The sequence below is a fragment of the Vicugna pacos genome, chromosome X (genome assembly GCF_048564905.1).
Source record: "Vicugna pacos chromosome X, VicPac4, whole genome shotgun sequence".
Lineage (NCBI taxonomy): Eukaryota > Metazoa > Chordata > Mammalia > Artiodactyla > Camelidae > Vicugna > Vicugna pacos.
In genome coordinates, this window is record NC_133023.1 from 90848827 (window position 1) to 90993005 (window position 144179).

The 144179-nt window shown below is 39.2% G+C and overlaps 3 protein-coding genes and 1 long non-coding RNA gene across 4 annotated transcripts; 2 read left to right on the plus strand and 2 right to left on the minus strand.

Moving 5' to 3' along the window:
• Positions 1-1831: 1831 nt before the first annotated feature.
• Positions 1832-3010, minus strand: GPR119 (G protein-coupled receptor 119). Its single transcript, XM_006204012.1, has one exon. It carries the CDS (start codon positions 2923-2925, stop codon positions 1918-1920), a length of 1008 nt encoding a protein of 335 aa, XP_006204074.1. The 5' UTR covers positions 2926-3010; the 3' UTR covers positions 1832-1917.
• A 9637-nt stretch (positions 3011-12647) lies between these two features.
• RBMX2 (RNA binding motif protein X-linked 2) lies at positions 12648-27557 on the plus strand. Its single transcript, XM_006204013.3, has 6 exons — positions 12648-12724; positions 12920-13035; positions 14160-14211; positions 15704-15833; positions 17512-17689; positions 18144-27557. Exons 1-6 carry the CDS (start codon positions 12660-12662, stop codon positions 18644-18646), a joined length of 1044 nt encoding a protein of 347 aa, XP_006204075.1. The 5' UTR covers positions 12648-12659; the 3' UTR covers positions 18647-27557.
• A 1418-nt stretch (positions 27558-28975) lies between these two features.
• On the minus strand, positions 28976-95551 carry LOC102534001 (fibrous sheath-interacting protein 2-like). Its single transcript, XM_072956352.1, has 21 exons — positions 95375-95551; positions 90770-90900; positions 89565-89706; positions 88803-88913; positions 88257-88377; positions 81175-81243; positions 77368-77471; positions 75620-75665; positions 74383-74474; positions 72189-72240; positions 69011-69047; positions 65003-65039; positions 55698-59064; positions 53199-55637; positions 42672-52060; positions 39514-40016; positions 38555-38635; positions 37409-37455; positions 34097-34140; positions 31776-31842; positions 28976-29186 (listed from the first exon to the last, which is right to left on the minus strand). The coding sequence occupies exons 2-21, from the start codon at positions 90895-90897 to the stop codon at positions 29044-29046; spliced, it is 17019 nt and encodes a 5672-aa protein (XP_072812453.1). The 5' UTR covers positions 90898-90900; positions 95375-95551; the 3' UTR covers positions 28976-29043.
• Positions 60636-72234, plus strand: LOC140691913 (uncharacterized). Its single transcript, XR_012067530.1, has 3 exons — positions 60636-60736; positions 67659-67822; positions 70186-72234. It is a non-coding gene; the product is annotated as an uncharacterized lncRNA (long non-coding RNA).
• Positions 95552-144179: the final 48628 nt, after the last annotated feature.

The window sequence follows — 144179 nt, forward strand, 5'->3', positions numbered from 1 at the left end:
TCGATGTGTATTAGAAGAGATCAGTGAGAAACAGGCCATCTGGGCTGAAGGTAGAGGGTGAAGAGAGGGACAAGGGAATTTTCTTATAAGTACCGCATACTAACCGATGGCGTGACTGGAGCTACCAAGGGAATTTTCAAGAGCATAGAAATTGAAAGAGGGGTGATCATTAACTTCTGAACAGCTGAGGAAAGCAAGCTGGGAGTTAATCTAAGATTGAAGGGGAATTAAAACCCAAGTGCAACACTTCATAGTGTGGTTTCCGTCCTTTTAAGAGGAGGGTGGCTGATTCCATACACTATACTATATACTATATCCATATACTATAAATATTATAGTTTGAGATCTGAATGAAAACTGTCACAGGCCTCTTGGAATTATCTATCACACATTGGACTCAAATGCATCCTCAGGCCATCATTTTAGAGATACCAAGGGGTTAACCTTCCAAGGTTGTTTTGGCACCAAGCCTGGACAAATTAATCCATACTGTTTGGGTTTCTTCTTGCCCTTTTTTATTGCCCACTCAGCAGCTTTCTAGGAAGATAGCCTAGTTTAAGGCCTTAAGAGACAAACTTTTAGGATGGTACTTGTGGAGACCAGGAGGTTTAGGAAAGGGTGACAGAAAAGCTCAGGAAGGCTGAGCGTGGTTCCTGGGTTTCTTCTCCACACTGTCTTTGAATTTCTGCTGCCAGGATAGCCCAGAGGGAGCCTGAGGATAATTCCCAGTTGCCAACAGTCATCTTCTGTACCTACAACAAAGGAGGATGAGGTTGGTCTCCTGGGCCATTTTGGAGGCATCCTCTTGCATAACTGAATTTCTTAGGAAAATGCAAATTTGGGAGTAAATGGAAGAAGGTGTAGCTCTGAGGAGCAAAGTGGGTCCAGTGTGGAGAGCTTGGCAGAGCCTTTCTTGATATCTACCCCTCTTCCTCTTCCTTCCCTTCCAGTGTCTCAGAATTTGCGGATCAGCATCAGCATCAGTAAGCAGCTACAAGCAACACAAGAAGCGAGCTTAGGGGAAGGGGCACCACAGAGTTAGGAAGATGGTGGATTGGGAGGAGTAACAGCAGAAATAATCACAAGACAGGCCATTTGCCAAAGAAACACTGTTTTGAACACCATGAAGGGTAGAAAAAGATAACCTTTAGAATCTAATTCAGGTTCCCACATTTATGCAACCTCACTACATAAAATGTGTTATTTACATCAGGGAGGGTAGGACTCCTTATTTTACGAAAGCAATCAGTACAGTAAGCAGTTAAAAAGAATAGAACCTCATTTCTCTAATGCTGTGCTGTCTAATATGGTAGCCACCAGCCACATGTAACTACTGAGCATTTGGAATATAGCTAGTTTGAATTGAGATACTCTGTAATGGTAAAATACACATCAGACTTCAAAGAATTAGCATGAAAAAACAATAGTGCAATAATCTTTTATATTACATGTTGAAATAATGTTTGGGATACATTGAATTAAGTGAAACATTAACATGAATTTTGCCTGTTTTTTTTTACCTGTTTGAACATGGCTATTAGAACATTAAAAATCATACATGTGGCTTGCATTATATTTCTGTTAGACAGTGCTGCTCTAATGCATTTAAAAATAAGATTTCATTTTTAAGAATCTTTTCAGTAGTATACTTCTTGCTTTAAGTAAGTGTTCCTGTACAGGAGAAACAGACTCATTGCAAAAGAAGGGCAGGGAGGAATTGAGATTTGCAAATGGGGAAACTAATTCTAGATAAAAGTCAGCACCCTGACTCAGTTACCTCGCAGTCTGTGGTGAAGGGGGTGCAGAGGGTGGTCAGTTGCCAGAAGCAAGTGCTCTCGTTCCCCCAGCTCCATCTGATCTCCTAGTTGGGGCTCAGGGGAGGAAGAAGCACTTTGAAACTTGTCTGCCCTCACCATCTTAGCCATCAGGTTCTGAGTAGGAGATGGTGGTGACGTGATGGGAACTTTCCCTGGACCCCTCTGGGCCACCATTCCTGGCCCAGAGAAGGAGGAGGAATGCGGTGAGCCCCTTCTTCACTCCCAGGGCCATTTGGGAGAACTGTTGCCGTACCTCCTTCTGCCAACAGGCATAAATGAGTGGGTTGAGCAGGGAATTGCCCACACCAATTAACCACAGGTACCGTTCCAGCACTAGGTAGAGGTGGCACTCCTGGCAGGCCACCTGCACCATGCTAGTGATAAGGAATGGGGTCCAGGACAGAGTGAAGCTCCCAATGAGAATGGCCACAGTGCGGGCAGCCTTGAAGTCACTGGGAGTCTGTGGGGGCCGGTGAGCCCTGGCCATGGCTCCTGCGTGCTCCATTTTGTGGATCTGCTGGCTGTGCATGGAGGCAATCTTGAGCATGTCACAGTAGAAGAAGACAAAGAGGAGCAGGGCTGGGAAGAAGCCAGCACAGGAGAGGACCAGCACAAAGCGCGGGTGAAACACAGCGAAAAAGCTGCAGGGCGCCTTGTAGGTGGTCTGCTGGAACTCACGGACTCCAAGTGGGAGGAAGCCAATGAGATAAGATACCATCCACAGCCCAGCAATGCTGGCCCCAGCCACGAGCCCATTCATGTGCTGGAAATAGCGGAGGGGCTGCTTAATGGCAAGGTACCTGTCAAAGGCAATCAGCATGACTGTGAGGACAGAGGCAGTTGCAGAGGAAGTGACAAATGCCATCCGAAGGCTGCACAGGGTCTTCTGTGTGGGCTGAGCTGGGCTGGAGAGCTGGTCTGTGATGAGGCCAGAGATGGCCACGCCAAACAAGGTGTCAGCCACAGCTAGATTCAAGGTGAAGCAGAGACCGACACCGTCATTCTTGTGGATCAACCACAGCACAGCCATGGCCACTAGAGCATTAGCAACAATAATGAGGGAGGCCAGGACAGCAAGGATCACTCCAAATGGGAAAGATGACTCCATGTCTTGAAGTGGCAGGATTTCCACTCACCAGGGCATGCTGGCTCTCCAGCTCAAATTCTCATGGGTTGGAGGGGAAGGATTGGTATGTTCAGAGCTGCAGCAGTGTCCCGGCCATCGCTGGCAGTCCAGGATGACAGACTGCCGTCTTTGGGATCCTGCTGGTCATTAGGAATCACTCCCTCTCTCGTTTTCAGTCCTCAGCCTCTTGCCTCTCCAGCTATCTGAAGTCAGCAATCCCAGTGCAGACCTCTCCCTGGGCCCTGGGCTAGTCCCTCCTCCTCCGACAAGCAAGTTACTAGACAACTCCCAAGTACCTGGGGCATGTTGTTTCACCAGGCTCCCTCCCTTCACTGATGTTTCAAGGACTTTGTTTGGAGGGAATGGGGCCTTCATCAGGTGGCCTGTCTGGTAGAAGATATAATTGAGTCTGATCACACTTTTTCTTCCTCCATAGCTTAATATTAAATGTCCACTTCTTTTCTTCCTAAGCCTCAGATACTAGCTTAACAACTAATCTCACATTAATTAAGTGTTTGCTTAATAACTGATTCTCAGTTACTATTATGGCTGCTTTTAATCAAGCAAGATGATCATATTTGGTTGAAGTGGGAAGTAGGGCAGGCAAGCTATTTTAGGGCCCAGCATAGTTTTGAGGTAGTCACCACCCATTTAGGCTGTTTCTTATCTTTTGTTTCCTTGCTTTTTTTAAAAACATTTTTTAATTGAGTTATAGTCATTTTACAACGTTGTGTCAAATTCCAGTGTAGAGCACAATTTTTCAGTTATACATGAACATACATATGTTCATTGTCACATTTTTTTTTCTCTGTGAGCTACCACAAGATCTTGTATATATTTCCCTGTGGTACACAGTGTAATCTTGTTTATCTATTCTGCATTTTGAAATCCCAGTCTGTCCCTTCCCAGCCCCGCCCCCTTGGCAACCACAAATTTGTATTCTTTGTCTATGAGTCTGTTTCTGTTTTGTATCTATGCTTTGTTTGTTTGTTTTTGTTTTTTTAGATTCCACATATGAGCGATCTCATATGGTATTTTTCTTTCTCTTTCTGGCTTACTTCACTTAGAATGACATTCTCCAGGGATATCCATGTTGCTGCAAATGGCGTTATGTTTCCTTGCTTTTAATCAAGCAAGATGATCATACTTGGTTGAAGTGGGAAGTGGGGCAGGCAAGCTATTTTAGGGCCCAGCATACTTTCAAGGGAGTCAACACCCATTTAGGCTGTTTCTTATCTTTTGTTTCCTAACACGTGAGATTCTAATTCTTTCAAATAGGGTGTTCTGGTCCCCTATTTCTCATCTCTTGGATCTTAATTAGTTGAGGATTCAGAAGGGCTGGAGAAACAAAAGAGAAAATCATTACTAGCTGCCATTCAGTTTAGAATAGAGCCCACTCCTGGTCTAAAGCTGCTGTCTGTTGGATATACTCATTGAGAACTTTTTCTGCACCACTTTGGGCCATGTCTCTGGTCATGAGTTGTGACTACCAGCCTTGCCCTTTGTTGGTCCTGTAGACCTGAGGTATCACTGGGACAGGAGAAGCGGCAGTGAGCTGCATTCTGGTAAGTGCCTGCTTGAATCTTTGTGGAATTTTCCATTTTCCAGAGGTTGAGTTAGGCCAGAGTGTGGCAGGATTGCTGAGGCAGGTGAGATGAGCCCAGGCAGGGCGGCTGTGCAGGTCACTTCTATTTTAGATTGTATATCCATTTGCTCGGGTACATTAGAACTAATCTTTTGCCCGCTACTCTCATCTTGGATACCAAGAAGAGAGGGGTGGTGAGCAGAGTGGTTAGAAGTTATTTACTCAGTTCAGGTGAGAGCACAAATGGGAAAGGTTAGTGTTTTAAGTGAGGGAGTGGAGAGCCAGGTGCAGAGTTGGAGGCAAACATATTCCAGGATGTTTTGACAGTCTGAGAGGGCCTTTGGCAGATATCTCTCCGACAAAGGATCAGAAAGGCTGCGGCGTGGGGACTTGGTATTCAAGTTGCCAACCTGAAAACAGTTCTTATTCTTTGGAACATCCATTAGGAGGCTGGTTTTGGTTCCTTAGCACCTGGTCTAATTTTATACCTGGATCTAAGGTGTGCTTTTTCCCCCCCAGTCCTTGATTCCATGCATGGAGTCAAGATGGCCGTTTTCAAGCCCATGCTCAAACTCAAGAGCGCATCAGAATCCCCTGGGGTGGGGGAAATTGTTAAAACCCAGATTCTTGGGCCTCACCCCCAGGTCTGGAGTAGGCCCAAGAATCTGCATTTCTAAAAAGTTCCCAGGTGATGCTGATGCTGCTGGTTCCAGGACCCTACTTGGAGAACCATCGCTCTAGTGAAAAGGTTCTTAACTTTCACTGTGCAGTGGAGTCACTTGGTGATTCCAAAACGACTGACGTTTGGGTCACACACCAAGGGATTCTGATGTGATTAGTCTGGGATGTGACCTCTGCATCTGGAATTTTAAAAGGTCCTCAGGTGATTCTAACATTCAGCCAGGGGTAAGAACCACTGTCCAATGGCAAAAGCGCAGGTTCTGGGGTCAGGACTACTGGGGGCCAGCCGGAAACTATTTCTGTGCTTTTGTTTGGACAAATGATTCACCTCTCTGACTTAGCTTTGGCTTCTTCATGTGCGACATGGGGACAATACATCTCAGCACCATGGGGATGATAAAATGAGCTATGATGGATGTGAAAAGGCTTTGTGAACTGTGAAATGTCCCACAGGTATTTTTCTTGATTGTCTTCTAGCCGCTTGTTAATTAAAGGGTATATCAGATTGGGAACATTGGTATGACCTGAAAGCTTGGTATAACTGCAAATCTCAGGCCCTGCCTGAGACTTACTGAAGCACAGTCTGCATTTGAACAAGATTTCCAGGTGATCTGTATGCACATTAAAGTTGTCCTGTCCTCTCTTCCACCTTCAGATGCCTGATTGTACTAGTTTCCTTTTGCTGCTATAACAAATAACTATAAACATAGTGGTTTAAACAACACAAATGTATTGTCTTACAGTTCTCAAGATCAGAAGTCTCAAACAGGTCTCACAGGGCTCAAATCAAGGTGTTGGCAGGGCTGCATTTCTTTGGGAGGCTCTAGGGGAGGATAATTTCATTGCCTTTTTCAATTTTTAGAAGCTGCCCACGTTCCTTGGTTCATGGTGCATCACTCAGTCCTCTGCTCCTGTAATCATATCTCCTCCTCTGACTCTGATCCTCTTGCTCCCTCTTTTGAAGGACCCTGTGATTACTTTGAGTCTACCTGGATAATCCATGATATCCCTACCCCCTACCCCAATCTCACAATCCTTAAATTAATCATATCTGCAAAGTACCTTTTCTTGTGTAAGGTAAAGTATTCCACAGGTTCCGGGGATTATGATGTGCACATCTTTGGTGGCAGTGGGCCATTACTCAGCCTACCACACCAGTGTTCTCTGCTGCCCAGGTCTCTTCTCCCTCCATCCCTCAACAGATGCTCCTCTCAGTCTACTCTTCCTTGGCTCATGCCCTAGACATTTAATTCTTTTCTTTAAGCCATCAACAGTTTCCTGTTTTCCACCTTGTCCTCTTAGGAATGCATAAGCTGATTCAAACTAATCTGGGCAGCCTTGGAAAACATTGAGCTCTCTGTTATTGGAAATATGCAAACAGAGGATGAATGCTCACCTAGCAGGAGGGCCTTGGAAGGAGATCCTGCAGTGGTGCAAAACACCATTATTCCCACTGAGTTGTCTCTCAGTCCCTACTCTGTGATGACAGAGCAAGAGGTTGGAGTGATGCAAGGAACGGGTCACAAGGCACAGCGTGCAGACGGCCTCTAAAAACAGGAAAAGGCAAGGAAACAGATTCTTCCCCAGAGCCTCTAGAAAGAACCAGGCTGGCACTTTGATGTTAGCCGATTGAAGCTGATTTTGAACTTCGGGACTCAAGAACTATCAGATAATAAATTTGTCTTGTTTTGAGCACTAAATGTGAGGTAATTTGTATGACAGCAATAGGAAGCTAATAAGCTGAGTTAAAGGGTTATTATGAGGAGACATTTCAAAAGCTGAGTCCTGGTTATATTGCTGCTTGGCAATGTCTACTGCCCAGGAGACATCTGGTGGCAGTACTACAAAGGTTGCTACTTAGCCAGGAAAAAGCTTGCCAGCCTGAGATGCCAAATGCCAATGACCAGGAAGCCCAGCAGAGGGCAGGCACTATGCAGGGAGCAAGCAATCCTTGGAAAGGCTTTGCTCCTGTCTGCCTATATACATAGGAAAGGTCTCTAAAAGGAAAGCTTTTCTGGGCACTTCTGGGTTGCTGTGATTGTTTTACATTACAGCTGTGCCCTCATGCAGGCCAGAGTGACACAGTGACTACCAAGATGTTTGAATCTGCCACTCAGGGCTCAGACCTTTCTTGCTCCTTTTATTTATTTATATTGTTGGGACTAGTACATCAACATCCTTCCCTTCCCTACAGAGTAGGAGTTAGGTGATACGACACACACTTTTGGGGGGGGGCGTTAATGCCCATGGCTTGTGAAATGGGGTGGGGCGAGGGGAGAAAATACATATTCAATTAATATTTCTTGCTTTTTTCATTGAAGAATATACTTCAATACTACACTCAAGGGGCCATTCTAGCCTGAATTTTATTGCCTTGATCAGGCAGTTGTTTCTGACTTTTTTCCTGAGGAAGATCTGGGGGTAAGATTTGGGAGTTGCAGAAGGGGTGAGGGGATTGTAACTGGGGGTATGTGGACTCTGAGAAGATTACTGTTTTTTTTTAAAATTGAATTATAGTTGATTTACAATGTTGTGTTAGCTTCTGGTGTACAGCACAGTGATTCAGTTATATACATACATATATTCTTTTTCATATTCTCTTTCATTATAGGTTATTACAGGTTATTGAATATAGTTCCCTGTGCTATACAGTAGGACCTTGTTGTTTATCTAAGATTATTGTTAATATTAGTAATATCTACCTTTTATCATACACACTTTACATTCATGATCTCATTTAATTCTCACCATAGCCCTGCGAGATGATAGTATCACCAATGCACAGAGAAGTTCATTGAAGCTAATTAAATTGTTCAAGGTTCAACAGCAAGAAAGTGATAGAACTGGGGTTTGAACTCAGGTCTGCCAAGCCTCAGAGTCTATATTCTTTTAACTCTGTCACTTGGTCTCTCCAGAATTGGAATGTTGTTACAGAAATGTAAGTTGCTGACCAGCAATAGAGTGAAAGCTGTGTGGCATCATCCTATGGCTTTGAAAACCTGTGTCTGGCCTCATGAAGGACGCTGGCCCCCACCACACTCAAGAAAAATGCTGCCAGCCTACATGAGACATCCTTGTGACTTGAGCCAAGACAGGCCTTCCTTGTGCTTTGTCTCTGAGTACTTGGCTTGCCCCTCAACTTGTCTCTTGATCAGGCTTCTCACTGCTTACAGACTGGATTCTGAACTTCTTAGCTTTATCTACAAGGCCCTTCATAAAACGGCCTGAACTCTTCCATCTTCATGGGATGCCTTGCCCCATTCCATTCCCTAGTCACACCACATACTTTTCACACTTTGATGCTCTGGCCTTTGATGGTTATTCTTCTGTTGGTTCTTCTGCTCGAAATACTCACTTTGCATGGCACCCACCCTCTGTCTTCCATGTACATGGTGACTGCCTTCAAGACCTAGCTCAACTGTTACCCGCCTTTCTGTAGCTTTCCCCAACAATCTGCTTTCCACCCCAGCTCCATCTGATCCCCAGTAATCGAGTTAATCAACTCCTTATCTAGTTCCAACAGCATTTCCCCTGTGCCTTCATTATGACACTCATCCCTTTGTATTATATTTATTCACACATCTGGTAACATTGTGAGCTGCTCAAAGGCAGGGACTGGGTCTTGTGGTCTTGTTGATGTTAGGTTGATCTTATTTATTTTTTTATATATATTTTTAGCTTAAAAATGACCAGCATGGAACACCACCTCCTTTGTTATGACCCTGAGGCAAACTGCCCTCATATCTTGCCCGAATTGTTGCAGAGCTTCCTAACTAGGATTCCTACTTCTACTCTAGGCACTGCCCCCACTCCCCTGCCCTCTGCTGCCACCAGTCTGCAGCCAAGGTGATCCTGCTAAAATTGTAAGTCAGATTAAAATCCTTTGTTGGCTTCTTACCTCACATTGAGTAAAATCCAAAGTTTTCACCCAACATGGCTGTGCCTGATCTGCTCCCTTGACCCCTGCTTATCTTGTGCATAGTGGCTAAGGGTACAGACTTTGGAGCCACACTACCTGGATTCAAATCCTGGCTCTACCATTTACCAGTTGTGTGACCTAGGGCAAGTAACTTAATCTCTCTGTGCCTCAGTTTCCTCATCTGCAAAATGGGGATAACAGTATCTACCTCAGGGTTGCTGTGAGAAGTAAATGAATTAATATGTGTAAAGTACCTAGAACAGTGTCTGGTAAATGGTGGGTACTAAATCAGATTTTGTTAAATAAACAAAAATTTGTCATTCTCTCCCTTGCCTGCTCCTCTCCTCACACTGGCCTTCTCAATCACACCCCTGCTCATGATCTTTGCATGTACTGTTCCAGTTGCCTGGAGCACTCTTCTCCCAGATACCCCCAAGACTTGCTCCCCATCTTCTTGCGGGTCTCTGCCTCCATATCATTTTATCAGGGAGGCCTTCTTTGACTGATCACTCTTTATAAAATAGTAACACTCTGTCATTCTCTGTCCCCTAATGCTGCTTTATTTTTCCTTCATAGCATTTATCACCATCAGATATATATTTATGTGTCTATTTTCTTTCTTTCCCAACAAGAATATAAACTCCATAAGAACAAGAACTCCACTTGCTTGTTTAACGTTATAATCCCAGCACTTAGGACAATATCTAGCATATAATAGTTGCTCAATAAATATTTGTTGAATGAATGAGTAAAAGACAAAAATGAGAAAATTGAGGTCATGCTTTCTCTGCCAAGATAACATGGACATGTGACAAAGTAAAAAATGTGATAAAAGTAAGATACCTGGACAAAGGTATGAAAATACTAACAGAATAGAAAGGAATGATGGGAAGATAAAAGCCCCTTTCCCCATACCCTCATGTGTTTCCCTGAAGGTAACCATAGTTGTGGGTATTTTCAGTTTCATTAACCAATAAGTGTATTGGTTGCTTGCTATGTGTGCAGGAAAGTCTCTGAAGTTTGAGGTGCTGAGAGCTTAAAGATGCAGAGCCTTTACCTTCCAGGATCTCACAATCTTTTTGGATGAGGAGCGGGGAGAGGGGAAGAATATAAAAGGGCTGTGATATGCTGCAGAATTCAGAAGCAGGAGCCATCACTGCGGGCTGGCAAAGTCAGAAAAGATTTCCTGCATGAGAGATGCCTTGGTGGGAGTCTAGAGCCTAAGGCAGGTTTCAATCAGAGAGAGGCAGGTAGCCAAGGGGTATGGGGCTCTCTCAGAAGAGGTGTCTAGATTGGATAATGAAAGTGGCCTTCCAGGGAATGGATAGAAGTGTAGCCTGCCTGAAGTTGAGGCTTCATGGTGGGGAGCAGTGGGAGAAAAGACTGGCGAATAGGGGCTGGGGCAGTTGTAAGAGTACTGAAAGAGCTAGGAGGCATGTGATAATGACTCCAAACAGCACTGAGAGTAGACAAGATGTATTTTATAGACACTGTAGGAGTGCAGTTATTAGGAATTGGTGATAGGATAGATATCTTTGGGTGAGGAGGAGAGAAGACTGAAGTGTGACATCTTGTTGTTGAACCTGGGCAACAAGGAAAATGGTGATAATATTGCCTGGAACAGAGAAGTCAGGAGGGAAAGCTGTGGTGGGTTGGTGAAGTGGAGAGATGAATTTGGCTAGACATATTGTTCAGCCTTTCCTTGAATGTGGGAAGTGCCTTCAGTTTCCTTAGCATTGCCTACAGAACCTAGAAATGAGCTCTGCATACAATGGGTGCTAAATGAATGTTATTGGTGGAGAAAGGAGTAGAAGCTGGGAGAGCTGAAAATCTTCCCGGTTTGTCTGGGACATCTCCATGGGTGTGCTTCCAATTGGTAGGAATTGGTAGATAAGATGATGCCTAGAGATATCTATAAGTCTGAGTGAAAAGGGGATGGGATCCAGAGGACCCTCTGAATTTAATGTGAGAGGAGGACCAGGGTTTGTCATTCAAGGTGGCCATTATTTGGTTGGTCTCACTCCCCTCTTTGGCTTCAGCTTCCTTCTGAACTCTGATGACCGAGGCCCAGATATTGCTCCAATTCTCTCATTTCACAGTCGCCTAAAGAATCCAGCCAGATAATGCTGCACACTAGTTTACCACTTTGCAGTGATTATTTCAACCCTACAACTAAGCAACGCAAGGTTTCTAGGAGCAGATAAAACTTGTATGCAATCTGTCACTGTTTGGTTTTCATTGCCAAGGTAATCCTACAAAGTTAATGAATAGCTGGGTTGGAGTTGGGGAGGGGAATGGACACAGAATGAATGAAGAAACACTGTCCTTAGTGGGCAACCTCTGTTTTTCTTATTGGCAAGACACTTGGTACACGATGAACCACTGAGGGTACAGTTGTCCCTCATCATCAAGGTGCTTTTATGAAGTGCCTAGTTTCTGGGGCTCTGAGGTAGGCCTACATAGAGAACTACACAGCTCTGGACTTTCACTTTTAGATCACGCATGGTCTGAAACCAGATATTGATATGGACAGTGCAAAATGGATTCAAATCTTCAATATGGCTTAAATCACACATTATATGCCACCATCTCTTCTACAGGTTCCTGATTATTTCTGTAGTGAAACCTATCAAGCAAATATATCCTGTCTCCTCTATGATATTATTAGCTCCTTGAAGGCAGAGGACCCAAACTCCTGTCTACAGACTTGCTGTACAGGACAAATACAGATGCTCAGTAAAAATGGATAAATCAACCAGACCTGCTAGTTAGAGGCAGAGAACCTTTCAAGCGAATTAACTCCTCTGAATTTGTTTCTTTTTCTATAAAATGGGGATAGTTGTATCTATAGACTTTGTGGGGTTGTTGAGGATGGAGAGCCAATACATGTAAATTGCTTAGCACACAATCAAGCATTATCTGCAAGTGTTAGCTATGAATTTAACAATATCAATTTCTACCTCCTGCTTAAGTAGGAGAGACTATGGAAAAGGGGTAGCATCTTTCACACATACCTGGGTATTCAATTCAACCTATGGAGGCACACTGGTCAGTTGCCTATGCATCGGGATTTGCGAGACAAAAAAGATTTACCGTCTCACATATCTTCTTCACTTTCCTGCCATAACTCCTGAACAGGGATGCTCTTATCGGGGTGTGCGCATGAGCAATTGGCTGGGAGGGAAGGCCAGAGTGGGGATTTGCACTGGGAGAGAAGGCTGGGACTCAAATCGCGGTATCAGGCAGCTTTTTCGGTCTTAATTCAGCAGGCATTTATAGCTAACCCAATCAATACCAGGCGTCGTTCGGGAGCTGGTAGTCCTGTAACAGACCAGGCTCGCACTCTTGCCCTATTTCACAGACAGAGGAAGCGAGAGACTAGAGAAAAACTCTCCAGAAGAGCAAGTCCTAATCAAACGATGAAAGCCGCTTCCCGAGCAAGTGCGCAGCGCCCCGCCCCCGCACGGCCGAGCTCTTCCGGCGCACGCAAGCTCTGCAGAGACCAATGGGCGCGCGGCATCGGGGCCGCGCATGCGTCATGCAGCCTCTTCTGGAAGTCGCTTCCTAGGTGCCGAGCGCGAACCCGCGGAGATGAAGTAAGGCCTCAGGTTCTGTCTGAGCAAATGGGGACAGGCAGCTCGGGGTGGCCCACCGGGGCGAGGGTGGTTGAGCATCTGCGGGGCCAAGGGGCGGGAGTGGTGCGGAGACTAGGAAATTAGTCCCCCAGTTTTGTTCTCCTTTACCTCAGGCCAGGCCGTGCTTACTTGTCCGCTTTTCCGCCTCCTCTGCAGCCCTTTAACTAAAGTGAAGTTGATCAACGAGTTGAATGAACGTGAGGTCCAGCTGGGGGTGGCAGAGAAAGTGTCTTGGCACTCCGAGTACAAGGACAGCGCCTGGATATTCCTGGGTAAGGCCCGCATCTTTCTTCCGTAGGGCTCCTCATTCTCTCCTGGCCCGCTTCCTAACATTTCAGCATTCCCGCCTTTCATTCTTCCCGACGTTCACCACCCTCTTTCATTTCCTTCCGCTGTCTGCCTGTAAATCCGTTTTCCATATCTCTTTTCTCCCCCATTTCTAGTTTTCTCTCTGCCAAATCAGTGCTCATGATGGGTACTGTCTGACGGTCACTGCTAAGAATCGTGCCACTTGATTTCTCAGAGACCGTTATTATCATTACCTCCTTCCCCTAATATACAGGGAAGGAAGCTGAGGTGCAGAGAAGTTAATGGGTTTCTTTCAGGTCACATAGCCAGTAAGTGAATCAGCAAGAACTATGGGACTCTAGAACTTATAGTCTTAGCCACTATCCCGTATTACTGCCAACTCCCTCTCCCACTCATTCCCCTTTTCTCAGAATTTATTTTCCAAATCCAGATAGCTCCTTCCTTCTGTCCATGGCCGTATCACCATCCCTGTATTCACTTCGTCTCACATCTAGTAATTTGACAGTTTATTCGAAGAGGTTATTGCACTAGACATTGTGCTAAGCACTTTATATCCTTGTTTTATTCTGTGAGGTGAGTACTGATACTCCTATTTTAAAAATGAGGAAGGAAACATTTGCAGGGGAATTTATTTCCTATGAAATGCTTAACAATGAATTTATTTCCTATGAAATGCTTAACAATTGATTTTATAATCCTTAGTCTGTGTGAGGTGGGGCTAATATCTGCATATTTAAACTAATTTTAGATCTTAGCTGTGAATCTGTGGAGAAAGAGAAGACAATTTCAAGATTGTTTGTGGAAGCTGGGTATTATCTGCTTTGTCCATAAGATTTTGAGTGTGAGGAGGCTTAGTTTGGTTAGGGGTGACCCCGACCTTTCCACTCAAAGTTACTCACTCCTTTTTTCTGTACTACTGCTACATCTTATATGTGCTTCTGTCATTGAATCAGACCATGAGTTCTTTGAGGGCAAACCCTATGGCTTACTCTTCTTCATGCCCCCAGCCCCTGGCCTAGTACATGCATGGTACATAGTAGACATATGGTAAATGTTTGCTGAACTGAGATTTCTTTTTCTCTTCTAGGAGGGCTTCCTTATGAACTGACTGAAGGGGACATCATTTGTGTGTTCTCACAGTAAGTCCCCTTTCATTTCCTACCTTCTGGCTCATTAGAGTAGTTTGCTTCCAGAATGCATTTTGTGGCATCCCAAAAGCCACTTATTTGAATTCTGGGCTGACAAACCTCCCTGCATCGGGAGGGCTGAAGCTTTTGTTCTAGTCTAGATCAGTCCCAGGACATTGTTCTGGAACTCTCCTAATGTGGAAAATCCAAGAAGTTGGATGAATTAGGAGGCTGCCTTGGGGATTCTGGCCTGTTTTTATTTATTTATTTATTTATTTTTATTATTATTATTTTTTTTTACTGAGGCCTACACTGAAACAGACTGGAATTCATTTCTAGTGTTTTCTGTTAAGTAAGATGCTAGATTTCAGGCCAAGGTGTCTATATATATATGGTCATGTTCTAACTTGTCCGTCAATTACAATTTTGGTTTTATGACTGTATTTTTAAATTTATGAAGCTTTAACTTTTTGGAATTAATCTTTTTATGAAGAATAATGTAGGATTTGTTCTATTTTCCATTTAATTAATTTCTGCTTTTATTTTTATTAACTCCCATCTGCTTTCCTTAGATTTGCTTTCTCTTATATTCATTCTTTCCTTTTTAACAATAAAATTCTTTAAGGTTACAAATTTTCCTGAGTGTGGTTTTAGCCATAACCTGTACGTTTTGGTATATGTTCTCATTTTTGTTATTTTATAAATTGTCTGCCATTGATTTTTTTAAAAAATTTTTGTTTCACTTTCTCTTTTGTCCAGTTGTTGCCTTTAGTAGGTTTCAAGTTCCAGTTAGTAGGGTATTTTTTGTTTTATTATTTCCAGCTGTATAACACTGTGATTGGAGAACATGGTGTGTGCTAGTTTTGGAGATTATTAACGTTTACTTTGAGACCTAGTCTACAGTCAGTTTTAACACGTTTCATGGATTCTTGAGAAGAAATTGTCATATTTTTGTAAGATCAAATGTATCTATATACCTACTAGTCTGTTGTGAATATTTGTTAACAATATAATTGCTATATTATTAATTATGTTTATTTGTATTTATATTGTATAATTTTATATTAATTTCTCTGACCTATTTTCTCAATATTATATGTTATAAACTTAAAATGGTATGTTAAAATCTCATAACTTTCACTATTAGTTTCTCTCTATTTTAATTAAATTTTTTTATTTGTTCATTTATGTATAAAATTTCATGACATACCTTTGTTATGTATTAGGACCTTTTTCAGTGTAAAAGAGCCCTCTTAGTCACATTTAAATGTTTTTTTTCTGTTGTTGGCCTTGAATTCATCTTTGATCTTTATAGTATCACCCATGTTTTAATTGGCTGATCTTCATGTATCCTTGTCTAACTTTATTTTTAACCTTTCTATGTTAACTTGTTCTAGATGTGTCTCCTGTACAGACCATGTAATTTGAATTTTGTTTTGTTATCCAAGCTGAAAGTTTTTACATTTTAAATCAATAGTGTCTTACTCTTTTGTAAAATAAATAGATATGGGGAGATTGTTAACATTAATCTGGTACGAGACAAGAAAACTGGGAAATCCAAAGGATTCTGTTTCCTCTGCTATGAAGACCAGAGGAGCACAATTCTGGCTGTTGACAATTTTAATGGGATCAAGGTGAGTATGCTTACTAAGCAGGATGTGGCTGGACTTTTCCTGTGTGTCGGGGTTCGGTTTCATTTCCTACCTGATAGCCAAAGGCTCAAGGGCAGCTGGGGGTGTTGTGAAGGTTGCAGAGGTGTGGGGACATACTGACCAGAAAATGATCCCACGAAATAATTCCACTGGCTCATGACCCCACCAGCACTCATTCCTTTTCCCCATCTCTTAGCAAACCATCTCCTCAAGAGCATAGGTACCATGCCCTCTGCACCCAACCAGGCCTCTGTTTCCCACCTTTCCCTCCTCACACTCCACTCTCATCTCTGATATAGCAGAGAACAAAGAGACTAGCAAAGACTGCTCTACCATGCTGTCCCATGTCAGGGGGTTTGGGGCTTCATGGTTTCATGACTGAGGATATAGCCATGGATGTCTGTCATAAATCTCCACCGACTTAGCAATACTGGGACTTGGAAATTCTCTAGTTAAAATCTGATGACAAATTCTACACAAGCAACTCATTCTGAAGTTTTCTTCTTTGTTCCCTCTCACCTCCGTCCTTGTAAGTGAGACATTGGGCTAAGAGAAGGGGATGGGGCAAGTGAGGCTTATCTGTGCTCCACATGGTCCCTCTGCTCGTTTAGGAAAAGCCCTGCAGTTGAATGAGTATTGTCACAGGTTGGGGGGTGACTCTTGACGTGGAGAGTTTGTCTCTGGTTGCACCAGTATGGAACAGCTAGAGATTATAGGACAGGGTGGAACAAGGTTCTAGGCTTAGTTTTTAAGAAAGTCAGCCATGAAAGGGAGTCACCATAAAAGGAAGGTTTTCAAAAATGTTTTGAAATGGGGAATAGGATAGATAACAAAAGGTGCTCAGGCATAAAGGTAGGAATAACAACCTACCCTTGGATGGAACAGTGAAAGCCAGACTCTTCACATTTCGGATGACTTTGCCTCCAGAATAAGTATATATGTGTCTGAATGTTTTTATTTTAAATGAGGGGTTAATTTTTGATTCTTCACCTGGTGAGTTGTGATTTGCAGCAAACGTATCAGTGTGAGGCAGCTGTTCCAGTATGGTTGAGGGTAGAGCACGATTTGAGGGCTTCAGACAAAAGAAAGTCTTTTCTAGGTTCTTCCCCTCTCCCAACTGTTGGTCTGCCTTGGCCTCATCCTAATTGCTGTGTTGAGAAAGCAGCTGTAGCATTGAGCTCCATTTCAGGAATTCCTTCTAGCTGCCAGGCTTTTTCATGGTGTGTTTCACTGTAAATTAATGTTACAGATTGAGGATAATTCACTGTTTGTGCATCTAAATTCTTAACAGTTTTCCGTGCTGCTTGGGCTGTGGGGCAGTAATTCCCAGCCTTTTTTTTTTTTTCGCTTCATGGCGCGTGTAGAACATGAAGGTATTTGTATGGAACATGGGGGTGCACTGATGAGACTGCCTAGTGACGCTTCCCCGGGGGCTCCAGCTGCCCCAAGCCCCACCTGGCTGCCCTGGGGCCTGAGTGAATTAATGTGTAGGTACATGTGCTGTGACACACCTGTTAGGCAGGTCTGCTTTTGAGATTTTCCAAAAAGTAGAATTAGCAGGAGGGTAATGGGTATGGTTCAAACAATGGCTTTGTGCAGCTGAGTTCAGATAGTTTGATAGAAGGGCTGTCTTTGCTGAAGCATTGCCTGTCTGTCTTAGATCAAAGGAAGAACTATCCGGGTGGATCATGTGTCTAACTATCGGGCTCCTAAGGATTCAGAAGAAATGGATGATGTGACCAGACAGCTCCAGGAGAGGGGCTGTGGGGCTCACACCCCCTCACAGAGTTCATCTGAGGGCTCTGAAGATGACAAACCCACAAAAAAACACAAAAAAGGTAAAGCGTTAAGACCTAAGAGAAGATTCTGGGTTGTCTTAGTGTTTGCTCTTCCTAGCATTCACTGTGAGTTGGTAATCAGTTCTTAAGTCTGAAGGTGGGGCATGTGGGAACCTTACTTTAATTGGGAAAGGAGAGGTATCAGCAGAAGACTAAGAGCATTAGGGCTGAATTCTGTCCCCTAAAATTTGTATGTTGAAATCCTAACCCCCGAGTACCTTAGAATGTGGCTGTATTTGGAGGTAGGGTCTCTAAAGAGGTAATTAAGGGTAGGATTTGCCTTATACAGCAACTTGACATATCAAGGGTAACAGACATCCATCCTGGCTTCTCAGAGGCACTTTCCTGGAAGTAAGAGACTGCTTCACGCTGCTGCCAAGGAGGCTTTCCTTTTGCATATCCTCCATCTCTTCGATCTCCCTTGTCTTATTGTTGTGCTCCTCTTTTCCTCCAGACAAAAAGGGAAAAAAGAAAAGAAAGAAAGACAAAGAGAAGACTGACCAGGAGGTACAGGCAGAGCAGCCAGCCTCCTCTTCATCACCCAGAAGCAAGACGATAAAGGAAAAGGATGACCCTGGCTCTAAAAAGCACAGCAGCAAGAAATCGGAGAGGGTTCCAAAGTCAGAGTCCAGGGAGGTGCGGAAGCCCCACCTCAGCTCCCCTGAGGTCAGGACAAGCTGCTCTGGCAGAGCAGAGGACCGGGAGAGGGAGCTAAGGAAGGAGAAGCCCAAGCATGAGCACAAGTCATCCAGCAGGAGGGAAGAAAGAGAAGAAAAGAACAGGGATAGAGACAGAGGTCGAAGCTCAGATGCACATTCTAGCCGGCATGACGGGCGTTCTGAGGGGCGTAGTCACAGAAGTAAAAGTAGGAGCAGAGATAAGTCCCACAGGCATAAGAGGGCCCGGCACTCCCGGGACCGGGAGTCCTCTAATCCCAGTGACCGCAGGCATCACTGAAGCCACAGCCTGTTCAGCTGCTTGGTACAATTGGACATGAACTGTGTTTTTAAAATGCAGTGAAATTCAGTTATGTTTTTACTATTTCTATATGTAACATCTCTGAGGCTGAATTCTTTCTATCCCTTGAGTATTAGAATCATTGGGAGAGCTGTGGTTTTAACAGCTAAATGTCCTGGATTTTTCAGCAAAACCCATTGTCCCTGGGAACATGCTTGGTGCTTTTGGTACTTACCAGAGTATGTATCCTAAATTTGGGTTCATAAATATGGTCCTTGAATTTGTGACCTCAGTTTATGATGAAATGGCTAGGAAAGGGGAAATATCAGGCAATTCTAGTATTCCAGTCTTTCTGCTAGATGTTTAGAACCCTTGCAGTGACCTTTCCAGTTGGCAGGTATAACCATAGAGTAGAGAAATGTGGCTTAACTAGGTTCATACTGCTTGGTGTAAATGTGATCAGGATTCTTAACATCAGCCTGCTCCCTCCCCACCTCCCCTGCCCACCCCCTTTCTTTGAAATGTAAGAAATGATAGACATCTTTTTTTTTCCTTTTTCCTTTTTTTTTTTTGGTTGATATGTCTCCACATCCTTTCCTTACAACATATTTATCTATTTATTTTATTGAGGTGAAATTCACATAACATAAAATTAGCCATTTTAAAGGAAACAGTTCAGTGGCATTTGGTACATTCACAGTTATAAAACCACCATCCCTATCTAATTCCAAAACATTTTCATCATCCCAAAATGAAACCCTGTACCCATTAAGCAGCCACTCCCCATTCCCTCCTCCTTGTCCCTGGCAGCCACCAATCTGCTTTCTGTTCCTATAGATTTATGCATTCTGGATATTTCATCCAAGTGGAATCATACAACATGTGGCCTTCTGCGCCTGGTGCCTTTCACTTACTATAATGTTTTTGAGGTTCATCTCCATTGTAGCGTGTATCAGTACTTTTTTCCTTTTTATAGATAGTGTTTCATTGTATGGTTATTTCATATTTTGTTTATCCATTCCTCAGTGGATGGACATGTGGGTTATTTCCACCTTTTGGCTAGCCAGCTCCCTTTTCATGTTCCAGACATACCACGCTGCTTTTGGGCTTAGTTTGCTTTTTGAGTAGCTGTTCTTACTGAGATGGGAACACTTTGTCAGCTCCGTTGCATATCTCTCTGGTCTGCTTGGTAGTTCTTTTTTTTTTTTAACATTTTTTATTGATTTATAACTATTTTACAATGTTGTGTCAAATTCCAGTGTTCAGCACACTTTTTCAGTCATTCATGGACATATACACACTCATTGTCACATTTTTTTCTCTGTGATTTATCATAACATTTTGTGTAAATTTCCCTGTGCTATACAGTGTAATCTTGTTTATCTATTCTACAATTTTGAAATCCCAGTCTATCCCTTCCCACCCTCCACCCCCCTGGCAACCACAAGTCTGTATTCTCTGTCTATGAGTCTATTTCTGTCCTGTATTTATGCTTTGTTTTTGTTTGTTTTTGTTTTTGTTTCTTAGATTCCACATATGAGCGATCTCATATGGTATTTTTCTTTCTCTTTCTGGCTTACTTCACTTAGAATGACATTCTCCAGGAACATCCATGTTTCTGCAAATGGCATTATGTTGTTGGTTTTTATGGCTGAGTAGTATTCCATTGTATAAATATACCACATCTTCTTTATCCAGTCACCTGTTGATGGACATTTAGGTTGTTTCCATGTCTTGGCTATTGTAAATAGTGCTGCTATGAACATTGGGGTGCAGGTGTCATCCTGAAGTAGAGAATTTTTACAAATGAAGCCGACAAAGGCTTGATCTCCAGAATATATAAGCAGCTCATACAACTCAATAAGAAAAAAATAAACAGCGCAATCCAAAAATGGGCAGAAGACCTAAACAAGCAATTCTCCAAGGAAGACATACAAATGATCAAAAGGCACATGAAAAAATGCTCAATATCACTAATTATCAGGGAAATGCAAATCAAAACTACAATGAGGTATCACCTCACACCAGTCAGAATGGCCGTCATTCAAAAATCCACAAATGACAAATGCTGGAGAGGCTGTGGAGAAAGGGGAACCCTCCTATACTGCTGGTGGGAATGCAGTTTGGTGCAGCCACTATGGAAAACAGTGTGGAGATTCCTCAAAAGACTAGGAATAGACTTACCGTATGACCCAGGAATCCCACTCCTGGGCTTGTATCTTTTTCATTTGGAGAGAAATCCCTTATGAGTTTGATAGGAGCTAGTTCACAGGCCAACCCTTAATATGCCTGCTGAATTATTAAAATTGAATTTCTGACCCTGCAAAACAGAGAACTTTAATAATGAATGCACTAAGTTAGATTACCTGCTGTGTTAGTATGGGTCCTAGATTAGATGTGCAAGAGATTTTGGTGGGATAGTGCCCATGAAGGAAAATGGAGCAGGAGCTGGAGGAGTCTGGCAAAGCTGTCAGACTATGATATAGGTCTAACTTCTGGAGAAGAAAGGAAAAGAAAGAAGGAAGTTGGATAGGAAAAGTCTTAGATTGCTGTGGAGTTCTCAGAACATTTCAGCAAGACCGATGATGAGTGCTTGAACCAAAGTCACCTGTCAGAGGAGTCTAATAGATGAGCCTTGGTAGCAGGAATCCTTGCTGTTGGGCCTCCATCAGCCGTTGTGGCCACTCTGCTTATGTGTCCATCATGCCAGTTGTGTGGTCACCACTGACAAAGGCCCCTGCACCTGGCTAAGTCATTGTATCTGCTTCGTGGTTTAGTGCCTCTTCCATGGTGGATGCTCTCTGATGGGTGTTAACATGTGATGCAGAAATCTTCACACTTTTGCTGGCTCCCTCATGTCAGTCCATAGCCTTTGCACCAGACCTCCTTATCTCTGATCTTCCAGCCTTTTCCTTCCAGGCTCCCAACTGGACAGCCAGGCTGTTGGCCACTGTCCAGGAGTCTGTATATTTTCAGTAAACATTTCCCTTCAGGCCACTTCTTCCATACCAAGTTGAGTGCACTGCTTGCTGTTCCATCTCTGAACGTATCTGCTAAAATACAGAGACCACTCGTCTTCGTTTTGTGCTTACATACTGAGCTGCTGACCCATTTGTAAATCCAGCTCATGCTCTTTCCTCCTCTTCCAGCTGGTCATATAGGAACCCTCATATGGCCATAGGTGCAGAGATACCATAGGGGCTGCTACTCCACATCTTTCAAGTTTTTAGTAGTGGCACATCTACTCCATCTCCCTGGGATATAATATTTATGATTTATGTATCAATTAGGGTTTTATCAGAGAAAGATTTACATACATGTCTGTATCTACATATGCCATATATATATATAGCAAATAATTGGCTTATAGAGTTGTTGGGGTTGGTTAGGCAAGCCTGAAATTCATAGGGGAGGCCCCGGCAAGCTCGGAACTCTTGGGCAGTACCTGATACTGCAGTCCACAGGCAGAATTTCTTCAGGGAAATGTTTTGCTCTTAAGGCCTTCAACTGATTGGATGAGGCCCACCCAGATAATGGAGGATAGCCTCCTTAAAATCCACTGATGATAGATGTTAACCATATCTACAAAATACCTTCACAGCAACACCTAGATTAGTGTTTAATTGACTAATTGGGTCAAGTCGACACGGGAAAGGAACCACCACAATTTACTCTTGTCCTTGGTGAGGTGGGGGAAGTTTCAGAGGTTTCCACTTGGCTTTCCTCACTGTGACAGCTCCTACCCTACAAGCCAAGGACCCACGTGAAGAGTCACTCCCAACTACCAGTTCAATTCCAGTTACACACTTGAGGACTAGGAAATGAACACTGGGTAGGTCTGCAGGTCCACTGTGAGTCCTCTTAGCCAGGACTTCAGTTATTACTTGGCCCCGGAAGCCCCGTGGGTGGTGGTAATGTGTCAGGTCTCTAGGTATCAATGTCAGCTTTGATCTTGAGTCCAGTATTCCTCAGACATCTGGCTTTTCTTTCCCCTATATACATACACCCAGGTAAGTGGCTGTAGGTCCATCTGGGGGAAGTACTAGGGGAATCATATATTTGCCATTGTCCATCCTAGGGGCCCCACTACCTCTTCCAGTTCTGAAAATGGGTAGACATCTGGAAATTGAGCAAGGAATTAGGACTTTTTATTGGGGAAACCTCCCGCAACCCTCCTGTTCCTCCACTCTTGTCTTTTTCAACTTGTGGATCTTGAGCGATCCCCTTATTGGCCCTCTGTATTGCTCCTAGGGACACTGTGGTTCATTTGCCATGTCCACAGCTCCCTGGGGGAAAGTCCCTTGGCTGCCCTTCAGACCTTCTTCACTTTGGTATCTGTGGCCTCCTAGCTTCTGGTGGATAAGCACCTCTACCTGTGTCTGTTACTCTGGGGCCCCAGCTCTGTGATGGTCTCTTACTGCCACCCTCAGCCTGCAGAGGAGGCCTCCTCTGAACCTAGTGATGGTGGTGCCCCTCTCACCAGTGCCTTCCTGATGGCCTCAGTGAATGGAATGTCTCCTGGGCCCTCCTGTGGAACACTACCCTCTGGTGGGGTTTTCGACCTCACGTAATCTCTCCACTCCAGCATGCCTACTTCCCTCGGCCTTTTCATTCTTTCCTCTGGCCTTTGCCAGGATAGCTCAGATATTTCTACTTTGTCTAGTGGTGGCCATCACTTTTTCCAGGCCTCTAAGAGCCATGTTAGTTAGTAGAGACTTCTCATCCCCTGTGGTCCTGGACAGGGGGTTGAATCCTGTATCCTGAGAAAGTGCTCCCCAATCTGAATTCTGGCTTTTGTGGCCCTCTGGAAACAGCACCCTTGAAAGCCAAACCCAGTGTTTCCTACGCTCCTGTTGGTAACTGCCAGTCAGTTCTTGCAACTCTTTGGGGGTGTACTCTCTCCTTTATTAGCCCCAGCCCTTCCTCAGCGAGCTAATGCTGAAATTTAATACTAGTTATCAGTTTGATAACCAGGAGAGGGGTTGGACACAGCTCAGAGTGGGGACACCGATTAATTGGTGTGGGGAGCACCCACTGTAGCATCTTCCAGCACAGGGGAAGTGCTAGCTCTTATTCTGGAAGAGTGGCCCCCGCCCTCTGCAAACTGAGGGCTGGGTGGGGGTGTCTGCAGAGCCAACACCTTCAGAGATGTCTGGCCAGATGTTCCTACCCCATGTCTCAGGGTCCCAGGATTTTCCAACCATATGAAGTCACGTGGCCCTGACTGCAAAGCAGACCTGGATCATATTAAACACTGAGTATTTAATCTCCCTGTAGTTCTGCCACTTGCATGGCCTCTTTGTTGCTCCGCTGTGTTCACTCCTCCACTGCAGGAACTAAGGGCCTCTTTGGAAGCTCGGTGGAGGTCCTCTGGCTCTCACACTTAGTATGAGCTATTTATTAACTGTTACCCATTTCTCATTACCGTGCTGCAGGGCATCAGTACAACCTAACCATATCCAGGCACTTCCACTGTCTGTTCTTATTCCTGCTCCCCCTAGAGTTTTCAAAAGTCTGAATCACCACATTTGCAAGACCCTTCTGTCAGTTTTCCCAGGTCATCTCCAGAGAAATCTGTAGCAGTTGGACACACCATGCCTGGGACTGTCCATGCCTCACGTCCCCCTCAGGACAGTGTCCATTTTGCCCACTAAATGGTGACTAAAGCTGTCCCAGAGCCCATCTCACACAGGCTGTTCTCTTGGACCATCACTGGCACCCTTTGTGATAGTTTGAGTTCCCTGAGAAGCAGGTGCCAAGATAGGATTAGACATATAAGAGATCTATTAGCGTAAATGCCTGTGAGGGAAAATGAGGAGGAGTCAGGGAGAGCTGTCGGACTAGATGCAGGTCTAACGCCAGTGGAGGAGAGAGAAGGAAAGAGGAGTGGGTAGGCAAATGCTTAGACTATGTGGTGCAGTTTTAAAAACATTTTGCAAAGCAAATGTCTTTCAGGAGAGGCAGTCCACCACAGGCCCTGAGCATCCCTGCACATTCTTGGTGAGAGTCTTTAAAGCAGAGCTTATCTGTCTCTTGATACTGAGCTGTTTGTGTAGGGCATGGTGACCACAGTGTGACTACCATTTAATATCTTGCTTCCCAGGGGAGGAGCACTGGTTTGTTTACTCATTGCTCAAAAAATCCCAGGCCCTTGACCCTGGGTTCCTTAGCTGTGATGCAATCCACTGCATAGGCAGCATCCATCTGAGCCCATTGCACTCCCTGTGGGACTTGGGGACAGGGCAACTGGCAAAACTCTGCTGATACTCATGCTGTTTGCTGTATTGTATTAAACTGTCTTGTTCTCCCCGTTGAGTCTCACTGTCTACTTTCTGCATCTGTGAAATAGTGTCAGGTCCACTTGCTATCCTTCATGAGTGTGGGCTTCTTCCCCAGCAGCATCCCTGACTCAAAAGTCACCTGTTTGGGGAAGTCCTGTGTCTTGCAGGAATGACCTGTCTTAATATCTCTGCTACACTTTGTCATTGGCTGAGAGCAGACCATGGGAAGTTTGGCTTTGGTGAAGATGCAATGATAGTGGAAAATAAGGCAGTGTTGTATTTCAGGAGCTCAGTGGCTGCGGCTGTCAGTCACTCATGCTCCCTGCAGTTAGAGAACTGAGAGGCCCAAATACACCCTGCACTGTGCCCCTCCTGAAACAGCCAGCCAGCCACTGGTTTTCGTTCATCTTTGATAACAGTGATGTTTACTTGTTCCTTTCGTGGGTTTGCCTCACAGAAGGCAGTTGGAATTCATTGGTGAGCAAATTCCCAGTGACCTCAAAGCTCAACAGCCAGTGAATGAAGAGTTCATTAAGAATACTTTATAGTTCTGGGCATATCAGTATTTCTTTTATGTGGCCCAAGTAACACCCCAGTCTGTCTGTCTCTTTTTGCTTCCTCTAACCTGTTGGAGCATGTACCTGATAAGGATCTGTCCTGGCAGTTTCTGGACTCATTGAATCCTAAATTGGAAGTAACCCTTATCTGGACATGTTCTGTAAACATGTTTTGAAGCTTTTTGAAAGGAATAACCTGGTCGTTGTCTCAATGGCATTCTACTGAAGTGTAAAGTGCTCCACACTGTGCCCTTAGGACCAAAGAATAAAGTCAAACATTTCCTGATGTCTTTTACCTGGAAATATAAACGTAGAAGACATAATTTGGGTGTGATTATTTGCACTGAAAGGATTTAACCTAGCATCCTTCCTTTACTAAATAGGTAGCCCCTGATTTCTGCAAGTGTTACTGCAAACTGCACCATAAATCAGTAAGAGGAGGTCATCTTTTTCAGTAGGAAATAATTATATTTGCAATAAGCATTTGGCAATTTGTAAACTAAGTATACCCAACTGCATGTCATCAAAGATACATTGGTCCCTAGATGAATCATTAAAAATACTGAAATTATGTGCCAAGTCCTATAAAGGGGCAAAAGCATATGACACATTTTAATTAAGTTATTCTAAAGTTTATGGCTGTCACCCAGCTATACAGCTATTGTAATTGGATATTTAATCTAAGGCCAATATATTGTCTATAATGAGCATCAGTCAAAAATTTGGTTACCACTTGCCAGCTTGGAAGGTAGAAGAGTACTCTGGGGATGGCTGAAGATGACCTACTGTCTTTAAAGAAGCAGTTTAAGAAAGTCTGAACTAATGCTTTCTTTTTTCTCATGCCTCATAAGAAGCTAAGGCATTTGATATCGTTCCATTTACCACAGGTTAGGGTTGTAATTGGCTTAATAATTGTTGGTGATGATTGTGATGTTTCTTCAAGAGAGAGGGACTTATTAGCAGCTAACAACAGCAAAAACCCTTCATGATTATTAATTTAAATCTCTAAGTCCTTTGGATTTTTATTAGTATACCATATGATTGCCAAATCCTATTTGTGTGCTGATTTTACTTATTTTATATGTGCATTTCTGTGTTTATATTGTCACTACCCTTGTCATTTCCAGTGGCTGTACAGCATTCTTTCCTGATAATACACCATACCAATCCCTCACTTGAATTGTTTTGATTTTTCTTCATAATTAATAGTACTACTATGAACAGTTTTATACAGTCTACAATTTTTTTCATTTTATATTTTTCCCTTGGACCACATTCCCCAAAGTGGAATTACCAGGTCCAAAAGTGCAGCTAGAACCATAGCCTGTCTTACTTATTGTTAGTGCTTTTCAGAAAGATCAAATTTGTGGTACTATCAGCACTGTAGAGTTGAAGTGTAATTATTTCCGTACATTCTGGGCAACACTGGATTTTATGATTTTATCCCCTTTTTCTTCTCTGAAAGGTATATTGTGATACCTTCAGGTTATTCTAATTTGAATTTTCTTTCATTGCAAGTGAGGCTGTGTATTTTAGTGCTTTCATCTTTTTCTTTAAGTGGTTCCATCTTCAAGGACTGTAGAGACCAGCTCATACATTCTTAATGTATTTTGGCTGGCAGGCTTTGAACAGCTATGGTAGGCACCTTTCCTCCCTGGTATTCATTCACCTTTTGATATTTAGTTCACTAGACAAAAAAGCATTTTTTAAAATGAGGACTAATTTTATTTGAAGCTAGAAATGCAACCACAGAAACAGACCCAAGCAGTGACATCAGGAAATAGTAGCTGTTGAATACCATGTTCCCATTCTCTCTCTCCTTCATTCTCATCTCCCTCCCTCTCTCTTTTATGCCTTTTTGAGGGAGGCTATTCACTTAGACTTCTTTCTAAAGTCATACAATAATACACTGTCATCCATAGACTGTCTGGGGAAGGATACTTGATCCAGTGATAGTAGAGAACGCTTCTGGAGAGGAGAGGGGAAGAGCCTTACTTTTCACTGTACCTTTTGTCACTTTTCAGTTCTGAACTAGAGTTGTATTACTTTTTAATAAAAACAAATTAAAGCCCATATATGTAAGATGAGTGTTTGTCATTATTATGGACCTTTAAAAAATAACTTCAAATTTATGCTGCTGCATGTGATGAACTTCAATATGTGAGGGCAGAAATGAGTAGACGAAGGCAGCCAATTTGGGTAGATGTGATATTTGGGCAGAACTGCCTGCCATTCTATTTACTAGAGTTCAGTTAACATAACATTTATGGACTACAGGCACTGCATAAAGGAAATTTACTGGCCTAGAACCATTTCACTGGGGCATTTTGGATAAGACAGAGACCTTCCACTGACCTAAATTCCTGGATAAAGTTGGAGTATGAGGATGACTGAGTGGTTGTCTTCATGTTTACTTAGTGGATAGAGGAAGGCTGGACTGCTGGTTTCAGTACCAGAGTGGTTGTTTCCATCCCACGGAAGCAGTTTCTAGCCAAGCACTATTTGAGGCCAGCTGGCAGGTGCAGGTTCTGATTTGCTTTTTGTGACTCGTTTACTTCGGTGTTCTTGATGGGGCCTCTCCTTTCTCCATCAGTTGAGTTTTGGGAAGTGCAGGGGCACAGGTATCACTAGAAAGCATGAGCCCCCTGCCCCCTACGTTGCTGGTTCACGTTATCTTAAAGGGGCCAAGAGGATGCCTAGAGGCTTCAAAGCCCCTCTGAGGAGTCAGATCTCTGTATCTCTTTGCCACCCAATGTGTTTGGGGATAGGCTTTGGAAATGAACTTTCAGGGAACCCTTTGACCTAATCTGAATTGGCTAGTGTCCCTGAGGCCGTGTAGTAATTAGACTTGCACTGTCCATTAAGGGAACCACTAGCCACATGTGGCTATTTAAATTGAAATAAAGCGAAAACTTGAGGTCCTCAATCATACTAGTGACAACAGCCACATGGGGCTGGTGCCTACCGTACCAGACTGAGCATGTATAGACTATTTCCGTCATCATGCAACACCCTATGGGACAGTGCTGAACTAAGTCGTTCAGGTATGGCAGCACTGCTTGCAGCTGTGCGACCCAAGCTGAAAGCCTTCCTGGCACTTTCCAGGCCTGTCTACTCCTGTCCTTTTGAGGATTGCCTCAATCCCAGTTCCTCCAGGAAACTTATCCTGATCACTCCAGCTCACAGCAATGGCTCCCTTCTTTGAACCCCTAGAGCACCCAAAATATGTGATGACACGCTGTTTTACTGGTGTCACACTTTTGCTTCTAAGTTAGTCTTACCTTCCCAGCAGGGCTGCAGGGCCCTCAAGAGCAGAGTTTAAAGCCCACACTGCCTGCCAGATGCATCTGTATGTGAGGCGTGGCTTCTCTTTTCATTCCACAATGCTTATCAGAAGCATTTATCAAACCCTCCTTTTCTCCAGCTGCCTTTTTGTACTTCCTTAGCTCTGATTTTCAGTATTTATGAGAACCACTATGTAGGACACAATGTCATGCTTCAGAAAACATTTATTTTTTGAGGAAGGCCAGCATGCTTATTGATGTCAGGTGTCGCAGCCTCAGCTTCTGTCTTGGTGAGGGGGTGAGGGTGAGGAAGATTTAGGAACATTGGCATTAGATCTTGAGAACATTTTGGATAGAGCAGACGATAACTTCCTCATCATTTCAGACCCCTGCTTGGAAGTGCTGGGCTTATCAGAGTCTGTGAACAAACCAAAAGAGAAATATGGTCATCTTTTGGGCTTTTCAACTGAGGCTATCAGGCTAGGGGATTGATAATTTAAGATTCAGAAAGAAGCATTTATATAATAGCTTTTGGTTTTTAAGGTGCCTTCACAAGCAGTCTTTATTATGCTCCTTCTGATACCCCTGGGAAGGAAGCAGGAGGAATTCAGTGAGGTTAGACACCTCGTCTAAGGTAACATGAGTAGAAAGTGACCAGATTTGCACTGGGGTCCAGTCTTTCTGATATCCAGGCCAGCTCTGCACTCCCTGCACCCAGATGCTTCCTGAGCCAGCTCAGCAGTGCCTTGCCTCCCTCCTGCTGGCAGACAGCTGTCCAAAAAGCCTGATGAGCTAAACACAAGGCAAGGTAACTTTCAACTCTCAACAGTATGGGTATGCATTTCAGATGTCCAGGCAAAAGCAGTAGTGCATTAAAAAAGGCTATCATTTCTCCCTGACTGGGTAAATTTTCAGTTGACTGACCTCAAGTGATCTGTTTGTGTGAGCTGTAAAGGACTTGTGTGGCCAATAAGAGTCTCTGTTTGGACTCATTTTTCTGTACCACTTGTTTTGTGCAAAAGGCTCTTAAAACATATCATAGTTTATGTCAACAAAATGATGGTTGTATCTGGAAGGACAGAAATGAGCATTTATCTGTGTTGGTGATGCATTGTGACAGGATGTCATGAAAGGCACAGGGATATAAAGTAAAAGATGAAGTTCTCCTTATAACTCTTGCGGTTACCTAGTTTTTATCTTCTCTAGCAGTATAACCTTGGGAATCTCAACGATCTATGATTAAAACTCAGGTAGCAGATAGCAAATTTACCCACAAATAAGGGGAAAATAGTTTAGCTTTTCAGATTAATAATGCAGTACTGGAAATGTGCTGGTAGTTTAAACAAACTAAGAACAACCTAGAAATTAATAAAGAAAAAGTCAAAATCTGCAGAGGCAAAGATAAAGGCTTGAATGGAAAGATCTTGTCTGAAAAAAGCAAGACAAAGACTCAGTTACAGAACTGAGACATGTACTTACTGCAAGGCCATATTCTGAAAAATAAAGCTTTGGTTTTGCAATTTGCAGATCCTGTTAAAAAGGCAGATGCCCGGACACGATCTGAGATACTGACTGTGCAGGTCTGGGGAAGGGCCAGGATTATGCAAATAAGCTTCCTGGGTGATCGTGGTTCAAGCAGTCTCTGAATGACACTTTGGGACACTGCCCCTGATTTGTAGTCACTAACAGAGTCTGCATAATGTTCAAGATTGGCACTGTATAGATTAACAGCACACACAAAGCTCATCCCTAGGGGCACAATGAAGCCTTTAGCTAACAAGTTGTACTCCTTTCAAAGCAAAACTGCTGAAAAGAGAAATCAAGTAGTAGATGTGGCATTCACAGTGTACTGGAAGTAGGAGTTAGATATCATGTCAAAATGAAGCCAGGTTGGTGAAACCAGCTCTCCTTCCAGATACCCTGATGCTGCTTTGATCAGCTTGTGGGCAGCACAGTGGGGTTCACATGGTTGGCACTGGTCACCCTGGAGAGAGAGACATGCCTGGGGCATTTGTGGCCAAGATGAATGGGCCACAATACATGCAGAGTGCTACAGAATAACACTTCACACCATGAACTGATTCGGATCCCCAATAAAATCATATTTGTAAAAAATACACTGTAAATTGTAATGGGCGTGTGTTGGGCCATAAGTGCCCCTTTTCTTGTGGGTTTTCATAAACAGGCATCATTGTAATTCTAATAAATTATCCTCTGTGGGGCTTTTTACTATTTTGAGCATCTCACCCCAAGGTGAGCTATTAGTGCATTTCTTCCTCCAGCAGCCCTTATGAGAGTTAAAATGTTATCTGAACTTATACCTGCTGCCCGAGTGAGTTCCTATAATGTGCAGAATGCAGGGTTGGGAAATGTCCCTGCCAAACTAAAGGCACAGAAGAATGTGATTTTACTATCTGACTGGACACATTAGTTGGCAACCTAGATGGGATCTTTTTTCTACTTGCTGCTGAACTCTGCAGGTTGTCCTTGGTCACTGCCCAATTCTGAGATGCAATTCTGAGATGTAGCCCTGAGTGGCAGGAAGAAAGAATGTGGGATGAAAGCCACAAGACCTGTGAGGTTTGAGCCCTGGCTCAGCCACTTGCTGGCTGTGCAACCTCACGCAGGTCATTTGCCTCCATTTTCTCCTCTGTAAGGCACTTCAAGACGCGCAGAGGGAGCACAGTATGATAAGCTATTTCGCTTTAGTGACTGTTGTCAATACAATGGAGATGATGCTCCACACGGTGGATGTGAGAAAAACACTTAGTACAATGCCTGGTACCTGTCACCCCGTTGCTGTGAGGTTCAAGTCAGAGAACTGCATACTAATCTGCAAACTGTAATCTTTATACATAGTAAGTAATCTTATTTCAACCCCATATTGGTGGTGGGTGGGGTGCTGCAAGGCAGGAGCCACACACTGTAAGGGGGTGAATGATCAGAACTCCTATAAACAAAATGACATAATTGGGAGCTTTATTATAAAATGATACATATGTTTTACCTGGAGTGCTGTCATTTGAAGCATATAGGCTGGCCAGGGCACTTTCGCGTTGGTAGAGAGTGACAAACTGCTGAGATAAAGGTGAAATATTAGCTTCACTTCTGCCTTCTGTTGGGCAGTGAACACTACAAACACCCAGAAACTCTCAAGGGATGGAGCACAACCACTGTGACATTGTACACAGTAATCTCAGTGCTCTGCAGTCTCAGAATTATTTTCTGGGACCTTGGCTGTTTCCAGGCGTGACTTCTCATCATTCTTGCTAATTACGACACCCACGATTGGCCCCAGACTTGGACAAGGGCTTCCCCTGTAGGATAATTTCAAGGGCTTAAGCGTCACAAAAAATGTCAGTCAATCTGCCCCCTCCCTTGTGGAGCTTGGAATAAAGCAAACATATTAGATTCTTCTCTGAGCAAAGATAATGATAGTGGAGGTCTTAAGGGGAGAAGGAGGAAAGGGGAGGTCCATTTTAATAACCCGATCTCCTTTTAAATAATTCTTAACAGTTGTGAGGTCCAGAGCAAGACTGGGGTGGAGTGGGGTTGCTGGAGGCCGGAGGTGGTGGGGCAGAGATAGTGGCTCACTTGCTGGCTGTGCTCTGTGGACCCTCATCACCTCCTGGAATGCAGGAGCAGCATGATCCCAGAAGGGCACAAAATAGGCTGGTCGGGGGGTGGCTGGGCTGCAGGGTAGCCACTCCATGGTGGTGGCAGTTAACAAGGAAGTGGCAAATCAATGAAGTAAGGCCTGAATCCATGTGAGATGAGAGAAGCAAGTTTCATGTTAATGGGGTGGAGGGCAGAGCATTGTTAAAGTTCTGGATTCGAGGCAGTTTATGGATTAAGACATTGCAAAACAGGATACTTAAAGGGATAAACTGGGACGGGGACAATCTGAAGAACTGGTTTTCAATGCTGGCTGCACAACAGAACAATCTGGGGAAATATTAAAAATAGGCATGCTTGGGCCCCACCCCAATAGAACAGGAATCCCTGAGGATGGGGCAAGTATTGGTCTCTTTTCTAAGTTGCCCAGGTGCCTCTAAGGTGCAGCTGGGCTGAGAATTCCTTATCTAAAGGAAGGAGAAGGGGCAGATGCGACTAAATGGCCTCATAGGAGTACGTTAAGCCAATGGTCCACAACATGGGCTGTACGATACAATCACCTGGGCAGCTTTTAGAACTCCCAGGGCCCAGGCTGCAACACAGACCAACTGAATCAGAATCTCTGGGGGCCGAATCTGGGCATCAGTTGTATTTAAAGTTTGCCAGATGATTCCAATAGGCAGCCAGGGTTGAGAACCTCTGCTCTTTGCAGTGATTCCCAAATAGGGCCACACACCAGATTCATGGCGAGAGGGGCTGGGGAACTCCTGACGCAGAGACTAAATTTGGCTCTGATACCTAAGTCTGTTCTTTCGACAAACGTGTGTTGGGCATCTACTTAATTTCAGTCTTGTGTTAGGTGCTGGGCCTACATCTATGAACAATACAAAGCCCTTGGCATCATGGAGCTAATTTCAAGTGAATACATAGTCTACTGGATGGTGAGGGCAAGAATATCTGTCTGCTTCGTTTACTGCTAAATCTCCACCGCCTGGCACATAGGCACCTGATTAGTAATTGTTGAATGAATGAATGATTAAATGGTGACCTAAGTGCTATGAAGAAAAATAAAGTGGGATAAGGGGGCACAGTGTGTGTGCGTGCGTGTGTGTGTGTGTGTGTGTGTGTGTTTACTCATGCTGGAGGGGGGTTAAAGTGAACCAAGAGGAAGCAAAGGTGATCCAAAATAGAGAGGAGGATCTTGGAGGATGTGTAGCCTCAGCCATCATTGAAGACTTCCTAAGAGGGCCTCAGGGGAAGGGAATTTCCTGGGATCACACTAAGGAGATGGCCAGATTTTTGCAAAGTGGCCTGCCTGTAAAGGGTACCTTGCAAAGTAGTTAGAATCAGCATGCATTTCCCTCAAGAAATGCCCCTTCCTCTTCAAAGCATCTGTTCCCTCACTGCCCCCACCAGGCACTTCACGTGGGTCTACCCGGTGGTGCACTGTGACTCACTCCTGTTCAGCTTTTCTCCAGAGGCTACAGGAACTGAGCTACTGAATGCAACTGTCCTATGGGCTTAACTCTGTGTGCTTCCACAAGGACAGTGACTTAAATCAGGGGTTGGCCCCCGCTGGGAGAGATGTAGGTGTGGGAAGGCGTGAACAGGGCAGTGCTTCTTGACGCCCCTCAAAGCACACCACATAGGCCATCACTTATTTCTATCAGGGTTCCAGTGGCTCGCGATGAGGGGCCAGTGAAAAATATTTACCTCAGTACTGCTTAAATTATCCGGATCTGGACATTCAAAACTTTCTGTGATCAAAACACAATGTTGGAAAATAGTTATTTCTGAGACATGTACATATTTTGGTACAAAAATAATCTCAATGATTTCATCAGAGAATCACAGAAATTAGGGAAACAAAAAAGCTGAAAGAGATGAGAGCCACTAATTCTGGGCACAGGTTCTGGCTCTACTCAGAAACTGGACAAGACGGAGTGCGATGCAGTGGAAGGACACTGGCTGGAACATCATCTCTAAAATAAGAAATTAGGCTGTGGTTGATTTCTAAGGAATACAGCTCTCTGGTTTTAGATAGTTTAAAAAAAAAGTTAAATGAGGCAGCCAGCTAACGGAATGCTAGATAGGAAGGTGCTGGTCTCAGGAAAGAGTTACTTTCTGTGAAAATCAGGAGAGTGTGGAGGCACCCCCTGAGTTCCAGGAGACCTCCGAGACTGAATTTGGCCTAAGGGGGCAGAAGTGATACCAAGAAAGAAGTTTCAAAAAGACCCACAGTTAGGGAGGCATCTGGTAGTAAAAAGAGCACTGGACTTGTTTGGAGTCAGAAAAATTGAGTTTGAGCCTTAGTTTTCACTATTTAGAGAGCACAGTGAACACTGGCAAGTTACTTTATAACTTCTGTTTCTCATAGTACAATGGGGATATGACTAGTTTCTCACAAGAGGACCAAATGAAATCATGTGTATGCATTTGATATGCATTTTATACATATATAATCACAAAGGACCAAGATGAGATGACTCTCTAGATTATCCTTTGGGCCAAGAGTTCTAGAAAAAAAAAACAGTAAAAGCTCACTTACCTTGAACATGGGGGAGATACCATTAGTTGAATTTTCTGATGAAACTAGTTAACTAGAATATCCCCTATATTTTATTATCAGTCGCTAGTTGTTCTAAAGTGTCTGAATATACTTTCCTCCCTTAGGAAGTCTTGTACACTGCACATATTTAAACTGATATTTTTTAATGGTAGTACTGGGGATTGAACCTAGGACCTCATGCATGCTAAGCATGCACTCTATAATTGAGCTATACCCACTCCCCACAAAAAAACTGATTTTTTTTGATGATTGGGGCCATTTGTGTTTATTAGGGCCATCATTCTAAATATCCATTTTTAAGTGTCTAGGCTAAATGCATAGCAACCCTTCTGGATACATCTAGGATGTTGTTTTGATGAAGAGGGCACAAAAAAATTCCAGATATTTGCGAGTTCCAGCTAATCAGAATCAAGTTGAGATTACTGGCTACTCTGTGAAATGAAGAATTTATATCACCAGCCCTGACCTCCCCACTGAATTCTAGACTTAACTATTCAACTGCTTATATGATCTCTCCATTCAAATGTCTCAGTCTCACACAGTGCAAACAGAATTCCTGTCCCGACTCCCTTCCCTGCCTTTTTCTCTGAATTTTTCCTGTCTCAGCAAATGGGACCATAAGACACTGGGTTGCTCAAGCCAAAATTGTGGTAATTATCTTTATTTGTCTATTTTTTCTCACATCCAACATCCAGTCTATCAGCAGGTCCTGCTGACTTTACCTTCAAGATATATTCTGAATCTGTTCACTTCTTACCATCTTCACTGCTGCCCTCCTAGTCCAAGCCACAATTATTCTTCGCTGGATTATTATGAAAACCTTCTAACAGGTCTCCCTGCTTTAATCCTATCTTTACTCAATTAATTCACCAAACAGTGCTCAGGAGAAAATTAAAGTAGGGAAGGAGGACAGGGAGTGCTGGGGTGGCATTGGGGGTCACATTTTTAAAGAGGGTGCTCAAGAAGGCTTGACTTAGAAGATGATATTTGAGCAACGACCTGAAGAAGGCGAGGAGAGAGCTATGCAGATACCTGGGAAAATGTTTGAGGCAGTGCAGGAAGTACAAAAACCCCAAGATAGGAAAATACCTGGCATGTCTGAGCATTCATGTGGCTGGAGTGGAGTGATTAAGAGGGATCATAAGGAGAGGTGGGCAGAGAGGTCATGGGAAGGGAGAGTGGTATCCCGACCATGAAGAGCCTTGTAAGCCATTGTAAGGACCCTGGCTTTTACCCTGGGTGAGACGGAAGTACTCATTCCTACCTAGAACTATTGTGTTTGCTACCCACCCCCCATTAGAATGAGGGTGAGGACTCTGTCTCTCTTATTCACAGCTGTATCTTCAGAGTTTAGAAGTGTCCAGCACAAAGAAAGTGCTCTGTGAATCTCTGGTGAATGTGAATGAATGAACAAATGAACTGGGCAGGTGCAATATTACCAAAGGATATAGGAACTAAGTGTGACTCAGTGCCATGAAGTTGAAGAAAACAATGGCAGTACATTCAGGTTTAGGAGACTTGGGATCTACATTCTGACTCTGTGTGACCTTGGATAAGTCACTTCCCTACCCTGAACCTCAGTCTCTTCATCTCTAAAATGAGGTTATAATAGCTTTTTTCTATCTCTAACAGCCTATGATCCCATAATACAGGAAACACATCAGTGATATATCATCCTCTGACTGACCTATTTATGGAATTCTGGCAAACCTACCTCCAGTCTATGGTTCATCTTTTAATGAATATTATTTCCAGTCCCAAGTCAAGAGGCTAGCTTTCTTGAGTAACTTCTTGAGTGGGTGCAGGCTTGAAATAATCAAAGCCAACTCCAGCTCTGTGGTTTGAGTTCCAAGGCCATCTTTGCAATAAACGTGATACTCCTACCTCTAGGCCAGTACTGTGATTGTTAGAACCACACTGACCCTTTGAGGTTTAAAAGAATAGAGGAACAAAACTCAACTCATGTTTTAATGAGTCAGTTCTAACAGAGACAAAAAATAAAGTGGGGTCCACCCTAGCCAGGATTTAATATAAGCAAATAAATTTAGGTTTAATATTTAGCTTTAAAAGCTTTTAAATATATTTTACCAGGGCTAAGCTAGTTATACAAAGCAGATACTCAAAGAGATGATTAATCCTAGTAGCATGGGCTCTAGTCCACATATAGATGTGATAAACCCTTAATTGATGGATATTACAGCAACATGGTACCTGTAAACTCATAATATCACACCATATACTATAAATTAATGAAATCCTATTAGTGTTTCAGAAAAAGCAAACTTGTTGGCTCATGTTAACTAGTTAACTGACTCAATACTCCCCCAAAATAGATCAACCTACTGGAAAACTCAGTATTAACTTCAGGTTTGATAATAGGAAAATTCATCAATGCAATGAACAAAGTCTCTTTTTAAATACTATCTAATTTAAATTAAGAAAAAAATCAATCAAACCTTCTGTTATTTTGGCACTTGGATCTGAAGGACGCTCATCATCATTACTAAAAAAAGATAAAAGACGTTTCATTTTCTTTATATTTTATATAAAAGAATACTAGTTAAAGAACAATCTGTCAAAGTCATTACTCATATAGATGCAAACATGAAATGGTATATCTCTGAGTTCTTAAATCAAATAAAAATGACTGCCACATTGAGTTTACTTAGTTTTATATGTTCCCCCTTCTCTCATGCAACGATTAATTGAGATTTGCTTGCATTACTAATGATGTATGTTAAAACAATCATGAGAGGAGACAGGGCCAGGGGTGGGCCAGGAGTAAATGTCCTAAAATGGCATCAGGTCAAAAGGAAATCTTAATTTCATAGTGCCAGGTGGAAAAGAATATAGTTACAACCAGGTGGATTTTTCTCCTTATACCTTGTTTCTCCCATGATACAATGTGCTACTGTTCCCAGTTTGTGAGTACTCTTATAAACATAAGAACAGTTTTAGACACATTTTGGCTATTCTAGAAAAAGTGCTAATCAGACTTCAAGTCTGCATTGTACTTTGTCCCTCCCTGTCCTCTACAGATATTGTCCAGCCTTTCTCTTATGGTCTTCTCCAACTTGCATGGTCTTATTTAAATCTTATCCATCCTTTAAGGCCCAACTCAAATTCCACTGCTTTTGAGAATTCTTCCCTGAATGCTCCAACTTACACCACCCCCTCCATTCTGGGGAGTCTTCAGACAGTGCCACACTGTTGAGCATTGAGGCACATACTGGAACTAAGTGGGAACCCCTTTGGGCAGGCCATTAGTGTGGGCACTATTGACTCAGGGCCTGTCTCCCAGGTTCGAGAACCTAACACATTAAAGACTTAATCGAATTATGCTAACCAGATCACTATTCTAGAAAGCAGGTCCCAGGAGAAGGAAGTAGAAACCAGATAAACAGGAATGGGAGAGAAGATGGGAAGGGGAGGCCCAGGAAGTAACCACAGAGGGGAGCTAGGGAGGGAGTGAGGGGAGGTTGAAGGGCTAAACACTGGCTTCCTCACAGGTTTACTTGAGGGGCCCATTCTTCCCATCAACATAATTTTCATTTCAGATTTCTATTTCCTTAGCTAAGTAGTATTGCTTTAACTGACTGTACCTAGAAAATGAAGGCAGGTCCTCTTCATTGTATGAGGATGAACTCATAATTCTATGTATGAAGTAATGTGTAGGTTCGGAACTGGATTTCACTTCTATTCCCTGGAAAAGTACAAGTCATATAATATACAAAGGAGAGTTTGCAATAAGTCAAGTAAAATACACTATAGCATTTCCTTAGTCATCTTTACAGCCAGTATTTCTGACCAGGCACACTTTGGTCATGAAACTTCATATAGCTTCCCTGTAAATAAATAGATCCCAATAAATAGATCAGAGTTTGCAATTTTGAGGGCAGGGCCAACCCAAGAGGTCAGTGAGGCCCAGACCATCACAAGAAGGATACAGAGCCAGGGACAAGAGCTGTGTATCAAGGTGATAGTAGAGTTTTTGGACTGACTACAGGAGGAATATTCAACATATTTGACTAACTTGCTATGTTTCAACAAGCTAGATAAATAATTTTTAAGAAAATAGTTGGTTAAATAACATGTCTAAAGGTCACACAGCTACTAAGCGGCAAAGCCAGAATTCAAACCCAGGTAGGCTGAATTTGCATGAATCTTTTTACTCCCCTCCAGCCCATCTTCTGGTCCTGCCCACTGGCATGGGGTTTGTGTGCACAAGACTTCCAATGAGTATTTACAGGTCAGAGTACAAAAAAGAATGCAATCTATCATTTAAAATAATTAGCTTGCATTTCTCCTAACTGGTTTCCATTTTCCCTTTTTCTTATCCTTCTAATTAGCCTAGGACTCTTCCCATGATCTGTTTTTGTTCAATTGAGGTTCCTGGCTACATCTGTTAATCATTTCCCTTTTGTTGCAAATATTGTCAGAGACTTGCAAATATTGGGAGAGACTGCCTAGATCCAGTTTATGCCCTTTTCTTCCTACCCAATGTATATTACTTGGACTAAGTTTGTGAAACTCTCAACCCTTCCTATAGAAACCCAGTCACTGATAGTTATATTTCTTACTTACACTCAGTTGTGTCTTTTTCTCCCAAGAGGAAGAGTTTCTGTCAGTTGAGAATTCTGAGGTAGTTACATCAACTTTAGAAACAGTTCTTATTTGTGTCTGCTCAGATTCTGTGCGTTGTGTTGGTGATGCTTCAGTAATTGCAGTTACACTGGATTTGGGGTGACAACATTTTCCCAGTGACAAATTTTTTTTCAGATTGCTCTTGCTCATCAGTGACTCGGGGAGAGCCACTGTACTTGAAGTGGGCTTCACCTCTTCTTTTACTTGATCTTCAAGTGGGGCTTCTGGAAATTCTTTTACCACCTCGCGTAAAACAACTTCATCTTCATCAGAAGTTAAGCTCTCTTCTGAAACTTCTTGATTAATATCATGAGTTACCAACCGAATGATAAGATCTTTTTTGCTTTGGACGTCTTTTAAAAGCTCCACTTTGCTGATGTCAGGCTTTGTTAAATTTTCAAATGAATTTCTACTAGCAGTCTGGAATTAAAGAGACAATGAATATTAAAAACAATCGCCTCAGTCATTTCTTCTGTGGTTGTATTGTAATAGGCAATTTTCATATGGTTTCTAGTTTCAATTTAGTAAAATTATTTATCTTCTAATATAGGAGTATAATTGCTTTTTCTTATATATTAGTGATATATTTAAAAGAAATAAATGAAAATCACAAGCAATATTTGCTCACTTCTATTATTTTTTTTCATTCAAGAATATCACTCCAGTCCAAAGAAGAGACCCTAACTAAGGTTCTTTCTTTTGCTTCAAATTTTACTTTTTACTTGCCAAGAAATGCAAAAAGTGAAAATACTTTAATTACATTGTTTTCATCATTTACCTTGAAAGTTTTGTAACAGATTTAGATATGATAAGATGTTTTTCAAAACTTCTTAGTAGGGAACTAATAGAGCAGTCAAATACAGATATTTTCATGAAAAAAGACAAGTTATTGGCTGAACTGGATTTTTAAAAAATGAATAATAGCCACTATTTTGAAGGCCTTTGAGTATTCACTCCTCACCCCTCCGCACCCTAATCCTTTGAACGTATTTTCAAAAGGAAGCTTTAAAGGGTAAATCTTCATTTCTCCTCACCTCCCTAGTCAAGTGTCATTTTCCACTTTCCAATGTTAAAGACAGATTAAGGAAGAGACAGTTATAATTAAACAAATGACTTTTCCCATTTCTGTAGCCTTAGATGGTGCCACAGAACTTCTAAATTAATTTGAATTATAAATATTAGATTTCTTTGTCACACTGCAAACCAGATTTTCAGATAAATGCTGCCTTAAAGGAATATCTTTTAGGCAAAAGAAAATTAAAGAACTCTGCAAGAAATGGAAAATAATCAATTTTGATTATCTGTGCTGGTGGCAGGAAAGTAGTTCAAAAAATCAAAACTCATTCTATGTGGCTTTGGAATGTGACACTGCATGAGCCTTTAACAGGCATGTGTCTAGTGTGCTGGAAAGTTTTGGTGCTTCAACATAGCAAATGAGCCCTGGTTGTGGAATTCTGACTGAGGAATAGCCTGGGAATTGTCTAGATTCACTGGTCTATTCTTTGTGCAACACCCATCGGCATGCTGGGGGTGGATGGCACTGCTATCCAGATGGCTGTAAACCATTAAAACAGATAGCTAAAATAAGCCGAGCTATCTATATCTATTTTCCTTAAGACAGCTCTTGCTCCCCTTAAGATTAGCAGGGGTAGTTGTTTTGGATTAGCTATTTTCTTCCAACTTCCTCTGGGCTATAAAAGAGATAGTTAAAGTACTGATGAAGGATGTAAAACAAGGAAGCTGGTAACCAAGAAAAACTGATAGATAATTTCTGCAGATGGTTAAGAAGTAATGACTTGGGGGTAAGGTTCTATAGTTTAGACAGATTTTTGTTTAACAAGTAATTAGTTATACACAAATAAAGACTACTAACTAAATGCTAATGTAATTTTGAGAACCCAGAGAGAAAAGGACATTTTAGAGCTAGAAAGGACCTTCATCTAGTCCAAGAAACCAAGGACCAAGGAGATTCCATCAGTGTCTATCACAATCTTAGTATTTGAGACAAACAGTGTATTCACCAGCTGTGAGACTTAGTTCAGTGAGCTCGATAAAAATGCTAAGGAAAACATGCTCCTAGGCTGATGCTCCAGGAAGGCTGGCTCTACAGAACTTTGCTCCGTTTGTAAGCCACAGGTATGTGAGTATGTGAGTGCACACCATCAGTGCAAGAGGCTCATTTATACCTAGGGGCTTTGGTATTAAATTATAAAGTGGGGCTGGATCAGTGTAACTCCATCTCCTGGCAAAATCATCTCTAAGATCAATAAACTAAGATCAGTATATTAAAGTAGAAATAACTACTTTTTCAAAAGTTGCATTGTACCAAGGACAGCGTCTTGGCATTTCAAGTCCCTGTTACTTAAATACATTTGGAACCAAAATATGGAACTGCAGAGGAACTAGTTCATAAAAATAGCAGCTTGAAGACAACTGGGTCTAGGACAAGGGTAGAACAGGAAAGAAACTGAGTACATCCTGTGGATGTAAGAATATGGAGAACTGGGATAGTGTTATGTAACAAAAGCGAAATAGGAAGAAACAAATGCTAAAGAGCTCACCATCTAATGTTTGTTGATGAATGTTGCTAAGTAAAAACCAATACTACTGTGGAGCCTCAAGTTCGAAGATTTCAATCTCTAATAGAGGCCAGTTTAGGTGATATTCTAACTGGCCCTTTTGGACCCATATAGTATTATGGTAATGTGTATCCATAAAAAAGAACTATGGTGATTGTAAAAATTGCATTTCTTCTAAGTTGCCAAATGAAGACTACAATTCCATTCAGTCCTGTTTGTTGGTAAGGGTGTTTCTTTGCATTCTCATTCTTCAGGAAATGGCAGTTCAGTCTGACTGGCTAATGGAAAACTAGCCTGCCACCTTTACACTGAGCTACACTGCTGATGGGGTTAGTCCCAGGAAAACAGGATTGGAGTTCTACTGGACTGGGCAAGAGAAGACTGACCATATTTTACAAATACTTTCATGTAGACCTACCTGAAGAAGGAAATCTTAGAAGGACAGCCAGGTCTCACTAACTGCTCATTTCTTTTCACCACCGCCTTTTGCACTTACCTCTAAAGGCTTTACATTCAGTCGTCCTGTCCCATCCAAAGAGACACGTCTTTCTTTCTTTCTCTCATCAGGTGTAGCAGTTGAGTAACTCCTCCCACTTATTGACATTTTTCTCAGTGTTTCAATGCTGTGTCCAGTTCTAGCCAAACACTCCATTTGCAGGTTCTCCAGAGGTTGTGTTTTTATAGAAATGACCCCTAAGTGTTCTGCAACAATGTCTGGATCAATGTTGATTGGCTGTTTTCCATGGTGAGGAATTATGCTAACTGAAAGCTCCTGTCCCTTTAAATCTTGATCGACTCCTTTTTGCTCTTGCTCAGGTTCCGTTTTGATAGCATGCTCATGTGCCTTTTCAACAATTCGACCAACGTCCAGATTGCCAAAGAGATTAGCATGTGATTCTTTGGGGCTAATTGTTTCTAATGGACAACTGGAAAGTTTCCTGATAATTAAAGAAGCCACTTTAGGAAAGATGTGGTTTACACCTTTCATGTCATAATAAAGTTCTTTATGTGTTCCAGATTGCTGTAGTACACGATTATAAATGGAATTGACCATCTGAGAAATAATTTCTATACTTTCTGGATTTAAAAAGTTTTCTTCAGGATTAGCAGCTATAATACTAACGTTTCTTCTGGAAACTTCAGCTATTACAAATTTTGTCAATTGAGATGCAATTTTAATTAACTCAGGCTTTGATAAGTTTTTAGCATCTTTGCTTGAGGCACTTGGCAACTTTATTAGTTTAGCCAAGAACATGGCCAGTGCTTCCTCTAAAATCCTGGCATCTAATACAGCCTCTTTTTTGGATGAAGGCTTTTTCTTTGACTGAAGGTCATCAATAATCTTAACCACCTTTTCCATAATTTTGACAGCTTCCAGAACTAACTCTGAACTTGACGTTTCTTCCTCTACTTGAGGATGAAATTCTGATTTGGAAATTTCCTTCACCATTAAAAATCCTATTATATCAGACAGGACATTGCTCTTACCCATTAAATCTTTATACACTGAAATATGGGAGCCAGAGTGCTTTAAAATAGTGTCATAAACAGAAGTAACTACTTTTTCAATAGTTGCACTGTCTGCTAAAGATACAGTGGGTGATTCTTTGACCTGTGGTACTACTGTAATCTGACTTTTAGAGATATATTCTTGGAATGAACTTAAGATTTTTGAGGTTATTTTTTGCATTTCAGCATTTAGAGAATTATCTTGTCTCTTATCTGCCTTTGGAAACATAGATAGAAGCTTCGACAAAAATTTTACAGCAATTTCTTCTATTATGTTAAAGGGCAGTTTGTAAGCCCGTGATGGCTGAGGCTGGGGAACTTCAGTGGTTTGGATAACATCTTTAAGGATATTTTCAACAACACTGTCAACTTCTGTACACTGAGGTGGCATCAGTTCTCCAGAAAAATAGTTTTGTAACTGATTTCCAGTCACTTCCTGTACAACTAAATTCACTATGGTTTCTGAAAGGATTTTGCAACCACTGCTGATACACTTTTGTATGCTCTCTTGAGATCCAAATTGTGGCAAGAGATTATGATAAATAGCCTGAACCACTAACTGAATAACTTCATCATCATTAGGACATAGGGATTCTACATGCTGTATAATCATATCTTCATCTTTGGAAATTTCTGTTATAACTGTACTTGCTAACTTCATTTGAAGGAAATTCAATTCTGTGTACAAATCATCCTCAGATATTTCTGCTTTAGCACTGGCTACTGTTGAGAAAATTTTTGATAGAAGAGAAGAAATTATACTTTCTAAAAATTCATGAGGCAGCATTATGGTGTATGGCAATGATGTTTGACACTCTTTGCAGGCTGTTTGGGCCACCTTATGGACCTTTTTCATAACCTCCTTAGAATCTAGAGGCAAACACACTGAATCTGGAACCTCATCATAAAGTAGCAAGTTTAGCTGATGCTGAAAAATTTCTTTTATTACTGCATTAGCTAGCCTTCTTGCTAATTTTTCAACATTACTATTTATGTCCTCACAAATGGAGTCTTGAGATCTATATTCCTGCAAAATATTGCATATAGAGGAGTGAACAACCTTATTGACCAATATTTTATTGATTGATTGTTTTTTAGCCATAAAAGGTGCCTGATCTGAAGAAGGTATTTTAGTTGCAGGTGTCATTTTCTGCATGAGTGGTATACTATCCATAATTATTTTTTTCTTGGGAGGTGTTTTATCCACAAATGGTTCTTTTTGCCTGAGAGGTGCTTTATGAACTGATGAAACTTTATCCTCAGATGGGAGGAACTTACTTCCTTGATCTGGGTTTAATACTTTAATTTGAGCATCTGAAAACTCCTTTAACAGGGAATCAATCAGTTTCAGAGCCGTGTCATAGAGCTCAGCTTGATTTACATCATTGGTTGCATTTTGGCATACATCATCTGTATCCGGTAAGGAAGAAAAAATCAATTTGTTAACTATTTCAGAGATAACATCTTCTAAAAAGTTAGTAGGGAAAATCCTGGGTTTATTTTCTGGTGGGTTCTGAGGGTTGTCCCATTTACTAGGTTTACTTTTAATCTCCTTATCTTCACTTTTCTCATTCTCCTCCTTTTTTGCAGGAGCATTTTGCTTAGCTGAACTCATTGAAGCACGCTGTGCAAAATCCTTGCCATCCCCTTGAGTTACATGTGCTGCTTTATCGCCTAGAGGGTTTGGGGATTTTGAATCATCCATTGGTCCTTGGAAAGAAGATATTTCTAAAACATTTCTGTTAATTTCAGTGATATTTTGGACATGTTTAGGATGCAGGATTCGTTTGTCATCTGTAACTGTGTAAGATGGAGAATCTCTCCTTTTCTTTTGGCTCTCTCTATCTCTCAACTTGGATTTCAGGGGTGGTAATTCAAAAAGTCTATCCCCCTTCCCTAATGAACTTTCTTTTTTCTTCTCACTCTTCTTTTTATCAACTATTTGAAAATCTGTTTCCAGGACAAGCTTCTTAGTTTTTGTATCATCAGTAGCTACTGAAAGACGTTGGCATACCTCATCATCTTGCCCTTTCTCATTTTTTCTAGCCAAACAGTCTTTCTTCTTGGTTTTACTCTTTGTAAGTGCTGTACCCAAATCTAGCCCTCGAGTATCTTTACTTTTCACACTGGTTGTTGGAAAAGTAACTTTTGATAACTTCTCATTATCTTTTCCAACTGAACTTTCCTTTTTCTTTTCATCTCCTTTCTTTTTCTTTGCCAAACCTCCAACTGACTCTGATGCTAGGGTAGTTACTTTACTCTGCATAATGCTACTTATATTGGTGCATATTGGCTCATGGGTGCTGCCTGTTTTCACTGATGCCTCCTTCTTTTTGAAGTTCTCTTTTCCATTAAGTGTTTTTCTATCTATCTCCAAAGTGTCCATTTTGTCTTTTAGGCCTGAGGTGAGAGGAATAAGTGTAGATAATTGTTCTAGTGAAGAAACTTGGTTCTCCTTCAAGCTTCTGTTTATCTTTGTAAAGGTTTTATATGGTAGGTGTTGAATTCTTTGGATGATGCTATCCACATTTAGAAATGAAAAGAAGGTGGAAGACCAGTCTCCCCAAAAAAGTGGCTGAATCTTGAAAGCAGAGATTGCCTTCTTGGCTAAATCAGCAATCATTTCTATAGCAATGTTACTTCTGTGATCTTTCTGAACATTTTTAGATCCATGTATTTCTCTGATCTCATCATACACAGAATCAGATACTTTATCAACTGTCTCTTTATCTATTGGTGGAAGCGAAAACATTTTTTCAGCATTTGCTAGAACTTTAATTTCACTTTTTCTAAATTCTCCTATCAGGGCATTTGCAAATTTTATAGCCAGGCCCATGAGGTCTCTTTCTGATGTTGCTTTGTCCTTAGGATCTTCAGCAATACTTGGTAGGGTATAACATTTGCGAACAAGGTCAATTATGACATCTTCCAAAAATGTAGCAGAGTACACAGAAGCCTGAGGGAAGGGCTGCAGTTTTTCTTTATTAGGATTCAAGAGTTCAATGATATGGTCATTTTCGAGTAAATCACTGGGAGATGATTCTTCATCACATAAAAATGGCTGCAGATGGTGGTCCACAATTCCCTTCATAATGGAACCAGCTATTCTCCTAAGGAATGGGCCTCCCTTTTTGCATGTATCTTTCTGTGCATCATCTTCAAACTTAATTTTTTTCATAATATTGTTACACATGGAATCAACAAAGTTATCAATTGCCCCTAATTGCAAACTTTCCACATGCTCCTCTGCCTTGGCAAGTCTAACCTCATGTTCAGTAATTTCTGTTATAATATCTTCAGTTAGTTTTGAAGCTGCATTCACAAACTCATAATCTGGTGGCACCTCTTTATTTAGTTCTGTTTCAGTCTCAGATGAAGGGAATATATGTGCTAGGAGCTTGTAAATCATATCTTCTAAAAGGGAATGAGGCAATACAGTGATGCATGATGGCAAAAAGTCATGGCTATCATCATTGATGGTGTTGAGTATATTTCTGATGATGTTCTCCTCTCGGAGGGAGGAATAGGAAGAAGTTGCTAATTCTCCTGAAACTAATGACTCCACTTGATAATCATAAATTTCTCCTAACAGCAAATAATATATTTTTTTCCCAAAACTGACAGCATCACTTTGTATAGCTCTATAAATATGAGTCAGAGATTGATAATCATCCAATATTTTTTCACAAATAACATGGACAGTTTTTTTAACCATTTCCTTATATCCTTCTGAAAAATACAGATTTTCATCCAAGTGATCTGCAACTAAAATTTGTGATGTGGTGAACTCCAGCACAATTGATTTTACTAATATTATAACAATGTCAGTAACATTGGCTTTTGCTTTAAGTGGGTTTTCAGCGGCCATGGTATTATGTGAGAATACATAAAGGATTTTGCATAAAAGCTCAGAAATTACTTCCTCCCAAAAGACAGCTGAATTCACAATGAAAGATAATTCTCTTTGTTTAGGCTCTACTGCTTTCTGTTGATATGTTTGATCCACTGTACCTGATGGATGTGTTTTATCTCCAGATAAAAATGACTTAAGATGATGGTTAAATATTTCTTTTATGATATAACTCGCTATTTTTGTAACAGGTATATTACTTATGCCTTTTTTTTCTTTTGAAAGAGACTGGTATAAGTTTGAATGAGAAATGTCAGTATAAATGGCATCAACCATAGCCTGGATATCTTTTTCTGATATCACATTTTGTTTTTCATTTCCATGTTTAATAATGCATATTGCATGTTTAGAAATTACTGACATGATTTCATTGATTAGTCTCACAACTGTGTCGCTAAAGTCTGCCTGCAAAAGGTCTGGGTCTTCTGCACTGCAGTTCAATGCACTTATCTGAGATAAAATCTGAGTGACTATTTTTTCCAAATGTGTATGTGATAATGTGGTGGTATATATTGCATAAGTCTGTCTTTGGAGTCTTGATTTACTGATCGCGTAATGAACTCTCTTTATCAAAACATCAGCATTGAGTTTTGAATATGATTTAAAAGACAGGTTTGCTATAAAATCTGGAGGAATTTGGAAACCAAAAACTTCAGTCAGGATAATTTTAGTTACCCTCTCAGCCAGTGTCTTTGTGTCACTGAGAAAGTCCTTATTAGGTTCCAGTTCATATTCTTGTAAAATTTTCCTGTATGCCGTGTCAATAATTTTGATCACTATGTCTCTATCTACTGGTGGAAGACACAGTTGTTCCTTAGCATCTTCTATGATGTTAACTGGACCTTTTGAGAATTCTTCTGTTATCAAATATATGAGTTTTTCAGCTGTCTCTAACAGTTCTTTTTCTGACTCTCTTAATGATTTTGTTTCCACAATGCCTAACATCTTGTGAAATATTTTGCTTAAAACCCCAGAGATCACATCTTCCAAAAAGGCTGAGGAGTAAACACTGGCAAAAAAATGTTGCTTTCTCGTATCATCAAAGTATGTATATGATGAAGGAAATGACAATTTTCCATACACAAATGGATGAAGATGCTGTTGACAGATATTTTTAATGATAAAACCTGCTATCCTGTCAATAAGAACATTGTCCTGGCTTGTAATATCATGCTCAACTGCTTCTTGAGAACCAGAGTTTTGCAAGATATTTCTTAATATGGAATCAACGAGATGCTGAGCATCATCCTCTGAATAAATAGATTTGGTTTCATCTTCATCTTTTGAAAGTCGAATTTCATGTTGGGAAATTTTCCTCCTAATAACACTGATTAGCATCGAAGAGATTTCACTGTGATTAATTTCTGATCTATTTTTTGGAGTTTCACTGTGTGGAATCACGTTAGATGCAGAAGGAAAGATTCTAGATAATAGTACTCTGATTATGTCTTCTAAAAACGTGTATGGCAGCAAGGTGTAATAAGGAGATAAATGATGGCTTGGCTGGGTAGGTTCACTGATACTACTAAAGATGTTCTGAAAAATGTTCTCTGCTGTTAAAGTAGCATAGGAAGAAGCCAACAAATCCCCAGAAAACAGTGGGTGAAAAAGATAATCAGAAATAGCTGCTACAATTAAATTGGTAATATTTTCTGCAAAAATATCACTGTCTTTGAGTTCTTTATCATCAACCTCAGGGGCTAGCCCTTGCTGTTTCAGAATATTCTCATGAACTAAATTGACAAGTTCATCCACAGTGTCTACATCTACAGTGGGGAACGGCTGCTCTTGGTCATCATGAAGAATGCAGATTTTAGCTTTTTTAAAATGGTTGTTTATTGAGTTTACTATTTTTGGGGTCATTTTATCCAAATCATACTCAGTGTTATATTTTGGATTGAAGACCTTTGATAATAGTCTGGCAACAATTTCTTCTACAAATGCATTAGTGTAAAAGTCCATTTCTAGTGATGATGGCTTCTGAGGTCTGTGCGGCTCTGTGACTTCACTGAGAACCTCTTTAACCATATTCGGTATTTCATCCAATGAGGTCGTTGAATGTGGTAAGCCCTCTCCACACAAAAAGGGTTGAAGATGATTTTCAATAATCTCTTGAATAATGAGACTGGCTATTCGCTCAACCATAATCGGGCTTTGGCTTTCTATACTTTTCTGTATTGACACAAGAGAGCCAGACATCTGCAAAACATTATTATAAACAGAGTCCACCATATTATGAAGGTTTTTTTCTGTATATAGATATTGACAATCATACTTAGTGAGCCAAATCTTGTGCTTTGAAATGGCTAGCAAAACCTTATTTACTGTACAGGTGGAGATCTCATTAAAATCCAGAGTCATTAAGTATTTATTTCCCAAGCATGAAACCTCGCTGGGTGGAGGAATGAGCTGAGATAACAGTCTTCTGATGACATCTTCTAAAAACGAGTGTGACAGCATGGTAGTATAGCCTGTTGAATGTTGAGCTTGGTAATTAAGTTCATTCAGGTTGTTTTGAAGTTTCTGCAGTATATTTTCAGCTTTGAGAGGGTAATATGAGTTAGGCATGAGTTTTCCTACAAAGCACAATGGGAGTTGGTAGTCTACACTCTCTTTCAAAATGTCATTAGTTATCTGTTCTGCTATTGAAGTGGCAGCATGGGCCAGATAATTGCCACAGGTAACTTGCAATGTATAGTCCCATAAAACATCATTAAAAACAGAGTCAACAATCTTACTAACTGTTTCTTTATAGACTGGTGGGAAATATATCCTTTCATCAACACCCTGTAAAACAGTGACTTGAGCATTATTAAACTCATTCACCACAGAGGTGACATCTAATATATTCATCTCCTTGAGCTGGGCTTCAGTGATGTTTACATTTTTGCCCTGCAATGAGGTGGAGAGGTTAAGAAAAAGGTCTGCAATTATTTCTTCCAGAAATGTGGCAGAGTAAACTCCCGAGTTCATGCCTCCTGGATATTGCATGTTAAGAATGGCTCTTTCATTCACTTCCCTTTTACCTGGTCTTCGAAGAGGAGGTAGAGAAGGGAATTTCCCTGAAAACTGCTTACCAAATGGGGTTTGAATTTTGGAATGAATCGACCTAAGATTATTCAATGGTCTTGTTGGAGGCTTGTTGTCATAACTCATGAATCTTACAGAGCCTTTACCCTGTCTTGATTCTTTTATTTGTGGCATTTTTACTTTTGGAGAACTAGGAGATCTCACTCTTGTCCTATATGTCAAATGCTTATTTGTAACAGATGGACTTCTGGGAGGTTGCTGTATACCACATGACAATTTTTCCATTAAGGATTTTACCAATCTATGGGAAATAATACTAAGCATGGATTCTTGATCTATTTCTGCCAGATTTTCCAAGAGGTCTGACATGACATATCCTTCAAATGGTGAGCCATAGTCCATTGTTCCCCTGCAATATTCCTCTACATTTTGAAGTATGTTGAACAGTTGACGTTCTGTTGCTATTTCATCAGAAAGAGGATCATTTGTAAGGAAGTTGTTGGTTGTGCACTCTTCCAAGAGTATTCTAGTAAGTTTCTCACACACAACATTCAGAAGAAAAACTGACTTTGGGGAGAGCCCTAGGTTATTTCTAGGAATTCTATGACTTTCCTGGTTATTTGAAGATAGGAACATTTTTCTTGCTATTTTACCAGAATCCATATCCCAATGTGGACATTCATCTGGCAAAAACAAATTGAAAACGATATTGAAAATTCTGTCGACTGTTTCTTTGGATTCCTGAGTTTTTAGGCTGCCAACCAGAGTGTCCAACTTGCATGCTAGGGAATTTAGTTTATTTTTCTGTGCTAGTTGATTAATTTGGTGAGTAGGAGCTGACTTCCAACTTCTGGCACCTATCTGTCTTTTCATAGTTTTGGTTTTGTTGCAGATGGGCAAATTATGGCTTTTAACCATGGAAGGTGATTTTTTTCTTCGTTTGCTGTCAAGGTGATGATTTATTCCTATTTCTTTAGACAGAACATGGATCACTCCTATCAAGAGATCCTGAAAGAGATCATTGAAGTCAGCCACAGCTTCTTTTGGGCAGTAAATATATTTTGTTTTCACAGAAACCACTTGTTGTGTAGTGTCTGCCTTTAATATGTCACTATTAAAAAGGATTTGAATAATGGTTTCAGAAATGCTTAAAGCAAGCCCTCTGATAGAAACTGACCGGCTCTCAAACACTTGGGAATGAACTAAAATAACTTTGCTAAAAGTTGCATCTTGGTTTTCCAGGGATTTCTGTTTTGTTCCACCATCTTCAGTGCAATTGGAAATGCTTGAAATCATGTAGGAGATAACCAATTTAGTGAGATGTTCACAAAATTGATTAAGTGAAGAATCACTATTTATGCTTCTTAGAGGCTGTTTTGATTTATGTTTTTTGCTTAACAGTGTGGAGACAATAGGTACTTTTTCATCAAGAGGACCTTAAAACAGAAAACATTGCTATTTTAACATGCATTAAGGGAAAATGTTGACATTCAGAATACTGGCAATATTTTATATATGAATTTCACTTTGAATGTACCTCACTCAAGAAATAGAAAAACCTAGTCAAGAAAGGGACTAGGTTTTCTTCAAACTTCTATTTCCCACCTGTGGAATCTTTACTTCTGCTGGGAAGTTAGGAAAATAGCCCATGAGTATTCAAATCTCTAATTTCTGGTTTCTTCCTTGGATAGCTATGGTGCTTTAATAAGTTGGAAATCCTGGGGCAGAGAAATGATTTCCAGCTTTAGAGCTGCAACGAGCTAGGGTGATTCCAGTGATATCTAGAGATCTCATATAATTCTTGAAAAAATTTTTGGCTGTTCAGCTAATTATCCCATTTGGGACTATACAATACACAATACACTGAACAGAATGAACTGCTGATGTTTGACAGTTTTTTTTGACGTATAAAAAGGCTATTTCATATGGTTCAACCCAATATATGCATGTAAGCTTTCATAGAAAGGGAGTGTAGATACTATAGTTGTAAGCATGGGTTTAGAGTGCTTACTGTCTACTCTATATTTAAAAAGAATTTAGGTCAGAACACTGGAACACGAACAGAACAAGAAGTTTAATGCCACTGTTATTATGAACTCTATAACCAATAACTGCAAAGACTTTAACTGTATACCTCAAAAAGAAGTTGGATTATTACAATCAATTAACTATGTATGAGGTCTGACTATAATGTAAGAAGCCTTTTTAAAAAGAACTTAAAAAAAAAACCCTCTTGGAACTTCTGTTTGGGAATTGCCTTTAGAGGAGCTGTATGTCCCAAGCAAGACATCATTCATAGTCATACCTCATGTCCAACCAAAATATCCCACTTTAAATTATGCCCATTTAACCTCATCTGTAGATAAGAAAAATTGAAAAACACTCCTCCATATAAAAATTATGTAAACGTGTCACTTTTTTTTTTTAGCATACTGACCAGTTGAAAATCACACCATGAACAGCCACCCCAAATCTAAGGCTATATTCAGAGAAGCAGAAATGTAGTTTTTTAAAATTATCATTTACTTTTTCCCCTAAAATTATGCTAACTCTTTTAAAGTCATCATCACTCACCTCTGGTTTCAAAGTTCTTGAAATAAGTGACCACAGATGTGGTAACATATCTTGCTACTAAATGGGTTTCATGTGGTCCCAGCTCCTGATCTGCAAAAGCGATGACTTCAGCTTCTTCAAGATCTGCTATTTTCTCTAACTTTGGGTATTTATTTTTCCACTTTTCCAGTAAAGTGGAATCTTCTCCATTTGCCACAAAGCTTTTGTTTTCTTCTTCAGTTTCACAGCTGACTCTTTTTTCCCAAATTTTAAGCAAGCTTTTCTCATCCTTTTGTTCTTCAGATATTACAGAGAAAGGTCTTTCCTTTGATATTAAAAATGGCTTCACAGTTTCTATACTTTCATTAGTGTGTGGGGTTTGACTTGGAAGGCCATAACTCAACAGCACGGTATTGACAATATTTTCTGCAGCTAAACATATTTTGAGTGGAGAAATGGTTGTCTGTATTTGGTTTGGCTGAACAACTGGTTTGGGGGGCTCACAGTGAAGCACTTTTTGACTTTCACCTTCTTCCATTTCTGTGAAGGACATGGGGTGCTCTAGCGCTGCCTGTGCAGAGTCACTGGATTTCTGAGATGGTTTCTGTAAGATAGTGCTTTCTAGGAGAGAGCACTTTCCTTTCACAGCTTGATTAAAATGACTGAAGATTTGGGCTTCACTTCTAGAATATGATGGTTTAAGCTCTGATTTGAGCCCTTCCATTGGTTCTGTGGCTTTAGTTGTATCTCCTGCAGAGTATCTGACACACGAAGGTATACTTGAGGAAGTCTTGTCCTTTATTTTCTTATCTTCTTCTGAATAAAACAATAAGCCAGGGATTTGTGGAGGATCATCCCAGCAGCTAACTCCCTTTGACTCTGAAGTGGACATTCCCATTCCGATTGCAAATCTGGACCAATTAACAGTGCAGGCATTTATAGCTCCTTGAAGCAGACTTTCCTTTGGATGGCTTTTGATCATCAGCTCATAGAAATAAGTGCACTGGTCCATCAGGGTGCTGATGTTCTGACTTGCTACAATGTTTTCTTCAAATATGCTAGTTGAATATGGCTCTACTTGGCATTTTTCCTTGTCTAGTTTGTTCTTAATTATACCAAGCATGTCATTGACAGTATTAACAGTATAAGTAAGCAATTCTGAATGGAATGAGTAAAGCAGTACAAGTATATTCTGTATGTTTTCCTGGGAAATCATACTACTTGATTTAGATTCATCAGGAAACTTACTCAGTCGCTGTAACCTGGGCAATATCGTTTTCATTAATGGTTTCTGTTGTACAGCAAAAAAGTTTTCAATAGGTGTTCTCACAATTTCAGAAAAAGCATGTGTAAAGACATGTTTAAACTGCAGGTCTGCAAATGACTCTAAGGTGTTCAGAACCCCTTCTAAGATCTCTTGAGCGATTTGGTGGCCAGAGCCCCCCACCTTTTTGTCTTTCAACTTTGTGTTATAAGTTGGTACATTGTTGAGGTTGTTTGTTCTTAATGAACCACATTTACTTCTAGCAGTAGTTTCTTTTTTGCTTTCTAGTGTTTCATCACTATCTGTTGTAAACATCTGAGTCAAGAAGCACAATTCTAATTTTTCAAATAGCTTTTCAACAATTTCCTGGCCAAATACATTAATTTGTGCTTGGGAACCCTCAGTTCTAGAAGCAGTGCCATTAAAATTATGGTGCCTGCTTTCACAAGGCCCAGGAAGTGACAAATTTAAATGTGAAACAGATTGTTCTAATTCTTTTGCTTTCACTGAAATTTCATTCAAAACAGTTTCAGCTACCATCAACAGCTTATATTTTTCGTTATCCATGTCACTTGATTCTGTTTGCCATTTATCAAACATTTGTTTAAAAATATCTTCTTTAGGAAAGATTTTTTTGAGTTGTGAAGAAACATTCTCCAAAGAAAAATGGGCTTCTGGATTTGCAAGAGAGATTGTACTAAAATACCCCTGTGAAAGTTTGAGATCATCTGAGTATGCGCCTTTTATTGGGTTGGCCAAATTGCTCTCTGTAGCATATAATCCTTGCAAAACTGCATTAACTATTTCACTTGCTGTCACGATTTGATCAGAAGGTAAAGCATTTACTTCTACCATTGCTCTATTCTGCCTCACTTCTTCAAATTCATTTACAATTGTTTCCAGAATATTACTTAATATATCCTTGGCATACATTTTTAGTTCCACAGTGGGGAGTTTTGCTCTTACTAAGGGGTTTCTGGCATCCCCTATTGATAGCAGGTGTGGTAGTCCAATGGCAGTCTTGGACCACCTGCTTCTTAGAGTCTTCTCTCTAGGACCTAACTTGGTTTTCCATTTGGCTTTAGTTCCACTAGGTCCTAGCTGTGGTTTTGTTCCAAACTTAGCCAAAGAGGTAACTTTTGATTTTGTTTTAAAATTTATTTTAAAACTTGTCTTAGGGCTGTCCTTGGGACTAGCTTTAGAATCGCATGTCCTCAGATAATGAATTTCATCAGACTGACTTTTAGGGGACGAACTCTCTCCTAGATTCAGCAAAGCAAAATCTGTGATCTTTCTGAGAACCTTTTGCACCAATTCTTCACCCACTTGCAATGGAGAAAATTGCAATAAGGTGTTTTTCAACGAAGTGACACTTCTGATGCCTGTGTAAGAATAAAGTTGTGGTATCACAGTTTCAGGGGGTACACTTCTTTTTCCTTCTTGTTTCAGTTCACTAAAGGATGATGGATTCATCAGTAATTCATCACTTCCAGATACTTCCAATTCTCCCCTGGTCTCACTGTTTTCATATAAAGATGTCATAATTATTAAGAACATTTTTCTGAAAACACTTTCAACTATGTCATTCGCAACACTGCTTATATGTGACTGGAAGGCTTTTTTTCGTGCTGATGTTTTAATTTTATCAGATGTAAAGTGGGGGAGTTCATTAAATAGATGCCAATAGTCTATGTCTTCCATTACCCTTTGATACACCTTCTTTAAAATTTCCGTAACTGCACTTAGCAAAGCAGTTGTTTTTTCCTTTCTAGATTCTCCATTTCTAAATATTTCCTCCAAAACCCTTTTCTGGTTTTCGGCTTCTGATATAACTTGGTTTTGATCAGAATATTTTGAACATAGAGACAGTTCAGTGTTATCTTCCATCTTTCTTTGACCTGGCAATATTTCATTTTGTAGAGCTAGCTGTGTAAAAAGACCAGGGTCCCACTTTGAGTAAAAACCACTTGCATTTAAAGATTTTTTATCATGTAAGTTCTTTAAGATGTTGTTGACAGTATTACTTGCAATGATGTTTTCTTGGAATGAAGTATTGTTTTGATATGAATACATCTTTTGGATTTCTAGGTCTACATCATTTTTTATAAGCGTCAAAATAGTCTTGGCGATTATGTCAGCATATTCCTTAAGACCAGCTGGTGATATATGAATTGCAGGTCCATTTTTTTCTCTGTAATTAGCAAATGTGTAATTTGTGACCTCTTGACTGAGAATGGTTTTAGCTGTTGATATTTTCGGGATATTCACATCTAGTGGCATTTGGTTTGATTCAAGAAATATGCTGTCGTCTCGTTTACAATATGTAAATTCTGGGCCAACATATGGTTTTTCTCTAGTCTCAGTATCAAGAATAAATAGCAAATCTATTCTTTCTGTGGCAAAAGATTTTAACCTATTCAAGATACTTTTAGTAATGAAGTGAGCATTTTCTTCACAAGGGTCAGGAGATTTCTTGGCATCTTGTTTCTTAAGTACAGTTGTCTGATTATCATCAGAATAAGCTAATTCCAGCTGTACATCTCTCTCCTTTTTTGCAGATAGAAATCTCCCCTTTTCCCTTTCATTCACTGAGTCTATCACAGGGGATTTTTGATGCTCTGCTTTGGGCAACGCACCAGAAAATATCAGGGGAAATCTTGGAGAAATGGAATCCTTCGCATTTATGTCAAGAATGATAGCAGAAGTGAGATTTTGAAGAACAATATCTACCATTTCATTGGAAATCATAGTAACACACTCCTTAGGAACTAAAAGTGTTAGAATAGCCTTACTTGCATACTCAGGGTCCGTTTCAGAGTATGCTTCTAAATGTCTCCCACTTATATTACCTTTAAAAGTGGATACAGCAAGTGGGAGATTATTCTCATCTATTGTTTCCTCACAGATGTCAACTAAGATACCTTCAATGGTATCTTGTATTTGAGACTGAAGTTTTTTTCGATAATCACTTTTACTGAACAGCTTTTCAACAATATCTTCTGACCGATCTGGATCAGTCTCTCTGTCAAATGTATTTTTTTCATATTTGCCTTTAGTAGACACAGTATCTAACAGTGTGTTAACAATCTGACTTGGAATACTTTCAGAACCCACAACATTATGAGTTAAGAATGGACTTTTTATTTCTTTATCTAACTTGTGTTTGATTCCTTGTAAAATTTGTCTAGCCACTTCTATTGCATATATATTTAATTTAGAAGTAGTCAGTTGACACACTGAGGTGGTCTTTCCTGACTTATTATGATCCACTGAGCAATAGGAAAATTGATCATCAGAATATGAATCTTTGGTTGATATCCGTGGCTGGCTTAAAGCAGTCTCATCCCGCTGTAAAGGTAAAGCTATTGGAACTGTGAAACTGACATGAGGACAAAAGAGAGCTTTTACTTTAGAAGTAGCAAATGTTTCTAAACTTGTCAATACTGACTGTATAATATCTTCAACTACATTTATTTTGGTCAGTTTACCAATACTGAATGTGGACTGAAGTGTACACGGATTTCTGTCCAGTATGGCAGAATAAACAGGAGCCTTTCCTCCACTGGCATATTCAGGCAAAGAGAGATTTGCTGGAAAAGTGACAGTATTATACTTTTCATTTACACTTCTATCTGTCATGGCAGCAGAATAAAGTTTTTGAAATATGGTTCTAACAACATTATCTGCAACAATGGTTACATCTGCTTCAGACACTAAAGGGCCCACTGTTTTATCCAGGGATTGAACAGATGTTTGAGCAACTGGCTCATCACCAGCATGAGGAATGTCACATAAATGGGACTGGGTAAGAGGATGCATTTTTAGTTGATCAATTAAATCATTCTGAAAAATTTCATTCAAAATATTTCTTATGATGGGCACAACTGGGGACTTTTGTGGCTCTTTGAGTTCTACTTCAATTTTTTTAAATGTTCTTTCTAGTTCTCGTTGCTGAAGAGAATCTGATTTAGTTTCTTCTTCTTTTGGTCTTTCCTCTCCAGCATTTTCTTTCTCTGTATCCGTAGGATCTTCTAAATATGAGTCTGGGTCCGCTCCTCCAGGAAGAAAATTTCCATAGGTTGGCCTGTATCTGTAATTTTCAATGCCACTCTCTTCTGGCTCAGTTTCATTAAATACATCTGGAGAAACTGCATCTAAAATGAAATTGACTACAGTCTTCAGCATTTGTTTCTCCTGTAGTGGCTTGCTTATGCACGTTTCCAAATCTGGCAAGCTCACATTTAATTCAGTTTGAATAGCTTTCAAAATAGTACTTGACACTTTTTTTGCATGCATGTATAAAGTCGACTGCAACTGTTTTTCAAGTGCGTTACCACAAATGTTGGTATTTCCACTTTCCCAGTATGTCCTGTTGTTCTTTTTATTTCCACTGATCACAGTGCCCAGAGTTTCTAAACTTTTATTGGCAAACCCTTCCAATGTAGCAAAAACCATTTCAAGGATATCTGAAGCCATGGTTTTCAGTTTATTTAGACACTTTCCTTTTGTGGTTCCTGTTTTGGGCACAGTAGTTTTCCCCTTGTTATTAGTCACCTCTTGACAACCTGGCTGGGTCACACTGGACACCATGCTGGAGATTATATCAGAGCATCTGCTCAATTCCTGAAGAAGTAAAGCAAATGACAGGCTGTCAGTGTCAATATACTCTGACATACCTTTAAGTTCCGAATTTTTGAAAATGCTGTCTTTCTCAATACCACATAATTTTGTAACAATATCTTCTAGAATTGTATGAGAAATAAACTTAATATTGGACTGCAATGTACTGGTTGTTCTCAAATTCTCAGTGATCCACTCTTCGTTTTGATCACCAAATAGGGAAGAATGTGGATGGTTTCCTATGAGCTTGCACAGCATGTCATATAAGGTATCTCCAATTCTATCTAACACTTGCAATCTCGCACATGTGTGAATTTCCTCCTGCATGTGAGGACAATGAGAAGGCAAAAGTTTTTGTTGATCAATGTCAACAGTTCCATATGAGATTTTAGACCATAGCTTATTTGAAGGGAGTAAAATATTGCTTTTATCTGTGTTCCCACTTAATACCTCACAAATGCAAGTTGCTAATGAACTTGTCATAATGTCATTATTTAGCTTTGTGACAAAAGAGTCTAATTCCTTTTCAGTGTCAGCAAAAAATCCTGTATCTCTAAAGTTCTTGGGAGGGCTACTCTTCCTAAGATTTATATTTTTCTTATTGTACTGTAGTTCTTTCTGGATAGCATCCAAAACAATTTTTACCACTTTAGTTGTGTAAGCACTAAGGTGAAATCGAAACACAGATTGCTTGTCAGGTTCAGGGTTTGAATGGGCAGCATGGCTTTCTGGTTTGAAGCAGTTTTGTAATTTTGGACAAATAAATGAGTTCAGCTTCTTAAAAATTGTATAAATGATCTTATCATTAATGTAAACTACAGGTTCAGATGTTGCTCCACTTTCTCCAGGTTCTAAACAGGGGTGTTTTGTAGGGTCTATGCCAAGTGCAGATAAAATTTTCATATTCCTTTTAATCTCAAACCATATTTCTAATGGATCTTTATTTGGTACATCAGCATTATCTAGACCGGTTTGACGTACTGATGAAGAATGTCCAATAATGTGATGAGAAGCTATGTGAAGTATTTTTAATATAGCATCTACAATTTCTTGAGCTACTGTATGGATTTCTGATATGGAGAACATCTGGTCCATCCATTCTTGATGTGACAGATCTTGTGGTTTTCCTGAGGTAAGAAGTGAAGTCTTTCTACCATTTTTATAATCTAAGTAATCAGAAGGCCCAGAAGATATATCTTTGAGTGTCTGTGCTAAAACACTTGTAATTATATTTTCAGAGGCTTTTTGTATTTGATGTGTTTCTTCTTGGTTGAAAAACAAAATGTCTTTATTCCAACCTGGCTTGTCCTTAAAAAGATCCTTAATATTAAAAGTTGAAAGGTCAGTATTTAATCCCCAATTGTGAAATGCTACTTTGTCTTGATAAGCAGGCTCTGTAACTAAGTTTGTATTTCTTTCGTATTTAAAACCAGCATTTTCCCTTGTTAGCCAGTGATCAGGAGACTGTTCGTGTAATTTTGCTTTTTCATCTTTGATAGCTGAAATCAATACATTTTCTACAATTTTGTCTATTTCTTCATTTTCATCTTCAGAATAAAGGACCATGCCAGGAACATTAATAGGTGGAAATAGGCATCTATTTCTAGGACCGTTAACTACTCCAGTGCTGGTGAGTCTATTCTCTTCTTCAGTGCCAGGAGGACTGCTCATTCTGGTAAGTTTACTCTTCTGGACATCTGTTTTCACTGGTTTCTGATGTAGCTGAGCCAAGATATCATCAAGTAGCTGAAAGATGGTCACTGTTTCTTTATTTGCAATGACCCTTTCATTATTAAGTCCAATTTGTATATAACCTAGTATAGTGCTGATTGCTTCCTTTATATAACCAACCAGAGAGGGCTGGGAAAAAATACTTGACATTAAATTTTGTATTTCTTCTTTGCCAATCAAATTGGCAGCATCATCTTCAGCAATGGATTTCCTCTTGCTGGCTCTTTGAAGGAACGTGTATGTTGGCTCTTTCCTGAGTGGCTGATAAGCAGAGTCAGGTGTGATTTCAAGATGAGTAAGTTCACTTTGTTTAGAAGATGCAAGAGCAGTCAGTTTTTCTAAGATCACATGAACCATATCGTCTGCGATATCATTCATTTTCTCCAAAGCATAAGGCAGTGAAGCTTTTGAAGTTTTTTCTTTTGGAGAAAAGAAATTTTCTCCACTGACTAAGTCTGATTTAAAGTGAATTGACACATTTTCTTGTGAAAATTCCTCAATACATTTTTTCTCAACTGCAGACTGTAGCCTCTTAAGCACATTTTCCATAATTTCAGCAGCTGCTGAGGAAATATCAACAGTGGAGAGCAAGTCTCCTTTGTCAGTGTGAGTTTGGTCAACCAAAGCTTTGGCCGTAACAGAGGAAAGGGTGGGGATGGACTGGGTTACTTCAGACACCATTTCATGAAAAACATTTTCTAAAATCCGCTCAGTTTCCCCTTTTAGGTGATATTTAAAGTTAACATTATTTAACTCCTGCATCTCATTTACAGCTTTTGCTTTTTCATCGGAAGACAGCGGGCATTGTAAGCCATCTGTTTCAGTGGCAGCATCTTTAGATTTCCTTGTGCTTGTTTTAATAGATGCAAAAAGGTGACTATCAGATTTACAGATTTTAAGCTTGTAGGATTCAGCGGTCTCACTATATTTACGTTCAGGGATTTTAGGGTCCTTTCCTAAGTGTCCTTTCCTGTCATATGCTTTTTCCACAACTGTTCTTTCATTATGAGCAGAAGATGGTTTTAAAGGTGCTGCTGGTTGCCCTACTGACCTGTCAGCTGCCTTTGCACAGGGCTCTGCCTGAACCATCTTACTTGCTTCATATAGAAATGTTTCACAGCATGTGCTACAGCAACTCCTACTATCTGAAGAGAGGGTGGAATCATCAGTCATTGGGTATATACTATTTTGCAACCTTTCTTCATATTTTGTGATGGCTGGGTATAATACACTGGTCACTGCAGCCACAACCCAGGTCATTATATTATGAATTATACTGTTCAGTTCTTCAGAAGTTACCTGGAGAGGAGGTGAGCAGGGATACAAGGGAAATCACAATTTACTCTATTTTAGGGAGAAAGGCTAACCTTTAATTCCTTATATCAAACAGTGCATAGCTAGAATCCAGCCATGGTATATGGAGAGAACATAAGAAACCTATTTAGAACAGATTAATTTCAAGTTGGTTTATTCTCTAGGGCTGTGAGCTATTCTTTGAATAAGACTTTCTTTGATTCAAAATCCCTTGGAACTTTTATTTTCAGCATTTATTGCTGAGGACAAATTGCTTCCTGGCTAAAAAAAAAAAAAACCCAAGTGGGTGTCTAGGCTCACAGAAAACAAATGCCCTTGCAAGAAGTAAGACTGTGCTAATGACCAAGCATTATTTCTTTTTTTTTTTAACATTTTTTATTGATTTATAATCATTTTACAATGTTGTGTCAAATTCCAGTTTAGAGCACAATTTTTCAGTTATACATGAACATGTATATATTCATTGTCACATTTTTTTCTCTGTGAGCTACCATAAGATCTTGTGTATATTTCCCTGTTAAGTGTTTTTTTAATTAAAAAATTTTTAAATGGAGGTACTGGGAATTGAACCCAAGACCTTGTGTATGCTAAGCACGTGCCCTACCACTGAGCTCTACACACACCCCAGCAATATTTTTTAAAAATACTAAAAATACAAGCCAGATTGCCTCTAACAAACTCTTTCATGAAACAAATTTGCAGTTCAAACGTTTTTGTACCTTTGCAGAGATAGCCTCTCTTTTACTGAAGCATCTGTTTAGCTAGGAGGTGAGGGTAGAAAATAAAGCCCCACAGTGAAGGGGTCAGCCTCTGGGCTCTGTGGCTGGCCTGTTGCTGCCCTCCTCTGACAATCAACTGTGTTTATACATGCAAATAACTACAACTACTTGTTAAAGTTTAATTGATGGGCAACAATCAGCACTGATGATTTGAGGGAAATGAACAGGCTTGGGTCCAACAAAACATTATCAGTGTAAACTGTCCTGGATTGGGAGGCAGAGGACAGCTCAAGAAGTAAAGAAACACATTAATTTAGGTGGAAAATAAAGGCTGGACTAGAACTGGGACTCAAAGAGCCAGAAGACTGAGCAGTAGAGGGAAGTTGGGGTCTCCTTCAGAATGAACTGAAGTAGAACCTCAGGGACCAGACTTGAATGGCCATTTCCTTATGGTTAATTGTGCTCACTGTTACAGCTTAGACTGGAACAGAATTTTTGCATCTGCCAAATTCTGTAGCTATTTATGTACTTCTACTTATTGCGGATATATTTGGGGATAATAAAATCCTTTGCCTATAAGAAAATAGTATTCTTTTTTTAAGTTGTTATTATCCTCAAGACAGCTAGACCAAGAATGTGTACCTTCCACAGGAACTCTATTTCTCAAGGCTGTGGATACAAGTCAGTGGCAGCAAAGGCTGGATGCCTGGCATTCTAGCTGTGCATTGTTTGATGTCTTGGCATTTGGGCACCAGATTCCCTATAATGTGGCTGTTGCCTCCCAATTATCTTCAAAGTTAGCTCCCAAATTGTTTAGGTTTAGGGCAACATTCAAAGAAAAGTTAACACCTTGTTGTATGTAGCATATTTTCTCCTGACCCATTAGAGGAGGTCTGAGGGACACTTCAAAGAAAAGCCACTTTATTTGAGCCAATTTCCCAAATCTCTTTAAGCATCTTTTATTGTGATAAAATACACGTAACATAAAATTTACCATTTTAAGGTATACAGTTTAGTGGCAATAAGAACATTCAAAATGTGCAAACATCACCACTATCTAGGTCTCGTAATGCATTTTTTCATCTACTACACAGACTAGAAAATGGCTCCTGAGTTTGAAAAACATAGTTTGAAATGACAGCATATGGTTGAAAAACACTTGTTTTACATAAACATGTCCTAAATCAAACACTTCTAAGAATAACATTTAAACATTAATAGGTAAGTTACTTACCTTCCTGGTCTAAATTGGTCTAAATCCGTTCCAGTACATACGAGCTAAGAATTTCAATATATATTATTTTCTTATCACCAGAGATAATGTATAGCAAACCTAATTAGGCTTAGGGTAGCTGAGAAGAAACATTTTCAACTTTGATATATAAAATTGGGACATTCCTCAAGTTTTAAGTGAAGTGAAATATGATAAACAGAATTTGATTTTTCAGCTTATTTTCACTATATGATTAAACCAAGAAATATCCTTTTTGTGCCAGTATGTCTCAGTCTTTGTGTTTGTTGCATGTTCTATGAATTGATCAGGTGTATGTGTGAAAGGGTGTGTGAATTTGCTACTCCCCTGAGCTCCTCTCTGTTCATGATTCCTCTGCCTAGCCCCAGAGTTAGGGCTTGTCAAATTCACCTTCTTCTTTTTGCCTGGTCCAAGCTACAGCTCTCTTCTGACCAGGAGCCTTCTTTTGATGGAGTAGCCATCCTAAAATTCTTCTTACTCTCAGCAGAATTAAAAGATGATCCTGACATCCTGGCTCACCTGCTTGAGGGGCAGGATGCCCCTGAGCCAGATGACCTACAAGCATCTGCAAAGGCATTTCCTTTAATGTCTTCCCACTATGGAATGGTCTGCGGTCTTTGATGCTTTCCCTGTGATGATTAATCCTAAACCTCCCCTAATCTACCCCCTTGAGTCCCCTGCACAAAAGGTCAGTAGCAGTAATTCTAGACCCCTTTTAACAATAACTCTTTTAACAATAACTTTGGACCCTCTGCAAAACTCAAGATTAACTCAGAGTGAAAGGCAAGAGAAAACGGCAAAGTGGAAAACTGACTAATATCAACAGATGATTTTGCTGGTTGTCTGACTCACAGATTTTTCTCTAATAACATATTAGAAAACATCAAAAATATATTGCTTTATCAGTGAATTTCATCGTACATACTTTTTCTTGACAGCGATTTTGATGGTAGTTTTGTTGTCTGAAAAAGCAAAGAGAGATTGATTTTATTACTGTTGGTTAATAATTTATGTAAATTTCCTCCAAATTTCTAGTCATTGAATCAGATTCCAGCTTGTGCTTGCGAGTTTTTTTCCTCCCCAGCAATTCACGAACAAGATATGGTTTATTTTTTATCTAATCCCCCTAGTTAGCCTCCTAGTATTTAGCCCCTGGGTATAGGACATGCTCTATTACTCAGAGGCGTAGAATAAACACAAACAGCAGAATCGCTGCTGCATATAGTAACACCTACCTGATATTACCACTCTTGACATACCGGGGCCATGTTTGTTCTGTGGTGAGTTGAGAAGAGCATGAGGTTGGAAAGAGAGAGGATAGGCTAGTCCTTTCTGCCTGGCCTGCTTGATCAGAGCTTTCTGATAATTCATTTTCTACCCTCCTCCTCAAAATTCCTAGTCTCTTCCCTGTGCCCCACAGTAGGAAATGATCTATGGATGATTATTAACAATGGTAGATTAAAATAAAGTGTTTTCAAGCATATGTGATACCAAATTAGATGTAGCTCTTTTCTGGGTATCACAGTAGTCTATGTTCTAATCAAAATAATTTATTATCACATACTACATGGAACCAAAATTATACCTTACTTAATTTAATCATGTAAATTATAGAATAATAACAAAGAGTCTTTAAAAATCAAGGCCTAAGACTAGTTCTGATTTATTTTCATACTTTCCTGCCTACATGGATCCCTTGCCTCTCTTCTTCTTGACCTTCTTAAAGGAACAATGGCACTCTATCTTCATTTTTACTTGGCCTGCCCTTATATTATCAAATTTATTTCTTTCCCCAAGGCCTAACAATTCAATTTTGAGAAATATAGTCAGACTGTGAAATTACAACCTAACCCCTAGAAGCAAAAGAAAACTATATAGGTCTCAGCAAGGTTTTGGCAGCAATAGCCCACCCTCAGATAATACCTCTTTTGCAACATGGAACCTGGAACATGTATGCTAACATCAGTGACATAGTTCCTATCCTTTGGCTTCATTTATTTTTCTAAGACCCAGTTTCTTAGGCCAACTCTAGCCCAATTTCCTTTCTGGAGATCCTCTGCAGTCTAAAGCACCCAGATTCTTTTTTCTGCTCTACCTCATACCACAGGCAGCAAGTGGAGTCCTGTGCATTTGTTGCTACCTGTCCCCGCAGGCTTTCTGTCCCAAAGGCATGAATTTTGATAAAAGGAGACAGCACAGACCTGAGAACAAAACTAACCCCATAGATCAGAAAAGCCTCATATGAGACCAGTAGAAATCAGTTGTAATGATGGATACAATCTGCAACTTGCAATGAGCCCATGATCAGTTTCTCATTGGAGTCAGTTGAGCAGAAACATGCAAATGAACTCAATGTTACGTTGGAAAGTTCCACCACAATTCTAGGAGTGCCATGATAGTCTATCTGCTTTTCCCTAGTCTTACGTGGTTTTCTCTGATAGTTGATGTTACTAGAGTGAAGTGTCTAAGGTTTAGGTCATTTGTACTGCCAACCCTCTACTTCTTAAATAAAGATGGCAGTGATATTAATGACAATTAGTTCAGAAGCCCCAAAGATAAGGCATAGACTTTCACAGTTTAATTTGACATGTCATAAAACTATAAAAACCTTTCTGTTCCTGACCTTCTCCTCACTTTAATACAGAAGATACCTGGCCAACCACCCCTTGAAGATTGTGACAAAACTAAATTTTAGCCTGCCTAATCCTTCTGAATATGAATTTTTAATCTAATTAGTGGTCTCCTACTGGTATCTCAGGCCTATAGCTTTGGGATGAGGCCTGATACCTCTTGATCATATATATATGTAGTCCATTCTATTGTCAAATCCATTTACTCATTCCAGTAGTTGAATGTAATTTAAAAGGAGCACCATTGTATCCTAACATCAGTGTTCCAATCTGAGAAGCCAAAGACTGGGTAGTTCCATGGGTGGCCCTCCCTGTGCCTGACATTTTACCCACTGTCCTGTCCTCAATTCACTCTCTGGCATTGCTCATGTCTCCCTGCCTTTTCTCCTGATGCTCTGTGAAGCACAACTGAGGTCAGAAGCAGCGTTTTATTTATCTTGGTATCCCTCTAATACTCAGCACTATTCTTTCTACATAGTAGGTTCTCAAATTTTGATAGATAAATTCCCATTTAACATGTTTTAGATCTATGCATACTTCTCTGTACTCCAAACGAAGATCACTGTGCAGGTTACAAATCATTAGTGGACTTCTGCAGGCGGCATCTATTTAACTGTCTGCAATTTGTCCTACGTGATGATGTCGGAGGTGTGCAGTAGAGTTATTGATTTGATATCACATCCCTCCTCAAAACCACTGGACTGTCATCTAATGAATTAAATACAAACTGAGCACAATCTTCAGGGCAACAGACTCACTGCTTTCTTTACTCTGTTTCTCCTCTCATCTTCCATCCTAACCATAAGATCACACTCAGTATCTATATGCAAAGCTTAATTATTACAACTGTTTACCCCGCCACTATCTTATTACATTTGCTTCCTCTTGTCCTGACTTCTTTGGTTCCTAATTCTATTTTATTAAGCTTACTGTGTATGTCCTTTATGTTAGCATTAGAAAAAACAGAGAACTAAGGAGTTAAGGGAAGAGAAGAGAGCAGAGGTGAATGGTGGAACAGACATGACGACTCCACAAGTTGAGTCCTGGGAAGCAAGGAGCTACATCAGAACAAGAGGACCAAGCCAAAGGCCTCGAACTCGTGTGTTCTCTGTAAGGTAAAGAAATGTGACATAGGTGTAATGGGCGGAGCCATATGAGTTGATGCTGTAGCTATGTTTTCTTGTGCTCTGGCCTGAAACTGTCCTAGGTATAGCTAAAAATATTTAACCCTGTGTATTTCAGAGGAATGAGGGAGAAGCTCCAGGTCATGTGTAGAATTCTTCATCTTAGCTGATTTTTAATAAATGGGTATCCAGAGCATTTGCTATTGAAAAGACTCAAGTGACTCTGTGGTTCTGTAGTCTAAGGTGGGGGTGGGGACAAGAGGAAGAGGGAGGAAGGAATTGACACTATATAAAACTATGCATAATCATTATTCTCTCATCTTTATTTCTTGAAACTATCTTGATACTGAGCTGGTCAGTTTCTTTCCTTCAGCATCCTTGTCTCCCATGAGCCCTGAGTAAATCAGACAAACTGACTTCTATCACCTCTAGCTCAAAATCATTTTCTAAAAAGTTTGGTCTGAATGTCAACACCATTTACCACCATACACTACTTCGCTTTACCCAACCATTTTCATCAGAGTTTGGGATTAAAAAAGTATCCTGATCCTCTTTTGGTTTGTTGACTGTTTGAAAGATGACAGTGTTGGATATGTATATTCTATATGCATGAAATATTATTCAAGTCTGCGGGGACTAGGACATCAGCAGAATAGGTGGCCACCAAGATCTGAGGGCTGAAAAGCCCCCAGGCCAAAAAAAATCTTCACTGGCCTTTATTTTGCATCATTAGACATTGATTACTTTGGATTACAGTGCAAATATCCTTAGGAAGGGGTAACAGATTAAGTCCCTAATACTATATAGTAAACTAATTTATCATCATTAGAAAACCAATAACCTCCAAAGGCACAAATAATGCATGTTTGAATGGGGAGAGAGGAAAAGAATAGATCCAGATCCCAGAATAAGCAGTGCTACCTTAAAAGGGAGTAAAGGTACTGTATATTAGAGGGCACAAAATTAAAGTGAGAACAAAGAGAGGAGGAGGTGGAAGAGCACGAATGATTACCTTTGCCTACTTTACGATTTTAGCTTAGTCCTGAGATGTTGCAAAAGATGAGAGTGTCACTACATACAAGCAAAACTACAAGAATGGAGGATTCATGCAGCACTCCTGTGTAATTATTTAAATGTTAATTTAAAATAATACATTATCATGTTTCCTTAGATACTTACTCAGTTGATGAGTTGTGAGAAGGGATGATTTCATGAACTGCAGTGTATTTTCAGAGAGAAAAATAAAATTACTATTTGTTGGCATCCTTCACAAGCTACTTGTAAAACGGTAATTAACATATCTTAATAGGTCTTTTATTCTATGCTGTCACTGCTCTGCTTAAATCCTCCAGGGACTACTAGGGGGCATAAAATATAACTTAAGATCTGGGCCAATTGCCTACCTCACCAGCCTTATCTCTGGTCAGTATTCTATGTATATTCTATGCTCCAGAGATACTGAACAACACGCAATTCCCTTTGCCTCTGCTCTCACTATTTCCTTTGTAACTCTAGTGTTCCTCTTTTAAATTTCTCATCCTTTGGGACTCATTCAGCTTGTGTCACCTCCTTCAGAGAGCCTTCCTTAATACCTGACTAGGAAGACAGGCATTCTCTGTCAATGCTTCTGAAGCACCCTATACATCCTTCTGTTATAAGACTTCCTATGCTGTATTGTGATTACTATTTTACAGTGCCTGGTATATAGTAAGCACTCAATAACACTTATTTGTTGAATTAATTCTTTAACACACATGTTGGTTCAATGTTTGTTCATCAGTCTGCCTATCATTAATCTCTCCCCACTCAAATACTGTTTAACATGTTTTATATGCCATCTTGCAAAGTTCTGTAAGTAGATTTTAGTAACTATTTCCAGATAATTATACTAACGCAAGTCTTCATGTAGAATACGTTCCTAAGAATACTGGGATGGTGTATGTCAATTATGCACATACATGAATAAACAGTCTTAGACAAACAGAATACTTTGAATAATAGACAGTAGCATTACCAATTAGAGCCAGTTCAAAGTCAAGGTGAATTGCTATTTATTTTTCTCCCAATAAATGTAAAGTGTATTGTGAGTAACCAATAAATTCCAATGATCTGCTTAAAAGTTTTACTTAAATTCTATGTACCTTCTTGAGTTTCCTTTGTGTATATATATGTTTTTGAGTATGTTTTAGAGTGTGTACAGATTTGGAAAGGAAGGAGCTGGAATTAATAGTGCACAAACCTGAAAAAAAAGTATGAAGATAATACTATTGTGGCAGTTTTAAAATATGTCTACAAATTCTTTGATAATACTTCCTCTAAGTGGTAGAGGTTAATTCTTTTCCCCTTACGTGCAGGTTGGATTTACTGACTTGTTTCAAAGGAATATACAGTGGAAGTGATGCTGTATAACTTCTGAGACTAGGTTATAAAATATACTGTGGCTTCAGCCCCTCTCTCTTGGATCACACACTCTAGGGGAAGCCAGATGCCATATCATGAGGATACTCAAGAGATGTATGGTAAGCATGTCCTGCAACAGCCAGGTATGTGAGTAAGCCACCTTGGAAGTGTATCCTCCAGTCCCAGTCAAGCTTTTAGATGACTACAGCAGCCCTGAATGACATCTTGACCTAACCTCAAGAGAGACTCTGAATCAGAACAATCCAGCTAAGTTGCTCCTGTATTCCTAACCACAGAAACTGTGAGATAATGTTTTTTAAAGCTGCCAAGTTTTGGGGTGATTTGTTACTCAGCAATAGATAATTAATGCAATAGTTAAAAAAATAAGGAACTCTTCTATGGTTTCTAGCAACATGGCAGATTATATATCCTAATGAGCCTAACCATGTAAAACCTATTAGAAAAGCAATGGGAATTTGGTAAAAATACAATTATAGTTTAGAACTTCAATACACCTCCTTGATGGCTGGACACATCTAGTGGACAGTAAGAAAAGAGTCTAGGAGACAAAAAGATCAGTAAAGATATGCAATAATTGAATAATATGAACAATAAATATAATTTAAAATTTATTTGGAGCCTTACATCCTTCAAATAGAGAATATACATTCTTTGGTATGCCCATGGAACACATTCAAATATCAATCACATAGAAAGAAAGAAAAGAAAAGAAAAGAAAAGAAAAGAAAAGAAAAGAAAAGAAAAGAAAAGAAAATTCTTAACAACTTCAATGTGTTAAAGATTTACATTCTCTGAACCTAGTTTAAAAATTGTGACCCCAAATCTTAATTTCTTGATAATTAAGAAACATACTTATGGATAACTCTTAGGTCAAAGAGGGAAGGGAACAGCTTTTGTTATTTCCCATTTTCCCATAGGTTTTGATATAAGGCATTCTTTTTATTGCTTCTCCCATGAGTCCCAGACCAATATCTATAACTGCCTACTTGACTGTTCTACTTAGATGTCCCACTTGGATGCTCTCAGGCACCTCAAACTCAATACATTCAAAGCTGAACTAAGTTTTTCTCTCCCAGACTTGTTCATCCTTCTGTATTGCCTATCTACTGAATGGCACCACTATTCACTATCCATTAAGTTGCCCAGTCCAGAAATCTGGGAGTTGTTTTCAATTCACTCTTCTCCCATATTCAATCAGTTACCAGATCTCATCCATTCGACCTTCTTAGTCTGAGTCAAATCTGTGCCCAGTTCTTCATCCTCACTGTCACTGACTTTGTTCAGGACTTATTTCTAGGCTTGACTATTGTAAACAGCCTCTTTAACTGTAGTGAGAGGCAGTATGGTATTGCAGTTAGGATTGGTTGAGCAAGATTGACCTGGGTTAAAACCCAGGCTTTGCCACATATTATGTGAAATCTTGGGCACTCTGAGACTTAGTTTACATATGTGTAAAATGAGGATAAAAATAGTTTTACTGTCAGGAGGGTTAAATGAGAGAATATAGAGTTTAGCATAGTACCTGGTACATAGTAATACACTATGCTCTAATGCAAAATAACTTGGTAAATATATTCCCTTCTCCTGGAAGGTTCTCCTTCCATTTGTCTGCTTAGAAAATTCTTTCTCATCCTTCATGTTTCAGCTCAACTGGGGCCTCTTCTGTAAAAGCTTCCTTGGCTTTGCTATGCTTCCACTGCACTTTGTATGTACTTCCTCTCTTACACTGATCATATTGGGTTGTGATTACTGGCTTGACTGTTCTCCATTAAACTGTAAAATCCAGTCTAGGGACCATGGCTTTTCTACTTTGTATGTTCAATAATTAACACAGTACATGCAATGTAGCAAAAGCTCAATAAATGTTAGTTGAATGAACGCATTAATGGATTGCAAGATTTCCTTAATAACTATTGCTAATGTTTATCTGACTTACAGTTTACAGTTGTTTTCTTGGCCTTCTTCCCATTCAAATCAGCATCTGTTACCTATATATGCCACAAGGAAAAGAAAATCCTCAAAGGAGTTTTCAAAGAATTTGAACATCAGCTATTTCTCACAGGAGTTTAATAAACTGATTTAAAAGTCATTTTATAATAAGTGTACATGTTTTATTTGGTTTACATTATATATTACTTATGGAATTCATAATATACTAAATTAACTGACGAATGTACTGATCAGCATGGAAGGTAATCGGCTGAATAACTAAAAAAAAATGTGTGGGTTTTAAAGAAAGTTAACAATAGGGGAAATGTTTTGAGAGCGCTGGAAGGCAGAGAGCAGGTTTTCTCATATGTGGGATGTGACTCTTTGATTTGGCCAAGAGCTCTACCTGCTTAGGTAATTATTCAGGAAGATAAATCTAATGCAGTAGACCTCATTTGTTTTCCAAGTCTGAGAGCTGAACACAAGCCACCAGAAGTACCTTTCCTGACACTGATGGGATGGGAGAAAAAAGCTGGAAAACAGTGTTGGGTTCTACTGTAATAAAAGTGGTCATGTTATTTCTCAAAATAAATTAGGTATTTGTGACCATTTGATGTACTCATATTGTCCAATGTATTTTAAAGCTTTCTTTAAAAACAGATGGTCTAAATTTGTTTATTGCCTTTTTTGGTGGGGGCAGGTAACATGTACTATTAAGTTTGCCATCCATACTACACTTAGTAATACTTTTTTTTTTCTGACACTACAGTGAGGCTAGTGAAAAAATTAATTCCTGGTGTGCAACTACTAGACTATCTCAAAGTAGTTAAGAAGATTCTTTTTTCAGATACTGAGCATACCGATTATGGATACACAGCAGCAAAGTGCCCCGGACTCAGCAGGAGTTTCATAAATATTTCTTTATACAGTGAAGCATATTGTGGCTAACATGCTGCATTTGAGCAGCATATATCATTGAGTCTGTCACTTACTATGCTTTTTAACATAGGATATGGCAAAGGATGTCAGTTTCTACCTTAGCTGTGTAGAATTCATTTGGGAAAACTTTAGTGAATGTCCTGCTTGATAACATCTCTTTCAAACCATGTTAACTTTTTAAAACAGCTGAGCTAGTTAACACAGTGCTAATGGAGCCAAGGACATAGATTTTTAAAAAAATTTTTTCCATTTAATAAGATTATTTTATTTTTGTAAAGAAATTTTAAATACATATAAATTCTGAATTTCAAGTGTTTATTTTACTAAACTAACAAACACTGGCATTTCAGGTGGAAGAGATCAGCCACAATTTAGTATCACTACTGGAGCCGAGGCCTCATCTTTAGGTCCCAAAGCACTTGCAATGGTTGAAGATCTAAAGGACATTTTCCGGACAGAGCAGAGGGGGTAAAGCAGGAAGGCAGGGCTGTATCACGGGAAGAAGGGGCCCATCAGAAGGATGTGGATTTGATTCTTATAACGAACGACAAATTGGCAACCCACAGAGGCGATATATGTTGTGACCAGAGGCTGAACCCTGAATGCCTGTTGCCAATTTCCCACCATCAGATGAGTGACCACTGATCATAAAGGGGATAGAGTGAGGCTGGATGTCTCTGCACAACCCACCAGCACTAGAAGAGAAATGATTCACAAAAGCCCAATTTGTTGCTTCCTCTGCAGGGCACAGGTATCGACCTTGAAGCTCCTAAAGCTCATTATTTGGGAAGCCTATAACCCAAGGGCTAAAGAGGAACATTCAAGTTGTTTCTAGTGAATCTCTATTAAGAATTGAGACAAATATTCACATTTTGGATCCATTTAACATATTTAAAATCTCAGCCTCACCAATTTTCTTTTGCTAGCTTACAACTTGTTACTGATAGTCCCTATCAGTAGCTAACGTCCAGGCCAGCCTTGGGAGCTGGGAAAAGGATGTATTTTTAGTCCCTATACTTAGAGTATGGCAACACTAACATAACTGATGGCTATGAGAGTCAGAAGTCTGAAGTAGCACAGGATTATTTCTGTGAGTCTGCATTTCAGTTTTTATAAAATCTTACTATAGAGTGGTTAATTTCAGGGAACAAAGCTGTTCTTAACTGTCATTTAATGAATAAAACTGTGTTATGCTAATCTTGATCATAACTTCATACTTCGTTTGTTTCATCTATATCTGGGACAAAAGAAACGTTACTTGCCTCTCGATTCGAAATATGCCGTGTAGTGTGTCTATAGACATTTGCTGTTTTAGCAGAAACATCTGGAGCTTGAAGTGAAGTGCTTGTAGTTTCTGGGGGAAAGAAGAGAACCTTTAAATATGAAAAAATGATATAGTTCTTGCTGGGCTGCCATAATGTCTAGAAATACCATAGTCAAGGATGCATTTATTTATAGAAGTTCAGGCAGTATCTCCAAGTATAAGATGCTTTTTTTGAAGTCCCCTACTTACAAGCTTCTAGTGGCTCACCACAGCCCTCTGGGGGACAAGCCTGAACTCCCTAACTTCTGACCCTAAATTACTTCACCAGCATAATCTCCCTCTACTCCCCCACCCTAGAGTGAACTGTTCTGCACTTTATTCAGTAGGCAAAGGGGAACCACCGAGGACTTTTGGGTAGAGAAATTATATGTCCAAAGCTGTATTTCATGAAGATTACATTCACAGCAGGATGTAGGAGAGATTAATAGGAAGAAGAGGAGACTGGAGGCAAATTATTGCAGAACTTAAGGGCATGGGTGGTATGAATGAAAAGGAAGGGAAGCTTATAAGAGAATTTAAGAAGGTAGATTGGACAGAAGGTGGCAACTTTTGGATATAGAATATGAGCAATAGGAAAGATTCAAAGATGACTCAGGTTTTGTGCCTGAATAAAATTAGGAGGAATAGAGAACAGGTTTGGGAGTGACCAGAAGATGATGAATTTGGTTTTGTGCATACTGGATTTGAGGTGCTCGTGGGCCACTCAGGTGGAGATGTCCTAGTACTCTTGGACACTGTGTGCAGGATATGAGTGGGAATATTTTGCAGAGACTAACAGAGACTTAACTAACCTCCAGGCCAGCTCTGGGAGCTAGGAAAAGGATGTATTTTTATGTTTTGGGAGAAAGGATGGCATGAGAGTGTAGAGACCTTCCTGGGGAGAATTCTCTGACAGGGGTTCCCTAACCATAGTATGTCAGGAACTTATATAGGAAGCCACAGCAGAGACTCTAACTTCTCCACAATTTCTTTGCAAATTCCAAAGGGCCTATTCACCCAGGAATCACTCAAAAATGTGGGATACTAATATTTACAATCATGAATACTTTTTATATCTTCCTTTATCAAAATAATCATAGACTTTTATAATCAGGGAAAAAGTATAACTTTGAAAACTATATGACAAAACTAATTATTTAACTGAAAGATATTATAAACACTGTTCATTTTCTTACCTTTGTCATTTAAAGAATATGATGTTCTAATCATTCTTCTATCTTTCTGTATGGTTTAACGTTAAAGAAAAAAACATTAATCACTAATTAGCCTTCTAAAAGAAGCTTTTGCTGACCCTAGAGCAATGAAATTAATACAGTATCTCCCCCTTCCCCCCACCCTCTACCTCTCTCCTAAACTCTGGTCTCAATGCTAACACATATTATCAACCTCTTACTGGGTACCTTTTCCAGGTACCTAAACTTAACTAGTTTAAAATGACACTTATCATGTACCTAGGTACTCCCATTTTTCCAAACTTGCTACTCTGTCTCTCATATTTTGGTTAAAAGCAAAACAATCTATCCAGTGCTCCATTCTAGAAAGCTTAGAGTTGTTCCATTTATTTCAGATAAGGCCAGTCTAATCTGATACAATGCTTATTGAGTATACTGCATGGAACTGACATAAGATATGTAATTCCTGACCTCAAGAAGTTTATCATCCTGTAGAACAGACAAATATGATGGAGTACAATGAGTTCTGAGATAGGAGGTAAGCCTGAGCACCATGGGAGCACAGAGAAAAGACAGCCCACTTCAAGAAAACCTATATACAAAAATTCAATCTTCTCCTTTTCCTCCTCCTCCTCCTCCTTCTTCATCCTCCTCATCATCTCCCTTTCTCTGGATCCAGGCATCTATTGAGTCACTAAATCCTGACATAGTGGATCCAGGCATCTATTGAGTCACATAATCCTGACTCTGAAATATCTTAAATCTGGGCCTCTGGTTCACCCTCATTGTCACTGCCTTTGTTTGGGGCTTTATCATTTTTATCTGACTGTCCCAGTAGACTCAACACTATCTTGTCTTTAGTCTCTTCTATGTATTTATCTCACACACTGCAGCCAGATATCTTCTGAAACCCAAATCATTCTGATTACACATTGCTACTCAAAAACTTGCTATGGTTCCCTACTACTGAGAGAATAAATTCATACTTCAGCAAGGTATACCAAGCTCTGACTTCAACCTACCTTTTTCATTCTCCTCTCCTGCACTGCCCTGGCTTTGCTGGCTTGAACATTCATGCTTTCACTTATCACTTTAAGTCTGTCTGCAACACTCCCTCACTATATGCTCATCATCTGGAAACTTCCCACTCACGTTTTAAGACCTACTTCAATTAAGCCCTCTTTTTATAAAGCTTTTTTAGATTTCTCCAGGTAGGACTATTTTCTAAATCTTCTGTACTTCCACATTGTGAACAAATCAAAACTTTCTTCTCATTTGACTGTAAAGACTTTTGTTTATGTGTGTCTGATCCCTGAATGGTGAGTCCTCAAGAGCAGTGATGATGTCTTTTCCATCTTTGTATGTCACCTACTTTCCCCCTTTTCCCTTCCTTCCAGTTTAGCACAGGACCTGGCCCACAGCAGTTCTCAATAAATGTCAGCTATCATCATCATCATCAAATTATTTGTTAGTTTCTGCTCAACTACATGGCACATTTAGCATGAAGCTGACACAGAACCTTCTCTACCAGGGAGAGGGTCCAGACCTATGTAGAACCCCATTATTTCTTTTTTTAAAATTTTTTTTCTTTTTTTTTAACATTTTTATTGATTTATAATCATTTTACAGTGTTGTGTCATTATTTCTAACCAGTCAGTACCATGCCTGTGAAAGGGCTCTCCTATAGAAAGAAAAGTTAACCAGATAAATGAATGATCATCACGAAGCACCTGGGACATACGATTTTCTACCTTTTGTTCTGTTGTGTTCCTCCGTACATTATGCTGAGAAGGTAATGAAGTTAATGATGCTTTGTCAGAAATCTTTACAGAACTAAACAAATGGTGAGATGGTCCTAAAAGCAAATGAAAGAGAAATCATATTATTTTTGATTTTATTGAATTTGACTTTATTGAGTTATAACTGAAGTACAATAAAGTACGTATATTTAAAATGTAGCATTTGTTCAGTTTTGACATATGTATAAACCTATGAAACCATCACCACAATCAAGATAAACATTTACATCACCCTCAAAAGTTTCCTTGTGCCCCCTTATAGTTCCTCTCTCTACTCCTGTCTCCCAGGCAATCACTGATCTGCTTCACTATAAATTAGTTTGCATTATCTCGAGTTCGCTATAGAAGGAATCAAAGAGGATGTCCTACTCTTTTTTTGGAGGGAGGCATGTGGTTGTCTGGCTTCCTTCATTCAGCATAATTGTTTTGAGATTCATCAATATTGTTGCCTGTATTAATAGTTTACTCCTTTTTATTGCTGACTAATATCTCATGGATGCACTACAGTTTATCCATTTGCCTGCTGAAGGGCATTTGGGTTGTCTCCAGTTTTTTTTAACTATTATGAATAATGTTTCTATGGGCACTGATTTACACGTCTCAATGTGGACATCTATTTTCATTTCTTGTGGGCACATACCTAGGGGTGGAATGACTGAAATCCTTTATGGTAGATGTAAGTTTAACTTAAGCTGCCAAGGTGCCTTCCACAGTGGTTGTACCATTTTACATTCCCACCAGCAATGTCAGAGTTCTAGTTGCATCACATCCTTGCAAATACTTAGTATGGTCAGTTACTTAAATTCTTTGGTTTGTATTTTACTTTGGTTTGTATTTCCCTAATGACTAATAATGTTAAACAGCTTTTCTTGTGCTTATTTGCCATCTGTATGTCTACAGTGAAGTGGTTGTTCATGCCTTTTGCCCATGTTTATTAGGTTGTCACATTACATATATTACATGTTTTCCTATATTTTACATTTTTTACAGTGATCATGCCTTTGATATGTAGGACCTGAGACCATCTTTCATTGCACTTACTTATGGGCCTTGACAGATATGAGACAAGCATTATGCAATAGGGCTATTGTTTAAAAATTTTATTTTTTTTTCATTTTTGACTTTCTAAGTACAAGATCTCTACTCTAGTCTTTCTGCCTGCGGGTGGAGCTAGAAGAAGGGAGGTTAGAATTTTTAATTTTTTTTAATGGGGGTAGGTAATTAGATTGATTGATTTATTATTTTTTTAAACTGAGGTACTAGGACTTGAACCCAGGACCTCATGCATGCTAGGCATGCACTCTACCACAGAACTATACCGTCGTCCCTCCAGGGAGGTTAGAATTTTTAACAGGAGGAATGCCATGACAAATATCCAGGTAATATTCAGCACCTGGCATCCCAAAATACGATGGCATGGCCAAGACAGTATGTCTTGCAAGCCTTGCAGTTCTATCAAGAATTTTCCTAAACTTTATATTCCTTTTTGTGTAGCAACAGCCTGGAATAGTTGGTTCAGAAAATTCTCCTTTAGTGCACTGGAGATACTCTTACCCCATGAATAAGAGTTATCTGGGGTCAGGAAGAAGAAGGAAAGGCCTTAAGGAAAGTTAGGGGGAAAAGTCCACTCCTTCAGCACCTCAGAGATGGTGGGAAAATGGAAAGGTGGTGGGAGAGGCTGGAGAGCAGAGAAACCAGATGGTGCTTCACATTTTCCTAACTTTGGGCCTTGGTTGCTTCAGGTAAGTGAGGTTAACATGGAAAAAAAAGAACTATTGCTCTGCTCTTCATTTAGGACTCTAGGTTTCTTTAGCTAGCCCCCACCCTGGCCTCCTCTTCCTTCTCACCTGGGGCATGGCCCAGAAACTTTGCAGTATAGTGTGGTCAGGCAGAGCAAGGCGCTCTCTGAGGTTTTTTTTCCCCCGAGGTTTTGCTTTCTTTTTTAAAATCTGCTTTACTGGTATATGACATTGACACATAAAATTGTAAGACAGCTAAAGCATACATTGTGGTGATTTGATATAGATGTATACTGTGAAAGGATTCCCCCCATTCAGTTAATTGACACATCCATCAACTCACATATTTATCTTTTGTTGTTGTTGAAAACATTTAAGTTCTACTTTCTTTGCAAACTTCCAATTATACACTACAGTGTTATCAACTAGAGTTACCATATTATACATCAGCTCCTCAGACATTATTCATCTTATAACTGAAAATACGTACCCTTTTACCAACCTCTATTTCCCCTTGAGGTTTTGCTTTCTTAAGCCTCTCTTGGTTCCCATGTGGTATATACATGGCCCAGAAAAGGCTAAGAGTCTAGCTGGGGAGTTTGCCAAGGCGAGTGACTGGTGGAGGTGAGGGGGCTCCACCAGGAGTGTTATGGAGCAGACAGAACTGAACTGAGGTGGAATGGGAAGTCCAGAGGCTTCTACTAAGCCAAGTGAGACCAGACCATGTGTCACTGCACAGATGGCCAACTCCAACTGTGAATGCCAACAGGCCAAGCACTATCTCAGTGGAGACAAGGGCATCTCTCTGGAGACCAGAGGTGGTAGAGGACATTTCATCCAAGCACCCTGACTTTATTCCACCTCCATGAGGTCATGGAAGCCAGCGTTCCCCAAACTTTAACATGCATATAATACACTGGGGGATCTTGTGAAAATGCAGATTTGGATTCAGTAGGCCTGGAGTGGGGCCTGAGAATCTGCATTTCTAATAAGCTCCAAGGTGATGCCCACACTGCTGACATTTAGAGGAGTCAGAGCATAAGCCACACCTCTTGCCCCAGATGTCTAGGCACCATCTTTGGAAAAACAGAATGATGGGGAGGCCCCCTGAAAGTCTGAGCCATTTTGGGGGCCCTGCAAAGGCAGGATCTGGAGCAGTATGTTAGAAAAATCAATGACCGAGCCAGAAAGCCAAAGGAAGGCAGGCACTTAGATCCAGCACATAGTGCTAGATGTGTTAAAAACATGTTAAAGAAGCCCACTCAAGAAGTAGGCTGAAATGTTAAAGTGGCAGCGGATACCACTCAGTTGGGCTGTTCTAAAAGGAACAGGGAAATAAGAGTGGGCGACACTGATGGTGCACTCCACTGCTGCAGAACAATATGGGACACAGTAAAATATTTCTGTTGCCAGTGAAGTGACAAAAGTCACTTTAGGCCTGAAAAGTTCAAAGCCTAAGGGAGGGCCGGGTTTTGAGAGAGAGCATTGGTCAGGGTCAAGGACCTCACTAGGGCCCTAGGGCCCTAGGCTTCAGAAACATCAGTAGCACCTCCAGTGAGCAATTTGCAAGGATGGTTCTCCAGGTGAAACAAATGAGATGCAGGTAACATCTTCCCTAGGAGGCAGAAGTGCTGAGCAAGGTGTGGCAACAGTGGTGGCAGCAGCCAGAGAAGCACAGGCTAAAAAAAATGTCTCGGGATCTTGTAGGGAATGGAAAAGTACAGAAATGAGATCAGGAGCAGGGGCTGTGGAGAGGACAGGGCTCTGCGCTGGGCTTGCAGAGTTGTCAGCTACGAAACGTGGGCTGTCCGGCTCAGTAACACCCATAAGTAATTAGGGAGTCTAATCTGACTCCCTAAGTCAAGAGAGGCTGTAGCATTGTTGGTAAGCATTACTGAAAATCCATCACTTATAACAGGATAGAGGATTTATCTGCATTATAAGCAGAAGAGATCAGTTCCAAATCCAGTCTTTACACAAATTACTATTTTAGTATTTCTAATCATAACATTTCAATTACGTTTTTGTCCTTGGTGTAACTTCTGGTGACTGGCAGTGGCACTCGGTTCCTTGACCTTTGGATAAGGAGCTTAAAAAAACACAGTAAAACATTTATTTTTAATAGTGGAGATGACAAAGTTATTCAAGATAGATTCTATTTATACTTTCATACTCAATAGGAAGAGAGCCATGTCCTGATCTGTATATGGGGTTGTGGAGTAGAGTTGGAGAGGAGGTAGTGGGTCTCACTGGGAGACAACTTTGTACCCCAGGGGACATTTAGAAATGTCTGGAGACATTTTTGGTTGTTACAAATTGGGGAGGGGATTTACTCCTCCTCTAGTGGGTAGAGGCTATGGATGATGCTAAACATACTACAATGCACAGGACAGTCCCCATAACAAAAAATTATCCAGCCCAAAATGCCAGTAGTGGCAAGGCTGAGAAATCCTAGGTTAGATGTGTTGGAGAGGCAGGACAATCACTTATAATATCTTGTTTAGTTAAAGCTATACTTGAGGGGGCAGAGTTGTCTTCTGGCAGAAGTGAAAAACTCTATCCTCCATCCTGCCCAAGGAGAACATGGCTTTTCCTTTGTATGGGGATGCAGACTAGCATAATGACGGTGCTGGAGACCCTGCAGACCACAGTGGCTGTGATGATTCTTGGTTGTGTCTCAGAGCCTGGACGAGGTAACCATATATACAGATCTCATCTGTGAAGAATGTAACTACAGTTCCGGTCTCTAATTATCTAGAAATAGACAAAAGGATTCCAAACTACATGTGTGCAAACTGTGTTCTCATCAGTTATGTGTATCCCTTGGTGTCCGTGTGTAGTAGATGGCCTTGTTACAGTGGGTAAGTCAATTTCATATGTGAAATAGACATCTTCATTCTCCCATCACCTCCATGATACAGTGAACATAAATTCTTTTTCAAAAAGCATTTGACGTGGCCACTGTTTAATATAAGATGCCTACCTGAAACTTTCTTGCTACTGGAAGTAGAAGGTAACGGTTGAAGATGGAGAGAGCAATCTGACTGCTAAAGTGATGTACTCTCCCAGAGGCAGATTACAGTCTCATCTTCTCACTGAACTGAATTCTGAGCTCTTCTTCGTGACTCCTCCTTCATAAACTATTCATTCCTTCCTCCCTCCCACACTGTCTGTTCTTACTGGCTGGTCCTTTTTAAACTTTTGCTTGTATACATTCTCTTCCTTATCTTTTAAAAAAGTCTTTTCTGTACTCCCTTTAAAACTTCTTTTTCACCATTTCTTTTTCTCTCCCTCTCTCCTCCTCTTCTGGCCCCTTCCCTTCCCCACCCTTTTGACTCCTCTCTTTTCTTTCTTTTTACTATTTACTGATCCATTTAAAAAGTTTTTCATTTCTTCTCTTTCCTTTTGTGTACTGACTTTTTACCGGTTTTTCCTTTTTCAGATCAGTTCTATCTATGTATGTGTGTCTGACTATCTATCTATCTACCTACTTATCTACCTACATCTGCCCACCTACTTACCTATTTAATTGCGTAGCTGTCATCAATCTACGTATCTTTGACTCTAGTTATTAACTGACTTCTTTTTAGATTCCCCTTTCTCCTGCTCTGTGCAACTGTCCTTAATTTTCACAGTAGCTCCTCCTTTTAAACTCCTGTGTCTCTGTCATGTTGTCTCTACTTTTTCATTTTGCCATTTTTCCCTAGCCTCGTCCCTTTAAAAATTCTTCACTTTAAAATTCTTTCCTACCTTCTTCCATCCCTCCCCTTTTTCCTTCCTTTCTTCCTCCTTCATCCTTTTCTACTCTCTCTTTTACTTCCACTTTCACTATTTTGTTCTTTTTTTGAACTATATTTTATTTGCTACTCCTTTTAGAACTTAATTCACCTTCTCTTTTTATTATTTTTTGTAGTGGCATTTATTACTGCCTCTTCCTTATTAAACATCTTCATTCTTCTCTTTCTTACCTTCTTCTCTAACACTATCATCTCTGTAGTCTTTTCTTACTCATTCCCCCCCTTTTTAATCTCTCTCAAATTTACTATTGGCTCCTCCTTTTTAAACTCTTCTGCTTGTGAAACATTCTCCTTTTCTTATGTCTCTGACTTTCCTTTTCCCTTTTCTTTTCTTTCTCTCATTCTCCTATTTTTCTCTGTTTTACATATTCTTGTAAATTATTCCATTTTGACGCACCTGCTTTTTCTTTCATATTTCCTCCTTCCTTCATTCTTTCCTTCCCTTATTCCATTTCTTCTTCTCATTCCCTTTCTGTATTTCTCTTTCTCCTCTGTGCCTGTCTGTATGCAGCCTGCCTGCCTTCCTCTCTTCCTGTCCTACCCTAGCCTGCCCTACCCTGTCCTGTCCTGTCCATCTTCCCCCTTTCTTTTACTCTCTACATACTTTCACTTTTCCTTTTCCTTTCTAACTCTTCTCCTCTCTTTCATGTACTTACTTACTTTTTTACTGGGTTCTCTTTTTTAAAAAAGTTCTATCTATCGATCGATTAATCGGTCCATCCATCTATCAATCACCTATCTACGGTTCTATCTATTCATATTTTATATACTTTACTACCTGTCTACATTTCTATCTAGCCGTCAATTCATCCATTCATCTTATGTCACTAATAATTTAACTGACTGTTTTTTTAAATTCGAAGTTGCCTGTCTGGTTTCCTTCCATTTTTCCCTCCCTCCCTTTGTCCCAACTTCTTTTTCTTCCTCCCTTTTCTTCCTGGCTCCTGCTTTTAATTTTTTGTTCTTTTTCTTGCACTTCTTTTTTTCTTTTTACCCTTTTACTGGTACTTCCTTTCATAGTCGGTTCTGTCCATCTGTTTACCTAACTATAAATCATCTATTGGTCTATCAACATTTTAGTTTTTTAAAAAAATGATTATTACTTCTAATCTTTAAATCTCTTTCACTTCCAGACAGTTGTACTTGATTTTCTTACTGGCTCCTCTTTTTCCAAACATTCTCATGCTCACCTTTAATCTCTTTTCTTTTCCTTCTTATACCAACTTGTACTTTTTCTTTCCTCTCACTCACTTTTTTATATCTCCTCTTCCTTCCTTTCTGTACGTCTCTTTCACTATGTTTCCTTCACTGTCTTTCTTTTTTTCCTTTTCCTGACTACCCCCTATCCTTCCTCTTCTCTCTCCTTCCTGCCTGCCTTCCATTCTTCTTCTACTCTTTTTACTGGCTCCTCTTAAACTTTTCATTTCTCCTCTCTTTTTGACTCTGTCTTTTTTTGTGCTGTCTTTACTGTTGGCTTCTTTTTAAAGCCCATTCTGTCTATCTCTGCGTATCTTCATCATCTATCTGTCATCCTTATTTTACTGTATTTTTTTTTACTGAATTTTGCTTTTTAAATGTCTATCTCTGCAATATGTTCACAATTCGACTTCATTTTGTAGTGCGCGCCTCCTTTTTAAACTTTTTTCTCACTTTCACATTCTCTTTTTATTTTTTTCCTACTCATCCCTTTTACACTTTTAGCCTTTCTTTCTAGCATTCCTTCCTCCCTTTCCTCCCCACCCCCTCCCTTTCTCTAGGACTCCTGGTGACTTTCTCTCACTCTTTCTGGCTTTTCTGTCTTCTTTGCCTGCAGGCCTGCGTGCATTTTTCCTCCCTCCTTCCTTCTCCTCTCTCTTTCCTTCCTCTCTCCCATTCTTCCCACCTTCCCTCCGGCCTTTCTCTTCTTTCCTTTGTCCTTCATTACGTTTTTCCTTCTTATATTTCTCCCTCTAAGGGTCCTCCTCCCTCTCTCCCAACCCCCTCACTCCCCCTTCCTACTCCTACTCTCATCTTACTGCCTCCAGTTTTTAAACTCCTTTCTTTCCTTCTCTTTGTAACTCTTTTTTTGTATTATCTTTTTTACTGGCTTTTTTTTTACAGTCCTATTATCTAGCTATCAAATCATTTGTCCTCATGTTACTGTATTCTTTTATTGGCTTTTCCATTGTAAATGGACCTCAATAGCACACAAAATTTGATTTGATTTGCTTACTGGCTCCATTTTTAAAAATTTGTCTTTCCTCTTTTTCCCCCCCTTTCTTTTTGTCTTGTCATTTTTAGTTCATATCTATCTATCTATCTATCTATCTATCTATCTATCTATCTATCTATCACCTATCTTTATTTCACTGTATTTTTAAACTGACTGACTTTTTTACCCTCTCCCCCACTATATTTGATTTTACTTTATAAACTTTTTTCTTCCATCTTTCACCTCTCTTTTCTAACTTTCTATCTTTTTTGTCCTAGCTTTTTTTGTAGGCTTTTCCTCTATGGAGTCTCATCTACATACCTATCTAGGTATCAATCATCTCCATCTTTCTTCTAACTCTTTTTTAGTGACTTTTCAAAACTTCCCCCACCCATATCATACTTGATTTTCTTACTTGCTCCTCATTTTCAATTCTCTCTCCCCTTTTACTCTTTTGCACTGTTTTGTCTTGTCCCCTGTTTGTTTTATTCCATATGTCCAAGTGTTTTACTTGCTCTTTCACTTTGTTTGATCTCTTTGCTTTCCTTCCCTCCTTCATCTCTCTAGCCTGTTCCTCACTTCCTTCCTCCCTCCTTCCTCCCTCCCTTCTGCTTTAAAAATTTTTTAATTTATATTTTATTGCTTTCCTCCTGCTTTTTAAAAAAACTCACTTTTTATGGGATCTGCCTCAAACTTTCATCTGTCTGTCTGTCTATCTATCACCCATGATGTTTATTTTACAGTCTCTTTCTCCCTCAAGTCTTTTAAAACTGCCCCCATGTCCCCAGTTGGGGGCTGCTTTTCAAGCTGCTCTCTTCCACAATCACATTCCCTTTTCTTTTTTCTCTTCTTTTTTCCTACTGCCACAACCTTTTAAAACTTCCCTTTTTTTTTCTTTTTCGGGTTTTATTCTCTTCATCTTTCACTCACTTTCATCCTGTTCCTTTCTGTTTCGTCTTCCTTCCTTCCTTGCCCCGTTCCCCCTCCCCAGTCTCTCTTCCTCAGGTGCTTCTCCATCCCCCCACTGTTCTTTCCCCCCTGCCCCTACTCTCCCCTCTCTTTACTCACTTTTTATGGGCTCCTCTTCTTAAACTTTTCTTCCTTCTTTCTCTCTTTCTCTCATCTGCCATCTTGTTTTGTACTTTTGTTTTTTCCTAGCTTATCCTTTTTAAAGTTGGCTTTCTCTCGCTCTTATTTTACATGTTTTTTTACTGACTCCTTTACAAGTCTCTCTCACACAATCATATTCCCTCTTTTTCTATCTTACTTTTCCATACTGACTCATCCTTTTAAAAAACTTTTTTCCTTCCTGCCTTTCCTTCTCTATTCCCTTTTGCCTTTTCTTTCCCTCTCTTTTCCTGCCTGCAAGCCAGCCTTCCTCCCATCCTTCCGCCCTATTTTATTCTCTTTTCACAGGCTTCTCTTTCCAAACTGTCTTTTTCCCTTCTCCTTCTAACTCTCCTCTCCTTCTATCTTTTTTGTCCTGCCTTTTTACTGGCTCCTGTCTTGTAACCTCATCTTATTTATCTGTATTCTCTTTGTTCTTTCTATCTCTCTTTCACTGTCCCTCCTTTCTTTCTTCCATGGTTTCTTTCTGTATTTTCCTGTACTGCCTTTCTTACTGGCTATTGGCTCTTCTTTTTGAAGTATGTTCACATTTTCTTCCTCCCTTCTCTCTTCTCTCTCTCATTTAACAGTCCTGTCCTTTGTAACCTTTTAGATCTCTCTTTCCTTATAGTACTATTCTTTTTTTCCTCTCCCTTTTGCTCGGTCTCTATTTCTCCACTTTTCATTTCACTCTTTGCTTTTTCTCTTTTTCTTTCTTTTTTGTTTTATTTCCATATTTTCTTTCACTGCCTCCTTTTTAATATTTTCTTTTTTTTACCTATTCTCCCCTCCTACTGTGTCCTATCTTCCTTTTATCTTCATTGTACTGCTTTTTCATTCAGTCTCTATTGTACTGCTTTCTGTTACTGGCTTCTCCTTTTCAAAGTCTCTCTCTTTATTTAAGTGTCTTACTTCACTAAATTCTCATTTTTTTCCCTCTCTCTCTGCCACTGCCCTCCTCCTCCAAATTGTATCTGATCTTCTTACTGGCACCTCTTTTTCAAATTCTTCTCTCACTTTCACATTCTTTCTTTTTCTTTATTTTACTTTTTCCTACTGACTCATCCTTTTTAAACTTCTTTCTTCTCTTTCTCCCTCCCGCCTCTCTGTTCCTGTATTTTTGTATGTCTTTTTCTCGCTCCCTTTCTTTCACTCTCTCTCTTTTCTTTGTCTCTTTGCCTTTCTTCCTCCTACTCCTTGTCTCTTTCTGTCTCTTGTTTCTTTGCCTTTGTCTTCCTTCCCCTCCTTCATCCTGTGGGTGTCTGTGTGTGTTTTCTTACTACCTTCTTCTGCTCAATATTTTTTCTCTCATTCATTCTCCTCCTCCATTTCATTCCTTCTGTATCATCTTTTCTTACTGCCTCTTTCTTTCAAATCTTTTTGTTCTTTCTTTTTAGTTCTGTCTCTTGCTTAGTATAATTTAAAATCTCTCTTATCTATGTTAAAAAAACTTTCTTCCTCTTAGTAGCTTCCTTTGTTCTGTAAAATTTTCTTACTGAACCTCAGTTAAAATTTTTCTTCTATTTTTTTCTATATTTTCTTTCATTGTCTCCCTCTTTGTTTCAGTCTAATTATTATTATTATTGTTATTATTATTATTATTGTAATCTTACTGCATCCTCTATCTTACTGGCTCCTTTCCTCTCTGTATATAGCTCTGTCTCTTTCTTATTTTTTTTTGTACTGTGTCCTCTTACTGGATCCTTTTTAAACTTCTAGAAAAGGCTCCTGTCTACTGAGTCACTTTATAGTGGTGTTTAATTTGTTATCATGTCTATAATATAATAATATTGAGTATATGTATGTGTGCCTACATTCTGTACAACTTGAGCTGTCACCGGAAAGTGCCTTACACAGTCCCTGGCACAGGTGAGCTTCTAGAATTTCCCTTTGCAAAGGCCTCATGAACTCACTGTGTAAGCACATAAGGGGTTTACAAAGCCACCAATATTTGACATACAGTAATGCATCTTCTACTTAGCTACTTTGTCTTTTATTGTCACTCACCTTTTGTTTCATCTTCATCTTTGTCTTCAAACATACTTCCCTCTGATCCTTCTCTCTGAAGGTCATTCCTTTGCATTTTTCGTAAATGATAAGCGATTTTTTTCTCTAGAAGTGTTTGTTTCTAAAAACGTTAAAAATATATTTAACATATTTAAAAATTAAATATCAACTTGCCATTGGAAATGCAAAACAGACATTTCAAAGATGACGGTATATCTGAAGGGAGCCCTCATTCCTGTCTTGAGATTTCTAAAGTCATAATGAGTACAAAGCTAGGAAGGTAATAAGGGTAAGTTCCCTTTTGTTGTCTAGCATGAAGAATATATTTTAATAACTGGATCCAATTTAATTCATAGCCCACTTTCTGGAGACTGGTCCCATTTCAGAGCAGCCTTTGAAGTTTAGGTTCAGACCAGACTACATCTCTCCATCAATAGCTATCTTTGTGAGTTTAGGACACTTCTGAAAAATCACACTTTCAAATATCAAACCTGGCAAAAGCCTTTCCTCAAAATAGCCCAAGTTATTGGTCAAAGCTCACTCTACCTTCTGGTGGGCTGCTTCTCTGACTTTTTGACGTTGTTCCTCAACTCTTGCTTCTCTTTTTACTTCTTCTCCAATCTTTGCCAGAAGTAACATTTCTTTCATTTTCCATTCCTAAGGAGCACAATATTATGGTAGTCAGCAGGGGTTCTCTTTCATAATCTTTGTTTTTGGTCAATAAGCAAATTAGGTCAAACCAAGGGCCTTAGAGAAATGTGGACAACCATAATGAAAATCTTTCATTGGTTTTAGAATGGGCTTATCTCACTGCTTTTTATTGGGAATATATTGGTGGATGTACTGGAATGGCAAAAGGAAGTTATTTTGTTATTGGAAACTCAATTCAAGTTGAGTTTACAATAACAATAAGCCTGGCTCCAAAGATAGCTCTAAAAAGATGCTGGCAAGAGGGTTCTCTCTTATGGAGTTGGTGGGGGGGCAGTTATTGTAATCTGATACCCTTAAGTGTATTTTGACAGAGAACCTAAACAAATAGCCTTGTCTGAATTTTGAGGAGTGGGAATACAGACACGATTCTTTCATTAGAGTTAAATTCTAAAACTTAAAGAGCAGATGAGATGTGACTGTACTGTGATAGATATATAATTTGTGGTATCAGTCTCACTATATTAAGCAAAAGCTTGTTTGTTTATTTTTCAGACCTGAAATAATGTCAGTTAATATGATGAGACTGCTAAAAATGTTTATAAGTAAAACAACCATATACAATTTCCCTATCAATATTTAAAATTTAGTGTTTCTCACCTGTTCAATTTGTCTACGGAGACTAAGTTTTCTTCTAATGTTATCCTGATGTCTTTTTTCTTCTTTCTTCATCGGGTGTATGCTCTGCTTTTCAGCCGTGTGCTCAGCCTTGTTTAATTCCCTACGAATCATATCTAAATATCTATGTAAAAGCGCAAATATAAGGGAAGATAAATTGGGTGTTTCCCATATGATGGTACTACCTATTCTGATATTCCCAAACCACCTTCTGGGTTGCTTTTTATTCCCTGAACTACAGGAAAGGTTGTCAGGGACCTCTAAGCAAGCCTGGTCCACCAACTCACCATGCTATACTCATTTTATTAGATTCTCTGTTATTGTGGCTGGGACAACAGCAAAATGTAGAGCAGAGTGATTAAAAGCATTTTACACAGGAATTATTCATAAATCAGGAGTTTTAGGAACATGAGTTTCCAAAGACAGCTGAAATCAACTTAAGGACTGACTTCAAAAAATAAGCAGATTTGAATTTCCTTTAAAAATAAGTGGGTACTGGCCTCTCTGTAATTCCCAAGTCCTTGAACAACCTCTCATGTATAGACAGGTCTGCAGACCGCTAAATCATGGCATATCATGGCATGATTCCATGGAATGTAAGACCCAGGTGACGGGGAACTGGACCTCACCCTTGATAAAGGAGGAAGAGAAGGAACTATAATTCATCTCTTTGCTTCCTGAGGTATTGGCTTGGCCTCTGAATGGTAACATTGAAATGTGTGTGGGTAAGAGCTGAATGAACACACACAGTTGCTTGGGGAATAACACCTGTTTATATTAGCGTCAGATGACATTATAGCAACTCTCTCTCTTTGACCTTGCAGTAATTTCCTTAAACTCAAGTTTGAAATGTGCTAAAGACACCTTCTTTCCCTCTAAAGACTATGGACATGGGTTTCCCAAGCTCAGGGATTTGTAACTTGGAATTCTTCTTCAGTGTGTCTTACCTCTTGGCTCCTAGTGATTCCAGTTTCTCAGGTAGAAACTCTCCTCCCTAGCCATGGTACCAAGGTTCCCAATCCCTGTTACCTCTCAGTCTACTTTCCTTTCTCTCCATATTGAAGACTACAGGGGGTTAAATAATGTCTAATACTTTTTTCTTCCTGCTTTTAATTATTTCTAGTACTTTTACAACTTTCTGGGATCCATAATATGTCTGCAAAAATATGCATTAACTTCGGTCATACCTCTGCTTTATTAACAGCTCTTGGTCTGGAGTTGATTGTGTATTTTCCTGTAACAGCCAATCTTGGAACTGTGTATTGTCATAGGCTCTCTTGGTATCACACAATTTGTTTACTTGTTTCTCAGTCATTTTCTGAGAGAAAAAAAATAAAGTTTTTATATTGGCCAGAAATAACCCTGTCCTTTGATATATCTTCTTATATTTAGGGCTTGGTAAACTTTCTGTAGTTTACAAATGGTTAATTCTATTAACCTGCATTTAAGCCTAGTGTGGCTCCACTCCAGACAAGGAAAATTTCTCTCTGTGAGTGAAAGGCAAAAGTCTCATTTTTATCTCATAGATCCCTAGAGATATTTTTCGATTTGTTACCATAATACTTCTAGGGCAGAATATTATAAGAAAATATTTGGTAGAGGACAAAATCTTTCTTCCAGACCCTACATAAAAACTTTCCTACAGGCCTCAAATAAAAGAAATTTATTTAACTTACTTGTTCTCTTATACAGTTTCTTTCAAAGTCTAATTTTAAACTGGTCAGATATTGCCTGTACTTATTCAATTCCTTTAAGGTACATATGACTGACCTATAAAAATAAAAAACCAAACCAAATACAGAAATAGAAAGTTGTAACAATCATGAAACTTTCCAGAGAAAAGAGTCATAAGAACATCCATTTTAGTAACAATTTTGGGATCGAGGGTAATGATAATACATTCTGATAATAATTTAGAAGGCAATATTGTGCTACAGTGGCTGTAACACCAGGAAATTTCTATCTAATAATATTACTTCAATAATACGGTTCACATTATAATCAGGAATTTACTATTCCCAATGAATTTGTTATTAAAATGCCAGTATAATAATGATGTTTAACTTTCAGAAGAATTTATTCTATCAAGCTGTATTCTGCTAGGTTTCCATTTTGTCTTTAGTCTTCTCAAAGGGTACAGGAAATATTCCTTGACAGGTATACAGTGCCATTATTACTTTCAGAGCCAAAGGAAAGGCACTATAATGTAGCTGGGAGAAAATACATAAATAAATGTGTATGTGTATGTCTTTACATATTCAAATCATTTAATGCTTTTATTTTGCTTTTATCAAAGAGAAAAGGTCAAGTGAGAATAAGCAATTTTGTTTAGAAACAGCTGCCTGATTTCTCTTTACCTAAATACTAAGTAATTCATTGAATTTTCTGTTGGCTATCCTTTATTGGTCAATTAAAAGCTGACACAGGCTCCCAGTGAAGTACAGAAGCAAGTGTCCAACAAGTCCACAGGTTTTTGCTGGTTAACAGGAAGCAGGCATCAACCTACCTATCTTATTATTGCTAGTGATGTGGCCACCTTTCTTTAATCTCCTCAGGATAGCTTTTCGCCTGTAGTATGCTTTTAAATGTGGATCATGCAGGCTTTTATAGCTAGGTTCCAGGAGTTGACAATAAGGATAAGTCAGGTTAAAATTTTAAGAACGTTGATAAAGCTGCAAACATACAGATTCAAAAGTATTACATATGTAAAAGGAATGCAGCCACACTTTAAACCTCAGTTTGTTGAAACGATAAGGCTGTTCATTGGAAATAAAACATGCAAGCAGAATCTGAGGTGAGGAAATAAAGACAATGGGCTGATTTGGGTAAATCTAACAGAGCTGCCTTTAGGTTGGAAGTGGCAGCCGCACCCTCAGTCCCATTCCTGGACACTGAGTGTGGCCCTAAGAGTTCTTGCAAGGATATTAAACATGAGCAAAGGGGCCTGATGTGTTCTAGCTTTGTTTTTCCATTTAAAAGTTTCTTTTGTAAGTTTCTGACTGCTTGATTGATGCCAGCCTCTTGTGTCTCTCAAGAGACCTATATCAGGAAGCTGGACTCCCTGACTACCAATGCTTCCTTAAAATGGCAAAGAAAGACATCCTTCTGGGCCATGTTTTAATTTACAGTGAAACTAGACAGAAAGCCCATATCTTTCCTAGAAGGGAAACAATTAACAATGATGGCAATTGAAACAATGCTGCAATTAGCAGGTTGATTATTGCTCTTCTTTTAGATGTTGACTTTTGTTGGTGATGGCATGTGTTAAGCAAACCTTGGATACCGACCTATCAAGAAAGAACAAATCCATTCATTAAAGCCAGGGTAAGCTTTCTATTGTCAGTCAAAATAATTGGTTTCCCTAAACTGAAGAATCTGTCTATTATATCATCACTACCTGCCAGAGGGAGATCATAGGGGAGACTTTTAAAAGTATGTAAATTGTTCTTTTCACTTCACATGGTATCTTTTCTTGAAAGCAAAATGTCTAGGTTAATTGACAAGATATTTACTATTAACTTTACAATAAAACCAATTTAAGGAGTTTGTGAAGAGGTGCTACCCAAGTATAGTATACTAATAAGGAAGTCAATTTATAGATAAATTATTTGAGAATAAGTTTATTATCAAAATGTTGAAGTACAGGATCAGTTGTCAGGTTTCGATTAATGCATAACTAGACAGATACAGTACATTGTTATATTTTAATCTCATTGAAAACAAGACTGTAGAATACTATAATTTCCCTCCCACTTGCATTCAAAACAATATGAAAGAACTTTAAATTCCCTGTTTCTGCTAAAATGGTCTGCAGTTAAGGAAGCAGCAAGGTCAGGTGAAGTAGTGTGGCCCATGAATCAGGGAACGATGGTTCTGGTCTGAATTCTGCCACTATCTACCTGTGACCTTGGAGCAATCATAGCATTACCTTACAAGGTAGTCATGAGGGTAAAGTCAGTTAAAGAAAAAAAACTAAGTGTGTAAATATAAAGTCTTACTTCCTCGAGGAGACCTTGCTAAAAGACAAAGAGGGATTCCACTAAGTTAGTCTTCAGGGGAGTTGAATGTAGTACCTGATCATGATTAAATGCATTTGGGGGGAATCAATACAATATAGAGAAAATCAGTATAATTAAGTATGAAAAAAACTGGAAATAAGAAGTCGCTAACAATGAGTGTATATGTCCATGTATGACTGAAAAATTGTGCTGAACACTGGAATTTGACACAACATTGTAAAATGATTATAAATCAATAAAAAACGTTAAAAATATTAAAAAAGAAGAAGTAGCTAACAAGTGAATAACAGAGGAACAGAATTGAAATATGGCAAACAGGAGATATCTGAGGAAGAAACCAACAGAGAGAGCTACAGTTACAAACTAAAAAGGAGTGTTATTACTAGTAGTGAAATAAGTTTTGAGTATGTTTTAGGAAAGCTAATTTGTGGAAGTGTAACTCAGTCAATTTCTGTGAGTTGGCATATATTTAGTAGAACATTGGTTTTGAAAATAGAAATCATATTGTTTTTCAGCAATAAAACTTTAAAAATCATATATATTAGACAAGTATCAAAAATACCAAGGAGCCCCTAGTCATCCCTTATGACACCAGAGAGTGGAAGGGTAAGGATGTCATAATTATTCCTGTAGAATCTTTTGCTATTGTGATCAAAGCACACACTCAACCAGAAAGTTCTGAACCTCCTTCAGGCTTGACCTAAAGCTAAGGACACGGTGGGGAGTGTTAGGCAGAGGACTTAAAATGTCTAAGAATGTGAGTGCAGCACCCTTAACCACTAACAGTACTTCCAGTGCTGAGAGAAACTGCTTATACTGCAGACCAAGGGCATTGTAAAAGGAAAGATGAGACAATTGGAAGTTGGGACACCTGGGAAAGATTTCATACAATAGCTCTTGAAAGATGGCTCAGCTTGAAGGTTGAGAAGGAGAGGAGAGTGCATGACACTTTTCAGAAGCCAGATGGACAAAGGGACAGAAGTAGGAATTAGCATGGTATGTGTGGATAGGCAGAAAAGATCCCAACCTTTAGAAGCTGAGCCTCGGCGGAAGATAAGGATGAACTGGGTGGCTGAAGCCTATCATGGGGTTTTCTATCATTAAAGTGAGGGTCAGACACTGAACACCAACTCATTTAACTTCACTTGGTGCATGAAACTGAAGTTGACTCAGAGCAAAATCATAACAGTGTTTCAAGTTTAATAGCAAGCTTAAAATGGTCAAGAAAATCACTTACGTACTATTACAACAGTTTACCTTTTCACTTAAATTTGTAGTATAAAATATATTATTACTTTCTGGGATAACAGGCACCTGGCCCCAAGAGGGAGATCCAATAGATGAGAGGCTCCGACCTCTGGAATGGATTTTTTGTTTGTTTTGCGAGCTCTATCAGATACAATTAGAAAGTCTGTCTTTTTCCCTAGAACTACTTTTAGTTTAGACCAATCAACGTAAACTTCAATGGGCTAATACCCCCCAATAAACCAAAGAATCCTACACTCAGGCTTGGAAGAACCCGCCCTGCCGACAACCCAGAAGGCCTCCCAGTTCCCCCGGGATCACCAACCCATCTCTGGGTCCTGTTCAAAGCTAGTCCCGGCCAGAGGCGGCTCTAGTTACTGCCAGGTGCGGGAGCCGGAAGCTGAGTGTCAAGGACCCGCCGGGTCCTCTGCTGAAACCTCCTCCTCTTCCGTCTGCCCGCCTTCCTTCCCCTCCGAGACGCAGCCCGGGAGCCCGGAGGGAGAGGACAGTGGGCTGGCCGCTACTCACGGAGTCGCACGGCTTCCTGTCGGCAGTTACGCTGCAGGAGGCCGCCTTAGCGGCGGAGGCTTCGGCAGTCTTGCAGAAGTTCCTGCGGTACCGACCCAAGGCCACCCGTTAGCCCCCAGGGGACCGGGGGATGGGGTCCGGCAAGCCGTCTTCGCTTCCGCTGTTCACACACGCCTTTCCGGCTCTACGCCCACATCAAGTCTGGGCCGCCCAGCTGGTGGTCGCCCGGGTAACGCGTCCCCAGGCCACGCCCCTCACAATGCTGCCTTTCTGGATGCAGCACTGACGTCCTCAAAGGGCGCCTCCCCAATGGGCGTCGCCTTCAGGGGAAGGGAGGGGGCGCTGTGACCACGTAGGCAGCCGCCTGACTTTCTGGCGCAGGCGCAGGCGCAGGACTGAAGCCTCGCAGTTTAAGCGCCTTAGACCCGGGAAAGTGATCGAAAGCCCTGGTGTAACAGGCCCATAGTTGAGATTACCAATCTCTGAATTCAGCACCGCATCATTTAAATTAAACCAGAATGGGGATGGGGAGGAATAAATTGGGAGTTCGAGATTAGCAAATACAAACTACTATATATAAAATAAACAAGGTCCTACTGTATAGCACAGGAAACTCTATTCAATACCTTATAATAGCCTATAATGGAAAAGAATATGAAAAGGAATATATACATATGTTGACTGAAATAAATATACAGCCTAAAAATTGAGTTATGTTTTATTTGGCGGACATTTCTGAGGGCTCGAGCCCCTTTGAGCCCAGGATGACAGCCTCTCTGATCGCTCTGAGGGACTGCTCTGAAGAGGTAGGGGAGAAGCTACGCTATATAGGAGTTTTACAACAAAGACTAGGTAGTTGGAACATCAAAAGATTACTCGTTAACTAAACCCCCCCCCAGATATCTCAAGTTAAAGAATTTAGCGCTTTTCTGTGAATGGGAGGAAGCAAACATTTGGACTCCTTGAATTCATTCCTTTGACAAGCACCTAGCTATGTAGGGCCAGTGTCCTGTCCTTTCTTGTTCTGAGTCCCCTCATGGCGCACCATTGTGAGTGGCTGCAGAGGCTGGGCTGCAGGCTTGTCTTCACTGGGAGGTGGCGGCAGCCATTGGTGACTTGATGGCGTCAGCATTCTTTGTTTAGTGATGTGGTTTGCAGTATTTTCGTTCACACATATGTAACCGAATCACTATGCTGTACACCAGCAATTAACATGACATTGTGAATCAACTATACCTCAAAAAAAGAGAAAAAAAAACCGTAAATTAAACCAGAATGTATCAAGCTTGGTCAGTGGGTAGCTGCCTGTAATTCTTCTAATTCTTCCTGACACCCAAGAAGTTATGATCCTGTTCAACACATGCCTACAAGTAATTGTGTAGCTTGCACTAGGGCCAGAGGCCAGGCTTTACACATCTGCCCCCTTTATAGTCACTGTGACCCCCCACCTCCAGGTCCCATTTAGGACACACTGGTTTTTCCAGGATTCAGTGCTGTTTTCCTCTGTCTTTCTTTTTCCTATTTTGTTCTCTTCATATCTCTGGCCTCCTCGTTCTCCCTTTCTCTTTCTTCTGTTTATTTATTTCTACCATCTCATTAGATTAGCCAACATGTATCTGCTCTGTGCCAGACACTGTGCTGCATGCTGAGGATATAATAGTGAATAAAACATAGTCCCTGCTGCCTGGGAGCTCACTAGATAGTAAATACATTAAGAGCTGAGACTGCACTGGAATTCTCAGGAGTTTGTACTTTGTCTCCATGTTCTTTTATGCATCTTTTTATTGTGCTAAAAATGCAGAACATAAAATTTACCATCATAACCACTTTTATGTGTACAGTAGTGTTAAGTATATTCACATTGTTATGCAACAGATCTCCAGAACTTTTCATCTTGCAAAACTGAAACTCTGTACCCATTAAACAAGTCTCCTTTCCTCCCTTCCACCCAGCCCCTGGTAACCACCATTCTGTTTTCTGTTTCTGTGAATTGTACTACTTCAGATACCTTATATAAATGATATAAGTGAAATCAAGGAGTATTTGTCTTTCTGTGATTGGCTTATTTCACTTAGTGTAATGTCTTCAAGATTCACACATATTGTAGCATGTGGTATGATGTCTTCCCTTTTTAAAGCTGAATAATATTTTATATGTATATATCACATTTTCTTTATCCATTCAACTATTAATGGACATTTAGGTTGCTTCCACCTCTTGGCTATTATGAATAGTGCTACTATGAACATGGGTGTGCAAATGACTCTTTGAGACCCTACTTCAAAAATTTTTGGATGTATACCTAGAAGTGGGATTGCTAGATAATATGGTAATTCTATTTTTAATTTTTGGAAGAATCTCTACTGTTTTCCATAGTGGCCACACCATTTTACAATCCCACCAACAGTACACAAGGTTTCAATTTCTTCACATCCTTGCCAACACTTGTTATAATCTTTCTTTCTTTTCTTTTTTTTTGGATAGGAGCTCTCCTAATTGGTATGAAGTGATATCTTGTAGTTTTGATTTGCATTTCTCTGATGGTTAGTGATGTTGAGCATCTTTTCATATGCTTATTGGCCATTTGTTGTCTCCATGTTTTGGTCTACTTCTTTGTTATCTCTTGGTCATTTAGTAACAATACCTACCACCTATTGAGAACGTAATTTCACGTGTTATGCTAAACCTTACCTCATTTAATCTTCACGACAACTCCATCTATATTTACTCCATCTCTATAGATGAAGACTTCGTTCACAATGGCAGTGGCTAATATGTGATGGAGCTGAGATTTGAATCCAAGTTAGCAGACTCCAAAAGACGTATTCTTAATCAATACACTGTACTCTTTCACGTGTTCTTGTTTTAACTCCATGTATATGATTACAACTCCTGCATTTAAAACTGTAGCCTGGTTGTAGACACTACTGCGAGCCAAACATCTCTACATGGATATCTGACAAGCATTTGAAATGGCCATACTCAAAACTCAACTCAACCTCCCCTCACTGAAACAGAGTAAAACAAAGGCCTCATTATTCTTCCTATATTTCCTCTCTCTGTGACTGGAGCCTGTTCTACCCAAGCCAGAAACCAGAGAATGCTCCTAGATGCCTCTCTTTCCCTACAACCTTGACATTCAATCCATGTCTAAGTCCTACTGTTTTTACCTCCTAAATATTTCCTGTATTTCTCCCCTCCTTGCCACTTTTCCTACCACTGCTCCATTTAAGCCACTCATCACTTCTTGTCCACACCATTATCACAGCCTCCTAATATCTCCCACCTTTCACCTCTCTAATTCATCTTTCATTCCGCCACAAAGTGATTTTTCTAAATTGCCAACTGATCATGTTTCTCCCCTGCTTAAAACCCCTAATGACCATAAGGAAGAACGAAAACAAAAGCCTTTGTGACTTGGTCCCTGTCTACATCTCCAAGACACTATTGGACTCAAGTTTAATTAGGTCCCATTTATTTTTGTTTTTGTTTCCTTTGCCTTAGGAGTCAGACCCCCCCCAATACTGCTATGATTTATGCCAAAGGGTGTTCTACCTATGTACAATGCCTATTTTCTATCCAAAAGGGTCTATTAGGCACCACTTGACATCTTTCTAGGGTCTTCGCAAATAATCTTACAGTTACACTTAATCTTTGTTGGCTTGGAAAGTTAGAAATGTGAAACAATTTTATTTTTTGACCCAGAAAATCCTGGCTCTTCTATATTTCATCTAAAATTCTGTTTGCAAATTCTGCTAAGCTTGCCCTCTCTTTCCGTACATTATGACGTGCAGCTAAATGTCAAATGACACTATCAACATTCTGCATGATTAGACATTCTCTTTAGCTAGATACACAAGTTCGTTAGGTACATTTTTTCCATCTTCCAAGTTACTGCAGGTGACACTTTTGCCAATTGTTTTGCTACTACATGACATGGGATGTTATTTTCCAACCTCCTACTGCAGTTTCCTCACCACTTTTAGAGCTTCTACTTTGTTCACCAATTTCCCAGCCTTTACTAACATTTTCCTTGCTGCTTTTCTAGTCTCCAGCCAACACTCAGTCCCAAAGTTAATGCACCCGTTTTAGTTTTTTTTTTCCTTACAATAGCACGTTACTTCTGAGTACCAATTTCAGTGGTCTAATATGGCATTACTCAGGTATGTGTGGCCTTGGTTATGGAGGTTGTAATAGCTGGAATGTCTGGGCCCCTCTCTCCACATGTCCTCTTATCCTCCTTCAGGGTTCAGCCAGAGAAGCGGCAGAGCCAGTCTATGTTTTATGAAATAAAGACCTTTAAAAGTAGGCATTGGGCCTTACACAACTTTGGAAGATTTGGAGAGTCAGAAGATCTGAGAAACTGTCACTAAGCAACCATGCAGAAGTGCTGGCATGGGTAGACAAATAGGAGTTTCAGGGACATCTGAGAAGTTAAACATGTTTAGTCAGTGAATTGCAACAGTGAAGGGGCCATTGGTGAGGAGGTTGAAGGAAAGCTGGAGCTTCTGGGCCACTTTCTATGGGTGCGCAGCTAAGAATATGTTGGTGGTCCTGGTGGATCCTTTTAGCATTCCATCTTGATTTATTTATAGGCTAAAAACATATTCAAGAATTTTTCTTTAGGGTGAGGGAGAAGCCATAGCTGGGACTCCATTGAATCCCCAGGCTCTTAGACTAAAATCATGCTCAAGTTCAAGCAATGAAGAAGAAAGCTAAAAGCCAAAACAAAAAGATTATTTAAAAAAAGAGAAACCTCTCAGTCTAAGCTAATTATATCTCCCCTCTCCCCGTCACACACACACACACACACACACACACACACACACACACACACACACCCCAACTGTGTCCAAGTAACCCACAGACAGGAAAAAAAAAAAACGAGAAACAAAGTAACAAGAAACAGAAACAGAGCTTCAAAATACATGAAGCAAAACTGATAGACATGAGAAACGCAATAGATAGACCCACAATTATATGTGGGGAATTCGACACTCCTTTCTCAGTAATTGATTAAACAAGTAGAAAGAAAATCAGTAAAGGACATAGGAGACTTGAACTAAACTGTCAACTAGAATAATCCAAGTGACATTTATACACCACTTCATCCAACAGCCCCCAAACACACATTCTTTTCAAGTTCTCATGGAATATAGGTCAAGACAGACCATATTCTGGGCCATAAAACACGTCTGAAGTTCAAAAGCATTTAAATGATAAAAGTATGTTTTGGGATAACTTTATTGGTTGAGTTGTGTTCTCCCAGAATATATGATGAAGGCATAGCTTAGAATGTGACTGAATTTGAAAATAGGACGACTGTAGATGTAATTAGCTAAGATGAGGTCATACTGGAGTAGGGTGCCCTTAATCAAACATGGTTGATGTCCTTCTAAGGAGATACAGAGACACATGAAGGGAGAATACCATGTGACAACAGAGGCAGAGATTGAAGTGCTGTAGCTGCAAGCCAAGGAATATCAAGGATTGCGAGCAAACACCAGGAGCTAGGAAAAGACAAGGAAGGATTTTTCCCTTCTAGGTTTTAGAGGGAGAATGGCCCTATAGACACCTTGATTTCAGGCTTCTAGCCTCCGGAATTGTGGTACAATAAATTTCTGTTGTCTTAAACCACCCAGTTTTTGGTACATTGTTATGGCTGCCCTAGGAATCAAATACAAACCATAACAGAGATACCCTAGAAATCAATAACAGAGATGAAGATTTCCACTACTGGAGGAGTAGAACAGGTATAATTTCCCCTATTCTTTCCACTAAGTATAGCTAAAAACCTTGTACATTGTATGTAAACAAACACAAGAAGACTCTAAATGATCTCTGAAAGAGAAGAAGGAAGACCTGCTAGAGACTTTGAAACCCAGGATGAGTTCCTTTTTGCTTCATATGCCCCAGAGTGAATAATGGAGGAACTGTCAACCCAGAAACACCAACAGGTGCAAACAAAAAGAGTCTTAAGAAAATCCTGGTCTCTTCAGCCAAAGGACCAGGAAAGGGACAGCCTAGCAAGATAGACAACATATAGATAATAACTGTGTAACACCCAAACAGTGCAGACAAAACTGCGGTTCCATCCCTACCCATAGCAGCTAAGGCTGAGTGGAGCACCTAGCATTTTGCCCTTGACAGATTGTAATAAGTTGTCCCAACCCTCACTGCTGGGGTAATGTCAGAGAAGCTGACTGAGGAGCTGGAATTCTATCCCCACTGGGCAGTAACAATCTTCTCTCCCTCCTCCCCCTTACCCCCTCTTCCTCCACCTTAGTGGCAGTGGAGACCACATAGGAAACCTGGACTTCCACCACCACTTGGCAGTAACAAGGTGCCTTTCCTCTTTTCCACTAGAACAGTGGTATAGAAGGCCTAGTGGACATTCAGGACACCGCCCCCAACCCTGACATTAATGAGACAGTACCCCCTCCCCTATTCCCTTGCTAAAGTAGTGTCAGAGGAGGCCTGCTAAAAGAAAAAATTTGAATAGGTCCAGATATTATAATACCTAAAATGTCAGGTTTAAATAGAAAAATTCTCATTATATCAAGAACTAGGAAAATCACAACTTGAATATGAGGCCAACAACAAGATGAATCAGATGTTGGAATTATCTGACAAGAATTTTAAAGCATTCATCAAAAATCCTTCAACAAGCAATTACATATTTTCTTGAAACAAAAAATAAAAAAACAAAGAAATAGAAGTTAAAAAAGGACTAAATGGAAATTATAGAACTGACTGAAAAATATAATAACAGAAATTAAAAAAAACCCACTTGTTGGATAAGCTTAATAGCAGGATGGAGATGACAAAGGATAAATTCAGTGAGTTTGAAGACAGCTTGATAGAATTCACACAATCTGCATGATTGAGATAAAATAGAGTTTAAAAATGAACAAATCTCAAAGAGCCTGTGGTCCTATAACAAAAGATTTAAGATTTGTGTCATCAGAGTCCTGGAAAGAGACTAAGAAGACAGTGTTGCTGATAGAATATTTAAAGAAATATTGGCTGGAGACGTATCAAATTTGGTGAAAGACATAACCTTTCTAGTTCAAGAAGCCGAGCAACACCCCCTTCCAAAAAAGATTAACCCAAGACACATCATAATTAAACTTTGACAAGACTAATGACAAGGAAATTCTTGAAAGCAGCCAGAGATAAATGACACATTACTTAACAAGAACACCAATGTGAATGACAGAGTGTTTATCATCTGAAATCACAGAGACCAGAAGGAAGTGGCACAACATTTTGAAAGTGCTGAAAAGAAATGAATTGTCAACTATGAATTCTATGCCTAATGAAGATATCCTTCAGGAATGAAGAAGAAATATAGACATTTTTAAATGAATTAAAACTAAGAATTTGTTGCTAGCAAACATATCTTTAAAGAATGGCTAAAGGGGTTCTCTAATCAGAAAGGAAATTATAACAGAAGAAGGCTTAGAACTTCAGAAAGGAAGGACGAACATCAGAATGGGTAAAAATAGGGGTAAATATAATAGACTATCTTATTTTTTGTGAGTTTCTTAAATCATATTTGATGATTGAAGCAAAAGGTATAACACCATCTGATGTGGTGGTTATGTATGTAAAGGAAATATTTAAGCCAATTTTTTTAAAAAATTGAAGTACAGTCAGTTACAATGTGTCAATTTCTGGTGCACAGCACAATGTCCCCATCATGCATATACATAAATATATTCGTTTTCATATTTTCATTAAATGTTATTATAAGATATTGAATATAGTTCCCTGTGCTATACAGAAGAAATTTTTTAAAATCTATTTTTATATAGAGTGGCTAACATTTGCAAATCTCAAACTCCAAAATATATTCCTTCCCATCCCCTTTCCCCGGTAATCATAAGATTGTTTACTATATCTGTGAGTCTGTTTCTGTTTTGTAGATAATTTCATTAGTGTTCTCTCTTTTCTCTTTTTTTTAGATTTAACATATGAGTGATATATCATATGGTATTTTTATTTTTCTTTGTGGCTTACTTCACTTAGAATGGCAATCTCCAGGTCCATCTATCCATGTTGCTGCAAATGGTATTGTGTTATTATTTTTTATGGCCAAGTAGTATTCCATTGTATAAATATACCACCACTTCTTTATCCAGTCATCTGCTGATGGACATTTAGGTTGTTTCCATGTCTTGGCTATTGTATACAGTTCTGCTATGAACATTGGGGTGCATGTATCTTTTTGAATTACAGTTCCCTGCTGATATATGCCCAGGAGTGGGATTATTGGATCATATGGTAAGTTTATTTTTAGTTTTCTGAGGAATCTCCATACTGTTTTCCATAATGGCTGCACCAAATTACATTCCCACCAACAGTGTAGGAGGGTTCCCTTTTCTTCACAGCCTCTCCAGCATTTATTGTTTGTCGACTTTTTAATGACAGCCATTCTGACTGGTGTGGTGATACCTCATTGTAGTTTTGATTTGCATTTGTGTGGTAATTAGCAATATCGAGCATTTTTTCATGTGCCTATTGGTCATTTGTATGTCTTCATTGGAGAATTTAAACCAATTATTTTTAAAAAGTGGAGAGTGTAAAGGAACATAAATGGAAGTAAGGTTCCTATGCTTCACTCAAAGTAGACTTTGGTAAGTTACCTATGTATATTGTAGTTCCTAGAGCAACCATTAAGAAAAGTATACAAAATGACATATTAAAAACATTATAAATAAATCAAAACACACTCCTAAAAATGTTCAAGTAATCCATAAGAAAACCATATAAGGGAAAGAGTAATGAGAAACAGAGGAAACAAACATAAGACAAATAATAAAATAGCAGACTTAAAACCTAACATATCAATGATTACCTTAAATGTAAATGGTTTAAATACAGAAATTAGGGATAAAACAGTCTCTTCAATAGATGGTGTTGGGAAAACTGGAAAGCTACATGCAAAACAATGAAATTGGACCACTTTCTTACATCGTATACAAAAATAAACTCAAAATGGTTAAAAAACTTAAATGTAAGACCTGAAATCATAAAAATTCCTAGAAGAAAACATAGGCAATGTGGTCTTTGACATTGATATTAGCAATATTTTTTTTGTATATGTCTCCTTAAGTAAGGGAAACAAAAGCAAACATAAACAAATGGGACTGCATAATAAAACTTTTGCCCAGTGAAGGAAACCATCAACAAGATGAAAAGGCAACCTACTGAATGGGAAAAGATATTTGCTAATGATGTATCTGATAAGGGGTTAATATTCAAAATATGTAAATAATTTACACAACTCAATATTTTAAAAACCCAACAATCCAATTAAAAAATGAGTAAAGGACCTAAATAGACATTTTTCCAAGGAAGATATACAGATGGCCAACAGACACATGAGAAGATGCTCAACATCACTAAGCGTCAGGGAAATGAAAATCAAAACCACAATGAGATATCACCTCACACCTGTCAGAATGGCAATCACCCAAAAGACAAGAAAATCAAGTGTTGTCAAGGATGTGGAGAAAAGGAAACCTTCATGAACTGTTGGAGAGAATGTAAATTGGTGCAACCACTATGGAAAAGGCGTGGAGGTTCCTCAAAAAATTAAAAATAGAACTGCCATACCATCCAGCAATTCCAATTCTGGGTATTTATACAGAGAAAATGAAAACAACTAGTTCAGAAAGATATATGCCCTCCTATGTTCACTGCAGCTCTATTTATAATAACCAAGATATGGAGGCAACCCAAGTACCCATCAACAGAAGAATAAATAAAGAAGATGTGGTATGTGTGTGTGGGGTATGTGTGTGTGTGTGTGTGTGTGTGTGTGTGTGTGTATAAATATATATATATATGAAAAATATATATGGAATATTACTCAACCATAAAAATAATAAAATCTTGCCATTTGTGACAACATGGATGGACCTAGAGGGTGTTATGCTAAGTGAAGTAAGTTAGAGAAAGATAAATAGTGTATGATTTTACTTATTTGTGGAATCTATAAAACAAAACAAATGAATAGACAAAACAAAACAGAAACATCAATTAATCTTCAACAAAGGAGGCAAGAATATGCAATAGAGAAAAGACAGTCTCTTTAGCAAGTGGTGTTGGGAAAGCTGGACAGCCGCATGTAAACAAATGAAGTTAGAGCACTCCCTCACACTATACACAAAAGTTAACTCAAAATGGCTTAAAGACTTAAACATAAGACAGGACACCATAAATCTCCTAGAAGAGAACATAGGCAAAACATTCTCCGACAACCATGTGAGATCGCTCATATGGGGAATTTAAAAAGAGTAAAGGGGAGCATAGGTGCAAAGCAGAAACAGACTCATAGACATAGAGTACGGACTTGTGGTTGCCAGGGGGCGGGGTGTGGGAGGGGACAGACTGGGATTTCAAATTTTGTAGATACTGACAGGCATATATAGAATGGATGGGTAAGATTATACTGTATAGCACAGGGAAATATGTGCAGGATCTTGTGGTGGCACACAGCGAATGAAAGAATGTGACGATGAATATATGTACATTCATGTATGGCTGAGGGATTGTGCTCTGCACTGGAGTTTGACACAACATTGTAAAATGACTATAACTCAATAAAAAATTTACAAAAAAATTCTCCGACATAAATCATAGCAGTGTTTTCCTAAGGCAGTCTCCCAAGGCAATAGATATAAAAGCAAAAATAAACACATGGGATTTAAATAAACTCAAAAGCTTTTGCACAGCAAAGGAAACCATAAACAAAATTGAAAGACACCCTTTGGAATGGGAGAAAATGTTTACAAATGACGTGACTGACAAGGAGCTAATTTCTAAAATGAACAAACAGCTCATACAGCTTAATATCCAAAAAGCAAATAACCCAATCAAAAAATGGGCAAAAGACCTAAATAGACATTTCTCCAACCCATGCCAGGCTGTCTTCAGAAATAGTCATCTTCCTCACCTTGCTTGGATTCCAGCACTCCAAGTTAGTTCATCCCTCCTTAATGGAACTTAAACAAGTTCTGAAAATTTTCTTAATAGAACTTAAACAAGTTCTGAAAATGGTTGTATTGTGGTTATGTAGGAAAATGTCTTTGCGCCTATTAAATACTAAAGTATTTGGGGCATCAAATCAGCAATTAAAAAAAGTCCTTTGAACTGGACTTGTAACTTTTCTATAAGTTTTTAAAATAGAAAATAATGAAAAACTCTGAAACAAATAAGGCAAAATATTATAATTCTAGAGATCTGGGTGGTATATTCAGAGGTACTTATTATGATATCTCTAGTTTTCTATCTGATTATAACACTTCAAAATAAAAATTTTTTAAAATTAAAGGTAATGCATGCTTACATGGAAAAGAAGAAAGTAAAACACTCAAGAACTCATTGCCCAAAGACACTGTTAGTGCGGGGTTTATTTCCTTTATGTTGAAAAAGGAGAATTATAAAAGTGAACTGAACTTGATGTCATAAGATTTTAAAAAGAAGACAATTTTTTAAAGATTAAAATCAGATAGATCATTTTCCTTTTTTCACCTTTAGCGGAAAATTTGAAATTCCTCAAGTTCCTGTGTTAGATTTAAGGTGCCTGTTCACTTGCAAGTCATCGCTGTAGTCACTAGAGGGCGCACTCCTATCAAAGACCATACAAAGTTCTGAAAAGAAAATATCGTAGCATTTTTTGAAATCTTAAAAAAAAAATCACATAAACCTCCATTCTTTTTCTGAACTCCAGCATGATATCTTGATATCCTTTTCATTTATCTTATGTCTGCTTACTTTACTTTTAGAATGAGAAGATATGAAATCTACTGTTGTCTACATCATGTCTGTCAAAATATTAGATTTTCTATTTAAGATTAATTCTACCTCTTTGCCCTAAGTAGTAGCTCTTGAGGTTCTTCACAGTATGACCTCATCTTAACTTATTGAATTACACCTGCAATGACTCTATTTCCAAACTAAGGTCACATTCTGAGGTACTGAGTGTTGGGGTTTCAACACCTTTTGGGGGACACATTTAACCCATAACAGGAGGACACTGAGGAAATCCAAGCAAGAGATAAGGGGAGCTTGGGTCGGAGAGTGACAGCCATAGTGGTAGTGAGAAGTGATTTGGTTATGAATACGTGTTGAAGGTAGAGCCAAAAAGCTTTGCTGATGAGTAGAGAGTGAGAGGCCCAGATAAAGAAATGAATCAAATCCAAGGTGTTTGGTTTGAGGAACTGGAAAGATGAAGTTAGCAACAGCTGAGCTGGTGAGTGTAAAGAGTTAATATAGGGGAAAATCATGGTCTGACTTTGGACAAATTAAATTTGAGATACCTATTAGACATTCAAGTGAAGATGTCCAGTACAGTAAGCAGTTAGCTATATGAGCCTGGAATTCAGGAAAGAGTTCAAAGTTAGAGACAAAAATTTGGGAATAACTTCTAGGGAGAATGAGAGCCTACTTATGATTTGAGGTCATAAAGTTTAAATTGAAACTTGCTCCATCTAGAATCAGTTGCTGGGATGGAGATGTAGAGAAGATGGAGAGTTGAATTTAACCTTGACTCAGGTGTTTCCAGGTAAGTATGATGGTGGGAGAGGGAGTTGGAGAGTGGAGGATGGATGCCTAGGAGTGATTATAACAATGGACTATGGAATTTAAGCAGGATAAGCACGGAAACAAGGATATGAGGGGGTGACAGAGAGCAAAAAATGGCTGTTGGGGGAGGATTGTTGGAGTGGTGGTATTAGAGGGAATTAAAAAGAGAAGAGAGTGATGTGCTTAAAACTGAGATTTTTTTAAGGTGATGTGATGATTTGTAATGACAAAGGTTAGGAAATGAGTGCAGGCATGGATGGCTGAGGTTGGTAAGAGAACGAGATCTTTGAGTAGAAGCAAGCAACTGAGAGACCAGAGTATTACATGGATTGCTTAAAGTGTGGACAATGTATGTAAGTAGACTGCACATAGGTATTGAAATCTCTAAGAATGATACATGAGCAGTTGTGAGAAGGACAATGAACCATGAGCTAAAATCATCAATGAATAAGGAAGCTTGAACAGGAGGAGGGTAGATAGATAACTGCAATAAGGAGGTGTAGTAGATGATGTAGTCTGACAGCAAACTGATTGAAAGGAGCTAGGCCAGGGGGTTTAGGGAGGACCCACGGATAGTAAGGGCCAAGGAGGAGCAAGGAGACATACCCAACTTCTGTGTTCGGTGGGACATCGGGTGTGAGGGAAAATGTCCACCACTTGAGAAGGCAGTACAGGAAGCAAGATCCTCTGAGGGGATCCAGGTATTTGAGAAAGCAAGAAGTTCAGGGGAAGTTTTGGGGAAGTTGAGGATGTTGGGGATTTTGCAGAGAGCAGGAGAGAAGGGTTTGGAAGGGTTGGGGAGGGGTGATAGAGTGAGCCAGATTAGGGGATGTGGGAATTCATTTCCATGTGGAAAAGAATGTGAGTGATAATGGGTGATCTAAGTGGTTTGACAAAAACTGACAAAAAAATTTTTTGGGGGGGGAGGGAATTAGGTTTATTTAATTAATTTATTTGTTTTATATTAACGGAGGTACTGGGGATTGAATCCAGGACACTGTGCATGCTAAGCATGTATTCTACCTCTGAGATACACCCTCCCCCCAGGTGGTTTGAACTTTTTGTCATGATTAAGGTGAATATGCATTTAGAGTATCATGAGTTCTGTGATCTCTTGGCTGGAGGCATATGGTCAGTTTTAAATGTAGCCTCTTCTTGAGAATGATGTCTTAGGTAGTACCTAATGGCTGATAAATGGAGATTATAAGGGAAGGTGGAGTGGTGGTCTCACCAGGAGCATGCAGAATATTGGGCCCCTGTTTGATATTTTCCAGCGAGGTATCAAGTCTGAAGGAGGCTTGATCTTACCAGGAGGGATTGTAACCCTCAGGGCCTCCCTTTTAATCCTGTTGGGTAATTGCAATACTTCTTTTATTTCTTTTATTTTCATAGGCTGCTCATCACTTTAAAATAGCACAGTGGCACAGTGATGTTTAGTTTTGTAAAAATGATACATGATCATTATAAAATATTCAAGTAATTGAGAAAAATGAAGTAAAAAATACCCTCCGTAAATAACCATCATTAACACTAGGTGAACATCATCTCAGACAATTGTATGAATTTTTACATTTGTAACCATTTTACATGTTTTTGCGTTTCTTTTAAATAATATGGGCCCATTGTTACAAACAGTTTGAATATGATAGATTTACTCTAATCCTCTTACTTTTATAAATGAGGACATTGAGTCTTAGAGACAAGAAAAGATCTGTCCAAGGTCAGTCATCCATTCAGTTAGATCCAGATCTCTTGACTTCCCAGTACAGTGGGTTTTTTTCCCCTATTAAATCATGCTCCTCTCTTCTTCTCTTACCATCTACATGGCAAACCCCCTTCTCTTTCACCATATAGATCTCTTGAGTGGCTCACTTTGTCTTTTGATTTGAACTTTCATTCACTTATTCATCCAACAAATATTTATTGAACACCTACTATAAGCCAGGCAAAAATGACAGCTGTTGGGAATGTGGTGGTGAACAAAGCAGACAAGATCTCTAATCTTGTGATGCTTACATTCTATGGAATGCACAGAAAGTCTATGCTCCACTTGCCAACTTTCTTCAATCAGCCCAAGACTCATATAACTATGATTTGTTTATAACCCCAAATCCTTCAGTGATGTTGGGGAAACAAAATGGAGGTTGTTAGACTTAAAATCATACCACTAGCACATGAGAGTACCACATGACTACCTGCAAGTAATAGACAGTAACAAAATTTATGCGGTAGAGAACACTTTTCTATAACTATGTTTCTTTCTAATGTAATTTAAAAGTTTGGTTTTAAGATACGATAGTATTTTTTTGCTATTGAGTTGTGTGATTTCTTTATATAATTTGGATATTAACCTTTTATCAGATATGCCACTTGCAAATATTTTCTCCCATTCAATAAGTTGTCTTTTTAGTCACACAACTCAATATAACACCCCTCCCCCAATAACCTGACTGAAAAATGGGCAGAGACCTGAATGGACATTTCTCCAAAGAAGACATACAGATGGCCAACAGACACATGAAAAAATGCTCAACATCACTAATTATCAGGGAAAGGCAAATAAAAACCACAATGAGATATTACCTCACACCTGTCAGAACTGCAGTCACCAAAACGAGAACAAAATCAAGTATTGATTAGGATGTAGAGAAAAGAAAACCCTTGTGCACTCAATGTCTTCATCTGTAAAGTAAATAATGGGAACACTTGTGCACTGTTGGTGGGAGTGTAAATTGGTTTAGCCACTATGGAAAACAGTACGGAGGTTTCTCAAAAATTAAAAATTGAGCTACTATATGATTCAGCAATTCCACTTCTGGGTATTTGTCCAAAGAAAATAAAAATACTAATTTGAAAAGACATATGAACCCGTATGTTCATTGCAGCATTATTTACAATACCCAAGATATGGAGGCAACCTAAGTGTCCACCAGCAGACGAATGGATAAAGAAGATGTGATACACACACACACACAATGGAATATAGCTCAGTCATAAAAAAGAATGAAATTTTGCCATTTGTGACAACATGGGTGGACCTAGAGGGAGTTATACTAAGTAAAATAAGTCACGGAGAAAGACATGTATCATATGATCTCACTTATACATGGAATCTAAAAAGCAAAACAAATCAACAAACAAAACAAAGCAGAAACAGATTTATAGATACAGAGAGCAAACTGGTGATTTCCAGAGTGGAGAGGGGTGGGAGGTTGGGTAAAATAGGTGAAGGGGATTAAGAGGTACAAACTGCCAGTTATAAAATACGTAAGTCATGAGGATTTAATATACAGCATAAAGAATATAGTTAATAACTGTAATAATTTTGTATGGTGATAGATGGTTGCTGGACTTGCCATGATGATCATTTTGTAATGTATTTGATTGTTGGATCACTATGTTGTGCACCTGGAACTATTGTAAAATCGTATGTCAATTATACTTAAATTAAAAAAACATAAAAAATAAAAATACCATGGTGTTACATATAAAAAAGAAAAAATATGCCCATAATCCAACCATTTAAAATTTTAAAATATACAGAATCTATAAAGAGGCAAAAGTCCTTCTTTCTAATGCTACCCTCCAGAAGTAACAACTCTGAATACTTTGATGTGAGCCCCTACCAACATTTTTCTATGCTTGTATATATTTTAGTTTTTATTTTTAATAAGGGGATTGTGTAATTGTTATTAAAAATTCAAACAATACGGAAATGCCAATATAGTATAAAGAGTGAAATTTCCCTACATCCTCACACCTCATCCCAATCCTAGTGGGTAAACATTAACATACTAATGTGCATTTGATGTGAATAATTTCAGATCTTTTTCTATGCGTTTAGAAACAGATGTGTGTGTATACATATGCATGCACACACAAACATGCATGTGCAAAAAAAAGGGCTCTTGTAACTTTTCTGTTTTAAGTCAGCAATGGTTGGAAATTTAAAGTTAAGTAGTTGAAAGCACATTCTTGTGTTTTCATTTTCTACGAGCGAACAATGCAGCATATGCCAGTCCCTCTCTGGATTTAATACTTGATGCTTGGAATGTGAGCAGATGCTGAAAGCTATTAACGAAGCCCTTGAAGGGAGGCCCATTCGTGTATGTTGTAGATGCAAGGCCAGAGTTGAATGTAGTAGCCAACTGAGCAGCTGGCAAGGGGATAGAAAAATGAAGAACATGCAAACAAACATTGGTTGCAAGTTGATGGGCCATGGGAACCACATCGTCTGGATCAGTGTCCCACAATTCCTATAATTTTGGAAATGGAAGCAGTGCTTAAAGCCTCATAGTCTTTTAATCTCAATTGTTAAATTAGCGTATTGCAAAACAAACCAAAAAATACCCTGATGTGGTCTAAATAAGACTTATTTCTATCATGCCTAAAATTGGAAAACTCCAAGATTTTCATGTTTTAAATTCCTTAGATACAAGGAATAAGCTGCAGTAGTATATGTTTGATGAATGCCAACTCTCTAAACTTTACTGTCAACTCAGTACTCTTCATTGCCAAACACCGCATGTGCTCTGCTCTCAGTTTAGGCATACCGGCCCAGCTGCAGAAGACAGTGGTGGTCTCTATCAAGCCAACAGTCAGATACTTGCCTTCTAATCAGATTTCACAAGAAACCTCAATGAAGTCGTTATAGCCAGACATGAAATAATTAACCTTTTCTAATTTAAAAGGCCTAACAGGCAATGGTCTCTGTGACAGGTGTAAAATTCCATTCCTTCCAGAAAATTACTTGCCCAACAGGTGTTCCTTCTGACTGAAAGAGAAATTTCATTTTAAGAAAATGTTCACCTTTTGTCATGAATATTGCACAGGCACAAGGTGTGAAGGCAAGAGTTTTCCACGTAGCAGCTCGTGACTGTGATCTTCTGATGACTAATATTCATTGTTCACACACAGATTATAAATATCTACTTTTTATTCTCCATCAGTGCACTTGAATTCTAGTACTTAGAGTCTCTGGAAGTCTTATAAAGCATCATAGTATTAGGCTTTCTCAGAGAGAAGTTAAAGTAGGTTGGTGTGCCAAAGACTTGAATAGAAAATAGAGATTGGGAAAAATAATTCTATTTCCGTTGTCTTAGAGAAGAGTCAAGAGCAAGGAGAAACTATTTTTTTTCCATTGTGCAAAGATAAGAAAGCTTTGGCCTATCATTTGGGTGTGACTCTGGGTTTAATTTAGTACAACTTGAAGCAATTTTCTGAGTTCTTACCCTTCCCCTCCTACCCTGATCCATACACATTTACAGTGTCTTCAAGTTGAGTTCAACGTGAATTTGCATGAGTTCAAAAGAGACCTCTGAGTGTTAAAAGGCCGGCTCCAAGGCCCTGATGTGGCCTTTGAGAGGGAGAGATGCTTTGCACAAAGAGCTTGTTTTCAGGGAAAGGGATTGGGTGGATGGTAGCAATGGGAGACGTGATGGAGTCTGCACCACATCTGGGTTGAGTGAGATTGAGTTTGAGAGGAATTTAATGAAGGTGGGAGTTTTGCTGATTTTTGGTATGTCAAGCTGGCTGCATGTTAACTAGAGGTGACATTACGGTGGCAAAGCTGGAAGGGGCGTAGTGGTAAAGGCTTCCGAAAACAGTGGCTGCTAAATGGTCAGGCAGAGCATGCTGGCTGTTCTTTTGATTTGTTTTTCTTAGTTTCTCTCCTCTCTCTGGCTTGATTTTGCTCTCTCTCTCTTCTTCCTGGGCTTGAGAGAGTCTGTGAACTCCTTGAAATTTCACTAAATGAAAGGATCTGTAATTTGTGTAAGCTTCTCACAGTTGCCCAGATCCAGGACCCCCAAAAGACTGGGAGCCACTTCTCTTACCTGCTCCACCTCCCATCTAATCCAAGGTCTCTCCTTTAGAGCCCTCGTCTTTGAAAGTTCCCATTTCCTTGAGTCTTTTCTTTCCCTTAGTTCTTCTCTCATTTATTTAGACATAAAATGGAAACAAAGTTTTCTTCATTCACTTTAATTTATTGAACAGAGTTTTACCTTTTGTTGTAAAAGCAAGTGAGTGGGATTTCTTATATTTCTTGCCCATTAAACCTCACCTAGCTAAATTTTTTCAAGTTTTTTTCACCCCTGTTGGGACAGTCACTCTTAATAGTAAAAAGATTGCCCATCCCTTCTGTGGGGGGCTTGGTATTCTGCAGACCCATTGAGAAATAATGTTCATAATAAGAACTAGCAGTTATTGAGCTTAGTCTGTGCCAGGAACTTAACATACATTATCTTATTTCATAATAGTATTCACACCAGAGGGTTGTTGTGGAGATTAAACGAGCTTATACACATGAAGTGCTTAGTGCAATGCCTGGCATATAGCAAGCTATCAGTAAAAGTGAGCTATTAGTATTGTTATTGTTACTACTACTACTGCTGATGCTGCTACTGCTACTACTACTACTACTATGTTACTAGAATAAGACACAGCCAATGGCCTTGAAAAATCAAAGTTCAGGGTCTAATACCCAAAATGCTTACTAGATACAGCAAGGCAACTAGGAACAGGATAGTATTCCTGATGTAAACAATGGTCTGGAAACAACAGAAGGAGTGAAGACCAGGCAGACAACTTCCCCCGTCCTGGGGACAGGTATGACTGCTTTTGAAGTAGGGCTCCAGCAAGGCTGACTGTTTTAGTGACTAAGAGTGCATCCAGACTTGGGTTTCAGTCCTAGCTGTGTCATTCACCAGCTATATGATCTTGGATAAATCACTTAATTATTCAGAGCCTCATTTTCATACTCTGTAAAATGGGGGAGCTCATAGAACTCAGTTCAGAGGGTTGTGTGATAACACAAATGAGATAATAATACATGTGAGGTAAAAATGGAGTGTGTGCCACCTAGTAAAGGCTGTTGGTATCATTATCCTCCCAACCACCTGCTAAATGGGTATGATTACCCCCATTTTACAGTTGAGAAAACTGAGACTCATAGGGCTTTAATAGCTTGTCCAAAGTGCAGTTAATAAGCACAAGGCTAGAATTTGAACTGAGATTAATCTGTCCCAAAGCCTGTGATCTTCCTACCACTCCATGATGTTTCCCAGAAATACTGTTCTTATTCCAGAAATGAGAAGTACAGGGGCAGCTACTATCTTAAAATAGTAATAATAACAAACCTAAAACATCCTCCACAGTCCTTGAGGTACCCTGGCTACTTATTTCACTCTCTTTCAACTCCAGGGAAAAGGAATTGTTTGTTACTTACATTTTGGTGGAGCAATTTTTTTTTCTGTAAAGCCTGCTTCCCCTTTTCACTAAATTAGTGCTTTTTCCATGAAACAAAGGTGTTTCTGATGTTTCAGCCTTTTCATCTCCAGCTAAACATCCACTTTCTGGCAGCTTTTTATTTTCAGGTAGATGACTGTTGCCCCAAACACAAGGGCCTCAGGTCTAACGATTTTTCTAGAGCGTCAATATCTTTGTGAGGATGATGCTAGTGCTGGACTTGGATTATATAGGAAATTCTAAATATGATATGTTCAGAAGACATGCGTGCTTTTCTCCTCTCCTACATGATGCTGCATTCACACCTTTGGCTTCAGTGTTGGTATATGGCATTGCTGGCTCTGACATCTGATAATCTCTGCAGCTCTGGTGTTGATTCTTTTTTGGAAATAGCATGCCCTTTTAAGGTATTGCTCACATATCCCCTGTTTAGTATTGATAGCATGTGGTGTTCCTAGAGGCTCACTATCCTTACACCATAGAGGGGTGAATAGGAGAACATTTATCTTGCTGAACTTGGGGAGAGCAAGGGATCAGTAGGATTAATGTCTCAGGAAAATTATTGGAATTGTGAGTAGGAATCACTATTAATTTCATGGTCTGAATTTATTTGGCAGAAAATTATTGAAAGTGTATTCTGAAGATGCATTGTACTGAATACTGCAGGAATGCAAAGACATGGCCTCTGTCCTTATGGAGCATATGAGTTAATCATGGGCTAAAACAATCTTTCAAGTCTGCAGAGTTTGAATTTCCACAAGGAAAATACAGAAAAGGAAAGCAAAACTTTGTGGGGATCCACTGTCTGTGGGACCAGAGAAAGCTTCACAAAGGAATTGATGTCTGATCTGGCTCTGGCATGAAGTAGGTGCTCAAGGGGTTAGATGGATCAGATATGAGAAAGGGCATCATAAGTGGAGGGAATGGTGTGAGCAGTATTGTGCAATCAAGAACAGTTACAATGTCAGGATGGCTATTATCCAAAGGAAAAGTAAAACAACCCCCACCAAAACCCCCAAAACAAAAGGTAATCAGTGTTGGCAAGGATGTGGAGAAAAGGGAACCCTTGTGCACTGTTGGTAGGAATGCAAAATGGTGCAGCTGCTGTGGAAAACAGTATGAAAGCTCCTCAAAAAATTAAAAATAGAACTGCAATATGATCCAGCAAGCTCACCTCTGTGTATTGATCTAAAGGAATTGAAAACAAGATCTCCAAGAGATATCTGTACCCCCATGTTCATTGCAGCACTAGTCACCATAGCCCACCATAGCCAAATGGACACAACCTAAATGTCCATCAGCAGATAAAGAAAATGTGGTACACACATTAATGGAATACTATTCGTCCCTTAAAAAGAAGAAAATTTTGCAATGTGACAACATGGATGAAGACATTGAAGACATTATTCTAAGTGAAGTAAGCCAGTCACAGAAAGACAAATATTGCATGATTCCACTTATATGAAGTATCTAAAATAGTCAAAATCATAGAATCAAAGAGTGGAGGGGAGGTTGCTGGGGACTGAGGGCAGGAGGAATGGAGAGGTGATGGTTAAAGGCTACTAAGTTTGTAATGCAAGATAAGTAAGTTCTGGAGATCTTCTGTACAAAATTGTACCTACAGGCAAAAGCACTGTATTATGCACTTAAAAGTTGTTGACAGGGTAGATCTCATGTTAAGTGTTTTTACCAAAGTAAAATAAAAAAAATAGAATGGTCACAATGTGTACAGGGAACAGGAAGTGGTTTAGGCTAGAGTGAAAAGTATGTGTCAAGGAGAAATGAGGAGTGAGGCTGGGAAGGAAGATCATGGCCTGGAATGCCAGACTAAGGAGTTTGCCCTTTAATTAGCAGGCATTAGGGAGCCACTGAAGATTTTTATGCACCAGAATAATGACATAGATTTATTTCTTCGGATAGCATTGATGACAGAATTGGTAGCCAATTTTTTTAACAACAGTTGGAGAGAGGTCAAGTGAATGAGCCTGAAGAAAAAGGCCACTATATTTGGTGATCTGGATGCATCCAAGACCTCCCTCCCCAAGACTTTTGGTAGAACAGTGAGGGCAGAAGCGGGATTTCAAAGATACGAAGGGACAAGTGTGGCACTGGAAGGGAGGCAAGTAAGCCTTAGCAACTCAGGGGCCCAGGATCTGAAGGGCAGGCTTGTGGGGTCAAGCATCTTTGAAGGCAGAGAGGAAGGGGCTTGTGGAGAGGGAGACTCTGGACATGTGGTAAAGACTGGCTAATTCATACAAAGAGTTCACAAAGGAGGAGGGAATGAGATGGAAATTGGTAGAAGGGTTTTCCTTGGAAAGGAGCACTGTTTTCTTTTTCAGATATGGGATTAAAGGAAGAGAGATGGAAGGAAATGTTTTGAGGAAGAGACTGAGCCACAAGAAAAGGAAAGAGTAATAGTAACAGAAGTTTGTTCAGGTCTGCATAGAGAGCTTTACTCTCTTTGCAGAATGCTCAGAACACACTTCTCATAGCCTGCCCATCACCCAGGCTTCTTCTAACAGATTTAAGGCCTGAACGATTCTCTTCAGCTTCAGTGAGAGACAGTTGCAGTCAGCTCAGCCCTTCTCACAGTGAGTTGACACCATTTCTGGTGGGCTTCAAAGACAGTATAAATGGCTCTCGCCTGAAAGCAGGCTCCGCTTGGCACCTAGTCGGCCTCATTACACAACCAATTAAACCGCTGTCACTTGAAAGGAATCCATGGCAGTTCAAGGTCTGCTTGAGTAGACTTTGCATTTCCACGTTCACACATATTACAGTCTTACAGTCCAGGAGCTCCCAACCCACTGCAAGGAGGAGATGAAAACATGACCCTAGAAATAGGAGACTCTTTTACTTTCTCTAAGGGAGAGTCCCAGAAGATCTTACTTGTCGTTAGATGGTGGGCAAGAAGCCTTTAATCTTTCTCAAGAGAAAGGAGTCCAGGCAATTCTGCAAGCGGTGGGCAGCTCAAGCTTTTTGCTCTGTTGCACCATCTGGACACAGGCCTGCCTGTTCTCAGTGTCTGCCCTTCCTGGAGATTCTGAAGTGTGGTCCCTGGGTATTGAGCTCAGAAAGCCAAACTCTGGGTTTTCCCCATAGAAAGGCTACAACCCTCTTGCAAATATATCTTTTGGAAACTAATTTAGCTGGGTCCATGGAAATGAACTGGGAAATGACCCAACAGAAGGACTGAAGTGGAGGAAGAGGGGACGGGGATGTGTGCCAGTTATATTCCTGCATTGGGGCAGCCACACCGGGCCTTTTGCTTTCTGTGGGAGAATGTTGACTTTTTTGAATGCAACACACTTTCCCATCAACTTAACTGTGTTATTTAAATAAATTGCTTTGCTCTTGAGGGACCTTGTACTCTTTGGCTCTGTGAGAAGCTGGTAGATTGGAGTCAGAAGGAGCTGTCAATGTGGAATCTAATAGAGTTTCAGTGTGGGAATATTAGGGGTCAGGCGCAAGCTCACATTAGTTATCACATCTTGCCATTAGATGACATGGATATTACTATAAAGAGTAAATCTGTGGGGAGCACAAAGATGCTAGTGATAAATTGGCTAGAACAAGTAGGAGGCTTCAATATGAAAGCAAGAGCTTCTATTCAAGATGTGAACACCAAACCACTCGGCAGACTGCTCAGACGCCCTGGCTTTACTCTAACCTCATATCACTTTTTACTCTTTGAAATACTGTCAGGTTTGGATTATTCATTGGTTCTCTTGAAACAAGGTCAGGCCTTCTTCCTTCGTGGCCCCAGCTGACAAGAGTTCAACACCAGCGGACTAATTTTAATGCCAACTTAAACAAACTTAATTGGGGAGGTTGTTCTGCTGTCAAAAATCACCTACTGCATTCCAAAGCCAAATTTAAAGGGCCTGTGGAGTTTCTGTTGTTTTTGTACCATCTATATTACCAATTTCCTTCTTTCTTGCAGGACAAGGCACAAAGGAGTTTATTACTATCCTGGCTTCTCCACTGACTGGCTGTGTGACCTTGGCTGAATTCCTTAATTCCTCTGAACCTCAGTTTCTATTGTGTAAGATAGAGATAATAACGGGACTTACATCTGAGAATTATGTGGAGTGTTCAGTGAAGTGATGCATTTGGAGTAGGTGGCACAGTGCCTACCACACCGTAGGCACCAAGTGAATTATAGTTTATTGATAACAATAATAGCCATTTAAAGCAAATATGTAGTGGCTTGGACATGAATGTTCTTTGAGGATTGATTCATTTTATTTGACCTGATTAAAGGTGCTTTGTAAAGAACAGCAAAAATGTGAGGTCAGATGAGGAATATAGTAATGTATATCCACTATCTGTCTTCTTTGCATCTGTGGGTTTCATAATTAAGATTTGAAACAAGTGAAAAGGGTGCGATCATTTGCCCTTGCTAAAATCCTCAGAACTCAAGAGAAGACTGCAAAGAACTGTGTTTTATCACCCATAACTTATAACATCACTATTACTATTGGTAATAATATATATATCTTAAAAAATATATCAAGTGATGGGACCCAGGAGCCTATACTTGGTATTAGCTAAGGAATGCATCATCTTATTTCTCTTTCATCCATTGTGTTTTAGTGGACACATTAGAAGAATTGGCACCTGCATACGAATTCAGTCTCTTGGGCCCCTATCCTTAGAGGTTAGGTTCAGAAGGATTAGAAGGGGCCCAGGAATCAGAAGCACCACAGGTGATTGTGGTACCAGGGTCCAAAATCAGACTTCGAAAACCATGCGTCAGTGGGATCTGTTTTCTCCCTACCCCAATGGCAACGCTCACCATTCCATGCTAAAAATTACTCTTCAGTCTGAGATCCCTTTGTATGCTTTTGTTGGCATAGCTTTAGAGCCCCTGTTCATCACTACTCGTCTCCTGTAGAGATGAGTCTTTAAGCCAGGTTTGCCCTCTCCTCGTGTTACGAGCTCCCTCCTACAGCCTGCATCATTACCATAATTGTCTCCCGACTTCTGATTAGATCCAAACATGACACCAGCAATCATGTTTCATCTTCAACTTGTAATTGGATGCAATATGGTGATTATGCATCCTGATCGAAGGTCATTTCCATGGGATAATAAATGTTCACAATCACAGTCTCCTTGGGATGTTTTTGCTTTTGCCTTATAGCTACATGTTCTATTCCAACTTCCCTTCCCCCAAAGGGAGAGTATGACATCAGCATCTGCTGCTGATTTTTCCTTAATTTTCACACACACACACAAATCTCATGTGGTGAATCTGTTGTTAATTGGCTGCATCATGGCTAGTTCTCCTTTGGGCTTGCTCCTTCCTCCAATAATCCCTCTAATCCTCACAGTCACTTAGAATGGAATTGGTAAAAGTGATCACTTCAATAGAAGATTGTTTTATTTTTCTCCCTCAGTACATAGCATCTCTTTCTTTTCATTTTGTCCTTCTCATGGTCTCTTCTCTCTATTAACAGAATCAGGTCCATGGTGTTCTCTCTCTCTCTCCTCTCTTTCTCTCTCCTCCACCCTCCTCTGTCTCTCCTCATCTGTAAATGGGGAATTAGCATGATACAGTTATAAGGAGCCTAGGCTTAGAAGTCACATAATCCAGTTCTGCCATTTACTAGCTATGTGAACCTGAGAAAATTATCTCACTCCTCTGAGCCCAAGATCCTTTGTCTGTAAGATAAGAATCATTGTGTTTACAGCACTTTGTACTTTGTGGTATTTTTTTGGAGAATAAATTATGCATATGAAAGCCAAGCTCAGAATAAGCACTCAGTAAATGCTGGTCATTGTTTTAATACCTACCACACAGGGATTTTTTAAAGATGAGATAATATGTCTAAATAGCTTAGAACAGAACTTGGGTACTTGCAAAACAATTAACAGCTCCCTTCCCAGTTGCTTTTTTTGGAAAGTAGGATCCAGAATGGAGAGGAGGAAGAAATGTCATTGGATCCAAAACCAAGGCTTTAAGGATTCTTTATAACCAAGCCATCTTGCATGAATGTGGTTAAATAGTCAAATGTTTCTAGTGTACCTGAACTAATCAGCGCAATAGACCACATTTTCCATTATTCCTTAGAAGGCTCTGTGTCTTCCTCACTGTGTGGCACTGTCCCTCTTCTGGGAACTACTACATTATATTCTGTATCACTCTCTGTGTGGGCTGCTCCGGGGCTTGGTGATGGTTGATACAAAAATTGTCTTCGGAAATCATTGCCCACCCTCCACCTTTCTTTTCTCATTCTTTGTCTCTTTACCTTGCATAACCCTGCCAATGATATTCAAGACTGAAGTGCTAATCCAAGTGCTGTATTTCTATGCCACCCACCATGTATTTCATTAAATTTGTTTTTTAGTTTACTTTTCTCTAAATTAAGAAATTGTGGTGTATCAGAATTTGGAGGACATTGAGAGACCATAAATCCAAGCCACTCATTTAAAGGGAATTGACACTCAGAGATATCAACTTACTTGTTCAGGACCAGGCAGACGATTCATGACATAGCTGAAGCTAGAGGCTAAGTCTCTGACACTAATCAAGTGCTTATCCCTCTGCTTCACACTACTTTTTAAGATCTTTCTATCTCTTAAGCCATAAATTACAGACAATTCTGCTCCTTTTATCGATACCCAAGCCCACCATTTTGTTTTTTCTGTTGTTTCTGGCTCCCATACTATTATCGATTGTATTGTGTCCTAACCCTCAGTTCTTCAGAAAGTGACCTTATTTGGAAAAAAGGGCCTTTGCAGAGGTAATCAAGGTAACAGTTGTTCACTAGGGTAGACTCTTATCCAGTATGACTGATGTCCATATAAAAAGGGAAAACTGGGCACTGAGACGGACATGCAAAGAGGGAAGATGTTACAAAACACACAAGAAGAAGATGGCGATGTGACTGGAGTGAAGCATCTACAAGCCAAAGAATGCCAAGAATCTCCAGAAAATGCCAGAACCTAAGAAGAGGCAAGAAGGGTTCTCCTCTAGAGCCATCAGACAAACTATGGCTCTGATGACACTTTGATTTTGAGCTTTTAGTCTTTGGAACTGTAGGACAATACATTTCTCTTTTTTTTGTTATAATTCTAAATTTTTTTATTGAGTTATAGTCAATTTACAATGTTGTGTCAATTTCCAGAGTAGAGCACAATTTTTCAGTTATACATGAACATACATATATTCATTGTTGCATTCTTTTTCACTGTGAGCTACCACAAGATCTTGTATATATTTCCCTGTGCTACACAGTATAATCTTGCTTATCTGTTCTACATATGCCTGTCAATATCTACAAATTTCGAACCCCCAGTCTGTCCCTTCCCACCCCCTTCCCCCCTGGCAACCACAAGTTTGTATTCTATGTCTGTGAGTCTGTTTCTGTTTTGCATTTACATTCTTTCTTTTTTCTTTTTTAGATTCCACATATGAGCGATCTCTTATGGTATTTTTCTTTCTCTTTCTGGCTTACTTCACTTAGAATGACATTCTCCAGGGGCATCCATGTTGCTGCAAATGGCATTATGTTGTCATTTTTATGGCTGAATAGTATTCCGTTGTATAAATATACCACCACTTCTTTATCCAGTCATCTGCTGATGGACATTTAGGCTGTTTCCATGTCTTGGCTATTGTAAATAGTGCTGCTATGAACATTGGGGTGCAGGTGTCATTTTGAAGTAGGGTTCCTTCTGGATATGTGCCCAGGAGTGGGATTTCTGGGTCATATGGTAAGTCTATTCCTAGTCTTTTGAGGAATCTCTGTGCTGTTTTCCACAGTGGCTGCACCAAACTGCATTCCTGCCAGCAGTGTAGGAGGGTTCCCTTCTCTCCACAGCCTCTCCAGCATTAGGACAATACATTTCTATTGTTTTAAGCCACTCAGCTTGTGATAGTCAGTTATGGCAGCCATAGGAAACTAATATTCCCACCTTGGATACTCTTGGAATCCCCAAAGGGTTAATATTATTAAAGCCGGACAAATTTGTCAAAAGAACAAGAATCTACCTCAAAAAACTAAAAATAGACTTACCATATGATCCAGCAATTCCACTCCTGGGCATATATCTGGAGGGAACTCTAATTTGAAAAGATACATGTACCCCAATTTTTATAGCAGCACTATATACAATAGCCAAGACATGGAAGCAACCTAGATGTCCATCGACAGATGACTGCATAAAGATGTGGTATATTTATACAATGGAATACTACTCAGCCATAAAAAATAATAAAATAATGCCATTTGCAGCAACATGGATGGACCTGGAAATGGTCATTCTAAGTGAAGTAAGCCAGAAAGAGAAAGAAAAATACCATATGATATCACTCGTATGTGGAATCTAAAAAAAAAAAAAAAAGAAAAAAGAGGACACTAATGAACTCATCTACAAAACAGAAACAGACTTGCAGACATAGTAAACAATCTTATGGTTACTGGGGAAGGGGAGTGGAAAGGGATCAATTTGGGAGTTTGAGATTTGCAAATGTTAACCACTATATATAAAAATAGATAAAAAACAAAAGTCTTCTATATAGCACAGGGAACTATATTCAGTATCTTGTAATAGCCTTTAATGAAAAAGAATATGAAAAAGAATATATGTATGTATATGCATGACTAGGACATTGTGCTGTACACCAGAAATTGACACATTGTAACTGACTATACTTCTTTTTCTAAAATTTTTAAATTAAAAAAATTTTTGTGGGAAGAGGTAATTAAGTCTATTTATTTTATTTATTCTTGGAGGAGTTACTGGAGATTGAGCCCAGGACCTCATGCATGCTAAGCATGTGCTCTACCACTTGAGCTATACCTTCCCTACAACTATATATTTCAGTTAAAAAAAGAGCAAGAATCTAGCATTCAAGACTTTTCTACTTTAGATTACACTGTATTTCTACTTGAGAGTCAAACAAAATGTCCATGGTATCAGTGTTATGATTGTTGCCCAAGCCTTCTATTGAATCTGTAAAATCATTTTATTGTTGTTTTGTTGCTTGGACTTATTCTGAGTGTTGGATTTCTGAAGAATATTTTTTGGTTGGTGGTGCATAGGGTGGATGTGCTGGCAAGCACTGTTCCTCTAGGCATAGATACACTTTTTGTGGATTGTTTAGGTTCCCTACTTGTGTGGCACTCTCCAGATAAAGCTTTGTTCTCTTTTCTTGCTTTCAAGCCAATGCATATGGGCCATGCTAATATAAGTTTCTTCACATTTTTGCCTTGGTAGTACAGCTGTCACTGCAATCCCATAGGACAGTGACAGGATGAAGGGATGATGTTTTTTGACCAGCATCGAAGTCAAGAAATTCATACCAATAACTGTTCTCTTCCCTATCCTGGCACTGGTGCAGTTACTAAGAATAGTCAATACACATGTAGTGGTAATCTACACGGGAAATACCTAAACCAGACCTCATGACAGATGCTTGGAAGTTTTCATAAACAGGGATCTTCATTTTTAATCTTTTAAAAAATTTATTTAAAAATTTATTATTAATTTGTAATTGAAGTATAGTTGATTTGCAATATTGTATTAATTTCAGATGTACAACATAGTGATTCAAAATTTTTATAGACTCTACTTTATTTAAAGTTATTATAAAATATTGGCTATAGTCCCTGTGCTGAACAATATATCCTTGTAGCTTATTTATTTTATACATAGTAGTTTGTACCTCTTAATCCCCTACCCCCATCTTGCCCCTCCCTGCTTCCCATTCCCCACTGGTAACTACTAGTTTATTCTCTATATCTGTGACTCTATTTCTGTTTTGTTATATTCACTAGTTTGTTTTATTTTTTATGTTTTATCTTTTATATTCCACATATAAGTGATAACAACAGTATTTGTCTTTCTTTTTCTGACTTCATATTCACTAAGAATAATATACTCCAGGTCCATCCATGTTGTTGCAAATGGCAAAATTTCATTCTCTCTCTCTCTATATATATATGAACACTACTCAGTCATATATATATACACCACACATCTTCTGTAGCTCTTCATCTGTTGGTGAACACTTAGATTGCTTCCATATCTTGGCTATTGCAAATAATTCTGCTAACTTTTAATACTCTTGATGGTATTTTCTCAGGGCTGTATAGTGCTGTGGAAACTTAGACAGTTAATAGTTTGCTGTGGAAACTGCATTGAGGTGAAGGAGAAGAAGAAATAATGGTTATCTAGTCATAATTAAAGCAATCAATGATGAAAATTGGTATAACTGTATAATGGGCATTAAAAATGGGTAGCATGAGGAAGAATGATAACAGCAAAGGCTTTGGCATCATCCAGTCTTGGGTTTGAATTCCGTGTGACTTTGGAAATATGACCTAGATTTACTAAGCCTCAGATTTTTTTTTAAAAAAGTGAAGCATTTGAAATATCCCCAAAGTAAAAAGAATAACATAGCAAACATAAATTCACTCATCACTAGGCATTAATATATAAAATAATTATATTTACAAATACAGTTGTAGACTCATATATGTCATATGTACAACCACATTGGCCTCCTTGCTCCCCAACCCTGCCACTCTCCTCAGTCCCACCACACAGATACACACACACACTCAAAGCAATTAATACTAAAAACTCAAAAAGACTCTGACGTATAGAAAGTAAAATTGCTTCTGAAAATGGGAGGGTTTGGTAGAGACTCTCTTATTTCAGGGTCAATTAATATATTAAGCAAAAGATTATAAAAGGGCTTTTATAGGGAAGTTATGGATGACATTTCTACTTTTAAAATATAAATTAGAATCTTCCAGGAAAATATTAGATTTCTAGTAGGCTGCATGATTTTCTGAACATGAACAGATTAGCTGGTCCCTGTAACGAGTTCTCACTATATGCATTGGCTCTATGTGGGTATGATAAGTTTCCGTATCAACTTTGTTGGGTCACAGTACCCAGATATTTGGTCAACCATTCTGGATGTTTTTGTAAGTGTGTTTTTGGATGAGATTAATTTTTTAAATCGATGGACTTTGAGTAAAACAGATTACCCTCCATAATGTGGATGGGCCTCATCTGATCAGTTAAAGGCCTTAAGAGAACAGGGATTGGGCTTCCCTAAGAAAGAAGGAATTCTTCCTTCAGACTGTCTCTGGACCAGAGTTGCAAAATCAGCTGTTTCCTGAATATCCAGCCTGTTGGTTTACCCTACAGATTTTGGATTTACCAATTCTCCACAATCACATAAGCCAATTCCTTACACTCTCTCTCCATTTCTTTCTCTACACACACACACACACACACCCTTTTGATTCTGTTTCTCTGGAGAATTCTGACTAAAATGGTTGGTTAAGCAGCCCCTCTTTTGTTTTCCAAAGGACGAAACAGTGGGTGCTTTCTAATCATCCTGTTGGTTCCTATGTTTCCAATATATATTCCCAACTGTACATCCCTTATATTTTATGTCATTCATTAGTGCAAAAACTCTCCATGGCTCCCTCTGTTTACCAGGATAAGTAAAAAATGCCTTGGCCTAGCATCCCAAGATGTCTGCAATTTTCCTGTTCACTGTGTCTTTATATACCTATACTCCAAACAAATTGTATCAAATACCTCTGTATGTGACTCTTCTTAAACTTGGATAATATTCACTCTACCCACTGCATATCTTAAACCCAACTTCACAAAAATCCTACCATATTTCAGACTCTCTTCTAGAAGCTGAAAGTTTGTGGAAAGAAGACAGATATGGTCTCTTTTCTCATGTAACTTATACTCTGGAGAGGAAGACAAAGAACAAATATGATAATTTCAGATGATGATTAAGACTCTGATGTAACTGAAATAAGGTAATACACAGAGAGTGACTTAGATTGGTGGCCCAGATGCTCTCATTGTTGGGGTGACATTGGAGCAGCTGTGGCTCTCACAACTATTTGGGGACATAGGGAAGTATACAGAATATATAATTTGGGTACATGAATGTTATGTGGAAGTACAAAGAATGGATATATAACATGGGCTGGGGTGAGGCAGAGAAGGTATCCTGGGAAAAATGATATTTAGGCTAAGAGCTAAGGCATAAGTAAGAGTTAGGCCAAAAAAAAGGGGGGGGGGGGTGGCAGGTGGTGAGCACAGAACATTTCAGTAAAAGGAGTAGTTTGTATGAATATCCAGAGGAGAGGAAGGGGAGGAAGGGCATGACTCTTGGGGAAACAAAAAGAGTTCAGTAGGTTGAAAGTTAAATATGAGCATGGAAAGATTAATGGAGAGTTAGGCCAGGTCAGATTGTAAAATGCTTTGTTAAGTTCTGCTACTAAGGTTGAGGTGATGAGATGGGTATTATTATCATTATTATCTTCTTTCTATGTAAGGAGACTGAGTCACAGAGAGGGAAAATAATTTTCCTATGGTTTCACAGCTACTAAGTGGCAGAGCTGAGATTTAAATCCAGGTCTGTTTGATTTTACTATACCATACCACCTTGTAAGAATTCAACTTAATAATTCAGTTCTTCATAGGGAATGCTGAGTAGTCTGGTTTGGCTAAAACAAATGGTATATAGAGGAAAATAGTGGGTCAGGAAACTGGAAGAGTATAATGAGCCCAGATAATGGGGGTGGTGCATAAATGCCCAACTAAGGAATCCATGCTTAATTATTTTGATTTTACAGGTGAGGAAACTGAAATTCAAAATGTTAAGAAACTTGCCCATAGTTTCAAGGTCAGTAAGTGATATAACTAGAATTGAACTGAAGTTTAACTGGTGCCAGAGTTCAAGGTCTGTACCGTTTTCTCAAAACTGCCTCTTTACTATACCTTCAACTGCTTCCTCTCCGCTGGCTCTACCAACTCAGCTTTCAAAAAAAAATCTCCACCTATTTTTAATAGTTACTATGTGCCACAAACTCTACAACCTGCTCTGCATTCAGTAGCTCATTTATTCCTTCCAGACATGCTGTAAAGGAGAGCACTATATTTATCCTTTTTTTATAAATTAGGAAACTGTGTCTCAGAGAGGTAAAGTAACATGCTTAAAGTTGTATTGTGAGTATATTGCATAGCTGTGTACACAGGATGATGGTTGAAGCTCCAGGAGTAGATGTGGTCACCAAGAAGGAGAATGAGGGAGGACAGAAAGAGAGAGAGAAATAGGAGAGGAGAGGCTAGGGAAAGGGAAGTGAAGGTGCATTAGTTGGCTAGGGCTGCTATAACAAAATACCATAGACTGGGAGGCTTAAACAACAGGAATGTGGTTCTTAAAGTTCTGGAGGCTGGGAGTCCAAGATCAAGGTGCTGGCAGATTTGATTCTCTGGTGAGGACTCTCTTCCTGGCTTTTGGAAGGCTGCCTTCTTGCTGTCTGTGATGGGAGAGAGAGAGAGAAAATGAGAGGGAGAGGGAGGAAGAGGGAGAGAAAGAGAAAGAGAAAGAGAAAGAAAGAGAAAGACGGAGACAAAAAGCTTATAAGGACAATAATTCCATCATGAGGCCCTCACCCTCATGACAGCATCTAACCCTTATTACCCACAAAAGGTCGCATCTCCAAAAACCAACACATTGAGGGTTAGGTCTTCAGACATATGAATTTTGAGAGGACACAATTCAGTCTGTAGCAGAAGGGAAGAGAAGAGAATGAAAATACAAATAGAACCTGAGAAAATGTCAACATGAAGAGAGAAGGAGGCAAAGGAGCCAGTGGAGACAGAGACACTGGTCAAAAGAGTGTTGTGTCTGGGAGGATGAGGCAGGGAAGGGGTTTCTAGGAGGGTGGGACCAAGGGTGTTAAATGCTTCTAAGTCACTGCAGTGGACAAGGTCACATGAAAGTGCCCAAATGTTGTTTTTGGTCTCTTGGGATGCTTCAGCTAGCACATGGTAGGAACTGAGGTCAGACTGTAGTGGATTAAGATATGAGAGAACAGAGCACAGGTGGATTCTGAGGTTGAATGGAGACAAGGTAAAGAGGAAGGTCTGATCTCTGGTTGAAGGAAACAAATTTCAGATAGGGGATATTAAATGATTTTGAATGATTGACAGGAAGGGGGTAGTTGAGGAGAGAGAGGTTTAAACAAATCAGTGAGTGAAGGTGGTAAATCATTAATGGAATGAGTTCCTGGAGGAGCTGAGAGGGGGAAAGGGACTGAATAGAGTTGGAGAGCTCAGCTTTGGACAGAAGGATACATGTGGTGCAATGGACATAACACAGGTTTTATAGTATTACAGACTTGGTTCTTGGCTTGACTATTTACTAACTTTTGACCTTGTTGAAGTCAGTCTCTCTCAGACTGAATCTTCATGATTGTCAAATGGAGGTAATGATATGACCTATTTCTTATGGTAGTTATAAGAATCCAATGAGATAATAGATGGGAAAGCACCTAGCATAGCGTCTGGCACCTAGGAGTGCTCTATAAACAGATGATGAAGGAAAATGAAGAGATATTTGGGGAAGTGAAATTGAGTTAGCACATATGAACTGGGCTCATCATTCAAAAGGTAGCCTAAGAAATATTGTTCCTTCCCTTGACTGGGTCCATTAGTGCCCTCTATGGTAGGTGTTAGTGCTGCTCATTAATATTGCTAGGACTTTTTCTTCTGGGCACAGAGTAGGACTATACTTTCCTCCTCTCTTGAAGTTAGATGTGGCCATATGACTAGCTTTGGTAAGTGGAATTATGAGCTGAAGTGATATGTGTCACTTCTAAGTAGGAGCATTTAATTGTTGGTTCTCAACTCTCCGCACTGTCAAATAGGGAGGCACTCATTGATAATGTAAGTTCAATGCCGCGCCATCTAATGAAGGACAGCTATCCTAGACAGTCATCCAGATCAGCAGTAGACTGAGAGAGAAAGAAACTCATGCTATTTAAACCTACTGAGATCTTGAAATCATTTACTATTGCAGCGTAACTTAGGCTATCTTGATTTATGTGCCCCAAAAAGTAAAATCAAAGTGTTCCTTAATTTAATGCCTAATAGTGTCTTTGAGGACACAGTATGAAAAGTGAGGATGAAGTTAATGTGACTGATTTTTAACAACTTGCCAGAATTTACAGTCCCCCAAATTAATGTTCTTGCTTTCAAAGTAGTCACTGTGGGATTATATAATAATTTAAGTGATGTTAAAAACTGTTATGAAATTACTTTTACAACTCAGCCTCAAAATTGATTAATTTAGCCATTTACTATGTGCCGGGCATTGGGGAGACAGAGATGAAAAGACAAGTTCTTTCCCCTTCAGGAGCTCATAGTGTTGTAGCAGGAAATATGTTAAGTGTTCTGAAGTGTTGCAATGCATGGTGGGGCCATGGATGAGGAGGTGGTCAGTTATACCAGAGAAATTCAAGGAAGGCTTCATAAATGAGAGATGACTAGCTGTTCACTAGCCAGATAGGTTGGGGTGGAAGTGAGTTTATTTCAGGCAGAGAGACAACAGGCCAAAGGCTTGGAAGTTTGAAGTAGCATGGCACAATTGGATAAGTGCAAATGCTTCTGTATGCCTGGAGCCTTGTGCGAGGGAATGCTGGAAGATGTGAGGCTGGAGAACAGGTATGAGACAGATCATGGAGGACCATCCATTGTGCTAGTGAGGATTATAGTATAGGCAGTGTGTTCCTGGGGCCAGTGGTTCAAAATTCTCTTCTGCAGAAGAAAAAAGATAATGACACCAGTACTGGTTTATCGGGAAATTGATGATGGCTTCCAAATGCCTCAAAGTTTCTAAAAACATTACCTTGATATTTGTCTCCTTAGGTTTCTGATAAGTACAAGCCTCTCTACTTCCTTAATGGCCTCTATTCTGCTTTCACAATTTGACCCTTTTTTTGGCATTATGTTTAATCTTACCCAATTTCAAATTATTTGGCAAGTAGGTATGAATCTCAAATCAGAACATCTTAGAAACATTGAAGTCTAGAGGTGGAAGAGTCCTTTGCATTTAACTGAGGGCAAAGTGTATGGACATGGGTAGAGCCCATTCTTACAGGTGGGACTTGGACCTTAGGTCCTCCTGAATATTTGCTCATGCTTTACTTTCCCCATGTTTTATGTATGTGAGAAGGTGAGATGAGGGACAGTTTGGAAAGCCACCTAAAACACGATGCTGTTATCTCAGATCTCTGATTCTAGGAATCCAGTTCTCATATACTTCATGGAGCAGCCAACTGCAAATGTCCAAATTTAATTTCAGTTCAGTCCTTCTAGTTTTGACTAGTCTTTCTCCTTAAACCTTACATAAGATGCTTGTTTCCCTTCCTTTTGTATTTTACAGAGTTTATTCGAAGTTCTTGTCTTGCACTATACTTTAGGATGAGCAAAATGTCCTTGATATTTCAGGAAGAGTAGTAATTTCTAGGAATCAACTTATGTATGTATTGGGTCAAATGTCAATGTTCAAATCTTAGTGAAAAATGTCAAAAGATTTTCCATTTGCACATATAACAAAAACATTGCAGTTATCAGTGGCTGCTTGGAGACCCAATAGAAGAGTTGAGTAAACATTTTGCAATATCTGATACTGGTACATGTTATTTATAAATCAATATCTATAGTTCAAGTGTCATGTGATAAGGAAGGGGCAATGTCCTATTAAAAGTTTCACTGTAAAGATGAAATGGTAATGTAAGTTCTCATCTTCAGAATTAGAATTGGAAAAATAAACTATAAAAATTTTAATAAAGAATGTTCTGTTCCCAGTGATGGTCAGTGCAGTACTCTTTAAAATTCAAAAAAATTTGGAAGCAAGCTAAATGGCATACCATAGGAGATTTGAGTAATTCATAGTGCAATGATAGAATGAAATATTACATAGCTATGGTTGGCAGAATGCTAAGATGGCCTCCAAGTTTCCATTAATGGTGTACATACATGGCATAATCCCCTCCCCTAAAGTGTGGATAAGAAAATGAATATGATGGGATAATTCCTCCTTTGATTAGGTTATGTTACATGTCAAAGTTGTTGAGATAGTCAATCCCGTGATTATATTGCAGCAGACTGGATAGAGACTCTCTTGTATCTTTTGAAGAAGTTGTTATGTCATGAGAGGACCATGTGCTAGGATGCGAGAGTGGCCTGTAAGAGCTAAGAGCAACCCTTGCCAGATAGTTAACAAGAAAATAAACCACAAGGAACTGAATTCTGCCACAGACCTGAATGAACTTGGAAGAGGACCCTGGTCTTAGATGAGATCACAGCCCCAGCTGACACCTTGATTTCAACCTGGGGAGACCCTGAGTCTAGCTAACCCATGCCTGGAATCCTGATCCATGGAAAGTGTGGGATAACAAATGTGTGTTTTAAACCACTAATTTTTGTGTGATTTGTTTTTTCAGCAATAGAAAACTAATACAATGGCCATTTAAAATATGTTTATGAAAATTTATTCAATGATTTTTGAAGCTACTTACAAGATTAAAAATAAAGATATAAAATTTTATATGCAATGTGTCCTTAGGGTCCCCAAGGAAAATATACAGACAAAAGACTGGAAAGAAATATTCTAGTATGTCAAAAGTGGTTGTCACTGGAATTTTGGGTGATTTCTTCTGCTTTTTTTTTACATGTTTCTATATACATTTTCTTGATGAAAATGGATTCATTTGATAAGCAGAAATTATTAAGTATAGCCTCAGAAAAAGAAAAATACAGGTATTGAAAATATAAAATTATTGAATAAAAATGTGCTTTTATTAGAGATGTTTGTCACTGTAATTTTGCTTGTATGAATATAAACTAATCACTCAAAACATATTTCCTATTTATGTCCAGTAAAATGCCTAGAACAATGATACCCCAATATCAATGAACACATCTAACACTCAGATGTTGGTTTCTAAATACTATTTTCTACTAAAAGAAAACAAAAGCTGTTTACAAAAATGGCTGATTTCAAGTCTAGGGCAGGAAAAGTACAAAGTGAGCCTGGTACATCCTGTTGTGCTAGAAAGCAACAAAGTACTCAAAGAGTAATGGGGTCATATCAAAATACCATAGGAGACAGCTTGAAGGGGAACCCTCTGGTCAACCTTGGGACAATCCGAGTGTAAAAAGAATGATTATAATTGTTGATAATGCATTTATTCTTCTAAAAAAATCTGTGAGTCCATTGTTATATTTATATCTAAATCTACCTATTTAACTATCATCTAAAAGAACAGCAGAAAAAGAAAAGCTCTTCTTCATAGTAGAGTGTCAAAGAATGATAGAATTAGGAATATCATCATTTTAAAACAATGTAATAATTGCTGACAGAATCATGTGGAGATCATCAGTGTATCTGAGAACCACTGGATAAAAGATTGTTGGGGAAAATCATATTCACACAGTGCTGAAGGATCACCCCACAGTTTACTTAGTAATTACAAAAGGAAAACTGTATCTTAATGACAGAGAGCTATCTGGAGGTCACCACCGTAACCTGAAAATCAAATAATAGTGGGATGACCTGATGTTGTGTGCTTCTATTATGGACTAGATGTTTGTGTCTTTCCTCCTCAGATTTATATGTTGAAATCCTAACCTCCAAAGTGATGGTATTAGGAAGTGGGATGTTTGGGGGTGATTAGATCATGAGGGTAGCACCCTCATGAATGGAATTAATGCCCTAATAAAAGAGACCCCAGAGAGCTGTCTTGCCCATTCTGCCATGTGGGGACACAGCGAGAAGACAGTCACCTATGAACAAGGAGGTGGATATTCACAAGACAATGAATCTGCAGGCACCTTGATCTTGGACTTCCCAGCCTTCAGAACTGTGAGAAATCAATGTTTGTTGTTTAAGTCTGTGGTATTTTTGTTATAGCAGCCTGAATGGCCTAGGATAGAAATTGATACTGAGAAGCAGGGTGCTGCTGTAATAAATGCCAAAAAGTGTAGAAGCAGCTTTGGAATTGGGATTATTCTTAAGCTTTAAGGTTTTAGAGAATTTGTCCTGATAGGTTTTGGACTTACTTGGGACCTGTTACTGCTTATTTCTTGTTTATTTGTCTCTTAGTAGGAATGTCTACGTTTTGCCTGTCCCACCACTGCATTTTGGAAGCACATAACTTGTCTTGTTTCATAAGTTCACAGCTGGAAAGAAATTTGCCTCAGGATGAATCATACCTCGAGTCTCACCTACATCTGATTTAGATGATATTTAGATGAGACTTTGGACTTAGACTTTGGAGTTGATACTGGATCCAGTTAAGACTTTTAGAGCTGTTGGATGAAATGAATGTATTTTGCATGCACGAAGGACATGAATTTTGGGGAGCCACAATGTTATGGGCTGAATGTTGAAATCCTAACCCCCAATGTGATGTTATGAGGAGGTGGGGCCTTTGGGAGGTGGTTAGGTCATAAGAGTGAAGCCCTCATGAATGGTATTAATGCCCTTATAAAAAAGACCTCAGAGAATTCTCTCCCCCCTTCCACTGTGAGGACACAGTGAGAAGACAGCTATCTATGAACGAGGAAGCAGGTTCTCACCAGACACCAAATCTGCCAGCGCCTTGACCTTAGACTTTCCAGCCTCCTGGTTGTGAGAAATATTTGTTTTTAAAGCCATCCAGACTATGGTATTTCTTAAACAGCAATCTGAATGGACTGATATATTCACCTTATGTGATGCAATATGAAGTACACAATGCTACCAGTGAAGTTTTCTTGCCTGAAAAACAATGTTTAATCTGAGTCTAGTCAAGTCTCTATAAATGCTGTCCAAATGAGATATAATGCATGCCACATATATCATTTTAAATTTTTAGTAGCCATATTAAAGTAAAAATAAGTAGATATTAATGTTAATATATTTCACTTAACCAAATATATCCAAAGTATTATTTCAGCATGAAATCAATATAAAATTATTAATGAGATGGTTTGACATTCTTTTTTTTAAACAATGTCCTCAATTTCTATTGTGTACTTCATACATACAGTGCATTTCATTTTAGTCTAACCACATTGCAAACACTCAGTAGTCACACATGGCTAGTGGGTAACATATTGGACAGCATAGCTCAAGATCTAGCTTCATGTCTATAAGAAATTCAGGGAATAGAGGGGCAAGTTAAAGCCATCAGAAGTAAACAATCAAATAAATCCAGAATGTGGGACATTCTGTAAGAAAATGTGCCTGAATTCCACAAAAAGTGAATGTTATGGAGAAAAAGGTTAAGAAAATGTTCTTGATTAAGAGACTAAAGAGGTACATACTATGTATAAAATAAATAAGCTACAAGGATATATTGTACAACACAAGGAATATAGTCAATATTTTATAATAACTATAAATGGACTATAACCTTTAAAATTGTGAATTGCTATGTTGTACACCTGAAATATTGTACATCAGCTATACTCAATAAAAAAGAGGCTAAAGAAATACAAAACCAAATGCAATTCAAAAACTTTGATTGCATTGTATTTGTACAAAAACTATAAATATTTTTGGGGACGATTGGGGAAATTTTAATGTGAACTGGATATTAGATGTTACTAGAGAATTATTGTTAATTGTCTTGGGTATAATAATATTGTGGTTATGTGGGAGAATGTTTTTATTCTTAGGAGATGGATGCTGAAAAATTTAGGGGTGAACTCTCATGATCCCTGAAACTTTCAAGTGGTTCAGCAAAAAAATAGATGTTCATTTACTATCTATCTATCTAAAGCAAATGTGACAAAATGTTAAAAAAAAATGTAGGTAGAGGGTATATGGCTATGTATTGTATAATTCTTTAACTTTTTTATTTGAATTCTTCTTTTAATTGTGAGAAAACTGTTCTACAAAGGAACTTCTGGACTAAAGGACTCCACCACATATTCAAAAAACCTAGTTGTGTATGCAAGTAAATAATTTTCTAAGTAACTTTTGAACATAGTACTTTGTAAATACTTAGTGAGATTAGTGAGATATATTCTAAGAAAAAAGAACTACAAAGACATCTTAGTTTTCCTCATTAGATTTATTTTTAACACTATTTCAATTTGAAACACTTTTATGAGTATCATAAGATAAAGCAAATAAGTATGCTAATATTATCAGGACCTGAGGGTTTCACTGTAAAGGCGTCAGAAATATGTTATGTTGAGGGGAGTTACCCATTGGTTCTTGAGATTCACAGTGGTTTCCAGGTGAGCTCTTATCACCTGCTTTGGTGCTGCAGGCTGAAAGCTGGCAGCAGCTTCCCTGACCTTTGTCCCCCTAGTCTTTTCCAAAAGATCTCTGTTTCCTTGTATTAAAAATCATCATTTTTCTTTCTCTTTCTGGCTTACTTCACTTAGAATGACATTCTCCAGGAGCATCCATGTTGCTGCAAATGGCATTATGTTGTCAGTTTTTATGGCTGAGTAGTATTCCATTGTATAAATATACCACCACTTCTTTATCCAGTCACCTGTTGATGGACATTTAGGCTGTTTCCATGTTTTCGTTATTGTAAATAGTGCTGCTATGAACATTGGGGTGCAAGTGTCATCCTGGAGTAGATTTCCTTCTGGGTATAAGCCCAGGAGTGGGATTCCTGGGTCATATGGTAAGTCTATTCCTAGTCTTTTGAGGAATCTCCACACTGTTTTCCATAGTGGCTGCACCAAAGCAGATCGCTCATATGTGGAATCTAAAAAACAAAAACAAAAACAAACAAACAAACAAAAACAAAGCATAAATACAGGACAGAAATAGACTCACAGACAGAGAATACAGACTTGTGGTTGCCAGGGGGGTGGAGGGTGGGAAGGGATAGACTGGGATTTCAAAATTGTAGAATAGATAAACAAGATTACACTGTATAGCACAGGGAAATATACACAAAATGTTATGATAACTCACAGAGAAAAAAATGTGACAATGAGTGTGTATATGTCTATGAATGACTGAAAAATTGTGCTGAACACTGGAATTTGACACAACATTGTAAAATGATTATAAATCAATAAAAAATGTTAAAAAAATAAAAAGAGGGAAGTAGATTTGATAACTTTAAAAAAATCGTCATACTTGGTGTACACAGAGTGACTTCTGTTTTCCTTATTTAGCCCTGATTAATATAAGGCGGCTATTTTACAGTATCAGCAAATGCTCTCTCAGGCCTAAAGTGGCTGGTGTTCTGATACTCAGTTTACTTCTCTGGGGTCAGGCGTTCTCCTGAAAATATGATCTGGCAGTTCTCACAAAATCTTTCAATCATGTAAATATTTTTAAGGGAAAGTTTTTGTATATTATCCAGCATTTCTCTTGTTTTTCACAGAAGGAGACTAAAGTTTCCAGAAGCTTTTGAACTTAATAAAAGGAGGCCCCTACAGGGCTATGCTGATAGAAAAAATTGGGGGCACCCTGGTAAACAAATGGAGGGGATGTATTTAAAGCAAATGGGCTTTTCAATCTCTCCACTTAAACCATTTATGCAACTCTTTGATCCAGGTTGCTGGCCCTTCTCATTATGCCTTTAAAAATCCATCAACGTATCGATTTTTTGCACTTACAAACTATACCAATGATAGATGTAAAAACCACAACTATAACAGTAGTGCCTGCTTTTGGGTCATGGTGTCTTTTGGAAATATAATGAAAGCACATACACACAAAACTGAGCATACAATTTTAGTGGGTTCATAGACCCTCCCTGAAGCCCATCAATGAGTCCCAGGTTAAAGGTTGTCATGTAGAAAATATCTAGGCCACTCAACTCTGGAAACCAGCAAGCCTACAGGAAAAGAACTGAAAGAAATGGGCTAACTTGTTTTATAAACTTATTAGGCCACAGAGGGCATTGCAGCCCAGCGGTGCTCAGGCTCCTACAGTTTTGGATTGAGCAAAATTGCCTTCTTCCTGCTGCATAAACACTTGAGAAACACAGAGTAAGTTGATGTGGCACTAGCCTAAAAGAACTGTTTCCTGTTGAATTTACTTTCTTGGATATTGAAGATGAGAAGAACAGAGTGTGAAATTGAGCTTGTTCACATGAGCAGTTCCTGAAATTCCAAGCAGGTTGGAAGTTAATTCTTTAGCTGTAGAATTCTCTCTTTGCATCCCTCCTCTTTTTAACAAGGGAATGAGTTGAAATTCAGAAATTCTATTTCTGAATAAAATGAATGATGACTCCCCCTTTAAACTTTCTCTCCCCTACATCTGGGATCTTATGAATTATAATCTTTGAAAAATGGAGGCTTCAAATCCAACCTGGTATTCTTCCCTCTAATATTGTATTAGAAAGAGTTCAGGAGAGACAATGAGAAGATTTTATTGTTGGTAATTCACAATGAGTCTCTTCAAATAATGATTTGGGTGAAGATCCAAAAATTAGGATGAGATGATCATTTTAGGCTGAATGAATACTATTTTAAAACCTATTTTCTCATCTGTCTTAATTCTACCATTCAGTCTTTTCACATAAAATATGCTCACTGTAGAAAATTTAGAGGATGCTACTAAATGAAAAGAAATAGGAAGACACAAGTAGTTAATAGCAACTACCATTTATTGAGCACTTACTATGTCCTTATATACTATCTCATTTAATTCTCTAAATAGTCTTAGTACTCTTATTATTCCCATTTTACAGATGTAGAAATTGGGGTCCAAGATCACACAGTTAAGAGGTGGTGGAATTGAGGTATGAACACAGGCAGTCTGAGTCTAGAGCCCAATTTCTTTACTAGTGTGCTTTTATACTTTTCTCAAGTGCTGTTATTTACAGAAGCAACTTAATAAAGAGGAATTAGTCAAGGACCTTGAGTTTAGCTATGGTTTAGCCATTAATTAGCCATTAGAGCTTAGGTATCTCATCCAATCTCTTCCTGCCACAATTTTAATGGCTCTCAATTGCCTTTAGGATAAAAATCAAAGTTCTTTATTTTAGCATTCAAGGCCTCTATTCAGTTCTGGATTGTTCACTATTTTTGAATACCAGACTCACTTGAACCTTCCTGTCTTTATTAACATTTTGGGGTGAATTTGCTTGTATCCTGAATCATCCCTAACCAAGCTATACTCTCTATCCATATCTAAGCTCATTAATCATTCGTAAAATTTATTGATTGAGTACCTTCCAAATTCTAGGCATTGGGCTAACTACTAGAAATATGACAGTAAATAAGATAGCCAACATCCCAGGCCTCTAAGACTTTACAGTCTGGAATGAGAAACAGAGACTAAATGACTTTAAAAAAATAATTAAAACTTCAAATTATAATTAAGTGTCATTAAGGAAAATACTGACAGAGGAGCCTACCTTGGTGGGATGGTCAAGAAAGGTCTTTCTGCACAGCTGACGTTTAAGTTGACATATATAAAGAATGAGAAGGAGCCAGCACTGTTATGCTTTGAAAGAAGAGCATTCTAGAAGAAACAGCACATGCAAAGCCCTGAGGTAGGAATGGGTTGGTTATGTGTTGTGGAACAGAAAGAAGGCCAGTGTGGCTAGAGCAGAGTGAACAAGGGGAAGAATGAAACAAAATAAGGCTGGAGAGTAATGCAGAGAGTTCGTGCAAGGTATTGTAGGCGAAGGCAAGTAGTTTTTTTAAAAAAATGAAATCAAAAGCCATTAAAAGGTTATAAATAGAGGAATTGTCAGTGATTAAGTTCTTGTCTTGTTACAGAAAGAATTCACAGATGAGACACGGAGGTTAAGAAAGTAAAGTGGGGATTTATTAAGGGATGGATAATACTCTCTCAAGGGGAGAGTGGGCAGGCTCAGGTGAGCGGCTGCCCTGAGTTTCTTTGGCAAGTTAGTTACATAGGGTGCAAAAATGAATGGGTGGAATATTCATTGGGTAGGGAAGGGTTTGAGGTTGTATTTCCAGATTTTCATCCCAGCTCCACCTTCCTGAAGAGAGGAGGGATTTTTATCCTTATCTAGTCTGGATCGGAAATGTCATGGTGTTGGTGGACAATGGGTACTTCTAATCTGCAAGGCTATTTTTATTGTAATGAGGGCCTAATGAACAAAAGGTTATATTTGGACCCTGGAGATTCCTGCCATTTCTCACCTTTCTTTGTTGGCCTCCAGGACACTTGTCACCTCAAAATGTGTGATTTCTTATCAGTTCAGAGGTTCCTGCTTTTCTTTGTCTGCCCAAGGACCCTGTTGTTTACATGATATATGGTTTCCTGCATTTGGCCCATGCTCCTCCTTTTTTGTGCAATTCCTGCCATTTGGCCCATGTTCCCCTTTCTCTGCTCAAATCTAGCTATCTGTCTACTCTAACAGAATGATATGATATGCTTTGCTTTTGGAACAACAATTTAATTGATCTGCTTTGCAATTGGAGCAACAGTTTAATCAGTTGATATGTAGATGGTGGTTTTAGGAGATCTAGAGTGGAGGTAAAAAGATGTCTTATCAAACTGACTCAAGAAGAAAGAGAAAATCTGGATTTTCTTTTAAGCGTTAAACATATTGATTCTGTCATTAAAAATCTTCCTGTGAAGAAAACCCCCAGGTCCAGATGGCTTTAGCAGTGAGTTTTACCAGATATTCAAGAATGAAATAATTCTAAACTTGCACAAATGTATCCAGAGAATAGAAAAGGGGGATACTTCCCAACACATTTTATGAAGTTAGTTTAACCTTGATAATGAAACTACAAAACTACGTAGGAAACTACAAAAAAATATAGGTCAACTATGAAAAATTGTAGGCCAATCTCATTCTTGAACACTGATGTAAAAATCTTGAGCAAAATATTAGCAAATTGAAACCAGCAGTGTTTAAAAATATAGTGACCAAGTTGGGTTCATGCTAAGAATGCAAAGTTGGTTTAACACAAGAAAAGAAAATTAATAACAAACTTCTGCACAGCAAAGGAAACCGTAAGTGAAACAAAAAGACAATCTACGGAATGGGAGAAAATTTTTGCAAATGAAACCGACAAAGGCTTGATCTCCAGAATATATAAGCAGCTCACACAACTTAATAAGAAAAAAACAAACAACCCAATCCAAAAGTGGGCAGAAGACCTAAACAAGCAATTCTCCAAGGAAGAAATACAAATGATCAATTGGCACATGAAAAAATGCTCAATATCACTAATTATCAGAGAAATGCAAATCAAAACTACAATGAGGTATCACCTCACACCAGTCAGAATGGCCGTCAATCAAAAGTCCATAAATAACAAATGCTGGAGAGGCTGTGGAGAAAAGGGAACCCTCCTATACTGCTGGTGGGAATGCAGTTTGGTGCAGCCACTGTGGAAAACAGTATGGAGATTCCTCAAAAGACTAGGCATAGACTTACCGTATGACCCAGAAATCCCGCTCCTGGGCATATATCCAGAAGGAACCTTACTTCAAAATGACACGTGCACCCCAATGTTCATAGCAGCACTATTTACAACAGCCAAAACATGGAAACAGCTTAAATGTCCATCGACAGATGACTGGGTAAAGAAGTGGTATATTTATACAATGGAATACTATTCAGCCATTAAAAACGACAACATAACGCCATTTGCAACCTCATGGATGTCCCTGGAGAATTTCATTCTAAGTGAAGTAAGCCAGAAAGAGAAAGAAAAATACCATATGAGATCGCTCATATGTGGAATATAAAAAAAAAAGAAAGAACATTAACACAAAACAGAAACAGACTCATAGACATAGAATACAAACTTGTGGTTCCCAAGGGGGTGGGGGGCAGGAAGGGACAAGCTAGGATTTTAAAATTTGTAGATACTGACAAGCATATGCAGGATAGATAAACAAGATTATACTGTATAGCACAGAGAAATATATACAAGATCTTATAGTAGCTCACAGAGAAGAAAAATGTGACAATGAATATATGTATGTTCATGTATAACTGAAAAATTGTGCTCGACACTGGAATTTGACACAACATTGTAAAATGACTATAACTCAATAAAAATGTAAAAAAATAAATAAATATCTTTAAAAAAGAAATTAATGTAATTCTGCCACCTTGACAAATTCAAGGAGAAAAGTAAAATGTAATTTCAAATTGAGAGTGGCAAATGTAAGTAAACTATAACAAGAATTAAAGTAAATGTGAATAGTCTAAATACCCTAAACAAGGTAGAGATAGTCAAACTGGATTAAAAATAAACAAGATTCAGCCATATCCTACTTACAAGAGACATAATTTAGATTTAAAGACACAATTAGGTTGAAAGTAAAAGAATGGAAAAACATATGCCATGAGAACAGTGACCATAGGAGAGCTGGAGTGGAAGACAAAATAGAGTTTAAGACAAGAAATATTATTAGAAAAAACTATGGATAAGCCAAAAAAGTGTGTACATAAAGAAGATATAGTGATTACAAATGTTTATGCACCTAAAAACAGACTCTGGAGAAGCAGACAATTTAACAATTGTAGTTGGAGATTTCAGTACTCTCAATAATTGATAGAACAGACAGAAAATTAGCAATGATACAGAAGACTTGAGCACTATCAACCAACTTGCCCTAACTGATATTTATAGACTACTCCACTCAACAATTGCAGAATAAATATTCCTTTCAAGCACATATGGGATATTCTTCAAGTAGAGCACATGTTAGGCCATAAAACAAGTCATAATTAATTGGAAAGGACTGAAAACAAAGCATGTTATCTGATTACAATATGATTAAATTAGAAGTTGACAACAACAACAAAAAGGAACCCTGGAAATCCCTAAATATTTGGAAATTAAACAGCATATTTCTAAATGAACAGAAGGAAAAATCACAAGGAAAATTGGAATACATTTTGAACTGAATAGAAATGAAGACACCACATACCAAAATTTATGGTATGCAGCTAAAAGCAGTGATTTGTGGGGAAATTATAGCTTTAAGTGCCTAGATCAAAAAATATGCCAGAAAATAGAGTGAAATCAACAACCTAAACTTCTACAATGAGAATAAAAAAAGAGGAGCAAATTAAACCCAAGATAAACAGAAGGAAATAATAATTAGATTAGAGGGAAACCAATGAAAGAGAAAACAGAAATATAAGACAGAAAAATCAGTAAAGACAAAAGTTGATCTTTGAAAAGTTCAAAAAAATTAATAAAGCTTTAGCTAGACTACCAAAAGAAAAGAAAGACACAAATTACCAAAGTCAGGAATGTAAGAGAACACCTCTACTGACCCTACAGAAATTAAAAGGACTATATGGAGGTCTATTAATTTCCTAGGGCTTCTCTAACAAGTTACCAAAAACTGGGTGGCTTAAAACAACACAAATTTATTCTCTCACAGTCTGGAGGCTAGAAGTCTGAAATTAAGGTGTTGGTAGAGTCACACTCCCTCCAAAAGCTCTAGGAGAGAATCTTTACCTGCCTCTTTAAGCTTCTGATGGTTGTTGGCAACCTTTGGCATTCCTTGGGTTGTGGCATCATAACTACAATCTCTGTCTTTACATGGCATTCTCTAGTATATGCATGTCTACTCTGTGTCTCACATGGCCTTATAATAAGGACACTAGACATTGAATCTAACGTCCACTCTAATCCAGCATGACCTCCTCTTAACTAATTATATCTGCAAAGACCTTATTTCTGACAAATGTCACATTCTGAGGTTCTGGGTGGACATGAATTTGAGGGGGGGGGACCATTATTAAATCCAGTACATGAGGGTATTACAAACAACTCTGAGCAAACAAATCGGGCAAATCATATGGAACTAACAAATTTCTAGGATGGGGCAAGTTAATGAAACTAATTCAAGAAGAAATAGAAAATCTGAATTGACTTTAACAACTAAAGAAAATGAAATAATAATAAACATTTTTCAAAAGAAAAAAGTCCATACCCAGATAGCTTCACTATCAAATATTTAAAGAAGAAATAATACCAATCATTCACAAACACTTTTAGAAATGAAAGAAAAAGGGTCATTTTCCAACTTATTCTATGAAGCCAGTGTTACCTGATACCAAAGTCAGACAAAGATATCCCAATCCAAGAAAAAAACAAACCAATATCCCTCATGAACACAGATGCAAATGCCCTTAACAAAATATTACTGTGCCAGATAGAATTCTAACATGTATCCCCAGGATTCCTGGCC

Bases quoted from the DNA above. Each gene is read 5' to 3' on its own strand.
- GPR119 (XM_006204012.1), bottom strand. From the start codon at position 2,925: ATGGAGTCATCTTTCCCATTTGGAGTGATCCTTGCTGTCCTGGCCTCC.
- RBMX2 (XM_006204013.3), top strand. From the start codon at position 12,660: ATGCGTCATGCAGCCTCTTCTGGAAGTCGCTTCCTAGGTGCCGAGCGC. The intron at 13,036-14,159 runs GTAAGGCCCGCA...TTTCTCTTCTAG, and splicing joins CAGCGCCTGGATATTCCTGG to GAGGGCTTCCTTATGAACTG. The intron at 14,212-15,703 runs GTAAGTCCCCTT...TAAAATAAATAG, and splicing joins ATCATTTGTGTGTTCTCACA to ATATGGGGAGATTGTTAACA.
- LOC102534001 (XM_072956352.1), bottom strand. From the start codon at position 90,897: ATGACTGAGAAACAAGTAAACAAATTGTGTGATACCAAGAGAGCCTAT. The intron at 75,666-77,367 runs GTAGAAAATCGT...TAAACCATACAG, and splicing joins GGAACACAACAGAACAAAAG to AAAGATAGAAGAATGATTAG. The intron at 74,475-75,619 runs GTAAGAAAATGA...TCTTTCCCCCAG, and splicing joins ATATTCTTTAAATGACAAAG to AAACTACAAGCACTTCACTT.